The sequence below is a fragment of the Oncorhynchus masou genome, chromosome 6 (assembly GCF_036934945.1).
Source record: "Oncorhynchus masou masou isolate Uvic2021 chromosome 6, UVic_Omas_1.1, whole genome shotgun sequence".
Classification (NCBI taxonomy): domain Eukaryota; kingdom Metazoa; phylum Chordata; class Actinopteri; order Salmoniformes; family Salmonidae; genus Oncorhynchus; species Oncorhynchus masou.
This window is the reverse complement of record NC_088217.1, coordinates 38,028,984-38,160,120: the sequence shown is the minus strand read 5'-3', so window position 1 is coordinate 38,160,120 and position 131,137 is coordinate 38,028,984. Positions and strand designations below refer to the sequence as shown.

At 43.0% G+C, this 131,137-nt stretch overlaps 2 protein-coding genes and 3 pseudogenes across 2 annotated transcripts; 2 read left to right on the top strand and 3 right to left on the bottom strand.

Moving 5' to 3' along the window:
* Nucleotides 1-12,156: 12,156 nt before the first annotated feature.
* Nucleotides 12,157-14,640, bottom strand: LOC135541602 (type-1 angiotensin II receptor-associated protein-like). Its single transcript, XM_064967911.1, has 4 exons — nucleotides 14,523-14,640; nucleotides 13,990-14,024; nucleotides 12,611-12,719; nucleotides 12,157-12,384 (listed from the first exon to the last, which is right to left on the bottom strand). Exons 1-4 carry the CDS (start codon nucleotides 14,547-14,549, stop codon nucleotides 12,157-12,159), a joined length of 399 nt encoding a protein of 132 aa, XP_064823983.1. The 5' UTR covers nucleotides 14,550-14,640.
* A 5,606-nt stretch (nucleotides 14,641-20,246) lies between these two features.
* Nucleotides 20,247-51,356, bottom strand: LOC135542033 (draxin-B-like; annotated as a pseudogene).
* Nucleotides 51,357-51,843: 487 nt separating this feature from the next.
* On the bottom strand, nucleotides 51,844-84,362 carry LOC135542032 (4'-phosphopantetheine phosphatase-like). Its single transcript, XM_064968614.1, has 19 exons — nucleotides 84,230-84,362; nucleotides 83,735-83,817; nucleotides 69,904-70,112; nucleotides 69,641-69,824; nucleotides 69,463-69,555; nucleotides 65,430-65,583; nucleotides 64,823-65,004; nucleotides 63,585-63,666; nucleotides 63,334-63,434; nucleotides 59,020-59,175; nucleotides 58,782-58,894; nucleotides 58,474-58,561; nucleotides 58,043-58,194; nucleotides 54,619-54,674; nucleotides 54,471-54,520; nucleotides 54,161-54,265; nucleotides 53,914-54,014; nucleotides 53,729-53,797; nucleotides 51,844-53,560 (listed from the first exon to the last, which is right to left on the bottom strand). The coding sequence occupies exons 1-19, from the start codon at nucleotides 84,360-84,362 to the stop codon at nucleotides 53,305-53,307; spliced, it is 2,367 nt and encodes a 788-aa protein (XP_064824686.1). The 3' UTR covers nucleotides 51,844-53,304.
* A 21,494-nt stretch (nucleotides 84,363-105,856) lies between these two features.
* LOC135541106 (transcription factor HES-5-like) lies at nucleotides 105,857-107,233 on the top strand (annotated as a pseudogene).
* An 18,902-nt stretch (nucleotides 107,234-126,135) lies between these two features.
* Nucleotides 126,136-127,404, top strand: LOC135541105 (transcription factor HES-5-like; annotated as a pseudogene).
* Nucleotides 127,405-131,137: the final 3,733 nt, after the last annotated feature.

The window sequence follows — 131,137 nt, the reverse complement described above, 5'->3', positions numbered from 1 at the left end:
TGATGGGCTCATGTCTGTTAGTAATGGTGTGCCCCAGGGCTCTGTACTTCGTCCCCTCTTATTCACTATTTATATAAATAATATAAATATATAAATAATTTAGACAAAAGCACAACTTCATTTTCATGCTTATAATACTGTTATTTATGGTTGTGCCTCGTCTCTCACAAAAGCTTTCCAGAACTTTCCAGAACTGCTTTTTATACTGTTCAACATACCTTGTGTCAATTGTGTCAATTGAAGCTTATCCTCAATACTGTCTAAACTAATGGTGTTTTCTAAAGCAAGAAAGGGACCTCAACCTTTCACCTATTACTACTTGTCAGGGTAATGATAGTCTAAACCTTTATAAATATCTTTTAATTAATTTTAATTAATGACAGCCTCACTTTTAAACTGCATATTCAACAACTTACAAAAAAAATTGAAGCTGAGATTTTATTTTAGGAATAAGGCCTGCTTTTCTTTTGAAGCTAGGAGGCGGCTAGTATCAGCTAAATTTATGCCTATGGGGATATTTTATATAAGAATGCTTCCACTTAGTGTTTGAGATCAATTGACACCCATTACCATGGCGCATTGAGATTTATTTTAAACCGCAAAACTCTTACGGACCACTGCATTTTAAATACCAGGGTTGGCTGGCCTCCTCTAGTCACTTGTCGGCTCAGTCACTGGTATACTTTTATTTACAAAAGCCATTTTGGGTTTACTACCATTTTATTTGGGCATTTTTATTGTTCAGAAAGGGTGGGTACGCTCTTCGTTCGCAGGACTTAATCCTGCTAACTGTTCCAAATGTCCGAACTGAATTTGGTAAAAGGGCTTTTATGTACTCTGTGCCATCGGCTTGGAATGCCTTACAAAATAATTTTAAACTGGATGACTTGGTGCTGCCTATCTTGGCCAGGACGCTCTTGAAAAAGAGATTTATAATCTCAATGAGCCATTCCTGGTTAAATAAAGTTTAAATAAAAATCACTTAAAAATGTTGATAATTTGAACTCAAGGCTACTCAAGTTCTGGCTACATATTGATCAGCCGGTAGGACACATTTCTGGATATGGTCAATCAAATCATGCTTAATTGAATGCACTCTGAGCCTCAAATAAAAACGGTCAAATGTTCTATTACAGATTTAACATAAAAAGCGAAAACATCAACTTCCATTTTGAGGAGGTTAAATGTTCCTTCAGAAAATGGCAAATTACATTTGACGAATTACATTGAATGAGATCAACCTGAAGGACTCACACACAAAATTGTATCGTGTCTCTGTGCTCAGATGAGCCACAGTCAATGAAGAAAAAATAAATGGAATAGGACATCACCCAGGAGATAATGGACTGAATGTTTTTCAATTCAGACTGCTCAGGAATTGTTTACACTGAAAACCCTGTATATGAGCCCTACAAACACCACATCTCAAACAAACGTGTGGGGATAACCCTACCACAACAGGTTGCAGAATTCCCTCATGATGAAGCACTAGTGCTTACTGAACAGTTCCCCAATCCTGGATGGTCACTCAGACAGAATACCAACGGCTGCCTAGAACCTTGATCAGAGCTTCAACGTAAAGAAATCAATTCTAATATAAGAGCCAAACTTGGCTTTCACAATATGGATATGAAAACCAGAGAACAAAAACACTGAGGCAAAACAAAATTGGTAATTTTTACTTAACTATAATTTCTTAAAAATACAACTTAAAAAATGTTCTGCATAAATGAATTAGCATGGTAGTAGATATCCATAGACTCCCAGTCATTGCGCTAACACTAGTCAGCATTGGCTCATGAAACTACCTAACATCCTTCAATCTGGACACAGAGACAAAGTACTCAAAGTTGTGTTAAAATCTCCAATCATCTGTTTATGACCTAAAATGTTCAACCTTATTCTAAGCTATTTTGATATATACAGGCGCAGTCCACAATAGTCTTGCTACTTTTTTGTCTTACAAACACATAAAACAAACATCAAGCAAGAATATGTCAAAATAATTGTCATAGAGTTTAGGGAGCAGTGATTTAGATAGGAAGGAGGGACATGTAGATATGATGTGTGAAGATGGATGGAAAGACATGAGTACAGAACACTGAACTATAGATTCTGCAGTCATGTAAAGGAGTGGACAGTCAGAAAATAGAAAAGTGAAGTAGGCCTGTAGCTCTTCAGCCCAGCGGTTTCCTTTACTTTGTGTGAGTGGAGGAGAGGATGGAGTGGAAGATGGAATGAAAGGCATGATGAAAAAGGATGGGGATCAGTAGCGGTAGCCAATAAAAGCACTGTCAGGCCTCCCGGGTGGCGCAGTGGTTAAGGGTGCTGTACTGCAGCGCCAGCTGTCCCACCAGAGATTCTGGGTTAGTGCCCAGGCTCTGTCGTAACCGGCCGCGACCGGGAGGTCTGTGGGGTGACGCACAATTGACCTAGCGTAGTCCGGGTTAGGGAAGGCTTGGCCGGTAGGAATGTCCTTGTCTTATCGCGCACCAGCGACTCCTGTGGCAGGCCGGGCACAGTGCGCGCTAGCCAGGTGCATGGTGTTTCCTCCGACACATTGGTGTGGCTGGATTCCGGGTTGGATGCGCGCTGTGTTAAGAAGCAGTGCGGCTTGGTTGGGTTGTGTATCGGAGGACGCATTACTTTCAACCTTCGTCTCTCCCGAGCCCGTACGGGAGTTGTAGCGATGAGACAAGATAGTAGCTACTAAAACAATTGGATACCACGTAATTGGGGAGAAAAAGGGGTCAAATAAATTTTAAAAAGCACTGTCAGCACTATCCGTGGTGCAGCGACTGTCCACTGAGGTCTCTAAGTCTGAGGGGTCAGAGGGCAGCAGCACAGGGGAGACAAAACACAAACCGGGTCAGAACATAAAGACACCAAACAGACGAGGAGTTTCCACTCACAGACAGAAAGCTACAGATAACACTTAAATCACAAGCAGTGAGATAAGTGAAAAGGAAATGACCATGAGATGTTTGGGATGGGATGATGAAAATGGACAAACATATCAAATTCCATGTTATTTGTCACATGCTTCATAAACAGATGCAGACTAACAGTGAAATGCTTACTTACGAGCCCTTTAAAAAAAATGCAGAGCGAAAAATGTAAGAAACAAAAGAAAATAAATAGGATTTTACAGGGGTTTGTGCTGACTTAATATTCTTGATGAAAGTGGAATAACTACTTTAAAACGGTGTACTTCTAAAGCTATATCCGTACCCATTGGATGCAGAGATCACAATATAGTGGCTATATCCAGGAAAACCAAAGTTCCAACAGCTGGGCCTAAAATAGTCTATGACAGTTCATACAAAAGATTTTGCTGTGACTTATGTTGATTATGTAAAAAAAAAATGTTGGTCTGATGTGATTAATGAGGAGCATCCAGATGCTGCACTTGATGAAATTGCTTCTTCCAATTATTAATAAACATGCACCTGTTAATTAAGAAACTGACTGTTAGAACTGTTAAGGCTCCATGGATTGATGAGGAATTGAAAACCTGTATGGTTGAAAAAGATGGGACGAAAAGAGTGGCTGCACATTTGAAGGGCTTACTGCAAATTGAGAAAATGTTACTAAACTTTATTATGAAGCCAAGATCAATGACAAAGAATGATGGGAAAAAACTTCATGAAATTATGGGTGGAAAGACAAATTCAACTCCATCTTTCAACAAATCAGATGGATTATTCAACAGAAAACAATGTTATTTTTTTTACATTTTCATTGGCAAAGTGGGCAAACTTAAGCAGGAAATGCCCACAACGAACAGTGAGCAATTATATTCATGCATTAAAAAAACAAATAATGAAAGAAAAGCAGTGCAAGTTTTAACTTTGTAAAGTTAGTGTGGGAGAGGTGGAAAAAGTATTATCAATCAATAATGACAAACCTCCTGGCATTGACAACTTAGATGGAAAGCTACTGAGGATGGTAGCTGACTCTATAGCCACACCCATCTATCATATTTAATCTGAGCCTAGAGGAAAGTCAAAGTAATTCTGCTACCCAAGAATGGTAAAGCAGCCTTTACTGGTTCTAACAGATGTCATGACGTTGGCCTGGGGGTAGGTTTATGACAGTCATAAAGACCTCTTCCCCCTTTTTCTCTCTCTACCCTACGGAGGTTACTTTTACAAACCCCTTGGTTAACAGAGATTCTGGGAACATCAGAAGGTGCGGGGAAATGAACTATATTCTGGTAATCCGACCAATTGAACATATTCAGTGGTACTTAATTAATGAATATGATGTCAGTTCGGTTGTCATCTGAGACATTCTCATCAATGATAAGATGACAAACTCTACAGTGGAAAGTCTACACATCAGAGTTATCGGATTCACATGGAATTGTTGTTCAATTTAAATGTTTGAATATGAAATTATTTGTGATAGGATGAAATGTGATTTTAGCTTCTGAAATGTAATTTTAGCTTCTAAAATGTGAGATTTGGGTTTTTATCAGGTTAGGGCTCTGCTCAATCAGTGGCCCACCCCTGTGAAGAGACATGGGCTATAAAACTTTTCAAACACGCCTTCCTCTCACTTCCTATATAAAGCCTTGACGACAATATAACCTCCTGTTCCGAGGATGTGGGGACGACGGTCCGATGTCAGAATGGTTCAGATAATAACTACAGAACGAAGCCAACATCAGCATGAGCTTTGGTTGCGAATGGTATGAACTTTGAACTCTTATTCACTACAGAAGTGATACCTCCTAGCCGTTGAGTTAGCAACAGCAGATGCAAACGAGGGATTGGAAGGAACAGACAGAGTATCCCGTCTATCACACAATGACGTTACTACAACGTATCCAATTGACAACCAGAGACATTCTTCAAAGGACAAAGGACTCGGTTGGACAACACGGCCTTCCATCTACCACCAACCTACCGAAGCGCAGCTCAGAGTAAATATTTATTGCATTTTCCTTTTCCAAATGGGCGGTAATTTAGAATGCATAAGATACTGTATTTACAATAGCACAGCTTCGCCCTTTGTTCCTCAGACTTCCCGCTCTTTCACTCAAACCCAGACCCTTTTCTTTTGTGTAACAAGCTGTCACATCTGTTCCGCCCGCCAGGGACGTTTTCCTTTATGACGTCATTTGTAATCAAGTTATGATTTAATTATGTGTATGTGTAATTCTGTGTGGATAGTTAGGTATTTGGTAAATAAATAAAACACAATTTTGTATTGCTGATTCAACTTGTTAGCCAGGGTTCGTGCAGATGACCAAGAATTTACAACTTTCAGATGAGACTGAATTAAGATGACGATTAATATTGACTGCTATTGATGTAAAATATTACTAGGTATATAAGAGTTTATTCGGAAGATAACAGCTCTATATTATTTTGTGGTGCCCCGACTCTCGTTAATTACATTTACATGATTAGCTCAATCAGGTAATATTAAATACGGGAAAATTATTTTATAGAATAGCATGTCATATCACTAAATCCGGCATAGCCAAAGACACGACACAGAAGACCTCTAATAAGCTTGCTGCCAGCTCTTAGCAAACTGTTTGAACAAATACAATGCAATTTTTTTCTGTAAACAAATTAACAACAGACCTTCAGCATGCTTATAGAGAAGGGCACTCAACATGTACTGTACTGACACAAATGACTGATGATTGGTTGAAAGAAATTGATAAGATTGTGGGAGCTGTACTGTTAAGATTTCAGTGCAGCCTTTGATATCATTGATCAACCTCAGCTCTGAATACATGATATGGCAATCTAATATAACTCAAAGGGTTCTCTTTAATGAAAGCTTCTCTAATGTCAAACATGTAAAGTGTGGTGTACCACAGGGCAGCTTTCCAGGCCCTCTACCCTTTTCTAATTTTACCAATGACCTGCCACTGGCATTAAACAAAGCGTGTGTGTCCATGTATGCGGATGGTTCAAACATATAGGCATCAGCAACCACAGCTAATGAAGACACTGAAACCCTTAAAGAGTTGCAGTCTGTTTTGGAATGGGTGGCCATCAATAAACTGGTCCTGGACATCTCTAAAACTAAGAGCATTGTATTTAGTTCAAATCATTCCCTAAGCTCCAGACCTCAGCTGAATCGGGTAATGAATTGTGTGGCTGTTGAACAAGTTGAGGAGACCAAATTACTTGACAGTTTACAATGTAAGGTAAGGCCATGGTCAAAACATATTGACTCAATGGTTGTAAAGATGGGGAGATGTCTAGCCATAATCAAGATATGCTCTGCTTTTTTTACACCACACTCCAAAAAGCAAGTTCTGCAGGCTCTAGTTCAGTATAATCTTGATTATTGTCCAGTTGTGTGGTCCAGTGCTGCATGAAAGACCTAGTTAAACTGCAGCTGGCCCAGAACAGAGTGGCACATTTTGCTCTTAATTGTAATCAGAGGGCTGATATAAATGAGAGTTGAGGAGAGACTGACTTCGTCACTTCTTTTTATGAGAAACATTAATGTGTTGAAAATGCCAAATTGTTTGCATAGTCAACTTACACACAGCTCTGACACACACTTATCCCACCAGACATGACTTCTTATAGTCTCCAAATCCAGAACAAATTCAAGAACGTATACAGTATTATATAAACCCCTTATTGCATGGAACTTCCATCTCAAATAAACAGCAAACCTAGTTTAAAAACAGATAAAGCAACACCTCGCGGCACAACACCTCTCCCCTATTCGACTTAGATAGTTTGTGTATGCACTGATATGTAGGCTAAGTGTGCCTTTAAAAAAATGTAGTTCTGTCCTTGAGCTGTTCTTATCTAATGATGTTCTGTATTATGTTTCATGTGGATCCCAGGAAGAGTAGCTGCTGCTTTTGCAACAGCTAATGGGGATCCTAATAAAATACTGAAAATACTAAGTACTCTGTTCTCATGTACATTAAGACTGATGCATGGCAGACATTTTGCACTCGAATGCTTATAGAAACACTGGTAAAAAGAAATTATAAAGTCTAGTTTCTTCTCAGTAATATCAAAGGGCAAAGTAATGTGAGAGCTAAAACTTATGATTGCCAATCAAAATACTACACTGAAACAAAATATAAATGCAACATGTAAAGTGTTGGTCCCATGTTTCATGAGCTTCCAAATGCACAAAAAGCGCATTTCGCTCAAATTTGTTTACATCCCTGTTAGTGAGCATTTCTCTTTTCCCCCACCTGACAGATCAAGAAACCTTGTGCTGGGGACAATAAAAGGCCACATCAAAAATGTGCCGTTTTGTCACACAACACAATGACACAGATGCTCAAGTTGAGGGAGTGTGCAATTGGCATGCTGACTGCAGGCAGGTTCACTAGAGCTGTTTCTCTACCATAAAGCTGCACCCATGTCCGGCTTCTTCACCTGCTGGGGGGAGGGGGGGTGCTGAGGAGTTTGTCTGTAATAAAGCCCTTTTGTATGGAAAAACTCATTCTGATTGGCTGGGCCTGGCTCCCCAGTGGGTGGGCCTATGCCCTCAAAGGCCCACATATGGCTGCACACCTGACCAGTCATGTGAAATCCATAGATTAGGGCCTAATTTATTTATTTTAATTGACTGACTTCCTTATATGAACTGTATCTCAGGAAAAACCTGAGATTGTTGCATTTATAATTTGTTCAGTATAGTAACTTCTGGTACTGTACAGTGCATTCGGAAAGTATTCAGACCCCTTGACTTTCTCCACATTGTTACAGCCTTATTCTAAAATTGATTTTATTTTATTTATTTCACCTTTATTTAACCAGGTAGGCAAGTTGAGAACAAGTTCTCATTTACAATTGCAACCTGGCCAGGATAAAGCAAAGCAGTTTGACACATACAACGACACAGAGTTACACATGGAGTAAAACAAACATACAGTCAATAATACAGTATAAACAAGTCTATATACGATGTGAGCAAATGAGGTGAGATAACGGAGGTAAAGGCAAAGAAAGGCCATGGTGGCAAAGTAAATACAATATAGCAAGTAAAACACTGGAATGGTAGATTTGCAATGGAAGAATGTGCAAAGTAGAAATAAAAAATAATGGGGTGATTATTGATATTATTATTATTGATAAAATATTTGTTTTCCCTAATCAATCTAAACCATACCCCATAATGAAATAGCGAAAGCAGGTTTAGAAATATCTTATTTACATAGGTATTCAGAACCTTTGATCATCTTTGAGATGTTTCTCAATTGATTGGACAAGGTTTGAAAAAAAGGCACACACGCCTGTCCCACAGTCGACAGTGCATGTCAGAGCATAAACCAAGACATGACGTCGAAGGAATTGTCCATAGAGCCCCGAGACAGGATTGTGTCAAGGCACAGATCTGGGGAAGGGTTTTATTTATTTATTTATATTTATATATATATATATACTTCAGCATTGAAAGTCCCCAAGAACACAGTGGCCTCCATCATTCTTAAATGGAAGTAGTTTGCAACCACCAAGACTCTTCCTAGAACTGGCTGCCCAGCCAAACTGAGCAATCAAGGGAGAAGGGCCTTGGTCAGAGAGGTGACCAAGAACCCAAATTGTCACTGACAGAGCTCCAGAGTTCCTCTGTGGAGATGGGAGATCCTTCCAGAAAGACAGCCATCTCTGCAGCACTCCACCAATCAGGACTTTATGGTAGAGTGGCCAGACAGAAGCTACTCCTCAGTAAAAGGCACATGACAGCCTGATTAGGTGCTTTTTTAGCAAACTCCAAAGACTCTCAGACCACGAGAAACAATTCTCTGGTCGGATGAAATCAAAATTGTACTCTTTGGCCTAAATACAAAGCGTCACGTCTGGAGGAAACCTGCCACCATTATTACGGTGAAGCATGTTGGTGGCAGCATCATACTGTGGGGATGTTTTTCAGTCAGGGACTGGGAGACCAGTCAGGATCGCAGGAAAGATTAACGGAACAAAGTACAGAGATCTTTAATGAATACCTGCTCCAGAGCACTCAGGACCTCAGACTGGGGCGAAGGTTCACCTTCAAAATAGGACAAGGGCCCTTAGCACGCAGCCAAGACAATGCAGGAGTCCTAATTTATTTTTTAACTGTTTTTGCTTTGTCATTTTGGTGTATTGTGTGTCAATTGAGGAGGAAAAAAAACAATTTAACATAACGAAATGTGGAAAAGGTCAAGAGATCGGAATACTTTCCGAATGCACTGTAACTCTACCTCTTGTACTGCAGTTGCAGTCGGTGCCATTTAAGATTAGGGATGACAATATTTTTTTTCATGAGCATGGCCTTATTTCTATTACACCATATCGGATGACCGTCATTCATATTCCATTCATCCAGCTCAATGCAATCGATAGGCTACTACATGATACTCAAATTGTTGCGTGAGGTTGCTACAACCTAGCCTATGAATAAAAGTTTACAATGTAGGTTGAGAGAAATGTAGTAATCAAGGTGACAGACACTGACATATTCAATACCCCCTTGCACACTCTTGTCTGCATCAAGCTGACACACCAGTTGTGGACAGGTGTACAAAATCAAGCACACAGCCATGCAATATCAATAGACAAACATTGGCAGTAGAATGGCCTTACTGAAGAGCTCAGTGACTTTCAATGTGGCACCATCATAGGATGCCACCTTTCCAACAAGTCAGTTCAACACATTTCTGCCCTGGTCAACTATAAGTGCTGTTATTGTGAAGTGGAAATGTCTAGGAGCAACAACGTCTCAGCTGCGAAGTGGTAGGCCACACAAGCTCACAGAACAGGACAGAAGAGTGCTGAAGCCCGTAGTGTGTAAAAATGGTCTACTATTCGTCGGGAGCTTCATGAAATGAGTTTCCATTCCACGTGTCTGGCTGGAGTGGTGTAAGGCTCGCATTCATTGGACTCTGGAGCAGTGAAAACACGTTCTCTGGAGTAATGAATCACACTTCACCACCTGGCAGTCCGATGGACGAAGCTGAGTTTCGCGGATGCCCGGAGAACGCTTCCTGCCCAAATGCACAGTGCCAACTGTAAAGTTTGGTGGAGGAGGAATAATGGTCTGGGGCTGTTTTTCATTGTTCAAGCTAGGCACCTTAGTTCCAGTGAAGGGAATTCTTAATGCTACAGCATACAAATGACATTGTCAATGATTCTGTGCTTCCAACTTTGTGGCAACAGTTTGGGGAGGGCCATTTCCTGTTTCAGCATGACAATGGCCAATGTACAAAGCGAGGTCCATGCAAAAATGTTTTGTCGAGATTGCGTGGAAGAACTTGACTGGCCTGCTGCACAGAGCCCTGACCTCAACCCCATCGAACATCTTTGGGATGAATTGGAACGCCGACTGCGAGCCAGGCCTCATCGCCCAACATCAGTGCCCGAACTTACTAATGCTCGTGGCTGAATGGAAGCAAGTCCCCGCAGCAATGTTCCAACATCTAGTGGAAAGCCTTCCCAGAAGAGTGGAGGCTGTTATCGTAGCAAAAGGGGACAAACTCCATATTAATGCCCATGATTTTGGAATGAGATGTTCGAAGAGCAGGTGTCCACATACTTTTGTTCATGTAGCGTAGCTACTAGAACTAACACATTTGTAAACACACTACAATCATGCAATACAGTGTACAGCAAGAAGTTTATTAGTTACACAGGCAGGCCTGTGGCAATAATTGAATAAAACCAAAAGCTTACCTTGACTTGAAAGAGTTCCAGTGTTGGATAGCCTTAGCCAAACAGCTAGCATAGCATCCCTCGCCGTTTGAACCAAGTGTTTGAGTAGGCTAAACTAGCTAGCAGCATTCGCTAGCTAAGTGAATAAATATATATATATATATATAAACTAGCTTGTCTTTTCTCTTGCTTCTTCATTTTTGAAAATATATATTTTTTAAATGTATTTGTCCAAAACTGTTCAATGATTGTGCTTCGCTCTCTCTGAGTCAACTACTCACCACATTTTATGCACTGCAGTGCTAGCTAGCTATGTTTTCAGTACTAGATCCATTATCTGATCCTTTGATTGGGTGGACAACTCTTCAGTTCATGCTGCAAGAGCTCTGATTAGGTTGCAGGACGTCCTCCGGAAGTCGTCATAATTACAGTGCAAGTCTATGGAAGGGGTTGAGAACCATAAGCCTCCTAGGTTTTGTATTGACGTCAATGTACCCAGAGGACAAAAACTAGCTGTCCTCTGGCTACACCATGGCGCTACCCCAGAGAATGCTGTTGAGGCTACTGTAGACCTTCATTCCAAAACAGTGCATTTTAATCCATTATCTGGTGAGATGTACATATACTTAGTATAGTTTTACCTAAAAAGGCTAACTTTAATGTTTCATTACTTTTGTGGACATTCACTGAAGATCGTCCTCTGAGGAGCCTCCACTGATATACTGTACTTACACGTATCAGCGTTAAATGTTTTAATAGACACACACCTTGTTGCTTTGGTGTGTAGCACAGCAGGAGGCCACCTTGAACCCAGAGACCCCCCAAAGTCAAGCAATCAGAGAGCATCAAAAACAAACAGAGCCAACAAATCAACTGGTACTGTTCATATATGAATGGCTTTCAGGTGTGTCTTACTGGTCTACGGGACAACTTAAACTACATTCCTGTTCCAGTGAGGAGTGAGAACCATCTACAAAAACACCCAAGACTTATGTTGTGCTAAAATCTCAGAGCGACTCAGACCAACATAATGGGAGTTGATAAGGGAGCTGGTTGATTTCTGCCACTGCCATTATAGATACAACTGTCTAATTATATTTAATTTTATACTGTATTTGTTTGAATTGAGATCGGATTATTTTGCTAATCAATTATATTATGTAACCCAGCTGCAAAGGCATAGCTCTTCTCTAACTGGTCCACTAGTTAGTAGGTGTATCATGTGCATTTGTCTTGTGACTGTCTCTGTAACTCAATTAGCTTGACTCTGGTTTAATCTGCCTGTGCTCTACAATTCTCTCATGGCCAACGACATGAAACAACCCAGGCAAGAGCACAGCCTTGGATGGTATCTGACTGAAGCACATGCATTACACCCTGCTTTGGACTTTGTCGAGATCAGTTCAGGGTTAATCCTTTGTGTGAGACTAGTTATACAAACCTCCAAACCATATTTTTAACACTTGAAGCTACAGTAACTAGCTTTACTGTAAGCTAAAAGGTTCACACTTGCTGCCTCTACTCACACCAAGTCATACTCACCAAAGTTGAAGTTGTAATCTCCTCCGGGCTCTCTGTACATTTGGTAGATGAAGCAGGAGACAGGTTTGAGTAGCAGGCCCAGGATTGCCATGCCTGCACTGAAGCGGAATGTGTCCCGGTTCCTCTCAGATAGACCCTCAGGCAGCAGGTAGTAGATCCCAAAATGGATGATGTCTGTCAGTATCGTCACTGCAATACCAATCAGAAACTGGAAGAAAAACACAGATGGAAATACAAGACAAATATGTATTAGAGCCAGATGAGGTAGGATGATTCTTATTGATAGCATGTCTGGAACAGCAACACCAAGGAGTAGATATACTTCAAAACTAACACATAAGACTCCTCTGTCCAGGGCCCAATGAAATAGAATGGATAGAGTGACTCTACTGTTGGCTGTTGTCTCAGTACATGAGAAAGAGGCAGTGATTCACCATAAGTACAGCATCAATGGAGTCCCTCTGAGCGATGGCCCACACACCCAGAGCCAGGACACTGAAGTTACCCCAGGCATAAGAGGGGGGCAGCCAGGCCATACAACCCCTAGGAACCACACACACACACTTGCATATCCTTCCAAATGTTTTCAGTATACACTACCCAGCTAGCACAGTGGATCTGGGCCGATTCCGGCTGAGAGTCGGGCCACTCCGCCGACATCATGTGGCCCAAGTTTGGGCTGCCTTCGGCAGTATTACTTATGGCTAGGATGTGAGGATTGAGCTCAGGCCCATTCCGGTGTGAGTTGTCTGGCCGAAACATGTTACGTGGGGCTCAGGCCGATTGGGGCTACTCTCCGGCAGATGATTACACGGGCTGCTTTATATAATTAACATTTCATTATTTAATTGTATTTCTGTGATCCAAAAATTTAATTAACATTTAAATTAAATTCTTTAAGAGTTCTGTTTATGTAGTATTTTGATACTTTGTGCAGATTGATAAGCATTAAAAAGTGGCGCAGTGGTAGCGAGTGGCACCAGTGCCGAGTGGCACATCGGTCTAAGTGGAAACTGCGTTACTACAGATGCTGGTTTGATACCCGTGTCGGCTGCGACCGGGGGACCCATGAGCCGACGCACAATTGCCAGGCGCATGCACGCAGACACGGTCGGCTCTCCACCTTCGCCTCCCCAATGGGACAAGACAATTGGATGAGACGAAAAGGGGGTCATTTTTTAAATTAAAATTACTTTTATTTGTGGATGGGTCAAATTTGTATGTATAAAATGTATAATAGTAATATCTAAAATGACTTAAAATGGGGTAATGTTGTATGCATTTATTTCAAATTGCATTTGGCCGCTTCTGGGGGGATTCTGGTAAGATGCCGGCAAAGTCAGCTGAATTCCGGTAGACAAAAACAGTCCAATATACTTGGGTTGATTCTGGGCAGTCATTCATTTTGATTCCCGGGCCGAGTCCAACACCCGATTCCAGGTCGATTCAATCAGTTCTGCCCCCCCAGAAGAGGGCCGCTTCCTCATTGCTAGCTGCGCAGCGTCTCTAAAAGAGTAGGCATAAATATAATTATCCAGATTGACAATTTTAATTGACTAGAGGCAATGCATGTAGGTGAGAAATGGTCCATACAATGTAGGCCTGCAATTAAGGACAGCCTTGTGTGACTGACTAATTATATTAGGTTTTCATGCTGGGCATTATGTTTGTGCAGCCACCCATTGAGCAAACACAACACAAGTGAAGCATGCAGAGTAGACCACTTTCCTCAGTTGGAGAGGACAACAAGAGAAATTCCACAGATGTATGAAAAAGTTTAAAAAACCCTTGAGGAGCCAATCCATCCATTTACCAGACAGTCAGAAGCCAGTGCACCAGTACTATGGCCTGTGGGGACAATTATTTTTTAAATTCCATAATATTAAAACAGTTGTATTCCCAGTGAAAGGGAGTCTGCCTGCAGTCAACTCCACTTTGATTATTGCCTGACATTTCATTCAACGATCAGTAACTCACAATAAATAAAGAATTTGAATTGATTGGAAACATATAACCAGGGACTCAGCCATTTCAAATCCAAATCACGTTTTATTTTTCACATGCACCAAACACAAAGGGTGTAGACTTCATCATGAAATGCTTGCTTACCAGCTTTTCCCAACGATGTAGAGTAAAACAAATAAAAAAATAATAGTTACACTGAGGAGTAAAATGTCACGCATTATACAAGTGAGAATATTGTTACACTTGTTGCTATTTTGTACAATAACGGCATGGCTTGTCTTCCTGTAACATTGTGGACGATACAACGTAACTCTCGTGCAGATCGTTTTAGAACAGCGTAAATACAGTGAGCATTGTAAATATGTAAACAACTGACTTTACCTTGAGGTTTATGGCAGGAATTTCCATATTTTCAGGCCAATACGGATGTAGTTAGGCCCTCTTCGGTTTATGAGGATTTCATAAATAATTGTTAAACTTCACACTCAAAACTTCTCAATACCTCCTAACCGGGAAAGAAACACAACCCATGTGACAACAGCCTGACTGCTTTCACGTGATCCGTAATATCCGTCTCCACTCTTCACCTTATTTCATACTTGCAAAAAACACTTGAGCATCTGCCGTTGGTGGTCTTGGTCACCATTCTGTAAATCAATTATCATAAACATTAGACCATGTATTTATTGGAATGTGGGCAAACCTGTTCACATCCAAACACACAAACAATATTATAGGCATTCTGGTTGAACTGGTTAAGGTGGCCACTTTTCATACATGTCACATACACAAGTTGAATATCCTGCGGTCCAATAAGTCTATAGATGGCTGTTCCAGGAAGGATGACAAGTATTTCTGATGATTTTCTTCTCTGCTATTTTCCACCCATGTGTCTACTGTGGTTTGCACTTCCCTCTGCAGCAGTGGTGGAAAAAGTACCCAATTGTGATACTTGACAAAAAGTACAGATCCCTTAATAGAAAGTTACTCAAGTTAAAGTCAGCCATCAAAATACTTATTCAGTAAAAGTCTAAAAGTATTTAGTTCTAAATGCTACCGGTCAAATTTTTAGAACACCTACTCATTCAAGGATTTTTCTTTATTTTGACTATTTTCTACATTGTAGAATAATAGTGAAAACATCAAAACTATGAAATGACACATACGGAATCATGTAGTAACCAAAAAGGTGTTAAACAAATCAGTAAATGTTTTGTATTTGAGAGTCTTCAAAGTAGCCACCCTTGCCTTGATTACAGCTTTGCACACTCTTGGCATTATCTCAACCAGCTTCATGAGGTAGTCACCTGGAATGCATTTCAATTAACAGGTGTGCCTTATTAAAAGTTAATTTGTGGAATTTCTTTCCTTCTTAATGCGTTTGAGCCAATCATTTGTGTTGTGACAAGGTAGGGGTGGTATACAGAAGATAGCCCTATTTGGTAAAAGACCAAGTCCATATTATGGCAAGAACAGTTCAAATAAGCAAAGAGAAACAACAGTCCATCATTACTTTAAGACATGAAGGTCAGTCAATATGGAACATTTCAAGAACTTTTAATGTTTTTTCAAGTGCAGTCGCAAAAACCATCAAGCGCTATGATGAAACTGGCTCTCACGAAGACTGCCACAGGAATGGAAGACCCAGAGTTACCTCTGCTGCAGAGGATGAGTTCATTAGAGTTACCAGCCTCAGAAATTGCAGCCCAAATAAATGCTTCACAGAGTTCAAGTAACAGACACATCTCAACATTAACTGTTCAGGGAAGACTGTGTGAATCAGGATTCATGGTTGAATTGCTGCAAATAAACTCCTACTAAAGGACACCAATAAGAAGAAGAGAATTGCTTCGTCCAAGAAACACGACATTAGACATTAGACCGGTGGAAATTTGTCCTTTGGTCTGTAGTCCAAATTTGAGATTTTTGGTTCCAACTGCCGTGTCTTTGTGAGATGCGGTGTGGGTGAACGGATGATCTCTGCATCTGTATTTCCAACCGTAAAGCATGCAAGGATATGCCATCCCATCTGGTTTGCGCTGAATGGTACTATCATTTGTTTTTCAACTGGGCAATGACACACCAACACACCTCCAGGCTGCGTAAGGGCTATTTGACCAAGAAGGAGAGTGATGGAGTGCTGCATCAGATTATCTGGCCTCCACAATCCCCCACCTCAACCAAATTGAGATGGTTTGGGATGACTCGGGCAGCAGAGTGAAGGAAAAGCAGCCAACAAGTGCTCAGCATATGTGAGAACTCCTTCAAGACTATTGGAAAAGCATTACAGGTGAAGCTGATTGAGAGAATGCCAAGCGTGTGCAAATCTGTCATCAAGGCAAAGGGTGGCTATTTGAAGAATCTCAAATACAAAATATATTTTGATTCGCTTTACAATTCTTTGGTTACTTGCATGATTCCATATGTGTTTTTTCATAGTTTTGAGGTCTTCACTATTATTCTATGTATTCTACTATGTAGAAAATAGAAAAATAAAGAAAAACCCTTGAATGAGTAGGTGTTCTAAAACTTTTGACCAGTAGTGTACTTAAGTATCAAAAGTAAATGGAATTGCTCAAATATACTTAAGTATCAAAAGTAAAAGTATAAATCATTTCAAATTTATTATATTAAGCAAAGCAGATGGCATCATTTTCTTGTTTTAAAATTTTACAGATTGCCAGGGGCACACTCAAACACTCAGACATCATTTACAAATAACGCTTTTGTGTTTAGTGAGTCCGCCAGATCAGAGGCAGTAGGGATGCCCACATGTTCTCTTGATATGTGCGTGAATTGGACCATTTTTCTGTCCTGTAAATGTAAAAAAATTAACGAGTACTTTTGGAGTGAGGGAAAATAGATGGAGTAAAAATTACATTATTTTCTTTAGGAATGTAGTGAAGTGAGAGTAAAAGTAGTCAAAATAGTCAAGTAAAGTACAGTCGTGGCCAAAGGTTTTGAGAATGACATATATTAATTTCCACAAAGTTTGCTGCTTCAGTGTCTTTAGATATTTTTGTCAGATGTTACTATGGAATACTGAAGTATAATTACAAGCATTTTATAAGTGTCAAAGGCTTTTATTGACAATTACATGAAGTTGATGCAAAGAGTCAATATTTGCAGTGTTGACCCTTCTTTTTCAAGACCTCTGCAATTAACTTCTGGGTCACATCCTGACTGATGGCAGCCCATTCTTGCATAATCAATTCTTGGAGTTTGTCAGAATTTGTGGGTTTATGTTTGTCCCGCCGCTTAGTTATCCCCGAGCCACCTAGTTATCACTTTTGCCTTATGGCAAGGTGCTGGAAAAGGCATTGTTCATCACCAAACTGTTACTGGATGGTTGGGAGACGTTGCTCTTGGAGGATGTGTTGGTAAAATTCTTTATTCATGGCTGTGTTCTGAGGCAAAATTGTGAGTGAGCCCACTCCCTTGTCTGAGAAGCAACCCCACACATGAATGGTCTCAGGATGCTTTACTGTTGGCATGACACAGGACTGATGGTAGCGCTCACCTTGTCTTCTCAGGACAAGCTTTTTTCCGGATACCCCAAATCATCGGAAAGGGGATTCATCAGAGATAATGACTTTACCCCAGTCCTCAGTAGTCCAATCCCTGTAACTTTTGCAGAATATCTATTGTTTTTCCTGGAGAGAAGTGTCTTCTATGCTGCCCTTCTTGACACCAGGCCATCCTCCAAAAGTCTTCGCCTCACTGTGCATGCAGATGCACTCACACCTGCCTGCTGCCATTCCTGAGCAAGCTCTGTACTGCTGGTGCCCGATCCCGCAGCTGAATCAACTTTAGGAGACCGTCCTGGCGCTTGCTGGACTTTCTTGGGTGCCCTGAAGCCTTCTTCACAACAATTGAACCGCTCTCCTTGAAGTTCTTGATGATCTGATAAATGGTTGATTTTGGTGCAATCTTACTGGCAGCAATATCCTTGCCTGTGAAGCCCGTTTTGTGCAAAGCAATGATGACGGCACATGTTTTCATGCAGGTAACCATGCCTGACAGAGGAAGAACAATAATTCCAAGCACAACCCTCCTTTTGAAGCTTCCAGTCTGCTTTGCGAACTCAATCAGCATGACAGAGTGATCTCCAGCCTTGTCCTTGTCAACACTCACACCTGTGTTAACGAGAGAATCACTGACATGATGTCAGCTGGTCCTTTTGTGGCAGGGCTGAAATGCAGTGGAAATGTTTTGGGGGGATTCAGTTCATTTGCATGGCAAAGAGAGACTTTGTAATTAATTGCAATTCATCTGATCACTCTTCATAACATTCTGGATTATATGCAAATTGCCATCATACAAACTGAGGCAGCAGACTTTGTGAAAATTCATATTTGTGTCATTCTCAAAACTTTTGGCCACAAGTGTACAGATACCCCAAAAACTACTTAAGTAGTACTTTGAAGTATTTTTATTTAAGTACTTTACACCACTGCTCTAAAATTATGAGCTGACAATCATATTACATCTCTTATCATTTCCTCTTCAGACAGACATAAAACCTCTCTCACTGACTGAAGGGATCTGTCTAATAACATATATATATATATCCCGTGTTAAGAAAATACTGTCTGTCAGAACAGCATATGCTTCAGAGAATTGCTAATGTATCACATCTCTCTGTAACTCACCTTAAATGGTTGCTTAATGGACAGTTTGTCATGTTCCTTTGAAATCAAAACTCTAATGAAGATAAGAAACTTATCTTCATATATATATATATGTCACCCTGTTATGTACTGTATCTCTACAGGTGCACCTTTACTATTAAATCAATTATAATCAAAGTCTCAGTCAGTGTGTGAGCTAGGACTGTGATTTGTAGTAGTATAAATGAAACAGGATTTTTAACATTCATTGACTGTACATTCTAGTAGGCACATCTCATAGATTGAAGTGAAAGGCTTTCCAAATGTGGCCATGTATAGCCCACACTTTTATGATTGGCCGGATATCCTTGAGGGGACTTTGGAGGGGGTGGTGGTGTGTGTGACATATGGATCTATTAATTTGTGTTGTAATTTGTTTTTACGCTTGGGAGCCAAATCAATCACCAGAATGTAATAGAATTGGAAAACAAGTGACCATTTTTGTTGTCACCTCCTAATAGAGTGATAGACTGCACATACACAACAATACTCCTTTGAAGCATCTTCCCATACATTCCGTGTTAAAAAACAATTCCCCACTCCTGCTGTTTACAGGCTGTTTAACAGTCTAGGCAGGTCCCTAAGTGATGCCACCACTCCCTATGTATCCCGCCACCATCTGGCTGGGGGTGATTTATCATTTGACTGGCTGCTCTTTAAGTTCCAGCAGTGCACTCAGTAGCACTGCACTTTCTCTGAGGTTATTAATGAATACATCACAACCACTTTTTCCCCCCCAAGGCCGTGAATCAGTGAGAGCAAACTGGTGCTCCCAGTATCCTGATTGTTTGGGATGAAAAACAATTGCTACTCTGGCTGATCAAATATTGATACAGGTACAATCGTGTGGTGGGAGTGGGAGCGATTGTTTTACTCACCAATATACAATATACACTTGATGTCATTGATTTGACTTTCTTTACACTCTGTAGAGCAAGTCTTGAGAAAGAGAGAGAGGGTGAGAGAGAGTGAGAGGATTAGAGAGAGAGTGCGCATCTGTTCTCCTCCAGGGAACGCTGGGCCCTGACACACAGAATCCTACTCATAGCTGGGGGCATATACAGACTCAACCTCAGAGCTCCTGTGGCTCTTTGGAACCAACTATCACATCTGTCTCCACACAGAGTACTGAGAAGAATGACCCTTTCTGGTGTCACGGAGTATAACGTCTCATAAGACCCTGAGCTCAATGACTAAGCATGCTAAACACAGAGGCAGCATGATGATGATGATAAGAATCTTAAACAAGCCTGTCTCTGCCCTGCCTGTCCATGAAATGATCAAAGGACATGAACTCCCATTGCTATGGGCCATCTACAGGCCATGTATTATGTGAAACCCTGAAGGATGATGTAACACGAGGTCCTTGGCATTTGACAAAAAATGTATGCATCCATAAGATGAAGAAAACACTCAAGAAAACTCAGAACAACAATCAATGTACAAGAATTTAATCACATAAAATGAGGTTGAAAAAACACAATAGACACAGAGTTCTGTTTTAAGTATTGTATAAATAAAAGAAATATTAAAACATATAGAAGGAAACTCAAACATTTTTGCTTATCATAATAATTACCTTTAAAGAGTAGTGTGACAGAATCATTAGAAAAGCCATTGACAATCTATCCATTCTCAGAAAACACATTCATATGTTCAGGACACAGTTAATCAGACACTGCAGTGTTGTTGTTGTGTACATGTACGTGATTCTGTGGCACTGAAGTGAGGGAGACCAGATGAGTAGAATGAAAATTCTGAATTAACTATCACCAGACACTGTCTGTCTTTTATGTCAGAGAGAGTGGTCATGTTCAGTGTGTATCTGTGACCCCTCACATTGTGATGAAGGACCCCTGGTCTCTGTTGGCTGACTCTGGCACCACACAACGACCCCGTCGCCTGGTCACACGAAGCTTCCGGTGGAATTTGGCATAGCAACGGAACCCTGAGACAAATTAATAGGAACGTTGTCAGAGAATGGACAAGCAGGCTACTGACATCAGAAACTGAGCCCTATATGTCCTATGTATATAACCCCTTGGGTTGTGCCATGGCGGAGATCTTTGTGGGCAATACTCAGCCTTGTCTCAGGATGGTAGGTTGGTGGTTGAAGATATCCCTCTACTGGTGTGGGGGCTGTGCTTTGGCAAAGTGGGTGGGGTTATATCCTTCCTGTTTGGCCCTGTCCGGGGGTGTCCTCGGATGGGGCCACAGTGTCTCCTGACCCCTCCTGTCCCAGCCTCCAGTATTTACAGTATTTATGCTGCAGTAGTTTATGTGTCGGAGGGCTAGGGTCAGTTTGTTATATCTGGAGTGTGCATTCTCTAATTCTCTCCTTCTCTCTTTCTTTCTCTCTCTCGGAGGACCTGAGCCCCAAGACCATGCCCCAGGACTACCTGACATGATGACTCCTTGCTGTCCCCAGTCCACCTGGCCGTGCTGCTGCTCCAGTTTCAACTGTTCTGCCTTATTATTATTATTCGACCATGCTGGTCATTTATGAACATTTGAACATCTTGGCCATGTTCTGTTATAATCTCCACCCGGCACAGCCAGAAGAGGACTGGCCACCCCACATGTGCTCTCTCTAATTCTCTCTTTCTTTCTCTCTCTCGGAGGACCTGAGCCCTAGGACCATGCCCCAGGACAACCTGACATGATGACTCCTTGCTGTCCCCAGTCCATCTGGCCGTGCTGCTGCTCCAGTTTCAACTGTTCTGCCTTATTATTATTATTCGACCATGCTGGTCATTTATGAACATTTGAACATCTTGGCCATGTTTTGTTATAATCTCCACCCGGCACAGCCAGAAGAGGACTGGCCACCCCACATAGCCTGGTTCCTCTCTAGGTTTCTTCCTAGGTGTTGGCCTTTCTAGTTTTTCCTAGCCACCGTGCTTCTACACCTGCATTGCTTGCTGTTTGGGGTTTTAGGCTGGGTTTCTGTACAGCACTTTGCGATATCAGCTGATGTACGAAGGGCTATATAAATACATTTGATTTGATTTGATTTTGGTTGTGTTCTCACTTAAATTCTCTGATGCTCTGTGGCTTTGGCCTGTTACCTCGCTTACTCACCTTCCTCACACATACAGTCATCATAGCACTTGTTGTTGAGGCCGCGGTTGTGAAGCTTGCACTCGTGCTGTCTCAGGTCACAGCAGGATCCTATGGGTGGGGTAGAGGGAGAAACGTCAGGTTATTTGCGTAACCCCGGTTCTCTGATAATATGAGTGAAGTATCTCACTATAGGGACACATGAGAGCCAGTTTCATCATAGCGCTTGATGGTTTTTGCGACTGCACTTGCAGAAACTTTCCAAGTTCTTGAAAATTTCCGCATTGACTGACTTTCATGTCTTAAAGTAATGATGAACTGTTGTTTCTCTTTGCTTATTTGAGCTCTTTTTGCCATAACATGGACTTGGTCTTTTGCCAAATAGGGCTGTCTTCCGTATACCACACCTACCTTGTCACAACACAACTGACTGGCTCAAAGACATTCCACAAATTAACTTTGAAGAAGGCACACCTGTTAATTGAAATGCATTCCAGGTGAAGCTGGTTGAGATAATGCCAAGAGTGTGCAAAGCTATCATCAAGGCAAAGGGTGGCTACTTTGAAGACTCTCAAATACAAAACATTTACTGATTTGTTTAACACTTTTTTGGTTACTACATGATTCCATATGTGTTATTTCATAGTTTTGATGTCTTCACTATTATTTTACAATGTAACAAATAGTCAAAATAAAGAAAAACCCTGGAATGAGTAGGTGTGTCAACTTTTGACTGGTCCTGTATATATTTTTTTACAGAATTAACAATATTATTTACAGTATATAGATTGTAAACAGTAGTGGGCCGAGTGTCAAACCTTGGGGCACCTCTTTATGTAACTCAAGAAACTCAGATTTGACCACATCTACCTTGATGGCCTGAGGTCTGTCGTTGAGATAATTCTGAAACCATCGGCAAGCATCAATATCCAACCCTATAGAGGACAGCTTATTCATCAGAATAGCATGGTCTACAGTACCAAAAGCTTTTGACAAGTCTACAAACATGGTAGCACAATTCATTCTATCATCTAAGGCATTTGCAATATAATTTACAACAAGCATGGTAGCCATAGTGGTACTACATTTAGGTCTGAATCTGGATTGATTAACATAAAGAATACCATTTACAGATAGAAAATAACATAGCTGTTTGTTGACCAATGATTCTAGGATTTTTTGCAAGACAAGGGAGCCTAGAAATGGGTTGATAATTATCGAGATCATTACTATCCCGCCTTTATGAAGTGGCAGCACAAAAGCTGCTTTCCACATTTTTGCAATATTTCCTAATACTAAAATTAAATAAAAAATGTGTGTTACTGAGCAAGCAATGAGGGGTGCTGCATAGTTAAGCAAAGACGGGTCCATCTTGGTGTCAATAGCTAATCAGGCAGCAAGACGTTTCTGTGAGTTGCCAAGAAGAAAAACCAGGACCACCATTTCCCAAGTCGACTGATTCCATGGAGACTACTGAAAGCTGTATGTGGGAAGAACAGTCAACTAACTCGCCAAGACCAGTTTGACCACCATTTATTTCAAGTAAGACACAAGCTGAGATAAAATGCTGATTAAAACCATCACAAATCTTAACTTTCTGAGTAATGATGCAGGAGTCTAAAACTACTTGCTTAGAAAGGGCAGTAGAGGAATTACCCCACTTCAGTGAATGAACTGTTTTCCAGAATTTAGAGGGATCACTAACAGTCTGCCATAGAGCTAAGGAAGTATTTTGATTTGGACTGTTTAACCGAGGCAATGCACCTATTTCTCAACTACCAAAATAGCTGCTGATCAGCTAACAAGCCAGTTTGTCTTCGCCAGGCTTGATTTCTTACCAAGAGGAGGTCTGAGAGAACAGGAGAGCACCATGGATTAATTCGTTTTTTGACTCTGAGTTGCTTGAAAGGGGCATGCTTAGGGCTCCTGAGTGGTGCAGCGGTCAAAGGCACTGCATCTCAGTGCTTGAGGCGTCACTACAGACACCCTGGTTTGAATCCAGGCTGTATCACAACTGGACGTGATTGGGAGTATAGGGCGGCGCACAATTGGCTGGTGTTGGCCATCATTGAAAATAAGAATTTGTTCTTAACTGACTTGCCGAGTTAAATAAAAGGTTACATTTTTTAAACCAGTCAAAATGGATGAGAAAAATGAAAGTGCCAAAACAGGGTACTGGTATGCAGCTAGTAAAAAAAAGCCAATCAAATGTATTTATAAAGCCCTTTTAACACCAGCCGATGTCACAAAGTGCTATACAGGAACCCAGCCTAAAGCCCCAAACAGCAAGCAATGCAGATGTAGAAGCATGGTGGTTAGGAAAAACTCCCTTGAATGGCAGGAACCTAGGGAAAAAAACTTGAAAGGAACCAGGCTCTGAGGGGTGGCCAGTCCTCTTCTGGCTGTGTCGGGTGGAGATTATAACAGTACATGGCCAAGATGTTCATAGATGACCAGCAGGGTCAAATAATAATAATCACAGTGCTTGTACAGGGAGCAACAGGTCAGCAACTCAGGAGTAAATGTCTGTTGGCTTTTTATAGCCGATCATTCAGAGTTAGAGACAGTAGGTGCGGTAGAGTGAGAGAGTCGAAAACAGCAGGTCCAGGACAAGGTAGCACATCCGGTGAACAGGTCAGGGATCCATAACCACAGGCATAACAGTTGAAACTGGAGCAGCAGCACGACCAGGTGGACTGGGGACAGAAAGCAGTCATCATGCCAGGTGGTCCTGAGTCATGGTCCTAGGGCTCAGGTCCTCCGAGAGAATAGAAAGAGAAATATTAACATGGTCTATATTAATATACATCATAAAGGAACTTTTTAATATTTATCTTCACAATTATAGGAGGGTCAGTTTTCAATTTGGTATATCTAATACAAGCGATAGGGCAGTGGTCGCTAATATCACTTGCAAAAACACCACTAGCCAAATACTAATGGGGTCGGTTAGTCAGTATAAATTGTCCGGCGCCGACAGAGATGGCCGCCTCGCTTCGCGTTCCTAGGAAACTATGCAGTTTTTTGTTTTTTTATGTGTTATTTCTTACATTAGTACCTCAGGTCATCTTAGGTTTCATTACATACAGCCGAGAAGAACTACTGTACATAAGATCAGCGTCAACTCACCATCAGTACGACCAAGAATGTTTTTCGCGACGCGGATCCTGTGTTCTGCCTTACAAACAGGACAACGGAATGGATCGCATGCAGCGACCCCAAAAAACAACTCCGAAAAAGAGGGAAACGTAGCGGTCTTCTGGTTAGACTACGGAGACGGGCACATCGTGCCCCACTTCCTAGCATTCTCCTTGCCAATGTCCAGTCTCTGATGAAACCCCCCTCCCCCTTAATGATTTAGATGCAATTGTAAAGTGGCTGTTCCACTGATGTCAAATCACCAATTTGTAAGAGCTCTGGATAAGAGCGGTAAATGACTTAAATGTAAATTCCGAGCCAGCATTCCAGGGACATCAGAGACTGTAACGTTCTGTGCTTCACGGAAACATGGCTCACTGGAGAGACGCTATCCGATGCGGTGCAGCCAACGGGTTTCTCCACGCATCGCGCCGACAGAAACAAACACCTTTCTGGTAAGAAGAGGGGTGGGGGTGTATGCCTTATGGCTAACGAGGCATGGTGCGATGAAAGAAACATACAGGAACTCAAATCCTTCTGTTCACCTGATTTAGAATTCCTCACAATCAAATATAGACCGCATTACCTACCAAGAGAATTCTCTTCAATTATAATCACAGCCGTATATATCCCCCCCAAGCAGACACATCGATGGCTCTGAACGAACTTTATTTAACTCTTTGCAAACTGGAAACCATTTATCCAGAGGCTGCATTCATCGTTGTTGGGGATTTTAACAAGGCTAATCTGAAAACAAGACTCCCTAAATTTTATCAGCATATCGATTGCACAACCAGGGGCGGAAAAACCTTGGATCACTGTTACTCTAACTTCCGCGACGCATATAAGGCCCTGCCCCGCCCCCCTTTCGGAAAAGCTGACCATAACTCCATTTTGCTGATACCTGCCTACAGACAAAAGCTAAAAAAAGAAGCTCCCACGCTGAGGTCTGTCCAACGCTGGTCCGACCAAGCTGACTCCACACTCCAAGACTGCTTCCATCACGTGGACTGGGACATGTTTCGTATTGCGTCAAATAACAACATTGACGAATACGCTGATTCGGTGTGCGAGTTCATTAGAACGTGCGTTGAAGATGTCGTTCCCATAGCAACGATTAAAACATTCCCTAACCAGAAACCTTGGATTGATGGCAGCATTCGTGTGAAACTGAAAGCACGAACCACTGCTTTCAATCAGGGCAAGGTGTCTGGCAACATGACTGTATACAAACAATGCAGCTATTCCCTCCGTAAGGCTATCAAACAAGCTAAGCGTCAGTACAGAGACAAAGTAGAATCCCAATTCAACGGCTCAGACACAAGAGGCATGTGGCAGGGTCTACAGTCAATCACGGACTACAGGAAGAAATCCAGCCCAGTCACGGACCAGGATGTCTTGCTCCCAGGCAGACTAAATAACTTTTTTGCCCGCTTTGAGGACAATACAGTGCCACTGACACGGCCTGCAACGGAAAAATGCGGTCTCTCCTTCACTGCAGCCGAGGTGAGTAAAACATTTAAACGTGTTAACCCTCGCAAGGCTGCAGGCCCAGACGGCATCCCCAGCCGCGCCCTCAGAGCATGCGCAGACCAGCTGGCTGGTGTGTTTACGGACATATTCAATCAATCCCTATACCAGTCTGCTGTTCCCACATGCTTCAAGAGGGCCACCATCGTTCCTGTTCCCAAGAAAGCTAAGGTAACTGAGCTAAACGACTAACGCCCCGTAGCACTCACTTCCGTCATCATGAAGTGCTTTGAGAGACTAGTCAAGGACCATATCACCTCCACCCTACCTGACTCCCTAGACCCACTCCAATTTGCTTACCGCTCAAATAGGTCCACAGACGATGCAATCTCAACCACACTGCACACTGCCCTAACCCATCTGGACAAGGGGAATACCTATGTGAGAATGCTGTTCATCGACTACAGCTCGGCATTCAACACCATAGTACCCTCCAAGCTCGTCATCAAGCTCGAGACCCTGGGTCTCGACCCCGCCCTGTGCAACTGGGTACTGGACTTCCTGACGGGCCGCCCCCAGGTGGTGAGGGTAGGTAACAACATCTCCTCCCCGCTGATCCTCAACACTGGGGCCCCACAAGGGTGCGTTCTGAGCCCTCTCCTGTACTCCCTGTTCACCCACGACTGCGTGGCCACGCACGCCTCCAACTCAATCATCAAGTTTGCGGACGACACAACAGTGGTAGGCTTGATTACCAACAACGACGAGACGGCCTACAGGGATGAGGTGAGGGCCCTCAGAGTGTGGTGTCAGGAAAATAACCTCACACTCAACGTCAACAAAACTAAGGAGATGATTGTGGACTTCAGGAAACAGCAGAGGGAACACCCCCCTATCCACATCGATGGAACAGTAGTGGAGAGAGTAGCAAGTTTTAAGTTCCTCGGCATACACATCACAGACAAACTGAATTGGTCCACTCACACAGACAGCTTTGTGAAGAAGGCGCAGCAGCGGCTCTTCAACCTCAGGAGGCTGAAGAAATTCGGCTTGTCACCAAAAAGCACTCACAAACTTCTACAGAGGCACAACCGAGAGCATCCTGGCGGGCCGTATCACCGCCTGGTACGGCAACTGCTCCGCCCTCAACCGTAAGGCTCTCCAGAGGGTAGTGAGGTCTGCACAACGCATCATCGGGGGCAAACTACCTGCCCTCCAGGACACCTACACCACCCGATGTTACAGGAAGGCCATAAAGATCATCAAGGACATCTACCACCCGAGCCACTGCCTGTTCACCCCGCTATCATCCAGAAGGCGAGGTCAGTACAGGTGCATCAAAGCTGGGACCGAGAGACTGAAAAACAGCTTCTATCTCAAGGCCATCAGACTGTTAAACAGCCACCACTAACATTGAGTGGCTGCTGCCTACACACTGACACTGACTCAACTCCAGCCACTTTAATAATGGGAATTGATGGGAAATGTTGTAAATATATCACTAGCCACTTTAAACAATGCTACCTTATATAATGTTACTTACCCTACATTATTCTTCTCATATGCATACGTATATACTGTACTCTATATCATCGACTGCATCCTTATGTAATACATGTATCACTAGCCACTTTAACTATGCCACTTTGTTTACATACCCATCTCATATGTATATACTGTACTCGATACCATCTACTGTATCTTGCCTATGCTGCTCTGTACCATCACTCATTCATATATCCTTATGTACATATTCTGTATCCCCTTACACTGTGTATAAGACAGTAGTTTAGGAATTGTTAGTTAGATTACTTGTTGGTTATTACTGCATTGTCGGAACTAGAAGCACAAGCATTTCGCTACACTCGCATTAACATCTGCTAACCATGTGTATGTGACAAATAAAATTTGATTTGATTTGACTCTGATTTGATGGGCCTGGCTCCCCAGTGGGTGGGCCTATGCCATCCCAGGCCCACCCATGGCTGCGCCCCTGCCCTAAATCCATAGATTAGGGCATAGCAAATGTATTTAATTTGACCAATTTCCTTAAATGAACTGTAACTCAGTAAAATCATTGAACTTGTTGCATGTTGCGTTCATATTCTTGTTCAGTATATATGTTACAGTTCAAGCCATCTATGAGATTTGAAAAGAGCAGGAGTATCCATGTTGACACAAGTCAATAGAACTGGATGAGCTAGCCACAATGGGCTTGCTGTTTGGATTCAAAGTGGCAGAGCAAATAGTAGAATTCAGATAAATGTGCACAAGATTACTATTGACAATACCCCTATGTTTATGTAGCAATATTTTTATTTCACCTTTATTTAGCCAGGTAGGCTAGTTGAGAACAAGTTCTCATTTGCAACTGCAACCTGGCCAAGATAAAGCATAGCAATTTGACACATACAACAACACAGATTTACACATGGAATAAACAAAACATAAATTCAATAATACATTAGAAAAAAAAAGAAAAAAAAGTCTATATACAGTGAGTGCAAATGAGGTAAGATAAGGGAGATAAAGCAATAAATAGACCATGGTGGCAAAGTAATTACAATATAGCAATTAAAACACTGGAATGATAGATGTACAGAAGATGAATGTGCAAGTAGAGATACTGGGGTGCAAAGGAGCAAGATAAATAAATAAATACAGTATGGGGATGAGTAGATAGATGGGCTGTTTACAGATGGGCTATGTACAGGTGCAGTGATCTGAGAGCTGCTCTGACAGCTGGTGCTTAAAGCTAGTGAGGGAGATGTGAGTCTCCAGCTTCAGTGATATTTACAGTTTGTTCCAGTCATTGGCAGCAGAGAACTGGAAGGAAAGGCGACCAAAGTAGGAATTGGCGGGTGACCGGTGAGATATATCTGCTGGAGCGCATGCTACGAGTGGGTGTTGCTATGGTGACCAGTGAGCTGAGATAAGACAGGGCCTAACCAGACACCTAGCTATTTGTAGTTGTCCACGTATTCTAAGTCAGAGCCGTCCAGAGTAGTGATGCTGGATGGGCGGGCAGGTGAGGGCAGTGATCGATTGAATAGCATGCATTTAGTTTTACTTGCATTTAAGAGCAATGAATACGGCTGCACAGTAATGTCTCTTATCGATGGCGGTTATGATGTCGTTTAGGACCTTGAGCGTGGCTGAGGTGCACCCGTGACCAGCTCTGAAACCAGATTGCATAGCGGAGAAGGTACGGTGGGATTCGAAATGGTCAGTAATCTGTTTGTTAACTTGGCCCCTTTGAAGAGGGGCATGACTGAAGCAGCTTTCCAATCTTTGGGAATCTCAGACAATACGAAAGATAGGTTGAACAGGCTAGTAATAGGGGTTGCAACAATTAAGATAATTTTAGAAAGAGAGGGTCCAGATAATCTAGCCCGGCTGATTTGTAGGGGTCCAGATTTTGCAGCTCTTTCAGAACATCAGCTATCTGGATTTGGGTGAAGGAGAAATGGTGGGGGCTTTGGCGGGTTGCTGTGGAGGGTGCCGGGCAGTTGGTAGCCAGGTGGAAAGCATGGCCAGCCATAGAGAAGTGCAATTGAAATTCTCAATTATAGTGGGTTTATCAGTGGTAACAGTGTTTCCTAGCCTCAGAGCAGTGGGCAGCTGGGAGGAGGTACTCTTATTCTCCATGGACTTTACAGTGTCCCAGAACTTTTTTGAGTTAGAGCTACAGGATGCAAATTTCTGTTTGAAAAAGCTGGCCTTAGCTTTCCTAACTGCCTGTGGGCTATTCGATGCTAATGCAGAATGCCACAGGATGTTTTTGTGCTGGTCAAGGGCAGATAGGTCTGGAGTGAACCAAGGACTATATCTATTCCTAGTTCTACATTTTTGAACGGGGCATGCTTATTTAAGATGGTGAGGAAGGCACTTTTAAAGAATAACCAGGCATCCTCTACTGACGGGATGAGGTCAAAGTCATTCCAGGATACCCCGGCCAGGTCGATTAGAAAGGCCTGGTCGCGGAAGTGTTTTAGGGAGCATTTGACAGTGATTAGGTGTGGTCGTTTGGTTGCAGACCCATTACGGATGCAGGCAATGAGGCAGTGATCTCTGAGATCTTGATTGAGAACAGCAGGGGTTTATTTGGAGGGGGAGTTAGTTAGGATGATATCTATGAGGGTGCCTGTGTTTACAGAATTGTGGTTGTACCTGGTAGGTTCATTGATAATTTGTGTGAGATTGAGGGCATCAAACTTAGATTGTGGGATGGCCGGGGTGTTAACCTGTTGATGCTCTGGGGGCGCAATTTCATTTTTGGATGAAAAACGTTCCCGTTTTAAACAAGATATTTTGTCACAAAAAGATGCTCGACTATGCATATAATTGCTACCGTTCGAAAGAAAACACTCTGACGTGTCCAGAAATACAAAGATCTTCTCTGTGACGTGAGCTTCAGGCAAAACCAAGATGAGATGGCATCCAGGAAATGACAAGGATTTTTGAGGCTCTGTTTTTCATTATCTCCTTATATGGCTGTGAACGCAAGAGGAACGAGCCTGCCCTTTCTGTCGTTTCCCCAAGGTGTCTGCAGCATTGTGACGTATTTGTGGGCAGATCATTGGAAGATTGACCATAACAGACCACATTTACCACGTGTCCGCCCGGTGTCCTGCGCCGAAATTGGTGCGCAAAGTCACCTGCCAGTATTTTTCCATGGGACACAGAGAGGAAAGCAAGCTTCCACGAACTGCATGTCAATGAAGAGATATGTGAAAAAACACCTTGAGGATTGATTCCAAACAACGTTTGCCATGTTTCGGTCGATATTATGTAGTTAATCCGGAAAAAGTTTCACGTTGTAAGTGACTGCATTTTCGGTTCGTTTCGGTAGCCAGACGCAATGTAGAAAACGGAACGATTTCTCCTACACACAGACGCTTTCAGGAAAAACTGCACATTTGGTATGTGACTGAGACTCTCCTCATTGAAAACAACAGAAGCTCTTCAAAGGTAAATGATTTTATTTATTTGGTTATCTGGTTTTTGTGAAAATGTTGCGTGCTACATGCTACACAAAATGCTATGCTAGCTTTGCATTCTCTTACACAAATTAGTCAATTTCTATGGTTCAAAAGCATATTTTGAAAATCTGAGATGACAGTGTTGTTAAGAAAAAGCTAAGCTTGAGAGCAAACGCATTATTTTAATTTTATTTGCGATTTTCAGAAATCGTTAACGTTGCGTTATGCTAATGAGCCTGAGGCTTTAGTCACAAACCCGGATCCGGGTTGGGGAGTTTCAAGAAGTTAAGCATGTCCCAGTTTAGGTCACCTAGTAGCACGAGCTCAGAAGATAGATGGGGGGCAGTCAGTTCACATATAGTGTCGAGGGCACAGCTGGGGGCAGAGGGGGGTCTATAGCAAGCGGCAAAAGTGAGACATTTTTTCTGGAAAGGTCCATTTTTAGAAGTAGAAGCTCAAATTGTTTGGGTACAGACCTGCAGGCTATCTTGGCAGTAGTTTGCAACACCGCTCCCTTTGGCAGTTCTATCTTGGTGGAAAATGTTATAGTTAGGGATAGAGATTTCAGGGTTTTTGGTGGTTTTCCTAAGCCAGGATTCAGACACGGCTAAGACATCTGGGTTGGCAGAGTGTGCTAAAGCAGTGAGTAAAACAAACTTAGAGAGTAGGCTTCTAATGGTAACATGCATGAAACCAAGGCTTTTACGGTTACAGAAGTCAACAAATGAGAGCACCTGGGGAGTGGGAGTGGAGCGAGGCACTGCAGGTCCTGGATTAACCTCTACATCACCAGAGGAACAGAGGAGAAGTAGGATAAGGGTACAGCTAAAGACTATACGAACTGGCCGCCAAGCAGGTTTGGAACAGAGAGTAAAAGAAGCAGGTGTCTGGGAACGATAGCATAGATTCAAGGCATAGTGTACAGACAAAGGTAAGGTAGGAGTACATTGGAGGTACATTGGGAGGTAAACCTAGGCATTGAGTAATGATGAGAGCGATATTGTCTCTCGAGACGTTTAAACCAGGTGATGTCATCGCATATGTAGGAGGTGGAACAACATGGTTGATTAAGGCATATTGAGCAGTGCTAGAGGCGCTACAATGAAATAAGACAGTAATCACTAAGCAGGACAGTAATGGATGAGGCATATTGATATTAGAGAGAGGCATGCGTAGCCAAGTGAACAAATGGGTCCAGTGACTGGTTGGGCTGGTTGGGGACATGGCGATTCAGACAATTAGCAGGCCGGTGCTAACAAGCTAGCAGTTAGTAGGCCGGGGCTAACAAGCTAGCAGTAAGCAGACCGGGGCTAGCAAGCAAGCAGTTAGCAGACCGGGGCAAGCAAGCTAGCAGTTAGCAGACCGGGGCAAGCAAGCTAGCAGTTAGCAGACCGGGGCAAGCAAGCTAGCAGACCGGGGCTAGCAAGCTAGCAGTTAGTAGACCGGGGCTAGCAAGTTAGCAGAAGGATCTTTGGGAGATGTCGTGATGGAGGTAAGTCTGTTTTTGCCTCTTCGTGCAGTGACGTTGATAGACCAGTCATGGATTAGTAGGGTTCCAAGTAGCTCTAGGTAGCTAGTAGGCTGCGGTTAGCAGAGTGGGCCTTCAGCGCACGTCGCACCTTAGGGGATGTCGGCATTCCAGTTGTAGAGGATCGGCGGAGTTCCATGCCCCGTACTGGCAGTAGAAAGGGTCAATCTCCGTGTGCTGACATAGAATGGTAGGGAGTAGCCAAGTAATATGCTGTACTCGAGGTCTGGGGTAGCACAGGGTTTTTGGTCCAGGAACCGAGACGCTTCGTACCATAGAAATGCCTAAAACAACAGCCAGCGAGATGAGAGGAAATACACCCATTCCTTCGCCTCGCATGAGTCGGGAGACCCGTTGAGGACTAGTGAGAGGCGGTATCTCGTATGCTAGGAACTCTTGGCACCTGGTTCAAGCCTCCCATAACCAGTGAAGCGTCATTCACTGTAGAAGCCACCGGCAAGGGAGACAGAACAGGGGACCAAGGCGCAGGTATCTCCGGATCCGATATTGAAGCATAAGCCCCCAGGGATGAAGGTGCCAGAACCTCTGGATCCAGGGCGGCGAAGCTGTTTGAAGTCTTTATCAGGTCCGGGCTTCCCACCGCCAAGGAGGCCTCTATTGACAAAAGGCCGCTGCTTTCGCCATCCACGGCGAGTGACGTACCTCCATGGGTGGTTGGTAGGGTTAAGAATAGGAACATCAACTAAGTCATCCAGAAGCATCCTACCAACTCCATTCTCCAGGGAAGGGGTAACCCCCTTTGGGGAGGGATCACTGCAGAGCACTGGCCAGTCGGCGGTTGGTAGACAACACGGCAGCGACACTCCCACCAGGCCAGAGTGGCATCCAGCAACCGGAGTAGAAGAAAAAGTAGGCCGACATGGATTCCCCAATAGCTTGTGTAAATTCGCTATTTGTTTGCTAAGAGTAGCCACTTCACCCCTGTTGTCCTATGCAAGCAAACAGTTGCTACATTGGAAGTCCGGATGGTCCACATTGTCCCAGAAGAGCAAAAATAAACACAGCTCCATCTTTGAAAACATTCGTTAGCAACCTTAATTTGAAACTAGTTTAGCTAGTCTAGCTGGGCTTCCATGTCTCTCTTGTTGACAGGAATTTACTAAAAGTTTGCTACAAGCTACAGTGGGTTTGCAAATACAGCCTGCACCCCGCTTCCTGAAACAAGCACAGCCAGTGAAATGTACAAAAATTACTTTCGGTTGTAAATTCAAAAAACGCAAATGTTTCGACCATCACATGGCCTTTATCATAATGAGCTTTCATGAGACCATGACCTGAGTGGCCAGAGGTCAAGGGTCAGCAGAGTCGTGGATGGAGGACATTTTAGTCACTGACCTGGGAGGCAGTCCAAGTGGTGGTCACATGGCTCGATGGCATCAGCGTCCACCGTCAAGTTGCCACTGCTTAGGTTCTTACTACGCCGCTTGTCTTCAGCATGCAAAATAACCAGCACAAAAACAGATTATCAGTAAAGTACCAGTAAAGTACTTCAACCCAGGCTCAGACAAACATATGGACGATCAAGCAAACACTTCAATGTCAAAGAAATAACAAATATATCAAGCATGTCTATCCTACGCCGTACAGTATGTTTAGTAGATGCAAAAGGATCATTAGGGTTTTTTGTGGAGTGAACACATATTCATGTATGACTTTCCACCAACATTAACATTAGCTGTATCTTCTCAAACTGAGATGACTAAATGTGTATTTGAATAAAGTGCTGACCTTTCTTCCTGGAAGAAGGCCAGGCATCCACGGGCTTCATGTCCTCGTAGTCCGTCCAGTCAAACAGCGTCATATCCAGAGTGGGCATCACCTCTCCTTGCACTTTCCCCCGGCCTGACTTCTGTAATGCAGAGAGAATATTATAGCCACACTTCAGTGGTCTATAACTACATTCCCGTAGTTGAGGTGAACAGACACTTGGTCCATAAAATGGCCTGTTAGTTGTGGACACTCAGGACTTCACAGCCCAGAGTGCTTTACAGGCAATCAGTGGGTTTCGGAGGACATGGCTGCACACTACACTGTTTAAAGCCCTGAGGCAGCATACATACATCATACTAAACATCTTATGGTAGAGTGTTACTACTTGTCAGAGGAGAAGGCCTGTGAATCACTTTCACACAGCTGTGATTTTACCGGTACGTCAATGTCCTTCAATATCACACCTTGAATCAAAGCAATTTAAGCAGAAGTCAATATTGAATAAAACAACTCCTCAGGGGACTACTTAGCCAAAACCGATATGTCATAAACTTCAACAAATCTCTTTACATAACTCCTTTCCTCTGGACCTCTGGACTGTGTTGACAAAATAATAGCAGGTTATAATGAAGTTAATATGACATTGAGAGGTCTCCTGGGGATGTCTAGAGAGACAGGACCTGAGAAAATCATCTATCAGGAAATAAGGGTCTGTGCCAACCAGACTCTTTGTGCACATTGATCCCAGCTCATTCTGTGTCACCCAGAGGAAACATTGAGAAACATCAACTAGATGAATGGCGGTGGGATACTAGTACCTGGCTGTTCATTTAGCCATCAGCCAAAATCAAACATTAATTAAGAACGCTCACAGCGTCCCGGTGTCAATGAACCCAGGTCCACTCCAAGCAAGGCTATAATTTCCACTGCAGGCCGATATCTGACAGCTCCTGAATAAAGACATGCACACAATATCCAAGGCTCTCTGGCAGCTTGTAAACAGCATACCAAGCAGTCAGACAGTTTAGACATCAAACTCTCAGAGGCCAGTAAAGCCAGACAGGGCTACAGTAACTATGGAACTATGGACCTGAGACAGACACCACAGAAAAACAGCCTGGAGTAAGAGTCAGACCTCAACACAGGCTGAGTACTGTTATTTACCAGTCTGATGAGTGTGTTGGTGATTTAATAGCATCCTGAGAAAAATAGAGGGAGGATAGAAGAGGGAGAGTATTTGTATGTGAGAAGCAGAGAAGGTATCTATCTATCTACCTGTGTGAGTGATCATTGTGATGGCAGGCAGCATGCTGGGAGAAAGTGAAGGAAAAATGATAGGTAATTTAAAAAGCCTGTCTCCTCATTTCTCTGAGATGAGTAATGAGCTATGTGATACATTAAGCCCATTACGGAGCCTAGGTATTTCCAAATAGGAAATACAGTCACTCTTTCTTTACCATGAATAGCTCTATAAATCCTACAACACTGAATTACAATAGACAATGTTGTTTTGAATAAGCAGTCGTGTCTTTATGGGGTACCTTGGGTTTGGTGGAGGCTGGGGGCAGAGTTGGGGGACGCTTGCTCATCACCGTGGTAACCGCAGAGGAGCCGGAGCCAAAGTTGGTGGAGGAGACAGATCCCTCCTTCAGACTAGAGTCCAGCTCAGGCTCAGGGAGGAACCCTATAGGAAGGATGGATGGACAGAACAGGGGTTGGGGAGGAGAGGAAAGACCATACATTATCATATCCACTTAACCAGATTGTTGACAAGAAAATTCAGTTTAAAAAAAAGTATAAGGTCAACTTCAGACTTAACCTCTTAAACTCTGATGCCCTCTGGTGGCATTTTCTAAACTACGCATAATATCGTATACTACCCTAATTAAGAACATTTCTGTTTCAAAACTATAAGTCCTACAAACATATGTTTAGTACTGTTAGAAAGGTAAAAACGGTGCGATTCAGATTTTTTTAAATATATTACAGAGCCCAAGAAAACTGAGCAGGCCCCCAAGAAACTGACATTGTAATATTTTAAACAAATTCCCATAGGGACACAGACATTTTAAAAGCGCAAGGCTTGTACAATGGACAATGCCTTAATTTTTAGTCTAACAGGAATGATATACATACGATGAGAAAGCTGAAGTCTCTAGCTATCCAATGATGTAAATACACGGAGTGTACAAAACATTAGGAACACCGTCCTTATATTGAGTTGCACCCCCTTTTGCCCTTAGGACAGCCTTAATTCGTCGGGGCATGGACTCTACAAGGTGTCGAAAGTGTTCCACAGGGATTTTGGCCCATGTTGACTTCAGATGTTTGGCATCTGAGAGAAAATGTTGCAGTTTTAAAGCTAATTTCCTGCTATTCTACACATTTTATCATTGGGCAGAGAGATTTGTTGTTGCTGCAGCTTTGAAGCTAATATCCTGCAATTGTACAAATTTTGCCATGAAACTCATTCCATGAATCCCTTGGCCAAAATGTGTTAAATGTCTTTTTTTGTAATATTCAAGAAAAAATAAATAATGTAATAATAATATTAATACTAATTTGGAGATCTGGCCGCAGACCCCCTGTAGTACCTCAAGTCTGAGGACCTCAGTCTGAGAACCCCTGCACTAGATAGCAGTAGGAGTTCTCTTGGCCACTTGAAGCCAGTTGCAGGCTTACGGCTCATTTGATAACCCTAGATCCTTTGGGGACTCACCTTTAGTGTGCCGACCCTTGTCTCTCCGACCTCCATGTCTCCTGTGATCAAAGTGGTGCCCATGTCCCTGTTCCTTTCCCTGTGTGGCCCCAGAGGGTGGTTGTCCCGAGCATGAGATGGGTTCCTGATGCCTCCGCGACCATTCTCCCTCTCCCTGCCCCCAGGGCCCATCTCCAGTCTCACCGGGCTCAGGCCATCCAGACCCGTCCCATCATCCTCATGCCGAGCTACGGGGTGCAGGGGACTGCGGGAGAGGAGCCCAGCACCAGTATTGGCTTTGGCACTGTGGGCCCCTTGGCTCCCATGCCCCCTACACGCTCCCTGCCGTTCCCATGCCCATGGCTCTGGAAGCCCTGCTCAGGGTACTGGAGGGCATTGCCATTGCCTGGTGAGGGCTGTGCCAATCTCCTCTTGGCGTGTGTGGAGCGGGGCTCGGTGCTGTGTGAAATGACCAGATTGGAGACCAGGAGAGCCAGAGGCAGACACCAGGAGGAAGCCATCACCTATAAGTACAGTGCCACCTGCTGGAAAAATACAACATATTTCAGTACACTCGTTCTATATTCTATGTTTTACTCAAGAAAAGAGCTGGGCAGGAGCAGCTACAGTATGATGCCGCAGACACGCTTTGGACTTCCAGAGTTCATTCAAATACATGTAGACAAACTAGGCTCTTCCTCATCATGTTTTTAAGAAATCCCTACAAAACAAAGTATTTTCTTGGGTGAAACATCCGTGTCACAGCTGATTGGTGTGTCATCGCTCTGTACTGTCTGTGGCTTTAAAGCCATGAAGTCCATCACCAGGCAGCCACACCATCATCTTCTGAAGTCCCCGGACAGTACCCATGTTGTTCCCTTGTTCTCTTTTCCCAGAAGCACTCAGTTCCACCATATCATAGCCTACTCACACCTTCACCCCATCCCTGATGCTGTGCTACAGCAGTACTCATCAGTCCTGGCAGTAATCGTCAGCCTCTCGGGCTACCCTTTCAAGCCGCAGTGGCTCTTTAGGAGCCTATAAAGACAGAGACAGGCAGCCCCTTAGTGCTTGTGTTGTAAATGTCTTTCCCCGTCAGTTTGGAAATATTCCCAGCAAACATGCCCATATTGGCATGATGTGGGCCCAATGCAGGCAAAATATTGGACCCATATAGGCTACCTTTGCTCATTGGCTCCACATTGGCCCCAAGGCATTTGCCCAGTATGGACATCCCATATGTGGTGAGGGCAGCCCTCACCTTGCCTGAAATAAGCAAACATTCTCACAATGTGGGCTAAAATATTGGCCCCATGTTGGGCTGATGTGTGATGTGGAAAAACAATGCTGTTGCTAGCCTCAAACAAGAGAAACACCTGATGTGTAGGCTAGCAGTGAAGAAAAAAACTCTGTTTTGGTCAAACAACAGAACACGGCAGTAGGCTAGTTGCACAAAAGTGGGCTAAAATATTGGCCCCATGTTGGGCTGATGTAGGATTGATGTGGGCTAGCCTGTGTTGGGCTGGTGTAGGCTAGTCTCTGTTAGGCTCGTGTGGGCTTGGTGTGGGCTAGCCCGTTGGGCTTTGTGTGAGCTGGCCCATATTGGACTGATGTGGGATTGGTGTGGGCTAGGTTTGGTTGGGCTTGTTGTGGGCTAGCCTGTGGCAGGCTGGTGTGGGCTTGAAGTAGGCTAGCCTATGCTGGGCTAGCCCGTTTCGGGCTGATGTGCTATTGCTGTGGGCTAGCCCGTGCTAGGCTAGCCTGAGTTGGGCTTGATGTCGGCTAACCCGTGCCCACCTTACCCACCGAATAACCACACGGGGCCAATGGAGTAATGTTCGCTGGGTTGGTATGGGTCTCAAGGAATCCTCAGGATTAATAATCACTAACTGACCAACTTAATTTGTATTCAACTCAGGATATGCTAATAAAATGTCCCTGTTTGCTGTTTCTAACCCCCTGCTCTAGTTCATGTGGGTTCATTTGGGTTGTTTATTAAAAGAACATGGTGGGCTTTCTGTTCTTCTCTGATGGGTTGGGACCGTCCATCGCCCTGGCAATGCAGAATGACTGCAATGCCCCTGCAGGTCTGTATTTTATGTTAAAGACGGACGGCTTGTGACCCATACAGAAAATCAATCGGGAAGAAGTATTGAGCCACTGCTTCTGGGGTGTTGTGGGTCGATAGCCTTGCCTCCATCATCACACACACACACACACACACACTTTCAAACACCCCACCCTGAGGTTTACAGTGGGTTATTTAGGTGCTTCTAAAAATGGGCAGGGACTAGGAGATTGTGTTATGGGGAGGAGGGGAAGCAACTGCTGTCCAGGGAAATTTGTGGTGCTATTGCAGGCAGACCTGCTGGGGGACTAGACACAAACTGCTTTCTCCTGCCCATCTCTGGGAGGGAGTTCCACCAGCTGTGCAGTTTGCAAAAAACAGTGGGACTGTAGTTGCTGAGGTGAGACCTTTATCTTCTCCAACCTTACAGTGTGTGTCTGATAGAGAGGCAGTGTGCCATATCCCACATAAAGTGTTTGGTCAGGCTTGATAACATTTTCCAGCCCTGTACATATGACTAGCGTGGCAAAGCTACCGGGAATTTACCAAAGTTACCAGAATCTTCAGTAATTTTGGCAATTAACAGAAAATCTATAGCAATCTATCATAACGTGTATACTTGAAATAAATTAAAACAAATACTGTATACAGTGCCTTGCGAAAGTATTCGGCCCCCTTGAACTTTGCGACCTTTTGCCACATTTCAGGCTTCAAACATAAAGATATAAAACTGTATTTTTTTGTGAAGAATCAACAACAAGTGGGACACAATCATGAAGTGGAACGACATTTATTGGATATTTCAAACTTTTTTAACAAATCAAAAACTGAAAAATTGGGCGTGCAAAATTATTCAGCCCCTTTACTTTCAGTGCAGCAAACTCTCTCCAGAAGTTCAGTGAGGATCTCTGAATGATCCAATGTTGACCTAAATGACTAATGATGATAAATACAATCCACCTGTGTGTAATCAAGTCTCCGTATAAATGCACCTGCACTGTGATAGTCTCAGAGGTCCGTTAAAAGCGCAGAGCATCATGAAGAACAAGGAACACACCAGGCAGGTCCGAGATACTGTTGTGAAGAAGTTTAAAGCCGGATTTGGATACAACAAGATTTCCCAAGCTTTAAACATCCCAAGGAGCACTGTGCAAGCGATAATGTTGAAATGGAAGGAGTATCAGACCACTGCAAATCTACCAAGACCTGGCCATCCCTCTAAACTTTCAGCTCATACAAGGAGAGGACTGATCAGAGATGCAGCCAAGAGGCCCATGATCACTCTGGATGAACTGCAGAGATCTACAGCTGAGGTGGGAGACTCTGTCCATAGGACAACAATCAGTCGTATATTGCACAAATCTGACCTTTATGGAAGAGTGGCAAGAAGAAAGACATTTCTTAATGATATCCATAAAAAGTGTCGTTTAAAGTTTGCCACAAGCCACCTGGGAGACACACCAAACATGTGGAAGAAGGTGCTCTGGTCAGATGAAACCAAAATTGAACTTTTTGGCAACACTGCAAAACGTTATGCTTGGCGTAAAAGCAACACAGCATCACCCTGACCACACTATCCCCACTGTCAAACATGGTGGTGGCAGCATCATGGTTTGGGCCTGATTTTCTTCAGCAGGGACAGGGAAGATGTTTAAAATTGATGGGGAGATGGATGGAGCCAAATACAGGACCATTCTGGAAGAAGACCTGATGGAGTCTGCAAAAGACCTGAGACTGGGACGGAGATTTGTCTTCCAACAAGACAATGATCCAAAACATAAAGCAAAATCTACAATGGAATGGTTCAAAAATAAACATATCCAGGTGTTAGAATGGCCAAAGTCCAGATCTGAATCCAATCGAGAATCTGTGGAAAGAACTGAAAACTGCTGTTCACAAATGCTCTCCATCCAACCTCACTGAGCTCAAGCTGTTTTGCAAGGAGGAATGGGAAAAGATTTCAGTCTCTCGATGTGCAAAACTGATAGAGACATACCCCAAGCGACATACAGCTGTAATCGCAGCAAAAGGTGGCGCTACAAAGTATTAACTTAAGGGGGCTGAATAATTTTGCACGGCCAATTTTTCAGTTTTTGATTTGTTAAAAAAGTTTGAAATATCCAATAAATGTTGTTCCACTTCATGATTGTGTCCCACTTGTTGTTGATTCTTCACAAAAAAATACAGTTTTATATCTTTATGTTTGAAGCCTGAAATGTGGCGAAAGGTCGCAAAGTTCAAGGGGGGCGAATACTTTCGCAAGGCACTGTATATACACTACTTGTCAAAAGTTTGGACACACCTACTCATTCAAGGGTTTTTCTTTATTTTTACTATTTTATACATTGTATAATAATAGTGAAGACATCAAAACTATGAAATAATACATATGGAATCATGTAATAACCAAAAAAGTGTTGAACAAATTCTTCAAGGTAGCCACTCTTTGCCTTGATGACAGCTTTGCACACTCTTGCATTCTCTCAATCAGCTTCACGTGGAATGCTTTTCCAACAGTCTTGAAGGAGTTCTCACATATGCTGGGCACTTGTTGGCTTATTTTCCTTCACTCTGTTGTGCAACTCATCTCAAACCATCTAAATTTGATTGTGGTGGCAGGTCATCTGATGCAACACTCCAACACTCTCATTCTTGGTCAAATAGCCATTACACAGCCTGTAGGTGTGTTCGGTCATTGTCCGGTCATTGTCCTGTTGGGGTGCGTGCTCAGTCCCTTCCTGTACTACCTGTTCACCCACGACTGCATGGCCAGGCACGACTCCAACACCATCAAGTTTGCAGACGTCACAACAGTGGTCTGCCTGATCACCGACAATGACGAGATGCGTCACCTGAGTGGGTTGATTCATTGATGTAGTCATCCTGTCTGGGTTGGCGCCCCCCCTCGGGTTGTGCCATGGCGGAGCTCTTTGCAGGCTATACTCAGCTTTGTCTCAGGATAGTAAGTTGGTGGTTGAAGATATCCCTCTAGTGTTGTGGGGGCTGTGCCATGGCAAAGTGGGTGGGGTTATATCCTTCCTGTTTGGCCCTGTCCGGGGGTGTCCTCGGATGGGGCCACAGTGTCTCCTAACCCCTCCTGTCTCAGCCTCCAGTATTTATGCTGCAGTAGTTTGTGTCTCGGGGGGCTGGGGTCAGTTTGTTATATCTGGAGTACTTCTCCTGTCCAATTCGGTGTCCTGTGTGAATCTAAGTGTGCGTTCTCTAATTCTCTCCTTCTCTCTCTCGGAGGACCTGAGCCCTAGGACCATGCCCCAGGACTACCTGACATGACTCCTTGCTGTCCCCAGTCCACCTGGCCGTGCTGCTGCTCCAGTTTCAACTGTTCTGCCTTATTACTATTCAACCATGCTGGTCATTTATGACCATTTGAACATCTTGGCCATGTTCTGTTATAATCTCTACCCGGCACAGCCAGAAGAGGACTGGCCACCCCACATATGCTCTCTCTAATTATCTTTCTTTCTCTCTCTCGGAGGACCTGAGCCCTAGGACCATGCCCCAGGACTACCTGACATGATGACTCCTTGCTGTCCCCAGTCCACCTGGCCGTGCTGCTGCTCCAGTTTCAACTGTTCTGCCTTATTACTATTCGACCATGCTGGTCATTTATGACCATTTGAACATCTTGGCCATGTTCTGTTATAATCTCTACCCGGCACAGCCAGAAGAGGACTGGCCACCCCATATAGCCTGGTTCCTCTCTAGGTTTCTTCCTAGGTTTTGGCCTTTCTAGGGAGTTTTTCCTAACCACCGTGCTTCTACACCTGCATTGCTTGCTGTTTGGGGTTTTAGGCTGGGTTTCTGTACAGCACTTTGAGATATCAGCTGATGTACGAAGGGCTATATAAATAAATTTGATTTGATTTTGATTTGAGACAGCATATAGGGAGGAGGTCAGAGACCTGTCCGGGTGGTGCTAGAATAACAACCTACCCCTCAACGTAACCAAGACTAAGGAGATGATTGTGGACTACAGGAAAAGGAGGACTGAGGACACCCCCATTCTCATCGACGGGGCTGCAGTGGAGCAGGTTGAGAGCTTCAAGTTCCTTGGTGTCCACTTCAACAACAAACTAGAATGGTTCAAACACACCAAGACAGTCATGAAGAGGGCACGACAAATCCTATTCCCCCCTCAGGAAACTAAAAAGATTTGGCATTGGTCCTGAGATCCTCAAAAAGGTTCTACCTATGCAACATTGAGAGCCACTTGACTGGTTGCATCACTGCCTGGTACGGCAATTGCTCGGCCTCTGACCGCAAGGCACTTCAGAGGGTAGTGTGTACGGCCAAGTACATCACTGGGGCTAAGCTGCCTGCCATCCAGGACCTCTACACCAGGCGGTGTCAGAGGAAGACCTATAAATTGTCAAAGACCCCAGCCACCCCAGTCATAGACTGTTCTCTCTACTACCGCATGGCAAGCGTTACTGGAGTGCCAAGTCTAGGACAAAAAGGCTTTCAACATTTTTTTTACCCTCAAGCCATAAGACTCCTGAACAGGTAATCAAATGGCTACCCGGACTATTTGCATTGTGTGCCACCCCCAACCCAACCCCTCATTTTACGCTGCTGCTATTCTCTGTTTATCATATATGCATAGTCACTTTAACTATACACTCATGTACATACTACCTCAATTGGGCCGACCAACCAGTGCTTCCGCACATTGGCTAACTGGACTATCTGCATTGTGTACCGCCACCCACCACCCGCCAACCCCTCTTTTACACTACTGCTACTCTCTGTTCATCATATATGCATAGTCACTTTAACCATATCTACATGTACATACTACCTCAATCAGCCTCACTAACCGGTGTCTGTATGTAGCCTCGCTACTTTAATAGCCTCGCCACTCTATATAGCCTGTCTTTTTACTGTTGTTTTATTTCTTTACTTACCTATTGTTCACCTAACACCTTTTTTGCACTATTGGTTAGAGCCTGTAAGTAAGCACTGTAAGGTCTACTACAGCTGTTGTATTCAGCGCATGTGACAAATAAACTTTGATTTGATTCTTCTTATTGGTGTCCTTTAGTAGTGGTTTCTTTGCAGCAATTCGACCATGAAGCCCTGATTCACGCAGTCTCCTCTGAACAGTTGATGTTGAGATGGGTCTGTTACTTGAACTCTGTGAAGCATTTGTTTGGGCTACAATTTATGAGGCTGGTAACTCTAATGAACTTATCCTCTGCAGCAGAGGTAACACCATCCCATCTGTTTTGCGTTTATTGGGACTATAATTTGTTTTTCAAATTGCAATGACCCAACACACCTCTAGGGTGTGTACCTAGTCAGTTTTACAACTGAATGCATTCATCTGAAATGTGTCTTCCGCATTTAACCCAACCCCTCTGAATCAGAGAGGTACGGGGGGCTGCCATAATCAACAGCCACGTCTTCGGCGCCCTGGGAACAGTGGGTTGCTGCCTTAGGTATCCCCCTTTCCCTTTTTAAGGGCTATTTGACCAAGAAGGAGAGTGATGGAGTGCTGCATCAGATTATCTGGCCTCCACAATCACCTGACCTCAACCCAATTGAGGTGGTTTGGGATGAGTTGGACTGCAGAGTGAAGGAAAAGCAGCCAGTGCTCAGACTATGTGGGAACTAATTCAAGACTGTTGGCAAAGCATTCCAGGTGAAGCTGGATGAGAGAATGCCAAGTGCGTGCAAAGCTGTCATCAAGGCAAAGGGTGGATACTTTGAAGAATCTGAAATCTAAAATATACTTTGATTGGTTTACACTTTTTTGGTTACTACATGATTCCATGTGTTTCATTTCATAGTTATAATTTCATACAAATGTAGAAAATAGTTTTTTTAAACACTTGAATGAGTAGGTGTGAACAAACTTTTGACTGGTACTGTATTTTATCTGTGTCCATATTGTCCATGAGATTCTCGGAGATATGGTTCAAGAAAAAAATAGCCTAAAGCATTGAAAAATAATTTAATCAACAATGGTATTAACTCTTAACTCGTCCAATTATTGTTTTTTTTCCACAACTGCCATCGGTTTGACACCAAAACATTGAGAGCAAAATACATAGACATACAAAAATAAATGTATAAATAAAAAAGAACAAAATTATGCTGAAACCCTCATATTAAACACCAATGGTATTCACTAAATGTATGGTTTATATTTGGCATAATGTTTTACAGATTTGTCATTCTATTTTTCAATTTAAAATTGTCTTATTTAATTATTTGATATATTTTACATGTGATAAGGCCACACAGAGGGCCAGAGATCATTACAGATGCCTGTGATAATCTGAAGTACCCAAAAGGGCAACTAGATGTCATGTAATAGATTATATAACATTGTTGAAAAATACCAAAATTATATTAGTTTACTGGTAAACTTCAAACGTTTCTAGTAATATACCCTCCCTTTGCAACCCTACATTTGACACAAACTACTGCTATGGTGGAGGGCAGAGGGAATTATTTAGGGAGACTTCTCAGAAAACCTGCCATCGCTAGAAAATCCTCTCACTTGTCAGTCTGCTCAGTTCTGGAGGAGTGCGCTCCATGAGGCCTAGCTGCCAAAATGAACCAACCAACTAGTCCAAATAAATAAACATTCAAAATACACAGGAAACGGATTGACTGAGCCCAGACTCATTTTGGAGATCACTGAGCCCTTTGAAATGAGCGTGCAGATAATGGGCCACAGACAGAGGCTGAGCAGCAGTCTGATGTTATGGCACAAAAATGATTTCTCTCTCACACAATGAGGAAAGTGACGCCTTCATAGAAACATAGTGAACTGCTTGTCGCAGCCTGAATAGTCCTGTTGCCTTAAAAGAAAGCTGGTTGGTGACAGAGAGGCATACAGAGGCACAAAGCACCCCTGCCTAGCAAAACCCCTTCTCCTTTGGCCATTTCATGTAGTCACTAAAAGGTGGTCCCCTGACAAAATCAGGATGTGGGTGGTAATGGAATACTCTGGGGTGAAGTACTCAGCATCATCTGATGATTAGAAGTCTACCAAACAGTGTATTACAGAGCACTGTGTGATATAGGTAGGACGCAGCAGGGGTTAGCATCTGGCGCTGAGGCTGTGGCCGGGCCTGAGGGGCCACATTAGCAGGGTTAGCTGGATAGTGGAGGAGCGTGAAACTTTGATTCTGAAGACAGAGGGGGCTTTGAGAGAGCATGAGGAAGAGTAGGACATGTAGTGTACCTTCACCTCATATACAGTAGGGCAAAAAAAGTATTTCGTCAGCCACAAATTGTGCAAGTTCTCCCACTTAAAAACATGAGAGAGGCCTGTCATTTTAATCATAGGTACACTTCAACTATGACAGACAAAATGAGAAAAGAAAATCCAGAAAATCATATTGTAGGATTTTTAATTAATTATTTGCAAATTAGGGTGGAAAATAAGTATTTGGTCACCTACAAACAAGCAAGATTTCTGGCTCTCACAGACCTGTAACTTCTTCTTTAATAGGCTCCTCTGTCCTCCACTCATTACCTGTATTAATGGCACCTGTTTGAACTTGTTATCAGTATAAAAGACACCTGTCCACAACCTCAAACAGTCACACTCCAAACTCCACTATGGCCAAGACCAAAGAGCTGTCAAAGGACACCAGAAACAGAATTGTAGACCTGCACCAAGCTGGGAAGACTGAATCTGCAATAGGTAAGCAGCTTGGTTTGAAGAAATCAACTGTGGGAGAAAATATTAGGAAATGGAAGACATACAAGACCACTGATAATCTCCCTCGATCTGGTGCTCCACACAAGATCTGACCCCGTGGGGTCAAAATGATCACAAGAACGGTGAGCAAAAATCCCAGAACCACACGGGGGGACCTAGTGAATGACCTGCAGAGAGCTGGGACCAAAGTAACAAAGCCTACCATCAGTAACACACTACGCCGCCAGGGACTCAAATCCTGCAGTGCCAGACGTGTCCCCCTGCTTAAGCCAGTACATGTCCAGGCCCGTCTGAAGTTTGCTAGAGAGCATTTGGATGGTCCAGAAGAAGATTGGGAGAATGTCATATGGTCAGATGAAACCAAAATATAACTTTTTGGTAAAAACTCAACTCGTCGTGTTTAGAGGACAAAGAATGCTGAGTTGCATCCAAAGAACACCATACCTACTGTGAAGCATGTGGGTGGAAACATCATGCTTTGGGGCTGTTTTTCTGCAAAGGGACCAGGACGACTGATCCATGTAAAGGAAAGAATGAATGGGGCCATGTATCGTGAGATTTTGAGTGAAAACCTCTTTCCATTAGCAAGGGCATTGAAGATGAAACGTGGCTAGGTCTTTCAGCATGACAATGATCCCTAACACACCGCCCGGGCAACAAAGGAGTGGCTTTGTAAGAAGCATTTCAAGGTCCTGGAGTGGCCTAGCCAGTCTCCAGATCTCAACCCCATAGAAAATCTTTGGAGGGAGTTGAAAGTCCGTGTTGCCCAGCAACAGCCCAGCAACAGCCCCAAAACATCTCTGCTCTCGAGGAGATCTGCATGGAGGAATGGGCCAAAATACCAGCAACAGTGTGTAAAAACCTTGTGAACACTTACAAAAAACATTTGACCTCTGTATTGAGATAAACTTTTGTTATTGACCAAGTACTTATTTTCCACAATAATTTGCAAATAAATTCATAAAAAATCCTACAATGTGATTTTCTGGAGAAAAAAAATCTAATTTGTCTGTCATAGTTGAAGTGTACCTATGATGACAATTACAGGCCTCTCTCATCTTTTTAAGTGGGAGAACTTGCACAATTGGTGGCTGACTAAATACTTTTTTTGCCCCACTGTACATGGAAAGCTGTGATCATGAAAAATGACCTATTGAAATAACGAGGAATAAGAAGCCACAGATCCTAGAAGACTTTGAAGAACGACTGCATATCATCAATTGAAGGCCACTAGCTGGGTTAAAACAATATAAATGATTTAGACTGTTCAGACAGAAGTCGGGCCAGTGATGATGGACAATCTAGCAGCAGAGTGTAAAGGGCCACCTCTGGAGGGCTGATTCATTAAACACTATTGATGCGATCTGAGAATTCTCCCTGGTTCTACGACCAGTCCTCAGTGATACCAGGCCCTGACATGCTTCATAAAAGCCCAGCTAACAGCAGATCATGGACACAGCTGAAATTATAGTTTGAAGTGTGCTTCTGTGGTAGTGAGGGACGCAGCAAGGCAAAGTAAAGCAGTGCAGGCACAAGGCACTGGTCTGGCAGTGGTCTCTATTTAATGCGCATTGATAATTTCACCTGCTGGGCAACAAGCCTCCAGAAGCCATCTGCTTCTTTCCTGTTGTCTGTCATAGCAACCAGCCAGGCCACAAGGAACAATCAAACAAAGACCTCAAGACCACCGGAATCATTCTGGGTTTACATAAAGAGATTACAGGCCCATGTCTAAAAGCAGAGGCTTCCTTTTTTCCATTTCTATTCGATTATTTACCTGATTAGCAGTGTTCCGTCAAGTTGCTGAGTGTGTGCCTTACGTGCAATGTGGTTAATTTAAGCCAGTCAATGACAGTGAGAGGACAATGGGAAAAAATCAAGATGGGAGTGGGTGGCAGGGCTCAGGTGAACTCTGGTCCCTGTCCCCATCACACACGGCTCAATGAAGAACAGCAGAAGGAAGACTTCACACCAAACAGATCAGACATGCATGGCTAATTTACCATCCTTTCTTTGCTCCTTCAGTGAAGAATGCCAATACACCCCCCCCCCCCCCCCCGTACACACTACCCTCTAAGTGAATGCTCAAGAAAATGATTCATTTGTCAATCATTTGTCAAACTTATCTAAGGGACCATGTATGCCTTAATTGATCTATTATCCAATTAAAATTTACTGTTTGCCAGGTGTTTGCCATGTGTGTAACACATAAGGTTCTCAATATTTACCAACATTTTACAAGTCTGACATGGTAGTTTCCATCTGATTTCTCAACAAATACTTCAGGAAAGCTGCTGTGAAAGTTAATTTCAGCCAGTAGCATTTCAACCGCCAAATCAATTACCACTGAGTGCTTAATTCTTCAGCACTCTGGAGAACAATATTGGAGATTTCATACCATCATTTTTTCCAGCTCTGAATTTGTCAAATATAAACTCTTGTATTGGTCTGTTTGCTTCGGTTTGGTTCATAAGCAGTTTCCGTGATGAATACACCTCGAATGTTGGGAGAGATCGAACATTGCCACGGTTGCACAGCAATATCAGAGACATCCCGCAATGTAGTCCTTATCTTCCAGTAGAGCATGCTCAGTGCACATACACTCACAGCGGGGCAACCTCCTCCAGACACCCACAGAGCAGAGAGAAACACGTTCGAACAACGCTGAAGCACAAACAGCACCAGGAGAACAGAGCTACAGACATCACACTGGGAGGAAGAGAAGGGTGGTATGCCAAGAGAATTTAGGGAGATGGGGGGGAGAGAGAGAGATAAGGAGAGAATATCCAGGGGAGGGTTAATTGGAACAGTGACAGTGGAATCTTGCTCTCATTTGGTGGCACATAAGGAGACCAGCTGGGTCCACTGTTCCACAAAGACACTCCTTGGCCAACCAAAACACAACAACAACCAATCATACTGAATCAACCTTGAACCAGCATCTCACACCAGAAGACTCATTATAGGACATGGAGATGGTGGACACTAGTGGATCACCAATGGAGTCCATAGTGGAGGAGATTTTCTATGATGGCACAACTCACTACTTATAGACTACCCACTACACAGAGGAACACAGAGGACTCTTGGGGAGGGTGATAATGATAAAAAGTTATATATGTAAGTGGAATGGGGGGAATTACTTTTAGGTGAAATAAGGCTTAGTTAGTGAACCATAAAGTCATGATTAATATTGTCCTTTGGTTTCCTATTATTTTGATTAATTTTCTCTGATTAGTGATTGTAGTGGGATGTGGCCCCCAATTTGATCTGCTGGGAGCTTCACAGTCAAGTGTACCCACAGTCCTCCTTGTGATCACATTCCTGCTGATTGGCTTGGTTTTAATTAACAGACTTGTTAATGATGAGTCCACAAACACTGTCCACCCGATGTGTCTGCTTTATTTTCACTTTTAAAGGCATGATCTGACATGGAGACGCCCAAACTAAATTATATATATTTCTCTCCCTCTAATTAAGTCATTGTAATACCAATACTATTGAGTATAGTCTCAAAGATGTACAGGCAAGATAACCTGATCACAATATAGGATTGTAATCATAACATATTCACATATTATTCTTTGAGATATTTGCCTGATACAGAAAACATAATACCCTCCCCCCTAATCGGAATGATTTTCCCGGTGCCAAATAGAAACATACTTTTGTTCAGTTATCAGAATTAAAGTAAGCATTAAGTAATTAGTAATATTGAAGGTACTATTGTGCATAGTAAAAAGGCATACAACTTCACATTTATTTAAATGTATAACAACTGGGCGCAACGGTTTATATCTTGCCTTCTCAGTGGATTCCATTCATATAACTTTTTTAGAAGCAACAACAGTGTGTTATCAATGCACTACTTAGTAGGCTACAATATTTAGTCTAAAATGCAACAATAAGCTAAATGAATGACACAAAATGTGGCACATTTGATTGGCTTTTCGTTATTGCGACATAGCCATGTTTCAACACTTGAATAAAATGACAAAAAAAATAACCTCACCCGCGTTTCTTAATCCGTTGAGGTTGACTATTATTGTTTTATATGGGATGAGAGATGTAGGCCGTGAAAGCGCACAGGACTGAAATTCCGTCTGTTTGGGGTCCGTTCACGGTCTGTGTGTTGATCGTTGGGATTAAATTTGGTTTATGAGGAGTCACTGGCTGGAAGCACGTAACCGTGTGCGCGAACGTGCGGGGACTGATGTCAGTGTTTGTCCCATTAGTTGCGGCGCAAGAGAATAGGCTACCTGGGTGTGGGATGGGTTACGTCAAATTTGTTGCAAATAATTAAATTCGTGATTTCTTTCTGAACGTTTCACTACATGCATTGGGAACTGAATATTGAAACTCAGTGTTAGAGATGCAATTAAGTGTGCTTAAAAAACTAAACAAGAAGCATGTACAGAATAAAAATATTGTAGAACTCAAGAACTGGCATCCGTGCATGTGGCAGTAGAGGGTAATGAAGAGGCAGAAGTACAGCATGTTGTGTAGGACTTCCTGCTTGGCACAGTGCGCATTATCAGCATATTACTCCGTGTCCCCGGCAAGAGCAGAGCGTGGTATACTAGCTGGTATAAACTCCCCTCCCATGAACTCCCTAAAATGTAATAAGTACCCCCCCACCAAAAACAAGACAAACGGCATTAAAATATATTCAGATTTAATTCAAAGTGATTGTCAATAGAACAAAATACTTTCCATAATTTCGGAGCATCATGAACTCTTAACGCATATTAATTATATTAACACTTATTTATCATGTATATGCACAAATGCTAATACAATATCGCAAAGTGAGTTCACAAGTTAAACAAAAAGCCATGGAAACATTTGGACAGCAAGACCTCAACCTACATTTCAGACACCTGGTTTGATAAAGATGGTATGAATGAGTATCATCAGTAAGTAAATTAACCATCAAATACTGTCACCTCCAATCACCCAGAGCATTACATTAATAAAGAGCAGATCTGTTATTGCCTCAGTTTAAACTATTTTAAGAACTGAAAGTAAATCCCTTTTACACAACACTTTGTTAATGACAGTGGTTAGCCTACTGTTTGACAACTTCAATGTTTTAGTTGTTTGGAAGCAGACCTAATTTACTAAGGCTACCAACAAAATTATAATGACACAAAGATGGCTTAAACATTTGCAATAAAATTACCTGAAATTCACTGAGTTTGACAACACTTTCAAAACGTCCATTGAACAAAATATACTTCACATTTAATTTGGGTTGTTAGGAACATATTTCACAGTAAAATACTGCCACCTTCTGGAATTTTAAGAATAATTTTAACCCCATCAATAAAGTGCTATTATGCACTCTTTTCAAACAAATTCCCAGTAGCAACATTTTTAGCTTCTCAGACAATGATCATCACACAATTAAGTAAATAATCTCAATTCACCTAGTGGCAGTGATGGAGGCAAATCCTGGAATCGAAGAAAAGACACTAATGTAGCCCAAGGTAACAAACGTCCATGCTTTCCCTACACCAGAAATTAAACCAGGTTGGTTGCATTTTGAACAAGCTATGCTTTTTATCTCTCCAACCTTAAGGCACAGTTACCATATTTTTGTGTTGCTTCACCACAGATTGCTGTAATTACCCTGGTAGCAAGTCACACACAAAGCATCTCCACCACTGAAAGGGACACGTTGTCATGGTAACCATTGGGATGCTGTGTGTAAACAGCAGGGTACTGATGATAACATGTCTAAAAATGCACTCAGTAGAGTATCTCACCAGCATTGACAGTCAATCTACAAAGAGTGCACACCTCTACCACCGACAACCGTTGTCTGTTCTGATACCTTAACTATAATTTAAGCTGTGATCTACAAGAACACACAACATGGTGCAAAGTATGGCTGTATATTCAAAAAATAAAGACATCTAAACATTCTGGTGTTACAAAGCAATATTATACTCTGCTTTAACCCACTAAGCTTTCAAATCAACCCAAGTCCACTGATTATCTTAACACCTCTCTGTACAATCATCACGAGGTGGTCAAAATCAACCCCATTACAGCCAACTGGACCTCTCCAACTAGTACCTCAACCTGTCCCATGATCAGACTTCAAAAGAGAGAGATTATGAAGGTGGCACTGGAACATGATCCAGGGTGGTGGTTTTGTGGCCTGGTGGCACCTCATACTTGAAGACCACGCTGAAGAGCTTGCCCCCCAGCCGGTCAGCCAGCCAGGAGTTCTTGATGACAGCCATCTTGAGGCTCTCGCAGCTCAATATGGCGTAGTAGTTGGTGTGGATGGCCCGGCCCATGCCCTCGATGATCACCAGGTCTACATGGCGCTCTCGCACAACCCCAGCCAACACCTTGTCAAGACGGCTGTGGTGGGGAGAGAAATTAACACACATTTGGGAGGATTTACCTTCAAAATGTAACAGAAATTACTAAAGAAACTTAAAAATGTTGCTTCAGGTTACGTTTTTAAACATAGTTAACAAGGGTATGTTACGTTGAAATATAATGAACGCTTAAGAAATAAAAACAGACCTCAAGTCTAAGCAAGGAGAGCTGGAGCCACTCTGGACTAGCGTCAGCCTGTCCTCCTTCACAGCAGACCTGCAAAACAAATTAAATGGACATTGACATGCTGGTATAGGAAAACAAAAAAAAATATCATTACTATCCTAACTTTTACATCCATAAATGCAGTGCCAAAAGACTTAAATACTTACTGTATGACTAAATCCATTGCAGCTATTCTTTCAGTCAAGATCTGCAGCTCACTGTTTGTTACATCATTCAGAGCTGGGCTAGAGTTGCTGGCAAGGACAACCTGGAAAACAACATAGCAGGGGGTCAAAGGAAGAAAAAGGGAAATCTTGCTGTGTTCATAGTGTTTTATTAAATCCTGTGTATAATTGAAGGGGTGGTACAAGTGACAGCTTTTCAGATGATGGGAAGGACTGTGTAGCTTCTTACCTCTGTTCCCCTGCAGAGAAGCTCTCTGACAAATGGGAACACTCCAAGTATGATGTCTATTCCACTATTATCTACGAAAAACAATGCACACTTATGAGGTGGGCCCTGGAAAAGAAAGCCAGCAGGCATGGTATTCAATTACTGTTCCACAGCATCAAGTGATATACATTTTTGTGCCAAATCCTAACTTGAGATCCAGGCACACAACTTCTGTGGATCTTAAGTTAGGATGTGGCCCATAAACCAAATGCAGCTAATATAATAACAACTTTGAAACACTTCATCATCAGGAAACAGTTTAAATTCTTACCTTCAGTCTCTCGAGCCATTGGTCATAGGCATCCACAAGCCACGGCCGCTCTATGGAGAAAAAGGGACTATAATTAAGTAGCCTGTATAGGTTGCAGCAGCAGTATAAAATGCAGGACACATAAAACACCCAATAGGGGCTTTCATACCTTCCAACTGCAGTTTTGCATGTTCAAAGCCAAACTCCGGATCAGACTCCAGAACACTATTACAAGTGAAAATATGAGCATGAGCGACATTCTTTGCTCATCTAAAAACATTTTCTCAAGAAAATTGAAATATACAGTATCAGATGAAAGTTGACACACCTACTCCTTCCAGGGCTGTTCTTTATTTCTACATTGTAGAAAAACAGTGAAGACATCAAAACTACGAAATAAGACATATAGAATCACGTAGTAAGTTAAATCAAAATATATTTTAGATTCTTCAAAGTAGGAACCCTTTGCCTTGACAGCTTTGCACACTCTTGCCATTCAACCAGCTTCATGAGGAATGTTTTTCCAAGTCTTGAAGGAGTTCCCACATATGCTGAGAACTTGTTGGCTACTTTTCCTTCACTCTCCAGTCCAACACATCCCAAACCATCTTAATTGGGTTGAGGTCAGGTGATTGTGGATGCCAGGTCATCTGATGCAGCAGTCTATCACTCTCCTTCTTGGTAAAATAGCCCTGACACAGCCTGGAGGTTTGTTGGATAATTGTCCTGTTGAAAAACAAATGATAGTGGGACTAAGCGCAAACTGGATGGTGTATCACTGCAAAATGCTGTGCTAGCCATGATGGTAAAGTGTGCCTTAAATGCTAAATAAATCACTGGCAGTGTCACCAGCAAGCACCATCACACCACCTCCTCCATGCTTCACGGTGGGAATCACACATGCGGAGATCATCCGTTCAACTTACAAAAGACACGGCAGTTGGAACCAAAAATAAAACATTTGGACCAAAGGACAGATTTCCGCTGGTCAAATGTGGATTGCTCGTGTTTCTTGGCCCAAGCAAGTTGTTTCTTCTTACTGGTGTCTTTTAGTAGTGGTTTCTTCGAAGCAATTCGACGATGAAGGCCTGATTCACACATTCTCCTCTGAACAGTTGATGTTGAGATGTGTCCGTTACTGGAACTCTGAAGCATTTATTTGGATTGCAATCTGAGATGCAGCTAACTAATGAATTTATCCTCTGCAGCAGAGGTAACTCTGGGTCTTGTTTTCCTGTGGCGGTCCTCATGAGAGCCAGTTTCGTCATAGCGCTTGATGGTTTTTGCGACTGCACTTGTAGAAACTTTCTACAAAGTTCTTGAAATTGTCCGGATTGAACAATGGACTGTCGTTTCTTTTACTTATTTGAACTGTCCTTGCCATAATATGGACTTGGTCTTCTACCAAATAGGGCTATCTTCTGTATACCACCCCTACCTTGTCATAACTGATTGTCTCAAACGCATTAAGGAAAGAAATTCCTCAAATTATCCTGTTAATTCCTGCTTGATAGAATGCCAAGAGTGTGCAAAGCTGTCATCAAGGCAAAAGGTGGCTACTTTGAAGAATCTCAAATATAAAATATTATTTTAATTTGTTTTAACACTTGTGGTTACTACATGATTCCATACGAGTTATTTCATAGTGTTGATGTCTTCACTATTATTCTACAATGTAGAAAAGAGTAAAAATAAAGAAACCCTGGAATGAGTAGGTGTGTCCAAATGCTTGACTGCTACTGTATGTACACACATACATACACAGAGCAGTCAGAAAGTACTCAGGCATTATAGTTTTATTCTAAAGTTGATTCAATTGTTTTTTCCTCATCAATCTACACACAATACCCCATAATGACAAAGCAAAAACGGGTTTTTATAAATGTAAAAATAAAACCCTGAAATATCATATTAAAGTAAGGTTCACTCTTTACTCAGTGCTTTGTTGAATAACCTTTGGCAGTGATTACAGCTTTGAGTATGATGTTACAAGTTTGGCACACCTGTATTTGGAGAGTTTCTCCCATTCTTCTATGCAGATCCTCTCAAGCCCTGTCAAGTTGGATGAGGAGTGTCACTTCACAGCTATTTTCAAGTCTCTCCAGAGATGTTCGATCGGGTTAAAGTCCGGGCTCTGGCTGGGCCACTCAAGGACATTCAGAGACTTGTCCCGAAACCACTAATGTGTTGTCTTGGCTGTACGGTTAGGGTCATTATCCTGATTAAAATGTGTACCTTTGCCCCAGTCTAAGATCCTGAGTGCTCTGGAGCAGGTTTTCATTTAGGATCTCTGTACTTTGTACATTCATCTTTCCCTCAATCCTGACTAGTCTCCCAGTCCATCCTGACTAGTCTCCCAGTCCATGCCACTGAAAAACATCCACACAGCATGATGATGCCACCACCATGCTTCATCGTAGGGATGGTGCCAGATTTCCTCCAGATGTGACGCTTGGCATACAGACCAAAGAATTCAAACTTAGTTTTATCAGACCAGAGAATCTTGTTTCTCATGGTCTGAGAGTCTTTAGGTGCCTTTTGGCAAATTCCAAGTGGGCTGTCATGTGTTTCATTGAAGAGTGGCTTCTATCTGGCCACTCTACCATAAAGGCCTGGTTGGTGGAGTTCTGCAGAGATGCTTGACCTTCTGGAAGGTTCTCCCATTTCCACAGAGGAACTATGGAGCTTTGTCAGAGTGACCATCGGGTTCTCGGTTACCTCCCTTATCAAGGCCCTTCTCCCTCGATTGCTCAGTTTGGCCGGGCGGTCAGCTCTACAAAGAGTCTTGGTGGTTCCAAACTTCTTCAATTTAAGAATGATGGAGGCCAGTGTTCTTGGGGCCTTTTAATGCTGCAGAAATGTTTTGGTACCCTTCCCCAGATCTGTGCCTCGACATAATCCTGTCTCGGAGCTCTACGGACAATTCCTTCAAACTCATGGTTTTGCTCTGACATGCACTGTCACCTGTGGGAGCTTATATAACCAGGTGTACCTTTCCAAATCATGTCCAATCAATAAAATTTTCCACAGGTGGAATCCAATCAATTGTGCTTCGGGAAAAGTCTCAAATGTCCTTGAGGGGCCCAGCTAGAGCCCGGACATCAACCCGATCAAACATCTCTCCTGAAGAAAGCTGTGCAGCGACGCTCCCCAGCCTACCTGACAGTGCTTGAGAGGATCTGCAGAGAAGAATGGGAGAAACTTCCCAAATACAGTAGTGCTAAGCTTGAAGCGTCACACCAAAGAAGACTCGGTGTTGTAATCATGGCCAAAGGTGTTTCAACAGTACTTCAAAGTACTGAGTAAATGGTCTGAATTCTTATGCGAATGTGATTTCAGTTTTTATTTTTAATACATTTGCAAACATTTCTAAACCTGTTTTTGTTTTGTCATTATGGGATATTGTGTGTAGACTTATGAGGGAAAAAATGTAATCTGTTTTAGAATAAGGCTGTAACATAACAAAGTGGAAAATGTCAAGGGGTCAGAAAACCTTCCTAATGCACTGTATACGACCAGAATTTTAGTCCTAATAATATCCTTCAAAGTCCCAAGTTTGGGAGTGCACAGAGTGCAGCCTCATTAAGACTCACTCCGATACAGCCTTGGCTCCCCAATCGAAGACGTTCCCAGCCAGGAGTCCCCTGACCAGGGCAAACTGCCTCTGCTCCCAGCTCAGCTCCCCCAGGGACTTGACTGCCTTCTGGAAGTACTTGAGGGCCATGTCATTCTCCCCCTGCTTGATCTGTGGGAGGGGTGGAGACACAGCACTGAGACAACAGCTTCCTCCCACTTCTCACTGATGATCTACAACATTAGCAATTCATGCTAATCAAGGCAAGTGGACATGAAATTACATTAAAAGGCACACAAGACGACACTTGAAAGCTTCATCAGATGAACTACTCAACATTCAAGGTAAATCAATTCCAGAAAAATAGTAGCATTAGAACATTTATTGGAACAGTGGACAACAATAGAGAAAAATAGTTTTATAGGAAAGAGCTATAGAATCCACTCAAACCTTTGAGTATGGGTCAGGGAAGTTGAACTCGTTTAAACAGTGTTCTCTTGTGTCTAACAGACTTCTTACAGTGAGGGATCCATAAGCACTAGAGGTGAGAAGAGAAGTACTCTACATTAGCAGATAAACACATACAGACTGGTGAGGGAACAGTGAGACTTCATCTACAAGAGTCACTCATCCACTAATAAGGCCTTTGGAGACAAGCATCTATAAATGATCAAGAAACCGTGTTATGCTCTAGTTGGTTTAACAGCCTTTGAAATCTATCTGCAGCTGTGGCATTCAGATCCTGTGGCTCCCCTTACAAAGGCTGGTGGCGGAGGGTCTGAAGCTTGTGCTGGTACTTGTGACGGAACTTCTCTGCTCGTTCAGCGGCCTCTGGAAGATCAGGCTGGCTGGCAACAGCTCTCTTCACCACCTATCCAAAGCACATTGCCCAGATCAACTGTTTCAAAAGTGACCAGGATAAGGACTCCCTGTCAATGCATAATGCAATGTGTGTATATTGATTAATAGACCAGTGGCAGGTTCTCTGCCTCTTACCCCATCCAGGGCCTCCTCGAAGCAGTAGAGCCAGTACTCCCGTGCAAGGGCGTCCTCTGAGAGGTCCACTGTGTCTGGGATGTAGGAGGACGGGTCCTGCAGCAGGGGCAGATTCACCAGATGCCTCTCCAGACGGTCCATCTCCAACATGTCAAACTGAAGCCGAAGAGGAGACAAACTGAGCACTGTACATAATGCAAGGCTAATGCATTCATGCACACTTAGACAGGTTTCCTGGCAACACCAGAGAAATGCACATCGCAGGGGTAAAAGGCTGTGTGGTATGATTCTGAATGGTTAGATAGCCAGCAACAATGACAAGAAGCTGCCTTGTCGGCATATCCGACCACGACTCCACCTTGCTCCTACAGTCCTATAGGCAGAAACTCAAACAAGATGTACCCATGACTAGAACATTCAACGCTGTTCTGACCAATCGGAATCCACGCTTCCCGATTGTTTTGATCACGACTGGGAAATGTTCCGGGTAGCCTCAGAGATAAACATCGATCAACAGTTGAAGTCGGAAGTTTACATACACCTTAGTCAAATACATTTAAACTCAGTTTTTCACAACTCCTGACATTTAATCCTAGTAAAAATTCCCTGACTTAGGTCAGTTAGGATCACCACTTTATTTTAAGAAAGTGAAATGACAGAGTAATAGTAGAGAGAATTATAAATTTCAGGTTTTATTTCTTTCGTCACATTCCCAGTGGGTCAGAAGTTTACATAAACTCAATGAGTATTTGGTAGCGTTGCCTTTTAAAACGTTTAACTTGGGTGAAACGTTTCGGGTAGCCTTCCACAATAACTTTAATTTTGGCCCATTCCTCCTGACAGAGATGGTGTAACTGAGTCCGGTTTGTAGGCATCATTGCTCACACACGCTTCTTCAGTTCTGCCCACCAATTTTCTACAGGATTGAGGTGAGGGCATTGTGATGGCCATCCCAATACCTTGACTTTGTTGTCCTTAAGCCATTTTGCCATAACTTTGGAAGTATGCTTGGTGTCATTGTCCATTTGGAAAACCCATTTGCGAAGTTTTAACTTCCTGACTCACATCTTGAGATGTTGCTTCAATTTTTCCACATAATTTTCCTTTCCTCATAATGCCATCTATTTTGTAAAGCGCACCAGTCCGTCCTGCAGCAAAGCACCCCCACAACATGATGCTGCCACCCCCGTGCTTCACGGTTGGGATGGTGTTATTCAGCTTGCAACTCCGCCCCCTTGTCCTCCAAACATAACGATGGTCATTATGGCCAAACAGTTCTATCAAAAAAGTACGATCTTTGGCCCCATGTGCAGTTGCGACCCGTAGTCTGTTTTTTTACGGCGGTTTTGGAGCAGTGGCTTCTTCCTTGCTGAGCGGCCTTTCAGGTTATGTCGATATAGGATTCATTTTACTGTGGATATAGATACTTTTGTACCCGTTTCCTCTAGCATCTTCACAAGGTCCTTTGCTGTTGTTCTGGGATTGATTTTCACTTTTCGCACCAAAGTACGTTCATCTCCAGGAGACAGATGGCCAACATTGTTTCTGTAACCAAGGCAAAGATAACAGAACTAAATTACTATAGCCCCGTAGCATTCACCTCTGGCATCATGAAGTGCTGAGCGAGACTAGTCAATGATCATATCACCTCTACCTTACCTGCCACCCTAGACCCACTTCAGTTTGCATACCGCCCCAACAGGTCCAGACGATGCAATCGCATGCACACTGTCCTATACCATCTGGACAAGAGGAATACCTATGTAAAAATGCTGTTCATTGACTACAGCTCAGCATTCAACACCATGGTACCCTCCAAGCTCATCATTAAGCTGGAGGCCCTGGGTCACAACCCTGCCCTGTGCAATTGGGTCCTGGACTTTGACGGGCCGCCCCCAGGTGGTGAAGGTAAGAAACACTTCACTGACCCCACAAGGGTGCGTGCTCAGCCCACTCCTGTACTCCCTGTTCACCCATGACTGCGTGGCCATGCACACCTCCAACTCAATCATCAAGGTTGCAGACGACACAACAGTAGTGGGCTTGATTACCAACAATGACGAGACAGCCTACAGGGAGGTGAAGGCAATCTGAGTGTGGTGTGAGGAAAACAACCTCTCACTCAACGTCAACAAAAAGGAGATGATCGTGGACTTCAGGAAAGAGCCAAGGGAGCACCCCCATATCCACATCGAAGGGACAATAGTGGAGAAGGTGGAAAGCGTCAAGTTCCTCGGCATACACAGACAAACTGAAAGGTTCCACCCACACAGACAGTGCGGTGAAGGCTCAACAGCACCTCTCAACCTCAGGAGGCTGAAGAAATGAGTCTTGTCACCTAAAACCCTGACAAACTTTTACAGATGCACAATTGGGAGCATCATGTCAGGCTATATCACCGCTTGGTACAGCAACTGCACCACCCTCAACAGCAAGGCTCTCCAGAGGTAGGTGCGGTCTGCACAATGCATTACTAGGGGCAAACTACCTGCCCTCCAGGACACCTACTGCACCCGATGTCACAGGAAGGCCAAAAAGATCAAGGACAACAACCATCCGAGCCACTGCCTGTTCACCTCGCTAACACCCAGAAGGCGAGGTCAGTACAGGTGCATCAAAGCTGAAACCGAGAGACTGAAAAACAGCTTCCATCTCAAGGTCATCAGACTGCTAAAAAGCAATCACTAACTCAGAAGCTGCTGCCTACATCGAGACTCACTAGTCACTTTAATAATGTTTACATATCTTTCATTATTCATCTCATATGTATATACTGCATCTTGCATATGCCGCTTGGCCATCGCTCATCCATGTACATATTCTTATTCCATCCCTTTAGATGTGTGTGTATTACGTAGTTGTTGGGGAATTGTTAGATATTACTGCACTGTCGGAACTAGAAGCACAAGCATTTCGCAAAACTCACATTAAAATCTGCTAACCATGTGTATGTGACCAATACAATTTGATGTGGGGACTCATAGGTGACTCGTTTCAGCCAGTTGTATCTTGTTCTTGATACCAGGTCTTGTTTTGAGGTGTTTTGAGTAATGACATATCCATGCTAATATGGCTAAAATTCATTAGTAAGCTAACCAACAACTGTAACGATGTATTTGAGAGAAAACAAGTGCTTATTGTGCACATTTATGTTTTCAATAAATATTTGGAGGCCAAATATAGTTTACATATTATCAAAAAGAAAGGACCAAGGCACTCCATATAATTAATTAAAATACCTTTATTTGTATGGCATGTTCAATGGATAATAAATATTTAAAAATCAGACGCGTTACAGCTGCATGGACTTCGCCAGGGAGTACAAAGAAATAATACAATGTCCTCTTTGTAACAGCTTTTCAAATTAGCCCTAATTTGAAGAGGGAGTTTACATGTTGGCAATAATCCTTTGAACATAAGCCAACCCAGTCTGTTTTGCCCCAAAGTTGCGCACGCATCGGTTTTGTTGCTAAACAACCCAATAAAAGTGAAACGACTCCTTCAAACATAGCTAAACTCCAATATGTTCACTATGCCCCCTAGTGGTCAGTGAGCTGAGAATAGCATTATGTGTCAAACTCCACACTGTTAGTGGGCAGTGGACACACACATCCACATCATAGTATCAACATTAAAAAAAAATATTGTACACCACCTCACTCACTGCACGGATGTGACTGGTGTATGATTTCATGCACAATTTATAAGGTGAACAGACCTGCCTACTATTCTCCACAGTGTCACACAGGTTGTTTGACGATAAGGTTGGTTATAACATGTTACAAATCGATTTAAACCATGACTACATAGAGCAACACTTCAAAGGTTGTTATGCAATAAAGGAAAAGGCTTGCATATAGCAGTTACAATGCCACAGCTGTCTCTTTGAAACCTTATTTAACCCATTGTGAATGTGAATGCTTGGCAAGCTGGTAGCTACAAAGCCAGTATCATGAGGAAACATTCAGCCCTAATCAAACCACTACACACAAAGCATGGGGAAGTACTTACGGAAAACTGAAGGGTTACAGTAGGGAAACAGAGGTAAGAGATTGTGGATATGAAGAGAAGAAATTAAACAAAATGTTAGACAGAAAAGATCAATGAATGCCTCATACCAGGCCTGTGGATTTTAAAAGGACAGCGTTGGTGAAAAAAAAGATTAAATCCACAATCTCAGACAGAGTGGGGAGAATTGCTATAATGGTCAATGAAATGACACCAAAATTAAATAACAAGTGGGTTATGAGCGCACCCTGGTGGGATTTTGCTGACCTTTCAGTATTTTAACTTTTTCTTTTCCAATGGACTTACTGTTCCACTACGTGCACGTTGCATGGGGTTCAGGTCAGGAGAAGTACTCATAAGGCCAGAGCTCCCAGCATAGTTCTCCCCCCAACTGTACTGGTTAGGATCTAGATAAAGTACAACAAATAACAGTGAATTAGACAAAAGAACTTCCCATCAAGAAGAAAATCCTTACAAAACCTAGGGTCTGAAACTATGGATTCCTGTGCCACTTTCTGTCAAGAAGAAACTCCATAGATGAAAGCATCTTGACATACTGTCTTCCTCTGCTCCCTTAAGGAAGGCTCCAATAGTCCCCAGATAGCCTTCATGCCTCAGGAAGAGTGCCTGGACTTCACCCTGCAAAAACACAATATAAAACTCCACTCAGATGGAACCATTTCCAACTAATTATGCTCATAGATTGCATCATTTAAAAGTAGCCTATCAAACATGTCATATCAATGTTTATGTATCATCTCCACTAGGGAGGGGCACGGTTAATCGAATATCCGGATATCTGAACGGACATTACTATTCGAAAACTTGTGAGTAATCTTTTTGTTGTTGAGGGGGGGGCATTTTAACAATGAAAAAGCTCTAAATGAAAATTGTCCATGTTACATACAAGGACATGACATTTGAAATGCTTTAATTTAATAAAACAAACCTTAAAATGTAGTGTTTATGTACGGCGCTGTTAGCTACTGCTGCTTCAGATGTCACGTGGCTTTGACAGAACATTGCTTACAGTTGCGCACTGTAAATGTAGCCTACAGTTCTGAGGACACATTGACTACGCAGACTACACAGGCAGCCCAAGTGAGCTTTTTTCCCCTCACTAATTGGTATTTTGAACAATCAGATCAGCTCAGAAAAAGAGCTGATGTGAAAAGATCTGAGGTCACTGGGAAAAAATCTATCAGAATTGGGCTGCCTGTATAAACGCAGCCAAAGTTGTCGTTTTCAAGCTCATTTTCTCATCCATGGGCTATATGTTGGATTTTACACAAAGGCATTTTACCATCATTGCCATCCAGTCAGCCCTGACAAGCGTATGCCATTTTACCCACTTCAAATAGCGACTAGCCTACAGGTGTGCACCAACAGAGGGTCCACAAGACCTGACACAGTTCAATGCAAAACAAGCACCAGAAAACTTTTTCTATGATGGCTAACATCAGACTTCTCTTTCACTGTTGCCGTTAGCCTATGCTACTGTTAGCCAAAAACTAAATAGCACCCTGAAAACAAATGTGCACTGTCTGCTGTTGTAGCACTTTGCGTCATTCTGATTGGTCAAGAGAGTAAAACAATTTGTATCTCAGGATAAAGGGTATATTTGCATACTACTTTGTGAATAGTGCAGTTCAGATTTGATTGCTGCTTTTCAAGCTCTGAACGAGGCCCATACCTGATTATAGTCAGCTGCCATCAGATCCAGTTCTGTCAGTGCTAAATCTAGACCTCAATCAAATGTAACTGGACTGAGAAAGACAATGTTAATGAGGCTTGCCTTGGTGAAGAAGTTGATGCTGTAAGTGATGGTGTGCATAGTGACAGGGTGTCCTCGGATGAAGAAACCCCCAAAGTAGACCCTGGTCAAGTTGTGGAGCCGGGCATAGAGGCAGGCCAGCTGCCCAATGTCATTGCTAATCATATGGAGCAGGCTCTTAGCCATGTCTTCTTTAGAGAACTCTAATTCAGGAGGAGACAAAAGTAAAGGTATGTCAACATACAGCCAAGTGAAGCACCAGAAACATAACTCGTCAACAAGCCCAGGTCCCATTGAAGTACGTACAGTGTTGGTTTATGTATAGGTAGTTTGTGACCGATATTATTGGCACTACATGATACACATGAAGGACCTAATAGAGTGAATTAGTTGCTTTCTTTGCCATGGCTGGCTGCCTCTTTCTCAACAGAAACAGTAACCAACTAGTCTACAGGGGACAGGGTCACAGTAACTGGGTAAGAGGTCATCAATCAGTTAGTGCTCAACAGGAATGTAGCCTACATTACAGTTGATAGCATGCCAGGGAGTCTGCTCCTGAAGACAGTACCATGAAAAACATGTCATGGGGTAAAGAGTAAAAGTACTACAAATGCTCTATTCTCTTTACCTTTGTCAGGAGTAGCAGATTTTCCAAAGCTGCTTGCAATAAGGTCCCCAGTCAAGCCCAGGGACCCATAAGATCCCCCGTAGATGTCTTTGACCAACATGTCAACATTTGTGTGCTGCCCCTTCGAGGCCAACTGAAGGAGTTCATCAAACCTCTGTAGGAGGGGAGAGCAGGTCATGGGAGTACAGTAGTTTTAAAAAGAGACATTTCACCAAGATAGCTATTTTGTAACCACCCTATTCAGAACAAGGGTTTAAGTACACAGGGCAGTCTTCCAGATAATAAAAAGTAGCAGTAAGGTCAACTGGCAAAATAATAGGCAAGAACAAACAGAAAATAAAACTGTACATTTAAGTTAATTTGAATAGCTTGATCAATTAAAAAAAGGTTATTGGGCTTGAAGTTTTTTTATTATTATTATTACTACTATTTTTAAATCTGTCGGGCCCCAGCCGCAAACTCAGGCTCTGTGTGTAGTTAACCGACCCTCTCTGCCCAGTCATCACCATTTTACCTGTTGTTGTTTTAGCTGATTAGCTGTTGTTGTCTCACCCGTTGTTGTCTTAGTTAGCTCTCCAAATCAACACCTGTGATTACTTTATGCCTCGCTGCATGTCTCTCTCATATGTCAATATGCCTTGTATACTGTTGTTTAGGTTAGTGATCATTGTTTTAGTTTACTGCGGAGCCCCTAGTTCCACTCATTATACCTCTGATACCTCCTTTGTCACACCACCCACACATGCGGTGACCTCACCCATTATAACCAGCTTATCCAGAGATACAACATCTCTTATCATCACTCAGAGCCTGGGCTTACATCCGCTGTACCCGCACCCCACCAGTCTGCACATTATGCCCTGAATCTTTTCTACCACGCCCAGAAATCTGCTCCTTTTATTCTTTGTCCACAACGCTCTAGGCGACCAGTTTTGATAGCCTTTAGCCGTATCCTCATCCTACTTCTCCTCTGTTCCTCGGGTGATGTGGAGGTAAACCCAGGCCCTGCGTGTCCCCAGGCACCCTCATTTGTTGACTTCTGTGATCGAAAAAGCCTTGGTTTCATGCATGTCAACATCAGAAGCCTCCTCCCTAAGTTTGTTTTACTCACTGATTTAGCACACTCCGCCAACCCTGATGTCCTTGCTGAATCTGAATCCTGGCTTAGGAAGGCCACCAGCAATTTTGTGATTTCCATACCCAGCTACATTATTTTCTGTCAAGATAGAACAGCCAAAGGGGGAGGAGTTGCAATCTACTGCAGAGATAGCCTGCAGAGTTCTGTCATAGTTTCCAGGTCTATACCCAAACAGTTTGAACTTCTAATTTTAATAATGAACCACTCCAGAAATAAGTCTCTCACTGTTGCCGCCTGCTATCGACCCCCTCCGCTCCCAGCTGTGCCCTGGACACCATTTGTGAATTGATCGCCCCCCCCATTTAGCTTCAGAGTTTGTTCTGTTAGTTGACCTAAACATGCTTAACACCCCGGTAGTCCTACAATCTAAACTAGATTCCCTCAATCTCACACAAATCATCAAGGAACCCACCAGGTACAACCCTAAATCTGTAAACATGGGCACCCTCAGACATTATCCTGACCAACTTGCCCTCCAAATACACCTCCGCTGTCTTCAATCAGGTTCTCAGCGATCACTGCCTCATTGTCTGCATCCGCGGTCAAACGACTACCCCTCATCACTGTCAAACGCTCCCTAAAACACTTCTGTGAGCAGGCCTTTCTAAATCGACCTGGTATCCTGGAAGGATATTGACCTCATCCCGTCAGTTGAGGATACCTGGTCATTCTTTAAAAGTAATTTCCTCACCATCTTAGATAAGTATGCCCCGTTCAAAAAATGCAGAACTAAGAACAGATATAGCCCTTGGTTCACTCCAGACCTGACTGCCCTTGTCCAGCACAAAAACATCCTGTGGCAGACTGCAATAACACCGGATAGTCCCCGAGATATGAAACTGTTCAGGGAAGTCAGGAACCAATACACGCAGTCAGTCAGGAAAGCAAATGTTAGCTTTTTCAAGCAGAAATTCGCCTCCTGTAGCTCTAACTCCAAAACGTTTCGGGACACTGTAAAGTCCATGGAGAACAAGAGCACCTCCTTCCAGCTGCCCACTGCACTGAGGCTAGATAACACGATCACCACCGCATTTCTCAACGGCTGGCCATGCCTTCCCTCTTGGCTACTCCAACCAAAAGCCCCCCCCCCCCCCAGCTACTCGCCCAAGCCTCCCCAGCTTCTCCTTCACCCAAATCCAGACAGCAGATGTTCTGAAAGAGCTGCAAAACCTGGACCTGTACAAATCAGCTGGGCTAGACAATCTGGACCCTCTCTTTCTAAAACTATCCGCCGCCTATTACCAGCCTGTTCAACCTCTCTTTCATATCATCCGAGATTCCTAAAGATTGGAAAGCTGCCACGGTCACCTCCCTCTTCAAAGGGGGTGACACCCTAGACCCAAACTGTTACAGACCTATATTCATCCTGCCCTGCCTATCTAAAGTCTTCGAAAGCCAAGTTAATAAACAGATTACTGACCATTTCGAATCCCACCATACTCTCTCCGCTGTGCAATCCGGCTTCCGGTCACGGGTGCACCTCAGCCACGCTCAAGGTACTAAATGATATAACCGCCATCGATAAAAGACAGTACTGTGCAGCCATCTTCACCGACCTGGCTTTCGACTGTCAATCACCGTATTCTTATCGGCAGACTCAATAGCCTTGGTTTTTCTAATGACTGACTCGCCTGGTTCACCAACTACTTTGCAGACAGAGTTCAGTGTGTCAAATCAGAGGGCATGTTGTCCGGACCTCTGGCAGTCTCTGGGGGTACCACAGGGTTCAATTCTTGGGCCGACTCTTTTCTCTGTATATATCAATGATGTCGCTCTTGCTGCGGGCAATTCTCTGATCCACCTCTACGCAGACGACACCATTCTGTATACTTCTGGCCCTTCCTTGGACACTGTGCTAACTAACCTCCAAACGAGCTTCAATGCCATACAACACTCCTTCCGTGGCCTCCAACTGCTCTTAAACGCTAGTAAAACCAAATGCATGCTTTTCAAATGTTCGCTGCCCGCACCCACCCTAGTAAAACTGACTATCCTACCGATCCTCGACTTCGGCGATGTCATCTACAAAATAGCTTTCAACACTCGACTCAGCAAACTGGATGCAGTCTATCACAGTGCCATCCGTTTTGTTAACCAATCTCCTTATACCACCCACCACTGCGACCTGTATGCTCTAGTCGGCTGGCCCTCGCTACATATTCGTCGCCAGACCCACTGGCTCCAGGTCATCTATAAGTCTATGCAAGGTAAAGCTCCACCTTATCTCAGTTCACTGGTCACGATAACAACACCCACCCGTAGCACACGTTCCAGCAGGTACACCCTCACTGATCATCCCCAAAGCCAACACCTAATTTGGCCACCTTCCCTTCCAGTTCTCTGCTGCCAGTGACTGGAATGAATTGCAAAAATCGCTGAAGTGGAGACTTATTTCCCTCACCAACTTTAAACATCAGCTATCTGAGCAGCTAACCGATCGCTGCAGCTGTACATAGTCCATCTGTAAATAGCCCACCCAATCTACCTCGTCCCCATACTGTTTTTATTTTATTTACTTTTCTGCTCTTTTGCACAGCAGTATCTCTACTTGCACATCATCATCTGCTCATTTATCACTCCAGTGTTAATCTGCTAAATTGTAACTATTCGCTCCTATGGCCTATTATTGCCTACCTCCTCATGCCTTCTGCACACACTGTATATAGACTTTATTTTTTCTACTGTGTCATTGGTTTGTTTAATGTGTTATTGGCTTGTTTATTGTTTACTCCATGTGTAACTCTGTATTGTTGTCTGTGTCACACTGCTTTGCTTTTTCTTGGCCAGGTCGCAGTTGCAAATGAGAACTTGTTCTCAACTATCCTACCTGGTTAAATAAAGGTGAAATAAAAATGTTTTAAAAAAAAGTCTTAGCATGGGGGTGAGGGGTTTTACCTTTGTTTTTGTGAGCAGTGCTCCAAGGCCCCAGAATGTCCCCCCACCTATGGAACTTCCTCCAACACGCTCAAATGTATCCTCTGATTCAACCTGTTTGGAGAGAAAGATTGTTGAATTAATGGGTAAGTCTACATAGGCCACGTCACACCAGATCTGGAGTGTCAGGCATTGGTACCTTGAAAATGGACACCCCTGAGCCGATGTTGATGAGCAGGTAAGGGAAAATGTCAGGGTGAGTGTTCTGGAAGCGGAACTCAGAGTCTGCATGCTTGACATAGACAAAGGCCTCATGGGTGATATTCCTCAGCACAAAGTTGCAGCCCTTGATCAGGCATGTCATTTCATCCTCCTTGTCCACCCTGATCAAAACAAATAATAGCTACATTATAATAAGCAAAACCTTCTACTGGTCATAGGGTCTTTAAAAATAAAACTCACCTGAGTTTCAGTTTCTTCTCTATGAGATCTTTAAACTTGTGAGCCCCTCCACCGGTGGCTTTGATGACTTTGGTGTCAGTGTTGACCAGGTGGTCTTTGATAAAGTCCAGGCATGTTTCGATATAGGCATTTTCAAATTTGATGAAGTGAAGGCGAGCCGACACCTCCTCCTGCATAGAGATCTCATAGAGGGGGTCACCCTCAGTCTCCTAGTAAAGAGAAGAGACACAGTTAAGAGACCAGGCCAGCACTGCAGATCACTGGGGCAACCTGAGTGGTCTCAGTAAGACATTTTAAGTCTACACCTTCACTGTCCCAATGTACAAACCTTTTTGATAGGGATGCACGATATCGGATTCGGCCAATATTAGTAAAAAAATGGCAACATCAGCCCGATGTCTAGTTTTACACCAATGTGAAAACCAATGTCAAAGCAAAGTCATACCTTTATAACGTAGGTAGATGACGTAATGACTGACGCCATGACAAATATAGCGCTACATGTGCAACACAGCATTCCTAACCTAGCCCACAATGTATGTTGTGTGGATCGAACAGTCAACAAGTCAAGCAGTCATTTGAAAAAGTAAGAATATTTCAGCGAGACAACAAAGGGGAAGTCCATTAAAGCCAAGATAATGGAATTCATTGCCCTTGACAATCAACCGCTCTCTGTTGTGTATGATGTTGGCTTTCCCCAACTGGATCGAGCACTGGCACGCCCTACCAAGTAGGCGCCATTTTCAGATGCTGCCCTACTGGAGTTACACACCATCCATGAGCTACTTGATTAATTAGGGCCGATTTACAGTTAACTAGTCCAACGCAACAACGACCTGCCTCGCTCTCGTTGCACTCCACAAGGAGACTGCCTGTTACACGACTGCAGTAAGCCAAGGTAAGTTGCTAGCTAGCATTAAACTTATCTTATAAAAAACAAGTCATAATCACTAGTTAACTACACATGGTTGATGATATTACTAGATATTATCTTGCGTGTCCTGAGTTGCATATAATCGGACTGTTTTGCCAGCAGCTCTTCGTTGTGCGTCAAGCATTGCACTGTTTATGACTTCAAGCCTATCAACTCCCGAGATGAGGCTGGTGTAACCGAAGTGAAATGGCTAGCTAGTTAGCGCACGCTAATAGAGTTTCAAACGTCACTCGCTCTGAGCCTTGCAGTGGTTGTTTCCCTTGCTCTGCATGGGTAACGCTGTTTCGAGGGTGGCTGTTGTCGTTGTGTTCCTGGTTCGAGCCCAGGGAGGAGCGAGGAGAGGGATGGAAACTATTCTGTTACACTGGCAATACTAAAGTGCCTATAAGAGCATCCAATAGTCAAAGGTTAATGAAATACAAAATGGTAGAGGGAACTACAACCTTAACTTCTTACCTGGGAATATTGAAGACTCATGTTCTGAGCAAGGAACTGAAACGTTAGCTTTCTTACATAACACATATTGCACTTTTACTTTATTCTCCAACACTTTGTTTTTGCATTATTTAAACCAAATTGAACATGTTATATTATTTACTTGAGGCTAAATTGATTTTATTGATGTATTATATTAAGTTAAAATAAATGTTCATTCAGTATTGTTGTAATTGTCATTATTACAAATAATAATAATAATAAATATATATATATAAAAAATGTAATAAAAAAATAATTTTTAAAATCGCCCGATTAGACGGTATCGGCTTTTTTGGTCCTCCAAAAATCGGTATTGGTGTTGAAAAATCATAATCGGTCGACCTCTAATGGGCATTACTGCTATTAGCTTCACGACTGACATTTGGACCAGTGATGTCAGCGCCATGAGCATTATGAGTCTAACAGCACATTTGTTCTATGAGGATTTCCTACTGACTAAAGCTGTATTGCATGCTCAAGAATATGCTCGTTCTCATACCGCTGCTGCCATTTCAATGGCATTTGAGAACGTGTTTGAAAAACTCGCCTAGCTCCATTCGAACTACTGACTCGAGAAATAAGCTCAACTGTGTCTGCAGCAGACGTGATACCCTGTCATGGCATTGAAACGCCTGCTCAACAAAAATGTTAACAGACCATCGGGTTAACTTGGAAAAGTACTCTACTAGAGGCTGTGAACAAGCGATTCGGTGGAATTCTCTGAACCTCTACTGTGTCACACCATGCTCAATGCTAGGTACAAGGACAGCTACTTCGATGCAGACAAGAAACAGAGTTTACGTGAAACCTTCACTGCTTGATATGCATGATGAAACAAAACAGCACAAGTGAAAGAAATAGGTTTTGATTATGTTTTACTGGTAATTGGGACATGTGTAAATGCCAACAAAATAACTTTTTGGTCAGTGTGTGTGTGTTTTTCAACTAACTGTACTAGAATACTTAAAAAGGACGCAAACATTTTTAATATCAGTATCGTTTTTTTTGGCGAGGGAAATATCGGAATCGGCCAAAAACATAATAGCGCGCATCCCTACTTCTTGATGCCCTAGATCATGAAATCGGTAGCCAATATGAGTCTACCACAAAACACACACTGAAGCAATCCTCTAATGGCTTCTCTCCAACTAAAACAAGCTTGATTAGATTATGTTTCTGTAGCTACACACACATTTTTTTATCAGGTAGACCCATCAGAGACCTCAGACAAGAAACACAGTTCAGTCCGCTTAGTCAACCAGGCCTAAACACTGTAATAACACTTCATAGCTGAGCACTTTGGCAGCAAATCCCTTTATCCCCTCATTGAGCACTGACATTGATGTTATTGTTGCTGCGTAAATGGCTGAAATAGTTGGACACAGGGGGGGGGGGGGTCTCATTTTGGCAAGTCTGTCCTCCGTCCTCTCTCCTCCACCCGGAAACCGATAAGTGGTCGAGTGGTGTCAATTCGTTAATAGCACACGGAAGATGATACTCCACTCCTCGATAGCCTCATTTTGGCGAGGAAGCACAAGTGTATCTAGCTCTCAAACTCTAGGAGGCATTCTGCCTTCACCCTAAAGTTTTCAGTGATTAGAGTCGCCAACGACTGGCTCATGTCATCTACAATCCCGATGCTGTGATTTAACGTTTAGAAACCTCGATAATCCTCCCTTGCAATATGACTTTTGAAACATATGGCCGTTAACTTTTATCAGCGAGAAAAACATCTTTCAGATAAAAAAAAAGAGACCACACCACCCGCGTGCGTGCGCGAGCATTGCAAAATAAATTTACACTCTACACTGCATATGGAAAGTATTCAGACCCTTTGACTTTTTCCACTTTGTTACACTACAGCCTTATTCTAACATGGATTCAATAGTTTTTTTCCTGCGTCAATCTCCACACAATATCCCATAATGACAAAGCAAAAACAGGTTCAGAATATTTTGCAAATTTATTACAAAAACTGAAATTTCACATTTACATAAGTACTCTGAACCTTTACTCAGTACTTTGTAGAAGCACCTTTGGCAGCGATTACAGCCCCGATTCTTCTTGTGTATGACGTTTCATGCTTGACAACTGTATTTGGGGAGTTTTTTTCCATTCTTCTCCGATGATCCTCTCAAGCTCTGTCAGGTTGGATGTGGAGCGTCGCTGTATAGCGATGTTCAGGTCTCTCCAGAGACGTTCGATTGGGTTCAAGTCCGGCCTCTGGCTGGGCCACTCAAGGATATTGAAGCCACTCCTGCATTGTCTTGGCTGTGTGCTAAGGGTTGTTGTCCTGTTGGAAGGTGAACCTTCACCCCAGTGTGAGGTCCTGAGTGTTCTAAAACAGGTTTTTATATCAAGGATCTCGGTACTTTGCTCTGTTAACTTTCCCTCGATCCTGACTAGTCTCCCAGTCCCTGCCACTGAAAAACATCCCCACAGCCTGATGCTGCCACCACCATGCTTCACTGTAGGGATGGTGCCAGGTTTCTTCAGACATGATGCTTGGCATTCAGACCAAAGAGATAAATCTTGGTTCCATCAGACCATATAATCTTGTTTCTCATGGTCAGAGTATTTAGGTGTCTTTTGGCAAACTCCAAGTGGGCTATCATGTGCCTTTTACTGAGGAGTGGCTTCAGTCTGGCCACTCAACCATAAAGGCCTGATTGGTGAAGTGTGCATAGATGGTTGTCCTTCTGGAAGTTTCTCCCAGCTCCAGAGAGGAACTCTGTCAGAGTAATTTAACATTTTCTTTTTAGAAAACAATTTCTTGCTGATATGAAAGATGCACAAGTGGAGACCCCTTCAAATTTGTGGATTAGACTATTTCAGCCAAACCCGTTGCTGACAGGCGTATAAAACTGAGCACACAGCCATGCAATCTCCATAGACAGACATTGGCAGTATTAAGGCCTTACTGAAAAGTTCAGTAACTTTCAACGTGGCACCGTCATATGATGCCACCTTTCCAACAAAGGAAAGCCCTGCTAGAGCTGCCCCGATCAACTATAAGTGTTGTTATTGTGAAATAGAAATGTCTAGGAGCAACTATGGCTAAGCCACGAATTAGTAGGCCACACAAGCTCACAGAATGAGACTACGGAGGGCTGAAGTGTGTAGCACGTAAAAATCATCTGTCCTCGATTGCAACACTAACTACCAAGTTCCAAAGTGCCTCTGGAAGCAACGTCAACACAAATTGTTCATCTGGAGCTTCATGAAAGGGGTTTCCATGGCCAAGCAGCCACACACAAGCTAAGATCACCATGCACAATGCCAAGCATCGGCTGGCTTTTGTGTAAAGCACGCCGCCATTGGACTCTGGAGCAGTGGAAATATTTGTCTGGAGTGATGAATCAGGCTTCACCATCTGGCAGTCTGAAGTAGGAATCTGTGTTTGGCAGATGCCAGGAATACACTACCTGCCCCAATGCATAGTGCCAACTAAAGTTTGGTGCAGGAGGAATAATGGCCTGGGGCTTTTTCATGGTACGGGCTAGGCCCTGTAGATTCAGTGAAGGGAAATCTTGCTTCCAACTTTGAAGCAACAGTTTGGGGAAGGCCCTTTCCTGTTTCAGCATGACAATTCCCCCGTCGATGTGGAAGAACTTGACTGGCCTGCACAGAGCCCTGACCTCAACCACATCGAACGCCTTTGGGATGAATTGGAACACCGACTGTGAGCCAGGCCAAATCATCAAACATCAGTGCCCGACCTCACTAATGCTTGTGGCTGAATGGAAACAAGTCCCCGCAGCAATGTTCCAACATCTAGAGGAAAGCCTTCCCAGAAGAGTGGAGGCTGTTATAGCACCATAGGAGAGACCAACTCCATATTAATGCCCATGATTTTGGAATGAGATGTTCGACGAGCAGGCAAACATTTTAAAAACATATTCTACTTAACCTTTATCTATTAAGTGTTTTTATCACTTTGTATATTTATTTTGGGATTCCACCCAGTAAATGTAATTTGCCTGATGTCACGCGATTGGAGCGTTATGGTAGTTTCAAGATAACTGGGAACGAGGTCAAATCATGACTAGGGTTGCAAAGGGTTGGAAATTTCTGGTATATTTTCAGAATTCTTCCCAGATATTATTCATTGGAAGTTAATTCCAGGGCTTTGGGGAATATTGCTTAAATTCATTTAAAAAAAATACTGTGCCAAATCATGTGAAGAATGCAACAAAAATGCAGAATCATCTGGCCAAGTGCATAAAGTTCCCTCAGCGCTCACAACAAGCAACCTCTGACAATTCTCCCTCTACTCGAGGTGAAAATGATGAATCAGACACCTTATCGACAGCTCATGGTTATCCTGGAATCATTTGTTTTTTTGACTCAATGGAGGAACGTAGAGAAATGCTGATGAATGTCTTGCTCGAGCTGTGTATGCAACTGGTTAACCTCTGATGCTCACAGGCAATGTGCATTGGAAGAGATTTCTGAATGTTCTTCGCCCAGCATACACCCCTACAACCAGACATGATTTATCTACTCAATTGCTGGATGCAGAGTTCAAGTGAAGGTCAAGAAAATCATAGACAAAGCAGACTTGCAATCATCTTTGATGGGTGGTTGAATTATCAAGGAATAGTTAACTACATCATCTCCACCCCTCAACCAGTATTCAACAAGAGCACAGCCACAAGGGACAACAGACACACCGGTCTCTACATTGCAGATGTGCTCAAGGCAGTCATCAATGACGGACCACAGAAGATATATGCACTGGTGACAGACAATGCAGCAAACATGAAGGTTGCTTGGTCTAAGGTGGAGGAGTCCTACCCTCACATCACACCCATTGACGTATTTTTCTTCGCATATCTTTTACAACATTTTTCTAAACCTCAACATCTAAATACTCTCCTGCAACCCTCCTCACCCAATGAAGCGTGGATCTGCTTTTTTTCTAAAGTATTTATATTTACTTCAGATCCGGAACCCCTCAACTGAAGCTAGCCAGCTAACTACCAGCTATCAGTCAGCAAACCATTGCTAGCGGTCATCAGCTAACCTTTAGCTCGGAAAGCTCTCGCCAGTTCGAACAACACGACTCTAACCAGAGCATAACGGACCTATTATTTTTATCCCCGGATTCCCACCGTAAACGGAACTTTTTCATCTGGATTTTCACAACTAGCTAACTAGCTAACCGCAACCCTGGATGACTACTCCTGGCTAGCGTTTCCATCCACTTAGCTTGAAGCGAGCCCGGCCAGAGCTCCTGTGCTACCACCGAAGCATACTCCTGGGCAACAAAATCCGGACCCACGACCGGTCTATCGATGTCACCGCATGAAGAGGCATAAACAGATGTAACCCCCATCGCGATGTCCCCAAAGGCTAACTTTCTAGCCCTTGCTATCTGCTTGCTAATTCGGCCTGCTAACTGCTAGCTTGTTTAGCCCCGGCCTACTAACTGTTAGCACAGGCCTGCTAACTGTCTGAATCGCCGCATCCCCAGCCAGCCCATCCACTCACTGGACCCATATTTACTTTCAATCTCTTTTCGATTTTTAATTCGATTATACCTTCCGGTAACCTGCCTCACCCAATGTGATACGGAATCGCTATTATTTTTAATTCTTAGAACACATTCAAGAACCTCCAGAAGCTAACCAGCTAACTAGCTACAAGCTATTTAGTCATTGTTAGCCACTGCTAGCGGATTTTACCTTCAGCACAGCCAGCCAGTTTTTTAATTTTTTAAAATTATTTTAGCCTGGATAATACTCGCCAGTCTAGCTTCCCTGTCCCATCCACCGCTGCCCCCTGGACACTGATCACTTGGCTACATAGCTGATGCCTGCTGCACTGTCCATTAATCACGGTACTCCATTCTGTTTGTTTATGTTTTATCTGTCGGCCCCAGCCGCACTCAGGCTCTGTGTGTAGTTAATCAGACTCTCTCTGCCCAGTCAACGCCATTTTACCCGCTGTTGTTGTGCTAACTGATTAGCTGTTGTTGTCTCACCTACTGGTTTAGCTAGCTATCCCAATCAACACCTGGGATTACTGTATGCCTCGCTGTATGTCTCTCTCAAATGTCAATATGCCTTGTATACTGTTGTTCAGGTTAGTTATCATTGTTTTAGTTTACAATGCAGCCCCTAGTTCCACTCTTCATACCCCTGATACCTCCTTTGTCCAACCTCCCACACAGGCGGTGACCTCACCCATTACAACCAGCATGTCCAGAGATACAACCTCTCTTATCATCACCCAGTGTCTGGGCTTACCTCCGCTGTACCCACACCCCACCATACCCCTTGTCTGCGCATTATGCCCTGAATATACTCTACCATGCCCAAAAATCTGCTCCTTGTATTCTTTGTCCCCAACGCTCTAGGCGATCAGTTTTGATAGCCTTTAGCCACACCCTCATACTACTCCTCCTCTGCTCCGCGGGTGATGTGGAGGTAAACTCAGGCCCTGCATGTCCCCAGGCACCCTCATTTGTTGACTTCTGTGATCGAAAAAGCCTTGGTTTCATGCATGTCAACATCAGAAGCCTCCTCCCTAAGTTTGTTTTACTCACTGCTTTAGCACACTCTGCTAACCCTGATGTCCTTGCCGTGTCTGAATCCTGGCTGAGGAAGGCCACCAAAAATTCTGAGATTTCCATACCCAACTATAACATTTTCCGTCAAGATAGAACTGCCAAAGGGGGAGGAGTTGCAGTCTACTGCAGAGATAGCCTGCAAAGTAATGTCATACTTTCCAGGTCCATACCCAAACAGTTCGAACTACTAATTTTGAAAATTACTCTCTCCAGAAATAAGTCTCTCACTGTTGCCGCCTGCTACCGACCCCCCTTAGCTCCCAGCTGTGCCCTGGACACCATTTGTGAATTTATTGCACCCCATCTAGCTTCAGAGTTTGTTTTGTTAGGTGACTTTAACTGGGATATGCTTAACACCCCGGCAGTCCTACAATCTAAGCTAGATGCCCTCAATCTCACACAAATCATCAAGGAACCCACCAGGTACAACCCTAAATCTGTAAACAAGGGCACCCTCATAGACGTCATCCTGACCAACTGGCCCTCCAAATACACCTCCGCTGTCTTCAACCAGGATCTCAGCGATCACTGCCTCATTGCCTGCATCCGCTACGGATCCGCAGTCAAATGACTACACCTCATCACTGTCAAACGCTCCCTAAAACACTTCTGTGAGCAGGCCTTTGTAATCGACCTGGCCCGGGTATCCTGGAAGGACATTGACCTCATCCCGTCAGTTGAGGATGCCTGGTCATTCTTTAAAAGTAAATTACTCACCATTTTAGATAAGCATGCTCCGTTCAAAAAATGCAGAACTAAGAACAGATATAGCCCTTGGTTCACTCCAGACCTGACTGCCCTCGACCAGCACAAAAACATCCTGTGGCGGACTGCCTGAAACTATCCGCCGCAATTGTCGCAACCCCTATTACCAGCCTGTTCAACCTCTCTTTCATATCGTCTGAGATCCCCAAGGATTGGAAAGCTGCCGCAGTCATCCCACTCTTCAAAGGGGGAGACACCCTGGACCCAAACTGTTACAGACCTATATCCATCCTGCCCTGCCTATCTAAGGTCTTCGAAAGCCAAGTCAACAAACAGGTCACTGACCATCTCGAATCACACCGTACCTTCTCCGCTGTGCAATCTGGTTTCCGAGCTGGTCACGGGTGCACCTCAGCCACGCTCAAGGTACTAAACGATATCATAACCGCCATCGATAAAAGACAGTACTGTGCAGCCGTCTTCATCGACCTTGCCAAGGCTTTCGACTCCGTCAATCACCATATTCTTATCGGCAGACTCAGTAGCCTCGGTTTTTCTGATGACTGCCTTGCCTGGTTCACCAACTACTTTGCAGACAGAGTTCAGTGTGTCAAATCGGAGGGCATGCTGTCCGGTCCTCTGGCCGTCTCTATGGGGGTGCCACAGGGTTCACTTCTCGGGCCGACTCTTTTCTCTGTATATATATCAATGATGTTGCTCTTGCTGCGGGCGATTCCCTGATCCACCTCTATGCAGACGACACCATTCTGTATACTTCCGGCCCGTCCTTGGACACGGTGCTATCTAACCTCCAAACGAGCTTCAATGCCATACAACACTCCTTCCGTGAAATCCAACTGCTCTTAAACGCTAGTAAAACCAAATGCATGCTTTTCAACCGTTCGCTGCCGGCACCCGCACGCCCGACTAGCATCACCAACCTGGATGGTTCCGACCTAGAATATGTGGACATCTATAAGTATCTAGGTGTCTGGCTAGACTGTAAACTCTCCCTCCAGACTCATATCAAACATCTCCAAACTAAAATCAAATCTAGTCGGCTTTCTATTCCGCAACAAAGCCTCCTTCACTCACGCCGCCAAACTTACCCTAGTAAAACTGACTATCCTACCGATCCTCGACTTCGGCGACGTCATTTACAAAATGGCTTCCAATAATCTACTCAGCAAACTGGATGCAGTTTATCACAGTGCCATCCGTTTTGTTACTAAAGCACCTTATACCACCCACCACTGCGACCTGTATGCTCTAGTCGGCTGGCCCTCGCTACATATTTGTCGCCAGGCCCACTGGCTCCAGGTCATCTCCAAGTCCATGCTAGGTAAAGCTCCGCCTTATCTCAGTTCACTGGTCATGATGGCAACACCCACCCGTAGCATCCGCTCCAGCAGGTGTATCTCACTGATCATCCCTAAAGCCAACACCTCATTTGGCCGCCTTTCGTTCCAGTTCTCTGCTGCCTGTGACTGGAACGAATTGCAAAAAAAAACACAAAAAAAACGCTGAAGTTGGAGACTTATCTCCCTCACCAACTTCAAACATCTGCTATCCGAGCAGCTAACCGATCGCTGCAGCTGTACATAGTCTATCGGTAAATAGCCCACCCAATTGTACCTACCTCTTCCCCATACTGTTTATATTTATTTACTTTTCTGCTCTTTTGCACACCAATATCTCTACCTGTACATGACCATCTGATCATTTATCACTCCAGTGTTAATCTGCAAAATTGCTATTATTCGCCTACCTCCTCATGCCTTTTGCACACAATGTATATAGACTCTCTTTTTTTATATTTTTTTCTACTGTGTTATTGACTTGTTAATTGTTTACTCCATGTGTAACTGTGTTGTTGTCTGTTCACACTGCTATGCTTTATCTTGGTCAGGTCGCAGTTGCAAATGAGAACTTGTTCTCAACTGGTCTACCTGGTTAAATAAAGGTAAAATAAAATAAATAAATAAAAAAACTGTGCTGATCATGCATTGAATACGCTCCTCAAGGACATCATGGCACTGAAAACAATGGATACACTCTAAAAGAGAGCCAAATAAATGGTTAGGTATATGAAGGGTCATCAAGTTATAGCAGCAATCTACCTCACCAAGCAAAGTGAGAAGAATAAGAGCACAACATTGAAGCTGCCCAGCAACACCTGTCTAGGTAGTGTTGTCATCATGTTTAACAGTCTCCTGGAGGGGAAGGAGTCTCTCCAAGAAATGTCCATATCACAGTTTGCCGTTATGGACAGCCCCATCAAGAGGATCCTCCTAGATGATCTATTTTGGGAGAGAGTGGTAAGCAGCCTGAAACCTATAGCAGTAGCCATTGCAGGGATTGAGGGAGACAATACCATCCGGTCTAATGTTTAGAGTCTGCTTTCAGATGTAAGAGAAGACATCTGTACTGCCCTGCCCACTTCACTGTTGCTCCAAGCAGAGGAAACTGAAGTTCTAAAATACATCAAAAAGCGTGAAGACTTCTGCCTGAAGCCCATACATGCCGCAGTGTACATGTTGGGCCCCAAGTATGCTGGCAAGAGCATCCTGTCTGGTGTAGAGATCAACAAGGCCTATGGTGTCACCACTACCATGTCTCGCCACATTGGCCTAGATGAGAGCAAGGTTCTTGGCAGTCTGGCGAATCACACTTCCAAGCAAGGACTTTGGGATGGAGATGCAATATGGCAGTCGTGCCAACATATCTCATCAGCCACCTGGTGGAAGGGACTTTGTGGATCTGAGGCTCTTTCCCCTGTTGCCTCCTTCCAGCAAATTTGAGGCTTTTTGAGCCTGACAACAATCCATCCTCAACAAGGTTGGAAAGTGACAGTGAAGATGAGGCCTCAGTCTGATGTTCAAGAGGTGGACATTGAAGAGGTCCAGAGAGAAGACATGGAAGCCTGAGAGAAAGACAACCAAAGCTTTAGTGTCAAGACTATCATTTTGCAGATGTATGTTGAAAACGTTTTTGGGAGACGCGATGGATCATTGGGGATCATTTTATATTCCCTTTTGTTGTTCAGTGAAAACATCCCATGAGAGAATAAATTCAATTAAAGTTCAATTCGTAACTACATTTTATATAATTTTTCCATTGGAAGGATTTAGTCATTTGCAATTATGTCTCCATATGATATGGTAAATATAGCCAATGCAAAATATCTCTACATTTAAAATGGTATTAATATTAATTTGCATACATTTCTGTCAATTCCCATATATTCCCACGGAAAGTTTCCACCTCTGAATATTCCTCAAAATGTGCAACCCTAATCATGACATCAGTGATCTTGACATCAAAGCCCTAGAAAAATTCTAAAGATTTTTCCCCAGTCTGAAGTCTGAGATTTCAAACATGCGCATTTTTATCAACAGTCCCTCTCCTCAATTATCTTTGACCTTTTTCAAAAGGAAAGAGGACACAGGAGTTGAGCAAATCTAACAGGGAAAAGGCCAAGCTCTTATGTACCGTATGTCCTCTGCTCCATTGGACCTCAGCGCTACAACCTGGTTTTAGAGCATTTCGTATTATTCTGTACGTAAATCCAAGACACTACATTTAGTATGATTTGTTATGTTTTGTATGGTATGTATTAATTTGTGGATGATCATCACACGTCGTATGATATGTTACGATTTTCTGTCTAACGTTAGCTAGGCTAGGGGTTATCGTTGAAGCAAATTTATGCAGCGGCTTTTAGGGGTTAGGGTTAACTAAAAGGGTTAAGGTTAGAGTTAGGGGAATTGCCAAGTAGATACAAAGTAGCAAAAAAGTAGTAAGTAGTTGAAAAGTTTCTAATTAGCTAAAATGCTAAAGTTATCTCATCATGGTTTCGAACTCGCAATGTTCGCTCTAATTTGTTTTGTCACGGAGTAAATTTCAGGTCTGCTAAGCACCAAATTGAACGTTGTGAAAATTCTGTGCAACTTCTGGCGCGCGATTGCTGTGAACACCTGAGGCTGTACTGAGCTTTAAGTTAAAGTTATAACAGTTATACCCATACTGTGGCTATTTGATCATAATGTAGGCCTACCATCAAAAAACAATGAAGAAAATGCCCTAACATTTTAACATGGAAATAGCTGTTCTATCATTCAGCCTACAGTAGCAGCCAATGTGTGGTGTTCAATGTAGGTCTACATTCCATGAGACTTCTGAAAAAAACAACATGCAGGGCTTGACATTACCCTGTTAATCCACTTTTCCTTCAGACAAGGAGGTGACTGAAAATGTGTTATTTGATGCAAGAAACCACTTAACAAAATAAAATGCACCATTACTCCCATACTACTACTAAGCTTATTCAAACCCGTCTCAAAATACAACACTTGCCCTTTAAGACAAAGAAAAGCTCTTTACCTGACTCGCTTTTCAAAGACGTCTAGAATTGCACATGTATTGTGCTCTTGTAGGAAGCAACCACTTCCCCATTGCTGACTACAAATTATCCATAACTGTTAAAAATTTGATAACTAGCAAAGGATATGAACAAATGTGCACACGTTGCATAAGTAGCTCTCGCTTTGATCACAAAACAAGTGCATAACCGCTCATGCTGTAAAAACAGTCCAGTTCAAAATAAGTGGCAGAGATCCTACTGCAGCACTGATTGTTTATGGCGCACCGGTCTGCATAGAGTGCGGACCGGAGTCTTGCCTGTCAATGCAATAGAATCTTACGCCAATGCCTTCTGCATACAACAAAATCTCTTGCAGTGTGTTTTGTTATGTTGCATTTAAAGTAGCTAATATTGTGTTGATTCGATCACAATTCCCACAATAAAGGAACAACAATAGTGTAAACTAACTAGACAAACTCTAGAAAGTTGAGTGAAGTTCAATCTAGTGCTTCTCTGCATGGCTGAAGTCTCTTCTGCGTGGTAGTCCCTGGGGAGCTGCTTGCATGTGCGCAGCTTAGAGGGAACATTGATTGCTAAACGTTCCTGTTATATGGCCACCAATCCACCCCCAACGAACCACCCTACTTTCGCTTGAGTAACCATCTGTCTTATGTAGCCAAATTCTGGGTGTCCCGGTTGTACATTTACTATGTTGCGTCTAGTCTGACACCAGGCTGAGTGTACTGACAGTGTTCCAACGTTTATGTATACCACCTACCTTTGCAGTATGGTCGAATGACCGTACTTTCGCTACTTTGTGTTGAACAGTGGAGTAATAGGCGAGTTTCGTCAGAGATCCACCTGTGAGGAAAAAATGTTGATAATTGATCGTAGTAACTACCTAGTTAGCATGGAATAACATGTCAGACACTGTTGACAGCTCAGCCACTTTGGCTCAGTGGTAAAAAATTAGCTAACTTAACTAGCTAGACAGTTGAGAAAACTGCAGCTAAATTGGCCCATAAAATGTGTAATGGCCACTAGATAACATGTATGTCTGTAGCAGGCTTGTGGCGCTAAGGTAACTTCGCAGGAACAGGTACTTAATTTAGTTAATCTAAACACTGCAGCGTTAGTTAGCCAGACAGAACGACAACACGTCGCTGCTTGCTAACCTCTCGTGAATGCCTGGCTGTGTGTGTTGTCAAAGTAAGAAGCCAACTGAATATATTCAAGTAGTGATAGATAAATGCAACTTAGTGTATAACGTTACCTATGTCTATTGCGAACCTCTTTGCATTTTCCAAATTCCTGAAGATCTCGTCGGGTGGAAGAGTTATGCTTTTATCCATGCTGTGACTACTGTCCACTCTTTCACATCCCGCCGCCATCTTGGAAGTAGACATTGGGCGGATTCGATTACGCTGAGCCGCGGGGCACACTGACGATAGCCCGTGACGTGAACGGGCAGGATGAGCGCCTGTCTCAATCGAATGCTGTTCTGCGCCACTCGTAGCCTGGCTGACATGACCCACTTGACCACAGCTCGGTCATGTTGTCAACTAGGCAGCATGGTGAATCGTCCATAGCCCGGCTCCACCAGGCGGCAAAATGGTGTTTAGACCCCTCAGTAAAAAAGTTTTAGTTTTATGTCCCTATATAAAAATAGAAAAAAAGTTAAAATGGTTGAGTGACAGGGTGACGCATAATCCGAATATCCACTGTGATGCGTCAGGACAATAAATAGTGCTCCGTCCAGAAACGTACATATCTTTCCCATAAAACATTTTCGATTTTTCAAAATAGTTTTCATTGTGAAGGTATATAAAGCATTTATATATAGAAAAAACATTTGCGTTTGCATGTTAAAAATTAGAATCCCACTCATTACTCGTTATTCCTGTTTGGCCCTGTCCGGGGGTGTCCTCAGATGGGGCCACAGTGTCTCTTGACCCCTCCTGTCTCAGCCTCCAGTATTTATGCTGCCGTAGTTTGTGTCGGGGGGCTAGGGTCAGTATGTTATATCTGGAGTACTTCTCCTGTCCTATCCGGTGTCCTGTGTTAATTTAAGTATGCTCTTTCTAATTCTCTCTTTCTCTCTCTCTTTCTCTCTCTCGGAGGACCTGAGACCTAGGACCATGCCTCGGGACTACCTGACATGATGACTCCTTGCTGTCCACCTGGCCGTGCTGCTGCTCCAGTTTCAACTGTTCTGCCTTATTATTATTTGACCATGCTGGTCATTTATGAACATTTGAACATCTTGGCCATGTTCTGTTATAATCTCCACCCGGCACAGCCAGAAGAGGACTGGCCACCCCACATAGCCTGGTTCCTCTCTAGGTTTCTTCCTAGGTTTTGGCCTTTCTAGGGAGTTTTTCCTAGCCACCGTGCTTCTACACCTGCATTGCTTGCTGTTTGGGGTTTTAGGCTGGGTTTCTGTACAACACTTTGAGATATTTTATTTTATTTTTTTATTTTACCTTTATTTTACCAGGCAAGTCAGTTAATAAGAACAAATTCTTATTTTCAATGACGGCCTGGGAACAGTGGGTTAACTGCCTGTTCAGGGGCAGAACGACAGATTTGTACCTTGTCAGCTCGGGGATTTGAACTTGCAACCTTCCGGTCAGCTGATATACGAAGGGCTATATAAATACATTTGATTTGATTTGATTACTCCACTAGGACACCTGGCTCACTCCCTGGATTTAGCCAGTTTCCAATTCGAATGCATTCAACTTTCACAGTCCCTAACCGGGCGCCGGGCCCAGATGAATCAAATCCCCTCATTGGTCGTGTTCCTCTGCTCAGACGTTGCATGCATCAACCAATGGGCACATTCCTCTGCACAGGCTTTGCTGGCGCATACCAGGTCATACAACGCCTGGATAAGTATTTTACGTTTCAGCTAACCACGGCATATGATATAGCAATATGGTTCCCGAACGTTGGTTGGTGCATGCTAAATCTGTGCAGGGGTATGCGACCTATCATCGACTGTGTCATCATTGCTATAAGGTGGTTAGATCATACTTAAAATACATATCCAGGCAATCTGGCAAGCGAAGCAACTACCTAAGCAGAGGTGTGTGCCCATTGCAGCAGACGTGTTGCGCAATGATGTTCAGGTTGCTATGAAAAATCGAAAATTCCTCGATGGAAAAGACTGCGTTCCAGAGTTTAGACGTTGCTGATGCCTGACCGATCATACAACGCCCAGATAGGCATTTTAAGTTTTAGCTAGCCACATAATATGTTATAGCAATTTGTCAGTCGATGACACAGTTGCCTATCCTGCGTTTAGCAGGACGCAACGTTTTGGAACATTCAGATGCCTCTGAAATGTAGAATACGGAATCACATTGGCTCTATCCATGGCATTTATATCTGCAACAGTCAATAACGTTTGGCAACTGAACATGGCCCTGAACTTCTGTGATATTTGCTTTAGGAAATCTCTGGTCTTATGTGATATTTGCTGTAGGCCTACACATAGGTGAACACTTGTGAAACTATTTGGTATGCATTTGATGAGCAACAAAAATCATTATTATATCATCGTAAACCTCCAGCACACAGTGGTGTACAGTAAGTAAGTACAAATACGTTTAAGTACTACTTTTGGGATATCTGTACTTTACTATTTATATATTTTTACAACTTTTATTTTGGCATAAATTCCTAAAGAAAATATGTATTTTTTACTCCCATACATTATCACTGACACCCAAAAACTCGTTATATTTCGAATGCTCAGACAGGACAGCAGTATGGTGCAATCCATTCACATATTAATATAACGATTTGTCAGCCCTACTGCGTCTGATCTGGCAGACTTACTAAACACAAATCCTGCGTTTGTAAATTATGTCTGCGTATTGGAGTGTGCCCTATCGGTCTGTAAATATTATTTTTTTTAAGAATCGTGCAGATAATATTTGCTTAATATAAGGAATTTGCATTTACTTGGACTTTTTACATGTACTCTTGTATGACAATAAAATACTTTTTCCCACCACTGTAATTTGTAAGCATTTCACTTTTAGGCCCAAGCCTACACATTATCGAACTGAAATATAGGCTTTAATATTACAGATGAGAAAATGTAACTAAGTAAAGAACAAGAAAAAGTATTTAATTTGGTTGACTTTGTATTTATAAAAAATGTACTCAATGAGTTGTGCATTAAACATCACTAACAGAACTTGGATAAATCTCCAAGTCTTACTCTGACAGAGTATGGGCTGCTAGACAATAGTATGGGGGATATAGGCTGCATTTACTGTCTTTACAAAAGACACGCTGGATTGTTGATAATAAACAAGAGTTTGGAGACAGCTTTCATCAATCTGCAAAAGACACATTCGGGTAATGTTTTATCATGTTTTATCATATCACAAAACATCATGAAATAAAATTGACAAGTTTGATCTTAAATCAGAGTATTGCTTATCACAGAGTGATAATTACAGGTATAATACCCAGCTTGGGTAAATAATCATCATGGAGGAACATTGATGCTGTAGCTTAGGTCCATCATTATCAAATGGATAACTAATACATGTTTCATATAAGATGCTCAATACAATGTAAATAAAACTATATCAGTACACAAATGTAGTGGAAACAATTGCTTATTCTCTAAGATTTGACCTTAAAACAGATCATTAGACAATCACCAAAGGTTTGTGTAAAAGTCATAGAGGACTTTTAAAGTTGATGTTGCTCATGAACAACCATTCAACATAATCAACACACTTTAGAAAACATAAAGGTTATTCATTATATAAAACCATCACACTACAAAAATGTAGTTTTCATAGTATGGATCATTTTCTTAGAAAAACTTCTTCAGTAAAACTGAAATGAACCGTCTCAATCAGAGCAAGACTTTTAGAAACTCCTGCATGAGCAGAAGATAAAGAAGATCTCTTCCTATTCTCATTCGTGTCCATGACAATAATGCCATTATTCTTAGACCAACGTGATCCATAGGTTTTCTCTATGAGTGGAGCTCCAGTCTGTAGGACTCTACCAGGGCCTTCAATGGACGCTGCTGACTGGACTCTTCTCTTTGCTGTTGCCTGAGGCAGGTCACTCTCCCTTCTGTTCTTATCAGAGGATGGCTGAAGTATCTGGAAGTGGCTCAGCAGTCTTCTCTGGGATGTGTCTTCACCTCATCCTTGGACAAGAAGTGTACAATCTCTTGGACACATCTGGAGTAACCCTGATTGACAGGTGCTGAGCATGAGGAGGAGCTCAGTCGCTGGATGTGTTGCCGTCCTCTCAGGAAGCAAACTCATTTCCAGGATGTCTGCTTTCTCCAACTTGAAGTTGTTTTGCTGATTGAGGATCTCTGGACCCAGGAGAGACTTGAGCCGCTCAATGCTGCTGTTGATACGATCTCTGAATAACTTCCCCACCACTGTCTTTCTTAGTTGCGAGAAGAGGAGGAGTGTCATTAAAAGCGTTGTTCTGGAATATGGTATTATTGAAGCAAATAATCAATCTAATCAAACTGAATAATGGTCCTTAAATTTGAATCTTCAATTTACCTTTTTGGTCAGTCAGGTGGTCCTTATAGTAGATCATTGCTGAAGTGATTGTAGGATCCATGGCTGGATCCCTGTGCTGTAGAGGTCTCTGTGTAGAGTTATTTCTACTGGCTTCACCTCTCCTATATATAGTCCCAAATCTCCATATGAAAGTGTGTGTCTTGGGCTTGTTGGAGTTTCTCACAGTCTGTAGCCAATGGGTGAGCTTGGGAGGACAATAAGGAATGTGGAGCTGCCACATGCTCAGTGTTCTTATTGCTGGGGGACAATGGTCACGTCTCAGTGGAACAGGTGGAGGGGTGGTGGGTGATGGAGAGTGATTCACAGAGCGCTGTGTGACTCTGGGAAAGTGGTGACCCCCAGATCTGCTGTTAAATGTTGGGATCAAAGACACAGGCATTGATCCCACAACTTACATACGTGTGAGATGACACATACATTTAAAACACTGGTAAGCTACTCATAATGTTGTAACTTTTACTGAAAGCTGTCTGAGACAGTGACAGTACTGATCAGATTGGAGTTCTTTCACACTTGTCCGTCTGTATCAGACAACCTTCCAGGTAATGTGACTCCATCAGAGTGCTGCAGCTCTGAGGTGATGATGACCTGTATGTCTGTCTTGTTTACAGGCACAGATTTCCCAGATGCCTCAGGCAGCACACTTCCCTCCTCTGAGCTTTACAGCTGGCTCCCTGCACAAAGCTGAGTGTGCCCCAGTCACACGCTCTCTGGAGCTGGGAGCCACAGAGACACACGGCTTCCCACACTTCTGCATGCAGTCTGCTGAGCCCTGACACACAATAGAAGTGTGTCTGCTATCACAAAGACTCACTGCATGGCAGGAGAGGTTTGAATAGATGTTGTTGGGGTTCCCAATACATCCCAAATACAGTGCCTTGCGAAAGTATTCGGCCCCCTTGAACTTTGCGACCTTTTGCCATATTTCAGGCTTCAAACATGAAGATATAAAACTGTATTTTTTTGTGAAGAATCAACAACAAGTGGGACACAATCATGAAGTGGAACGACATTTATTGGATATTTCAAACTTTTGTAACAAATCAAAAACTGAAAAATTGGGCGTGCAAAATTATTCAGCCCCTTTACTTTCAGTGCAGCAAACTCTCTCCAGAAGTTCAGTGAGGATCTCTGAATGATCCAATGTTGACCTAAATGACTAATGATGATAAATACAATCCACCTGTGTATAATCAAGTCTCCGTATAAATGCACCTGCACTGTGATAGTCTCAGAGGTCCGTTAAAAGCGCAGAGAGCATCGTGAAGAACAAGGAACACACCAGGCAGGTCCGAGATACTGTTGTGAAGAAGTTTAAAGCCGGATTTGGATACAACAAGATTTCCCAAGCTTTAAACATCCCAAGGAGCACTGTGCAAGCGATAATATTGAAATGGAAGGAGTATCAGACCACTGCAAATCTACCAAGACCTGGCCGTCCCTCTAAACTTTCAGCTCATACAAGGAGAAGACTGATCAGAGATGCAGCCAAGAGGCCCATGATCACTCTGGATGAAGTGCAGAGATCTACAGCTGAGGTGGGAGACTCTGTCCATAGGACAACAATCAGTCGTATATTGCACAAATCTGGCCTTTATGGAAGAGTGGCAAGAAGAAAGCCATTTCTTAAAGATTTCCATAAAAAGTGTTGTTTAAAGTTTGCCACAAGCCACCTGGGAGACACACCAAACATGTGGAAGAAGGTGCTCTGGTCAGATGAAACCAAAATGGAACTTTTTGGCAACAATGCAAAACGTTATGTTTGGCGTAAAAGCAACACAGCTCATCACCCTGAACACACCATACCCACTGTCAAACATGGTGGTGGCAGCATCATGGTTTGGGCCTGCTTTTCTTCAGCATTGACAGGGAAGATGGTTAGAATTGATGGGAAGATGGATGGAGCCAAATACAGGACCATTCTGGAAGAAAACCTGATGGAGTCTGCAAAAGTCCTGAGACTGGGACGGAGATTTGTCTTCCAACAAGACAATGATCCAAAACATAAAGCAAAATCTACAATGGAATGGTTCAAAAATAAACATATCCAGGTGTTAGAATGGCCAAGTCAAAGTCCAGACCTGAATCCAATCGAGAATCTGTGGAAAGAACTGAAAACCGCTGTTCACAAATGCTCTCCATCCAACCTCACTGAGCTCGAGCTGTTTTGCAAGGAGGAATGGGAAAACATTTCAGTCTCTCGATGTGCAAAACTGATAGAGACATACCCCAAGCGACTTACAGCTGTAATCGCAGCAAAATGTGGCGCTACAAAGTATTAACTTAAGGGGGCTGAATAATTTTGCACGCCCAATTTTTCCGTTTTTGATTTGTTAAAAAAGTTTGAAATATCCAATAAATGTCGTTCCACTTCATGATTGTGTCCCACTTGTTGTTGATTCTTCACAAAAAAATACAGTTTTATATCTTTATGTTTGAAGCCTGAAATGTGGCAAAAGGTCGAAAAAGTTCAAGGGGGCCGAATACTTTCGCAAGGCACTGTACATTCCTCATGCTCTTTCAGCCATCGATTAACATCCTCAATAGTTTCTTTATATTTAAATTCTGAGATGACTCTCTTAATTTATCCTTTGAAAGCGAACATGTGAAACGCTTTATTTTAAAAAGCACTTTCATCATTGATTTCTGAACATTTCTTGTGACTGTTTCATAGTTACATTCCAAATTCTATGATGAAAATGAGTCGACTGGCTAATACGGGCACTTCTAACAGTAATGTTGATTAAGTGCAATGTCCCTCTAAAACTAAAATGCAATTAAGTAAAGTGTCAGGATTTGGCCAGGGTTGTTCCGGGTTTTGGTCAGTAGATGTCCCCATTGTGCTTTTTGTCCCTATGTTTTTCCCTTGATCCCCATTATTATTTGCACCTGTGTCTCGTTTCCCCTGATTGTATTTAAACCCTTTGTTTCCCTCAGTTCTGTGCTCTGTGTTTGTATGTTAGCACCCTGCCCTAGTGTTCTGTGTACTCTTGTCGATTCCGGGTGAAGTTCTTGTGGTATTCTGTTTTTTGTTTATTTTTTGGTGAGTTTCTTTTGAGGTCTTTTTGTGTTTTTCCTAGCACCTTTTGGATTTGCCATTTTTTGCATTTTAGGATTTTTTCTTTATTAAATACACCGTCTTAAGTACTGCTGTGTCTGCCTCATCTTCTGGGTTCTGCTGTCTATTCGTGGTTCAGTTGGTTAAGTGACTGTTTCTCACTCCGGAGACCCAGGTTCGAAACCGGGTCCTGACAGAAACACAGAGCCAAAAATGAACCCAGAGGCAGCCAGTTCCCAGGACCTTTTTGCCACGCTGTCCCACCACCAGGAGACTGTCCAACGCCACGAAGCCGCCCTGGTTCAGCAAGAGGCCTTAATGGCTAGACATTCTCATCTTCTGTCGGAGATGCTGACTTCCATTAAGCAAATATCTGATCGACTTACCCCGGCAACAGTTCCCGTCCCAGTACCTCAGGTTCACGTACCCATGGCAGTTAACCCCCTGGCTGAACCTCGTCTTCCACCTCCCCAACGGTTCTCAGGTGATCCAAGTGCTTGTAAAGGCTTTCTCACTCAATGTTCTCTCTCCTTTGAGCTGCAACCCTCGTCGTTTCCCACCGACCGGTCTAAGATCGCATATATCATCACCCTGCTGTCGGAAAAAGCCCTGGCCTGGGCTACTGCTGTGTGGGATGCCCATAGTTCCTGCTGTGCCAGCTACTCTGCCTTTGCTGAGGAATTCAAACGAGTGTTTCAAGGCCCAAGCAGTGGTTCTGACTCAGCCAAACAGCTCCTGACTCTCCATCAAGGTTGGCGCAGCGTGACGGACTATGCCATCCAGTTCCGCACGGTGGCAGCAGCGAGTGGCTGGAACAACGAGGCACTCACGGTGTGCTTTCTGAAAGGCCTTTCCGACACTATCCAAGATGAACTGGCCACTCGGGAACCACCGGACAATCTCGAGTCCCTGATCAAGTTGGCCTCACGCATTGACCAGCGTCTGAGAGAGAGAGAACTCAACCGTAGACCTCTAGCCCCTATCAGTCCCAGCTCCGAGTCCCCACCTTTATCATCGCTGGCTCCACCGGAACCCATGCAGATTGGACGCATCTCCCAGGCTGAGAGAGACCGCCGGATGAGGGAGCGACGCTGTCTATATTGCGGCAAACCGGGCCATTTCCGTTCCACGTGTCCCGGGCTCCAGGGAAACGCTCTGTCCCGTACAGACCGGGGGGAACTGTAACGGGAAACATAACCTCCTCCCATCCGTCCAACTCCCGTCTGCTCATTCCAGTCACCCTCTCCTGGGACAACCACAAGCTTCACCTTCAAGCCTTGGTAGACTCTGGAGCCGCAGGTAACTTCATGGATGGTGTCTGGGCGAAGGAGAATGGCGTTCCCTCTGAACCTCTAAGTGACCCCATGAGGGTTACTACATTGGATGGAAGCCCTTTGGGATCTGGACTTGTCACTCATGTCACTACCTCCTTGAGACTTTCAGTTTCACAACACCAGGAATTGATGAACTTTCATTTGATCTCCTGTTCCGAGTTCCCTCTCGTCCTTGGATACCCCTGGCTTCACAGCCATAACCCTCACATCGACAGGTCTGTGGGCACTATCAAGCAGTGGGGTCCTACGTGCCAAGCTACTTGTATTTTCCAGAATTCCCGAGTTCTACTCCCGAGTCTTTAGAATCCATCGACCTGACCCGAGTTCCCGAGTGTTACCATGACCTCAAACTGGTGTTTAGCAAACAGAGGGCCACCATGCTACCACCCCATAGATCTTACGATTGCCCCATCGACCTGTTTCCGGGCACTTGCCCCCCAGGGGTCGGATCTTTTCCCTATCTCCACCCGAACGAGCTGCTATGGATACCTACATCAAGGACTCTCTGGAAGCAGGCCTCATGCGTCCATCAACCTCCCCGGCGGGGAGCAGGGTTTTTCTTTGTGGCCAAGAAAGACGGTGGATTACGTCCTTGCATCGACTACCGGGGACTCAATGACATAACCGTCCGTAACCGTTACCCGCTACCCCTTATGGCCACAGCCTTCGAGCTGCTCCAGGAAGCAGTTGTTTTTACTAAGCTTGACCTGCGGAACGCATACCATCTTGTGCGGATCAGACCTGGTGACGAGTGGAAGACCGCTTTCAACACGCCTACTGGTCACTATGAATACTTGGTGATGCCCTTCGGCCTGACCAACGCCCCAGCGGTGTTCCAAGCGCTCATAAACGATGTGCTTAGGGATATGCTTAACATATTTGTGTTCGTTTACTTGGATGACATCCTCATCTTTTCGAGCTCCTTCAAGAACACACTAAGCATGTCAGACAAGTACTCAAACGCCTCCTGGACAGCCATCTGTACGTTAAGCCGGAAAAATGTGAATTCCATTCATCCCGAGTACAATTCCTGGGATTTGTAGTGGAACCCGGTCGAGTTCAAATGGACCCTAGGAAGGTAGGGGCGGTAGCGGATTGGCCCACCCCAAATCCGTTAAGGATGTTCAGCGTTTCCTGGGCTTCACAAACTTTTACCGCAAGTTCATCAAGAACTTCAGTTTGGTGGCAGCTCCTCTCTCAGCTTTAACCAAAGGTGGCAATGCAAGGTTTTTGTGGGGAAGAGAAGCTGAGACGGCCTTCCAAGGACTCAAGCAGCGCGTCCTCTCTGCTCCCATCCTGATACTACCGACTACGGATGAACCATTTGTGGTGGAGGTAGACGCATCAGAGGTTGGTGTTGGAGCTGTCCTGTCTCAGAGGGGTGAAGACAAGAAGCTTCATCCGTGCGCTTTCTTCTCACACCGGCTTACCCCGACTGAGAGGAACTACGATGTGGGGGATCGTGAACTCCTAGCGGTTAAGATGGCATTGAAGGAATGGAGACACTGGCTCGAGGGGGCTTCTCACCCGTTTCAAGTGCTTACGGACCACAAAAATCTGGAGTATATCCAGCAGGCGAAGCGATTGAACTCTAGACAAGCTAGATGGTCTCTTTTCTTCAATCGATTCCAGTTTATCCTCACCTATCGGCCCGGGTCGAAGAATCTCAAACCGGATGCCCTGTCCCGAGTCAACGCTCCTGCCATTCGAGATGACACGGACATGCCTGTCCTTCCTGCTGCTAAGATTGTGGCTCCGATCTCGTGGCAAGTTGAGGATACCGTGAGACGTGCTCAAGCTAGCGAACCGGACCCTAAAGGAGGCCCTGCCAATCGGTTGTTTGTCCCCAAGGCAGTGAGGACTCAGGTCCTTCTGTGGGGGCACTCCTCTCGCCTCACCTGTCATCCGGGCGTAGGTCGCACCTTGGAGTTCATCCAGCGTAAGTTCTGGTGGCCTACCATAAGAGAAGACGTTGCCACTTTCGTCAATGCCTGCCCCGTGTGCTGCCAGGGCAAATCTTCTCACCTCCGCCCTCAAGGACTCCTTCACCCTTTACCTGTTCCCCACAGACCCTGGTCCCATATCTCATTGGACTTTATTACTGGATTTCCTCCATCCCATGGCAATACTACTATCCTAGTCATAATCGACAGGTTTTCAAAGGCGGCCAGGTTCGTCCCTCTGACTAAGTTACCTTCTGCAAAGGAAACGGCTGAGTTGGTAATTAATCATGTGTTCCGAGTCTTCGGCATTCCTCAAGATGTGGTTTCTGACAGAGGTCCCCAGTTCGCCTCAAGGTTTTGGAAGGCCTTCTGCCAACTCATGGGGGCTTCTGCCAGTCTATCTTCAGGGTACCATCCGGAGTCCAACGGCCAAACAGAGAGGATGAATCAAGAGCTGGAAACCACCCTCCGATGTATGACTCGTGACAACCCGTCCACATGGTCATCCTTTATTGTTTGGGCCGAATACGCGCACAACACCTTGCGCTCCTCCTCCACTGGTATGTCCCCGCACGAGTGTCAGTTTGGCTATGCTCCTCCATTGTTCCCGGACCAGGAGGCAGAAGTCAGAGTGCCTTCAGCCTTGAGGTTCGTCAGACGCTGTCGGCTTATGTGGAGGAAGACCCGTCTTAATCTGATGCGTTCCTCACAGAGGTATCAACAACAAGCCAACAGACGTCGCCGTCCCGGGCCTACCCTGCGCCCCGGCCAGAGAGTCTGGCTTTCCACAAGAGACTTACCTCTACGGGTGGAGTCTCGCAAGCTGTCCCAAAAATACATCGGTCCCTTCAAGGTTGCCAGGAGAGTTAACCCAGTTTCTTATCGCCTACACTTACCCAGATCCCTTAAGATTAATCCCACATTTCATGTGTCATTGTTAAAACCTGTTGTTTTTTCTCTCCTTGTCCCGGCAGACAGACCTCCCCCTCCGCCTCGTGTCATTGGAGGCCAGCCGGCTTATACCGTCCACCGGATACTGGATTCCCGCCGGGTGCAGCGGTCCTGGCAGTATCTGGTGGACTGGGAAGGCTACGGTCCTGAGGAGCGCTCCTGGGTTCCTGCCAAAGACATCCTGGACCCTGACCTCATTCGTCAGTTCAGGGCCCTCCACCCTGAGAGAGCTGGTAGGAACGTCAGGAGCCGTTCCTAGGGGGGGGGGATTCTGTCAGGATTTGGCCAGGGTTGTTCCGGGTTTTGGTCAGTAGATGTCCCCATTGTGCTTTTTGTCCCTATGTTTTTCCCTTGATCCCCATTATTATTTGCACCCCTGTCTCGTTTCCCCTGATTGTATTTAAACCCTTTGTTTCCCTCAGTTCTGTGCTCTGTGTTTGTATGTTAGCACCCTGCCCTAGTGTTCTGTGTACTCTTGTCGATTCCGGGTGAAGTTCTTGTGGTATTCTGTTTTTTGTTTTTGTTTATTTTTTGGTGAGTTTCTTTTGAGGTCTTTTTGTGTTTTTCCTAGCACCTTTTGGATTTGCCATTTTTTGCATTTTAGGATTTTTTCTTTATTAAATACACCGTCTTAAGTACTGCTGTGTCTGCCTCATCTTCTGGGTTCTGCTGTCTATTCGTGGCTCAGTTGGTTAAGTGACTGTTTCTCACTCCGGAGACCCAGGTTCGAAACCGGGTCCTGACATAAAGTAAACATTTCCACTGTCTTCCATTGTTTCTCATTACTCGTAAATGAGATTGCCACCACTGTTTCGATGCAGTTGTGAATGTGACGAATGTTCCAACAACTCATGTGACAACATTTACCTCAAAATGTGTTCGTCTATTTCCTCATTGAGAAATATTGTACTCATGAGCTTTAATCCCAAGGGCATGTTGGAAACGGCTTGTGTAGAGATTAATTAGCATTTAACAGTGCACACTTCTATTGTTTATTTGAAGCTATCGCAATGGGCAGAGTGTGGGAAAGCTCTCGAGAGCAGAGACAGTTCCTGGTCATTCATCAGTCCCACCAGCACCTGTGAGTCTCAGTGGGGGAATAGGCACACTTCAGGAAGTGAATGAAGCAACAATAAACGAGCCTGAAAACTGAGGTTATGTTCTGTACTTAATAGTATTACCTTATAAATCAGTATATTTATTGAAAAAATACAATTAATATTTTCTGAATCATCTGAACAGCTAAACAACATGGCATTTATAATAGTGGAAATAAGTTATTGAATTAGACTAATTAGGCTATATGAGCAGGTATTTGAACCCATTCAAAGTGCTTCACATTGGATTGAATTTTTACAATGACAGGACAGTAATAATTATCTAAAATGCAAAAAAACTAAAATGATTAGGAATTTTATTGAAAAGTATTTGAGTCAATCTTACATATGTAAATTGTGATGATGAGCGTGTGCTCTGTCAGTGTCATTGGTCCCAAGATCTGTGGGTCACCACTTTCCCAGATTCACACAGCACTCTGTGTCACTCTCCATCACCCACCACCCCTCCACCTGTTCCACTGAGACGTGACCATTGTCCCCCAGCAATAAGAACACTGAGCATGTGGCAGCTCCACATTCCTTATTGTCCTCCCAAGCTCAACCATTGGCTACAGACTGTGAGAAACTCCAACAAGCCCAAGACACACACTTTCATATGCAGATTTGGGACTATATATAGGAGAGATGAAGGCATTATAAATCAGATCACTTTCTACACAGAGACCTCTACTGCACAGAGATCCAGCCATGGCACCTACAATCACTTCAGAAAGGATCCACTCTAAGGAGCACCTGAGTCTGACCAACGAGGTAAATTGAAGATTCAAATTCAAGGACATTTATTTACTTTGATGGATGGTTTATTTGTTTCAATAATGCCATATCAGAATAAGGTTATTAATGACTCTCCTCTTCTCTTCTTGCAGCCAAGAAAGCCAGTAGTGGAAAAGTTATTAAGAAATAGACTTCAAGATGGAGAAATCAGGCATCCTGGAGCTGACAGTTTTCTTCCTGATTTGACAACAACAGTTTCAGCCAGTGAAGTCCTCCTCATGCTAAGCTCCTGTCAATCAGGGTTACTCCAGGATTGAAGAGATTGTGCACTTCCTGTCCAAGGATGAGGTGAAGACACATTCCAGAGAAGACTGCTGAGCCACTTGCAGATACTTCAGCCATCCTCTGATAAGAACAGAAGGGAGAGTGACCTGTCTCAGCTGAGTCCACCACTCCAGCACAGCATAAGTAAAGAGCAGAGTCCAGTCAACAGCGCCCTCTGGAGGCCCTGGTAGAGTTTCACAGACTGGAGCTCCACTCCGAGACAAACATAATGGACCATGTTGGTCTTACATTAATGTTGTGGAAAGTAATGACAATGTATAGAGACATAATCTTCTGCTTAGGCAGGACATTTAAAAGTTATCTTTTGATTGTGTTTATTGTTTTTTCATGAATATGTGAAAAAGCCTTCCCAATGGAAGTTCATATTGATATTACTTTTTTTATTTTCCTCTCTGAGGAAATATCATCACTTTTCATGTAACATGAGTATCACGTAAAGTTATTCTTACTATTTAAGACGAAATTCCTCAATCTGCTAAAGATGGTTTATAATCTGCATTGTTCAGAAAATGCAAAATAACCACAAAGGAACAATTAATTTCATAATATTTTTGATGTTTTTGAGTGAATTTATCTTCTTTGAAGATTTGTCTTCAATTATCATTCATCATGGACCCATTATAGTCTATTTATTACCCACATTGGGTGAGAAAGCGTACAAAGAATGTTTAAATTCTTGAATTATGCAACACTATCCTTCTGTGAAGGAATTTCACATCATATTTTCTTGTTTATGACTTACAAATCTTTAATTGATTTGCTTGATATTCAAGCCTGTTTTTTTGTGATTCACTACCAATGTTACAACATTGAAATGCTCATATCATATTAAGATATGTATCTGTAAGAAATGCATTTGTTTGCAGTTGCTTCTATGGAGGTTTTATATAACCCACACTCTATGATGTGTCTTGAAGTTGTTTTCAAGAAATTGTAGGAATGTGTCATCACAAAATGAAGGAAAACTATTCTATATGAAAAATAACAGAAATCATTAAATGTATCTGATTGTTTGTGTGTTTTTTTCAAAATCCTATATTTTGCATTAGAGTCCAAGTACTGATCATTTGACACTCTAAAATCTTAGATCCAAGGAAAGAAAGATGCAATGGCTTATGAACGTCATCAATAAATACATGATTATCCAGAAGTTACAGTACCTTCAGAAAGTATTCATACCCCTTGTCTTTTTCTACATTTTGCTGTGTTAAAGACTATTCAAAATTGATTAAATCATATTTATTTTCAACCATCTACATACAATACCCTAAAGTGACAAAGGGAATACATGTTTTTAGAAATGTTTGATTTTTTGGGGAAAAATGAAATACGTAAATATCTCATTTATTTTACATAAGTATTCACACCCCTGAGTCAATACGTGTTAGAATCACCTTTGTCGGCGATTTCAGATGTGAGTCTTTCTAGGTAAGTCTCTAAGAGCTTTGCACACCTGAATTGTACTATATTTGCACTTTATTATTTTTAACTTCTTCCAGCTCTGTCAAGTTGGTTGTTGATCACTGCTAGACAGCCATTTTCAAGTCTTACCATAGATTTTCAAGACGATTTAAGTCAAACTGTAACCAGGCCACTCAGAAACATTCAATGTCATCTTGGTAAGCATCTCCAGTGTATATTTGTCCTTGTGTTTAAGGTTATTGTCCTGCTGAAAGGTGAATTTTTCTCCCAGTGAATGTTGGAAAGGAGACTGATACAGGTTTTCCTCTAGGATTTTGCCTGTACTTAGCTCTATTCCGTTTCTTTTTATCCCCAGAAACACTCCCTAGTCTTTGCCGATGACAAGCATACCAATAACATGATGAAGCCAACACCATGCTTTAAAATATGAAGACGTGTTGTGTTTGCCCCCAAACATAACGCTTTGTATTCAGGACGTCAAGATAATTTATTTGCAGCACTTTTTGCACTTTTATGTTAGTGCCTTACTGCTAACAGGATGCATGTTTTGAAATATTTGAATTCTATACAGGATTCTTTCTTTTCACCCTGTCATTTTGGTTAGTATTGTTGAGTAACTACAATGTGATTGATCCATCCTCAGTTTTCTACTATCACAGTCATTAAACTCTGAAACTGTTTTAAAGTCACTATTGCCCTCATGATGAAATCTCTGTGCGGTTTCTCTGGCACCTGAGTTATGAAGGAAGCCTGTATCTTTGTAGTGACTGGGTCTATTGATACACCATCCAAAGTGTAATTAATAACTTCACCAAGCTCAAAGGGATATTCAATGTCTTTTTTTAACCCATCTACCAATAGGTTCCCTTCTTTGCGAGGCATTGGGAAAACGTCCCTGGTCTTTGTGGATGAATACGTGTTTGAAATGAACTGCTCGACTAGGAGATCTTACAGATAATTGTATATGTGGGGTACAGAGATGAGGTAGTCTTTCAAAAATCACATTACACACTAGTATTGCACAAAGTGAGTCAATGCAACTTAAGATAGGACTTGTTAAGCACATTTTTACTCCTGAATTTATTACTCTTGCCGTAACAAATGTGTTGAATACTTATTGAATCAATCTTATTGAATTAGTTAACATTTCTAAAAACATAATTCAACTTTGACATTATGGGGTATTGTGTGTAGGCCAGTGACACAAATCTCAGGCTGTAACACAGCAACATTTGGAACAAGTCAAGGGGTGTGAATACTGAAGGCACTGTATGTAATATTCTGTGTTTCAAATCGAATCAAATCAAATTTTATTTGTCACATACACATGGTTAGCAGATGTTAATGCGAGTGTAGCAAAATGCTTGTGCTTCTAGTTCCGACAATGCAGTAATAACCAACAAGTAATCTAACTAACAATTCCTAAACTACTGTCTTATACACAGTGTAAGGGGATAAAGAACATGTACATAAGGATATATGAATGAGTGATGGTACAGAGCAGCATAGGCAAGATACAGTAGATGGTATCGAGTACAGTATATACATATGAGATGAGTATGTAAACAAAGTGGCATAGTTAAAGTGGCTAGTGATACATGTATTACATAAGGATGCAGTCGATGATATAGAGTACAGTATATACGTATGCATATGAGATGAATAATGTAGGGTAAGTAACATTATATAAGGTAGCATTGTTTAAAGTGGCTAGTGATATATTTACATCATTTTCCATCAATTCCCATTATTAAAGTGGCTGGAGTTGAGTCAGTGTCAGTGTGTTGGCAGCAGCCACTCAATGTTAGTGGTGGCTGTTTAACAGTCTGATGGCCTTGAGATAGAAGCTGTTTTTCAGTCTCTCGGTCCCAGCTTTGATGCACCTGTACTGACCTCGCCTTCTGGATGATAGCGGGGTGAACAGGCAGTGGCTCGGGTGGTTGATGTCCTTGATGATCTTTATGGCCTTCCTGTAACATCGGGTGGTGTAGGTGTCCTGGAGGGCAGGTAGTTTGCCCCGATGATGCGTTGTGCAGACCTCACTACCCTCTGGAGAGCCTTACGGTTGAGGGCGGAGCAGTTGCCGTACCAGGCGGTGATACAGCCCGCCAGGATGCTCTCGATTGTGCATCTGTAGAAGTTTGTGAGTGCTTTTGGTGACAAGCCAAATTTCTTCAGCCTCCTGAGGTTGAAGAGGCGGTGCTGCGCCTTCTTCACGATGCTGTCTGTGTGAGTGGACCAATTCAGTTTGTCTGTGATGTGTATGCCGAGGAACTTAAAACTTGCTACTCTCTCTTTATTTTATTCATTTATTTTATTCATAGTTTATTCATTTAGTTGAGGGTTTAGAGGTATGAGAGGTATGAGATATGTATCACTAGCAAATCACTAGCAAATCTAGCTTCAACTTCAAATATATGTGTATTTGATTTTGTGATATTTAAATACGTACTTTCCGTGTATTTGAATAGTTTCAAATAATGTGGCCAAATCACCTACTACTGGAAGTATTAAAATTATTTTCAAATAATAGCTTACTAATACATTATTTCAAATATATTTAGGACCTGGGGTCAAATGCATGTATGTATTTATTTGTATTCAGTATTCAGGCCCCTTGACGTTTTCTATATTTTGTTTGGTTACAGCCTTATTCTAAAATGTATTAAATTGTTTTTTTCCCTCATCAATCTACACACAATAACTCATAATGACAAAGCAAAAACTGGTTTGTAGACATTTTTGCTAATTTATAAAAAGTTTAAAACTGAAATATCACTTTTACATAAGTATTCAGACCCTTAAAAACTAGAAAATTGTGCTGTCTGGTTTGATTATGTCACAGATCCCCCGGTACTGCTGCTCATTCCGTTCACCAGCTCCAGAGGTCTACCTCACCGGCCTTCTAGGCGTCACTGAACTGGATCATCACCACCAACCCTGGACTGTCTTGTCTCATTACGCATACCTGGGTCCTATTCCCCCTGACTATTATGTGTATAATTGTGCCCTCTGTTCCCCATTGTCCTTGTCGATTATTGCTCCATGTCTGTTGGTCTTGTTAAGTACCTGTGCTCTGTGATATCGGCTTTCGTACTGCATTTACTGTACATTGTATTACGGTTTACATATCATGTTAGTGTGCACTTGTTATTACGTGTCTCGTCCTGTGTATTGTTATTACGGGTCTCGTCCTGTGTATTGTTATTACGTGTCTCGTCCTGTGTATTGTTATTACGGGTCTCGTCCTGTGTATTGTTATTACGGGTCTCGTCCTGTGTATTGTTATTACGGGTCTCGTCCTGTGTATTGTTATTACGGGTTTCGTCCTGTGTATTGTTATTACGGGCCTCATCCTGTGTATTGTTATTACGCGTCTCGTCCTGTGTATTGTTATTACGGGTCTCGTCCTGTGTATTGTTATTACGTGTCTCGTCCTGTGTATTGTTATTACGGTTCGCGTCCTGTGTATTGTTATTACGGGTCTCGTCCTGTGTATTGTTATTACGGGTTTCGTCCTGTGTATTGTTATTACGGGTCTCATCCTGTGTATTGTTATTGCGTGTCTCGTCCTGTGTATTGTTATTACGTGTCTCGTCCTGTGTATTGTTATTACGGGTCTCGTCCTGTGTATTGTTATTACGTGTCTCGTCCTGTGTATTGTTATTACGGGTCTCGTCCTGTGTATTGTTATTACGGGTCTCGTCCTGTGTATTGTTATTACGGGTCTCGTCCTGTGTATTGTTATTATGGGTCTCGTCCTGTGTATTGTTATTACGGGTTTCGTCCTGTGTATTGTTATTACAGGTCTCGTCCTGTGTATTGTTATTACGGGTCTCGTCCTGTGTATTGTTATTACGGGTCTCGTCCTGTGTATTGTTATTACGGGTCTCGTCCTGTGTATTGTTATTACGGGTCTCGTCCTGTGTATTGTTATTATGGGTCTCGTCCTGTGTATTGTTATTACGTGTCTCGTCCTGTGTATTGTTATTACGTGTCTTGTCCTGTGTATTGTTATTACGGGTCTCGTCCTGTGTATTGTTATTACGCGTCTCATCCCATGTATTTATTAGAGGCTTACACCTCGGTCTTTTGTTTGGGTTACATCCGTGTTATGTATATACACGTGTTTGTTTTGGGCTTCGTCCCCATTACGTACTCTATTCTGGTTAGGGACATTTTTAAAAATCCTGCGCCTGTCTCCTATCAGTATACAACGTGGCAGATTAACGTAAGGAATTTGAAATTATTCATACTTTTACTTTTGATACTTAAGTATATTTGAGCAATTACATTTACTTTTGATACTTAACGATATTTAAAACCAAATACTTTTAGTTTTTTACGCAAGTACTATTTAACTGGGGGACTTTCACTTTTACATTAGTTATTTTCTATTAAGGTATCTTTATTTTTACTCAAGTATGACATTTGGATACTTTTTCCAAAACTGTTAGTCTTCGCAGAAGTGCTTACTTGTGCAATGTCATTACAAAAGGCAATTAAACCATTTTACATTGGTAAAATGTATCTTTTCTGCATTGTTCCGTAGATTACAGGTGTTATATATCTTGATTTAGCTAATATGTTGATGCATGGTAGATTTTCTAAGTGTTTTATAAAAATAAAGCTTATTGATACCCTCATCCTAGTCAGGTGGGCAGACAGAGTAAGTATCCTTCTTTGTCTGGGACTTGACTCAACTGCATAGCTAATGTGATGAGTAATAAGACACACTTCTGTTCTTCCATTAAAAGCAAAGCAGTCAATGGAGAGAGTGTGGGAAACCCAGGAAAACTCATTCACAGAGCCTCTTTGGGACAATAGACTCAGACCCCTACGGGGGGGGGGGGGGGGGTCAAGGGATAGGGAGAGGAATTTTGATTGTGAATCCTAGGCCTATGTTAAGTAAATGTTCACATAATATCCAAAACCAAAAAGTATATAATGTATCTGGTGAAAATCTTAAAAGTCTTATTTTGAAATGTATTGTTACAGTCCTTATACTAATGCTGATGAAATAAGGCCAATAATAACTTGCTGTATGGTTAACCCTTCAGGATTTTTTATTAAACTTGTTGCTTATTGTATAGGCTACCAAGACTATATCAATTAGTGAAAATATTTGTATTTACCATCATCTAAATTGGCAAATATCTAAGAAAGAAACTTAACCCCAGGGGCTTGATGGGAACTGCTTGTGTAGAGACAATGCCATTTAACAAGGCATACTAAACGGTGATTTGCCTATTTGGTTCCATATTTTTTTTTTACACAATTCCTATCTTTCTGGAAGGAAATCTTATTATTTTATGTCATTTGTAATAACATGAAATGTTTCCTTGAAAATATAGCTATTGTCTAGGACAAAGAGAATCATTTTCAGCTTAAATACCATTTAGAAAACAGATTGAATTGCAGACATTGACTTGGACTAACTTGGATACACGGTCTGTACCTCTAAGAGTATGTGTTGAATCAGCCAGTGCAGGAATTTCCCCTCCAGAATCCAGATGGTCTGTGATGTCAGAATCGGTCTATCATATAACACAGATCCAATAGCCATCACTAATGGTCCACCGAGCACCTTTTGTAGTGCATTGATCACAGCACACAGGACTTAGTGTGGGAAACTCAGATCAGCTCTCTACTCACACTGACCACCAGGCTTAAGCCAGAGAACACATCTGCTACCTCTGGACTTCCAAAACCCGAAGTGTATTCCCTCCACTCTGAATAATAGGAACAGTATTGCAACATTTCTCTCAAAAAGTTATGAGAAATGATGAATGAGAAATGATGAAGTCATTCCAATATCAATCTACATTTTGATCATATTGCTATTTTCTCTGTCTTCTATAAGAATTCATCCCATTATGCTAATTATGCTACTTCATTATAATGAAAAAAAAACATTTAGCATGAATAATTATGAATTCATCTCAGACGTGTACAAACCTTTTACGGATAAAGAAAACACGCAAACAAGCTAAAATACTGAATTTGCACAGAATTGGCAGGAATCCATTTTTCTATTCAGGATTACAAATAAAGAGGTCATATTCATAATGCAGTCATCAAATACAATGCAGAAGGCTACGAATCTTCCAATAAAATGTATAAGAAAGCAGTGTAAGTTTTAATGCAGAAGGTATGAGTCAGTCCCGCACGTGTAAGTTTTGATGATGAGCGTGTGTACTGTCTGTGTCATTGATCCATTAGGCAGGAAATCTGGGGGTCACCACTTTCCCAGATTCACACAGCGCTCCGAGTCACTCTCCATCACCCCCCACCCCTCCACCTGTTCCCCTGAGACGTGACCATTGTCCCCAGCATTTAGAACCCAAGTTCCCCCATTGGCTACAGACTGTGAGAAACTCCAACAAACCCAAGACCCACACATTCATATGCAGATTTGGGACTATATATAGGAGAGATGAAACCAGTAGAGATCAGATTCACTTTCTACACAGAGACCTCTACAGCACAGAGATCAAGCCATGGCACCTACAATCACTTCAGCCATGATCTACTCTAAGGAGCACCTGACTCTGACAAACAAGGTAAATTGAAATTACATCTTGCTTTATGATTCGGTTCTTGATAATAGTTGTCATATTTTTATCAGACCTCTGATATATTTTAGAACAATGTTATAAATGACTCTCCTTATTTTTTTGCAGATTAGAAAGCCAGTCGTGGAGAAGTTACGCAGAGATCGTATCAACAGCAGCATTGAGCAGCTCAAGTCTCTCCTGGGTCCAGAGATCCTCAACCAGCAGTCTGACTCCAAGCTGGAGAAAGCAGACATCCTGGAGATGACAGTTTGCTTGCTGAGACGACAGAAACAGTACCAGCCAGTGAGCTCATCCTCATGCTCAGCACCTGTCAATCAGGGTTACTCCAGATGTGTCCAAGAGATTGTACACTTCCTGTCCACAGATGAGGTGAAGACACCATCTCAGAGAAAATTGCTGAGCCACTTGCTGCTGGACTTTCAGAGCCTGCAACCATTATCTGATAAGAACAGAAGGGAGAGTGACCTGCCTCAGCTGAGCTCCCCAGCCCAGCACAGCATCAGCAAAGAGAAGGGTCCAGTTAACAGCGCCCTCTGGAGGCCCTGGTAGAGTCCTACAGACTGGAGCTCCACTCTCAGACAAGCACAATGGACCATGTTGGTCTAAGAATAATGTTATGGATGTTAGACAGTAATGAGAATAGGAAGAGATCTTCTTCCTCATCTGCTCAAGCAGGACATTTCCTACTCCACATTACTGACGATTTCATCCTCATTTTCTGCATTTGCAGGAGTTTATACTATAGGTTTTAGTTTTAATGAAAAGGACATTTAACAATGTCAGTATTTTAATTATCCTCTCTTGATTACAAGAGCATCAATATAATCTTCTGTTTTTATTTTCGTTTCACGAATAAGATTCTATTTCATTTTTATAAAGTGAATATATTTTGTATTTTTTCCTGTGGAAAAATAATAATTTATGATATGGTGTTCACTGTCTTCCTAGTGGAAAGACTAGTGAAGAAATGTAGTAATTCTTATTTGCCCTGTTTTGATATTGATATTAAAACATGCAAACAGCATCGTATGTCATAATTTTAAAAAATGATATCTGCAATTAAGTCAGAATAAGTTACTTCCTCTCGATTGTGAGAGGAGCTAAAACATATGTAATGGTTTGTGTCACTATGTGAGTTTATCAGTATCACTCGCATTCCAAGAAGTTATTGTCAAGCTTGAAAACATGTTTTCAAAATGAATGTAAATCTTCAAATCAAGTTGATGCGAATAAAAACAATCATCGAAAACAATTCTTATGTTTGTTTGATTAATTACACTCCATTGAAATTTCAAATGTCTAAATCTTTATTTATTTTTATTTTTTATGTCCCCCCTGATGTACAGTACGTACTTCCCTGCACATTAGTAGTGCAGGAAATACACAAATTCGTATGCTGCTTTTTTCTTGTGACTACAAGCGAAAATATACAGTAATATAAATTATCCCGAAAACAAATTATTTATCATGAGAGGTCAGTGGTGATTTTAGCATGTAAATCTTGGTGGGGCAAACTCTCCACAACAAAGTCACTACACAACACTAAACAATACATAAATTGCACTATAACGGGGCCCACATGAAGCTGTCCCAAAAGTAGAGCTTTCTTTTCAGCACCATGGAGTGAATCCTTACAACTGCTACACCTGGCTATCAAGCAGAACCTTGTCTGTGAAACAGTTCATTCAGCCTCTTTACTGCCTTTTAAAAAACATAGCTGATATGTCTGACTTGCTTAAACAAATGTGATTTCTATTGACAATTGAGATGTACAAACTATGGCATAAGGGGACTATGAGAGGATAAGAGGCAATCTGTCATTTTGATTAAGACATTAATGAGTGAGCTCGGAAGGACGTAGTCAACATAACTATTTGTTCAGCACAAAATTCTCCCTGTACACCAAGTCAGAACCATAAAGGGGTCGTATAAACAGACAATCTTTGTGGGCTATACTCGGCCTTGTCTCAGGATGGTAAGTTGATGGTTGAAGATATCCCTCTAGTGGTATGGAGGGTGTGCTTTGGCAAAGTGGGTGGGGTTGTATCTTTCCTGTTTGGTCCTGTCCAGGGATATCCTCAGATGGGGCCATAGTGTCTCCTGACCCCTCCTGTCTCAGCCTCCAGTATTTATGCTGCAGTAGTTTATGTGTCGGGTGGCTAGGGTCAGTTTGTTATATCTGGAGTACTTCTCCTGTCTTATCCGGTGTCCTGTGTGAATTTAAGTATGCTCTCTCTAATTCTCTCTTTCTCTCTTTCTCTCTCTCTCTCAGAGGACCTGAGCCCTAGGACCATGCCTCAGGACTACCTGGCATGATGATTCCTTGCTGTCCCCAGTCCACCTGGCTGTGCTGCTGCTCCAGTTTCAACTCTTCTGCCTGGGGCTATGGAATCCTGACCTGTTCACCGGACATGCTACCTGTACCAGACCTGCTGTTTTCAAATCTCTAGAGGCAGCAGGAGTGGTAGAGATACTCTTAATGATCAGCTATGAAAAGCCAACTGACATTTACTCCTGAGGTGCTGACTTGCTGCACCCTCGACAACTACTGTGATTATTAATATTTGACCATGCTGGTCATTTATGAGCATTTGAACATCTTGGTCATGTTCTGTTATAATCTCCACCCAGCACAGCCAGAAGAGGACTGGCCACCCCTCATAGCCTGGTTCCTTTCTAGGTTTCTTCCTAGGTTTTGGCCTTTCTAGGGAGTTTTCCTAGCCACCCTGCTTCTACACCTGCATTGCTTGCTGTTTGGGGTTTTAGGCTGGGTTTATGTACAGCACTTTGAGATATCAGCTGAAGGGCTATATAAATAAATTTGATTTCATTTGATTTTGATTTGTTGTGCTTTAATCACTTGAACAGGAAGGTGACACGGCGGTCCTTGTGGGAAAAGTTTGTCATCAAACTTTTTCATTAAAGTTTGGCATTCTCTGGATTTATGGTGCTTTCAAGACAAACAGGAACTCCGAAACAAGGCAAAATCATGATGTCAGTGATCTTCAGCTTAGAGCTCTAGAAAGGGGCCCCAGGTACTAATTCCGAGTTGGATGAAAACACATTTTCCCAGTTGGAGCTCATTTTTTTCTGAGTTCCCAGTTGTCTTGAACTCACTGAAGTCTGGGATTTCCCAGTTCCGAGTTTTCAGTAGTTTTGAATGCGTCAGAAGTCATGCTGAATTGACAGCATGGCCAACGTATTCAACCTTTTCTGGTCCATGGTGTTGAATGTTTATCCTTTTAAGCTTGGAAAAGAGACCCTAAAACCCAGATTTGGACCACACACCCTCTCCACTGAATAGGAGGCAAGTGATTGCTTTGCAACGCTTGCGGTTAGCCACTGATTCCTTCCAACACACTTATTATTGAATTTGCGATTTCCAACTTGTTGTGTTGATGTCTAATGGTTGATGAACACCGATACATTTTATATATAATTCCTCTTCATATTACAAGGATGGAAAGGTTTTGCCAGTAGATTGTTGACGTGATTCACGATGATGACTGCATGTCTAAATTGCTAGCTAAGATTTTGAAAGTATGACGTTGACCTGATCAGTCTTATCAAAGCTATGGTAGATTTTACATCATTGTATCTGTGACCAATGTCCTTGAGCCTTCTTGGATGGGCACTTCTAATGTAACTCTATGGCAGCACCCAATGGGCTTAAATTTTCAAGCTCTCTCTGTAGATTTTACAGTGTCCCCATGAGTGATAGAACACTGAGCCAATCACGGCGCAACTAGAGGAATAAATAAAATAATAATAATAATAATTGGCCCCACCCTGCCTTGAATGAGGGGTCGCCACTGTGAGAGGGCAATAAACAATAACAATAGTACTGCTGCACACTCCAAGAAAGGTTCAAATCTTACCTTTCTGGTAAAACATTTTTTATAAATTGCTGAAGTGTATTCACTTTTGAGGATACAAGCTCAAGTACACAGTACAAATATGATCAAAGTATGAAAATATGAAATATTTTATATGACGTATTTCCTATTCAACACAATTGAATAAAAAAGTCTTGAAATGACATATACGCTTTCTAAATTTAGTATAATCAAATTATAAAATGACTACCTGTTACGAAAAATGAGTGAGGAGGTATGGAGTCAGGCGCAGAGAGCAAAAGATGTGGGAAAAACACGCTTTAATGTCCAGGAAAAATAACATGAACAAAAGTAGGAAAACAAATGATCAGAAATAATAACGGACAGCGCGAAACCCAAAATACAAACAAAATACACTCAAACATAGAACAGACGAACAAGCCCGCATGAAACAGAAGCGGGCTGAACAAACTATATATAACCCCACCCTAACAACCAAACAAGAAACAGGTGATACCAATCAGACAGAACCAAAGGAACACAGAACAACGGATCGGTGATAGCTAGTAGACCGGCGACGACGACCGCCGAGTGCCACCCGAACAAGAAGGGGAGTCACCTTCGCTAATATTCGTGACAGTACCCCCCCCCCCCTGACGCGCAGCTCCCGCAGCGCGCCGACGCTGGCCTCGGGGACGACCCGGGGGCCGAGGCGCTGGGCGATCCGGACAGAGGCGATGGAACTCTCTCAACATAGATGGATCTAGAATATCCCTTACCGGAACCCAGCACCTCTCCTCCGGACCGTACCCCTCCCAGTCAACGAGGTACTGCAAGCCCCGCACCCGGCGTCTCGAGTCCAGAATAGCTCGTATCGTGTATGCCGGGGACCCCTCGATGTACAGAGGGGGCGGAGGAACCTCCGGAACCTCACCTTCCTGCATGGGACCAGCTACCACTGGCCTGAGAAGAGACACATGAAACGAGGGGTTAATACGATAATACGAAGGAAGTAATAATCGATAACAAACCTCATTTATTCTCCTCAGGACTTTAAATGGCCACACACACTGCGGACCCAGCTTCCGGCAGGGCAAGCGGAGGGGCAGGTTTCAGGTCGAGAGCCAGACCCTGTCCCCAGGTGCAAACACGGGGGCCTCACTGCGGTGACGGTCAGCGCTCTTCTTCTGCCTTACACTCGCTTGGCGTAATGATTCTTGGACAGCCCTCCAGGTCTCCTTAGAGCGCTGCACCCACTCCTCCACCGCAGGAGCCTCAGTCTGGCTCGGATGCCACGGTGCCAGGACTGGCTGGTACCCCAACACGCACTCAAATGGTGACATGTTGGTAGAGGAGTGGCTTAGTGAGTTCTGGGCTATTTCTGCCCAGGGAATATATCTCGCCCACTCCCCTGGCCGGTCCTGGCAATACGACCTCAGAAACCTACCCACCTTCTGGTTCACTCTCTCCACCTGCCCATTACTCTCCGGGTGATACCCTGAGGTCAGGCTGACCGAGACCCCCAGACGTTCCATAAATGCCCTCCATACACGGGAGACAAACTGGGGGCCCCGATCAGAAACTATATCCTCTGGCACCCCGTAGTGCCGGAAGACATGGGTGAAAAGAGCTTCCGCAGTCTGTAGGGCCGTAGGGAGACCGGGCAATGGGATAAGACGGCAGGACTTAGAGAACCGATCCACAACGACCAGGATCGTAGTGTTCCCCTGAGAGGTGGGAAGGTCAGTAAGAAAATCCACCGATAGATGGGTCCACGGCCGTTGTGGAACGGGAAGAGGTTGTAATTTACCTCGTGGCAGGTGTCTAGGAGCCTTACTCTGGGCACACACCGAACAAGAGGAGACATAGAATCGCACATCCCTCCTCAAAGTGGGCCACCAGTACTTCCTCTGAAGACCTCGCACTGTCCTAAAAATACCTGGGTGACCCGACGAGGGTAGACAATGAGCCCATCGAATCAATTGATCACGAACAGCAAGCAGCACGTACCTACGACCCTCCGGACACTGTGGAGGCGCAGGTTCCTCCCTTAGCGCCCGCTCGATGTCCGCGTCCACGTCTACTATAAACGCCAAAGAAGGGTCCGGATGCGCCAACACCGGCGCCTCAGTGAACATCGCCTTCAACTTACGAAAAGCTCCGTCCGCCTCTGCTGACCACTGTAAACGCACCGGCCCCCCCTTCAGCAGTGAGGTAATAGGGGCAGCTACCTGACCAAAACCCTGGATAAACCTCCGGTGGTAATTGGCAAACCCCAAGAACCGCTGCACCTCCTTTACCGTGGTCGGAGTCGGCCAATTACGCACGGCCTTTACGCGGTCACCCTCCATTTCCAACCCAGAGCTGGAAATGCGATAACCCAGGAAGGAAACTGATCGTTTGGAAAACTCACATTTCTCCGCCTTCACATACAGGTCATGCTCCAGCAGGCATCTAAGAACCTTGCGCACCAGAGATACATGCGCAGTGCGTGTAGCGGAGTAGATCAAAATATCGTCAATATACACCACTACACCCTGTCCGTGCAGGTCTCTGAGAATCTCATCCACGAAGGATTGAAATATAGCTGGAGCATTCTTTAAACCGTATGGCATGACGAGGTACTCATAATGGCCAGAAGTAGTGCTAAATGCAGTTTTTCACTCATCTCCATCCCGAATACGCACCAGATTATAAGCACTCCTGAGATCCAGTTTAGTGAAGAACTACGCTCCGTGAAATGATTCCACTGCCGTAGCAATGAGAAGTAGTGGGTAACTAAAACCCACCGTGATGGAATTTAGACCTCTATAATCAATACACGGACGCAAACCACCATCTTTTTCTTCACAAAAAGAAACTCGAAGAGACAGGTGACATGGAGGGCCGAATGTACCCCTGTCCCAGAGCCTCGGTGATATAAGATTCCATAGCCACCGTCTCCTCCTGGGACAAAGGATACACATGACTCCTGGGGAGTACAGCGTTACACTGGAGGTTTATCACGCAATCCCCCTGCCTATGGGGTGGTAATTGGGTCGCCTTCTTTTTACTGAAAGCGATAGCCAAATCGTCATACTCAGCTGGAATGCGCACGGTGGAAACCTGGTCTGGACTCTCCACCGTTGTCGCACCGATGGAAACCCCTACACACCTGCCTGAACACTCATCAGACCACCCCTGGAGAGTTTCCTGTTTCCATGAAATCGTAGGATTATGAATAGCCAGCCAGGGAATCCCCAGCACCACTGCACCAGGTGAATCGATAAGGAACAAACTAATTCGCTCCTTGTGATTCCCCTGCGTAATCATCTCCAACGAAATTGTGGCTTTCCTCACCAGCCCTGACCCTAATGGTCGACTATCTAAAGAGTGCACGGGAAAAGGGGGGTCTACTTTTACTAATGGAATCCTCAACCTCTGAGCGAGTCCGCGATCTATAAAGTTTCCAGCTGCGCCTGAATCTACCAGTGCCTTATGCTGGAGAGAAGGAGAATAATTAAGGAAACAAATTAATAAGAACATCTGACCAACAGGAAACTCTGGGAGAGTGTGTTGCTTACTCACCTGGGGTGACCGAGGAGTGTTCTGCCTGCCTTCTCGATTCCCAGATGAATTCCTCCAGCACCGACCAGACGTGTGCCCTCTCCGGCCACAACTGGTACAGGAGGAGCTTCCTCCTCCGATCTCCCTAGACGCGGTCCCTCCTAGCTCCATCGGGATAGGAGCAGGAGGGTCAGGAGGTAGAACTGACAGGACCCTTTCAGAACGTCCGCGAGCAGCTAGCAGATGGTCCAACCGGATCGACAGGTCTATCAGTCCATCCAGGCTAAGTGTAGTGTCCCGACAGGCCAGCTCCCTGCAGACGTCCTCTCTCAGGCTACATCTGTAATGGTCTATCAGGGCCCTGATAGAGGTCTAGTTGAAGCAGGAATCCCTGGCACCCCGTCGCTGCTCCATCGTACTCCCTCGGAGGCGTAATGCGCAGAGCGCTGGAACCGGATCCAGATGGGGGAGATGGAAGAGTTGCTGGTAGGAGGGTCGGTGGGGTAGTAGGGAGACCATTCCTCTCCCAACGATCCATCCTCTCCATCATTTGATCCATCGCTGATCCTAGGCGATGGAGGATGGACGTGTGATGAAGGACTCTCTCCTCCATAGTGGGAAGAGGAGTGGTCGCTGCTCCTGCTGACTCCATATCGTGGTGCGGGCTTCTGTTACGAAAAATTAGTGAGGAGGTTTGGAGTCAGGCGCAGAGAGCAAAAGATGTGGGAAAAAACACGCTTTAATGTCCAGGAAAAATAACATGAACAAAAGTAGGAAAACAAATGATCAGAAATAATAACGGACAGCGCGAAACCCAAAATACAAACAAAATACACTCAAACAAGCCCACATGAAACAGAAGCGGGCTGAACAAACTATATATAACCCCACCCTAACAACCAAACAAGAAACAGGTGATACCAATCAGACAGAACCAAAGGAACACAGAACAACGGATCGGTGATAGCTAGTAGACCGGCGACGACGACCGCCGAGCGCCACCCGAACAAGAAGGGGAGTCACCTTCGGTAATATTCGTGATACTACCTATAAGATTTCACATCCTATGTCAAGCAGGCTCAGAAATATACTACTGTGTTGGTGTGGGAACCAGGGCTATCGCTCAATGCATGCCATTTCGATCTACGGTGTCCACAGATGATCCATTTCTCAGCTGAAAATGTTGATTTCTAAGCAAAAATATAGGTTGGAACCGGTCCCAGAACCACGTAGGTCCCCTAAACAGGGGACTTCAGATCTAAGAGGTTTTTACTGTCAATGTGCTTGTCAGTAGTTGTAATTAATAATGTAATGTAGTAGTAATTCATATAATTAATTTGTAATGAATTAGTAACTTCTGTTAGTTATTACTCCTAATTACTGTTATCTAGTCATGGAAATGTCACGCCCAAATAGGCTTTTCCTACAGGTGGTTTACTGCAATGCCCTAACTGATGCACATAATACAGGACATGTCAAAAGACTCAACGATCCTATTCCCTGTCTACCCTTATCTCCCCTTTCACCCCACCTCATGGATTTAAAAGGAATGAACTAGTGTAAGAAATATGATGGATCACCAGTGCCATGCATTTAAATCCATGAGAGCAAGTGCAGACTTGGTGGGAAATGGTAAGTCCTTTATGTGAAGAACCATAGTGATGCTTTGGACTTTTTTGCAGTATACACATTTTGAGGAAGTACGTTAAAATAATCAGAAGGTGTCTTTCTCCTGAGTTTCTATAGGCTGGTAAATGAAGCCAGTAAAATTCAGTATTCATTTTCAGACAAAATCCCAGATATGAGGAATAGACAAAAAAAAGTGGATTTTGTTTACAGTTTTATTAGCTTACAAAAATAAACAACAATATTAACAAGAATATAAATCCCCTTTCGGTTCTTACAATAAAATAAACATTTACTTTATGTATCATGCACAACAATGCACTGTTCCTTTACAAAAAGAAAGGTATGCGTGTGGATTTACTTTACAACTTGAAATCAAGGCATTATTTCTCCTTGAAACAATGTATTTGGTTCTTAATTTCACAGAAAGAATGAAACAGTACAATTCTGCTTATATCAATGCACACAATTCATTTCAAATGAATCTTCAGCTTTAAATGTCATGTAAAACTATCTCTGACAGTCTGGTCCAAATAAGACAACCAACCAATCACCATGGTGGGAACAGACGTAGAAATGGCACATATAATCTGAGCAGAATTTGCACATAAACAGTATATTGTGCTCTGCTTGCCTTAAGGTCAGTTCATTCCCTTTCCACGAGTTTGTATCTCACAGTGCAGTGATCATTTTGTCTCAGACCCTAGTCTAAGCCCAGTATGTGACCTCTGACCTATAACCTCCACATCCATGCGTCTCTCTCAATTCATTGTTCAAAGCAGTGGTACAATGTCCTCCTCTGGAGCAGGAAAAAGGCACAGCATGTCCCTGGAACATTTGGAATAGCAGGTGGGTGACCCCAAGGCCTTCTTCGGGGTGAAAAGGGACATTGTCTTCTCCAAAATAGGAGATATGGGAGATGTAGGGATCCCGTTCTGGAGGTGTCCTCCAATGACTATCTTCAGTTTCTCCACACCACTGCTGCATTTCCTCTCAAACAGAGAGAGTTTACACCTAAAAACAACACAAGACAATCATGGACACCTATTCTCTCTCACACACAGTTTCAATTCATTTTAATATCTTTTAAAATATTTCAGTGTAATTTAACCTGGTCTTACTTAATGTGCTGATCTTTCACGTTCATGCTGTCCTGAAGAGCGATGTCCACGTAGGCTGGCATTTTTAGATATTGGTCTTGAGTTTGAAGCTCGTCAAAAAAGTAGAGAAGTTGGTCTTGGTAGGTCTTGCTCTAGCATTTGTGTTGTGGTAGCTCCTCTGCTGTGCTGCGTTGCTGCTGGTCTTGGGTCAGCTGATGCTTAGTGAGTCTTCGTTAGTGAATTCTGCATCTCCACTTTCTATTTATTTATGTGCCTCCTACGCTGTCATACGCTCTGCAGCCAATCAGAGAGCTTGAATGGTGGGACAATAGTCAGTGGGAATAATAGCGGATTCCACACAGGACAGGTGAGATGTTGTTCTTGATGCCATATGGCAAAGAGGTCGGCCACTTTAGTCCGTGGGAACGTGTCTTTGCCCATGTGTACTCGGAAAAATCACGTTCCCGTGTCAAGTTCCCATGTCAGAAATCATCAGAATTAGAATATGGCACATATGCTAGGATCACAAGTCTCTGTGCTCATTGCAACACATATACGCATCACAGAAAACACAACAACATGAGTCTTTATTTATAATATGACCATTTTATAGTAGGAATATGATAATAGACAGTGGTGAGAACATAGTTGCATGGATTTCCTGTCTTTAGATTGATAGCCAACCAGCAAAACATTGGACTATAAACTGGCCATTGCAAAAAAGTTTTGGAAACGGGTGTTTGTACAAATTGAAACTGATTTGTTTGTTTTTGAAAGAGTGTCTTTCTGAAGTGAGTTATAGCTGAACCAGATGGTTTGCCCTGTAAGCCATTCTGTGTCCCTGCATGGGAAGAGGCAGTAGGTCTTTGTGATAGCAGACACACTTATATTGTGTGTCAGGGCTCAGCAGACTGCATGCAGAAGTGTGGGAAGCCGTGTGTCTCTGTGGCTCCCAGCTCCAGAGAGAAGAGGGCGTGTGACTGGGGCACACTCATCTTGGTGCAGGGAGCCATCTGTGCTGTGAAGCTCAGAGGAGGGAAGTGTGCTGTCTGAGGCATCTGGGAAACATTCCTTATTGTCCTCCGAAGCTCACCCATTGGCTACAGACTGAGAGAAACTCCAACAAGTGCAAGACTCAGACATTCATATGCAGATTTGGGACAATATATAGGAGAGATGAATCCAGTGGAGATCAGATTCACTTTCTACACAGAGACCTCTACAACACAGAGATCCAGCCATGGAGCCTACAATCACTTCAGCTATAATCTACTCTAAGGACCACCTGAATCTGACCAATAAAGTAAATTGAAGATTCAAATTCATGGAAATTAATTACATTATAATGATTGTTTGTATCAATAATGCCATATTCCCAAATAAGGTTATTCATGACTCTTCTCTTCTTGCAGCTAAGAAAATCAGTGGTGGAAAAGTTACGCAGAGATCGTATCAACAGCAGCATTGAGCAGCTCAAGTCTCTCCTGGGTCCAGAGATCCTCAACCAGCAGTTCTGACTCCAAGCTGGAGAAAGCAGGCATCCCGAAAATGAAAGTTTGCTTCCAGAGATGACAGAAACAACAGCAACAGTACCAGCCAGTGAGCTCCTCATCCTGCTCAGCATGAGCCAATTAGGGTTACTCCTTTCTGTGTCTCAGAGAAGACTGCTGAGTCACTTCCAGATACTAAGAACAGAAGGGAGAGTGACCTGCCTCAGATGAGCTTTTAGCCCAGACAAACACAATGGACCATGTTGGTCTTAGATTATTGTCATGGAGAGTAATGCGAATAGGAAGATATCTTCTTCTTCATCTTCTGCTCATGTAGATTTTTTTAAGTATAGTTGTGGTTGAGACTTTTAAATTCAGTTGTACTGAACAAGTTGAAATGTTTTTTTCGAAAGAAATGATTCAATTGATGAGCACTACATTTTTGGAGTATTTTGTAAACGTGTTGTTTACAATGATCAACAATAACTTGAATGGCCCTCCATGAGGACTTTTATCCCAAAATGGGTGTTATATCACCAATCTGCTTGTGAATGTTTATGCCTTATATTTTTTTAAGGGGAACGTATGAGAGAAAAAAAGAACATATTTGCTTTGTTACCAATACATTTGTGTAGTGAAATGGTCATATTGACGTTATATTGCACATCTTCTGTTAAAAAAACATGTATACTAGTCCTGTATTACCGGACCGATATAGTCGTCTGCAGCGGGGGAAATAAATAAATCAGCGCCCACCCTTCAAACAGCTATCTGTATCAGTTATTTATTTGATATTGATCAACTTGAGCTACAGCATCTCTGTTCCTCCATGACACATTTTTACCCAGACTGGGTGTTATACAGTACCTGTTATCATCAACCTGGGATTAGCAATATTTAATCTGTTTTAAGATCAGACTTTGTGTGAACACTTTTTGTGTGAAAAAGTGGCTCACATGATTTGAATAATGCGCATATTGCAAATGGTGAAAACTTCATGCTCATTGTAAAACCTGTTGTTTATTTTGAACAATATGTTGTATTTTATAAAGACAGTAACTGTATATCCTTTGTCTTGGAGAGTTGTCCAAGTTCTTGTTGTTTAATCACTTTATTTCTATTGAAATATTTACCTTATATTAAGGTCTTTAATGATATGAATAATTGAGTCAATCTGAATAAATACACAAATCTACTTGATTAAATCTTGTTTGGTTTGATGGCAACCTTCCATCGCAGTTACATTACTGATTCATGATATTCCACATGTAGAAACAATAAAGCCTACTATTACCCATTACTGTAAACAAGGATATTGAATTCATTAGAATGTAACACTGAATCCATATTAATTTGTGCCTCTCTGGGTGCTTCATTCTAAGTCTACCACGTAAGATAAAAGTTAGACATTTCTATCCACACATAATTACATTTTTTCCTTTATTTAACCAGTAAAGCCGTGACAAGACATTGCATTAATTGTTTTAGTTGGCATGTGAAAGTGACTATAAAGAGATAATTAATCATAAATATTCCCCAGGAGGCATGAATGTGATTTCTTTTTACTGATACGCATATATTACATAAATGTATTTTCAGTGTATCAGAATGTATAACAATTCCATTTCAGTGAGTTTAGTTTGGTCAGCAGTAATTTCAGGTGTTGGACCAAAACAGCTACTGTCATCTTAGTGCTCTAAAAGTTTGGGGCAGCTGTGCCCTCAAAACTCAATAGCTAATGAGATGTGCAATAAGACACACTTCTATTGTTCCTCCATTGAAAGTAGTGAATGGAGAGAGTGTGGGAAACTGAGGAAAACTCATTCACAGAGACCATTAGGGACAACAGACTCAGCCCTCTACCCTGGACTGTCAGAGGTTAGAGGGGGGTCTGGCTCTCTATTGGGGAAATCAATGGATCTATTTCTTACTATCAAACAAATGTTGAGCACTTGGTTCATGGAGGTAGGACTTTGCAAATGTTTTGAAAATAAAAATAAAAACATCATATTTGAAACATTTGAAGGCATCCATTATGTATTTTTGCGGCAGAAATGTGCCCTTCTCCAAGAACCCACTTACAAATCAAATCATATTGTATTTGTCATATACGCTAAATACAAATACAACCTTACAGTGAAATGCTTACTTACAAGCCCTTAACCAACAATGCAGTTTTAAGAAAAATACACACAAAATAAGAAACCAAAGTAAGAACTAATTAAAGAGCAGCAGTAAAATAACAATAGGGAGGCTATATAAAGGTGGTACCGGTACAGAGTCAATGTGCGGGGCACCGGTTATTGGAGGTAATTGAGGTAATATGTACATGTATGTAGAGTTATTAAAGTGACGATGCAAAGATAATAACAGAGAGCAGCAGCAGCGTAAAAGGGGGGGAAATGCAAATAGTCTGGTTAGCCATTTGATTAGATGTTTCGGGGTCTTATGGCTTAGGGGTAGAAACTGTTAAGAAGCCTTTTGGACCTAGACTTGCCCTACCGGTACCGCTTGCCATGCGGTAGCAGAGAGAACAGTCTATGACAAGGGTGGCTGGAGTCTTTGACAATTTATAGGGCCTTCCTCTGACAATGCCTGGTATAGAGGTCCTGGATGGCAGGAAGCTTGGCCCCAGTGATGTACTGGGCCGTACGTACTACCCTCTGTAGTGCCTTGCGGTCAATAAGGCCTATCTACATAACCAGTGGAATAATGCATTTAAACACATTGTCACGCCCTGGTCTTAGTATTTTGTGTTTTCTTTATCTATTTGGTCAGGCCAGGGTGTGACATGGGTTTTTGTATGTGATGTGTTTTGTCTTGGGGTTTTTTCACAGGTATTGGGATTGTAGCTTAGTGGGGTTTTCTTGGTTAGTCTATGGCTGTCTGAAGTGGTTCTCAATCAGAGGCAGGTGTCTCTTTATCGTTGTCTCTGATTGGGAACCATATTTAGGCAGCCATATTCTTTGAGTGTTTCGTGGGTGATTGTCCTTGTTCCTGTTGTGGTGGGTGATTCTGTAACGGTTTTCTATATGCGAAGGAGAGTCGGACCAAAATGCGGCGTGGCTATTGTGATTCATGTTTAATGAAAACAAATGGAAACACAAATCAAATACAAAAAACAACAAACGTAATGTGAAAACCAAAAACAGCCTATACTGGTGTAAACTAACACAGAACAGGAACAGGTTAAAGTGACTATGCATATATGATAAACAGGGAGTAGCAGTATCGCAAAAGAGGGGTTGGCAGGTGGTGGGTGGTGGGACACAATGCAGATAGCCCGGTTAGCCAATGTGCGGGAGCACTGGTTGGTTGGCCCAATTGAGGTAGTATGTACATGAATGTATAGTTAAAGTGACTATGCATATATGATAAACAGAGAGTAGCAGCAGCGTAAAAAGAGGTGTTGGGGGACACACACAATGCAAATAGTCCGGGTAGCCATTTGATTACCTGTTTAGGAGTCTTATAGCTTGGGGGTAAAAACTGTTGAGAAGCTTTTTGTCCTAGACTTGGCACTCTGGTACCGCTTGCCATGCCGTAGTAGAGAGAACAGTCTATGACTGGGGTGGCTGGGGTCTTTGACAATTATTAGGGCCTTCCTCTGACACCACCTGGTGTAGAGGTCCTGGATGGCAGGCAGCTTAGCCCCAGTGATGTACTGGGCCGTACGCACTATCCTCTGTAGTACCTTGCCGTCAGAGGCCGAGAAATTGCTGTACCAGGCAGTGATGCAACCAGTCAGGATGCTCAGGATGCAGCTGTAGAACCTTTTGAGGATCTCAGGACCCATGCCAAATCTTTTTAGTTTCCTGAGAGGGAATAGGCTTTGTCGTGCCCTCTTCATGACTGTCTTGGTGTGTTTGGACATTCTAGTTTGTTGTTGATGTGGACACTCTCAACCTGCTCCACTACAGCCTGGTCGATGAGAATGGGGGGCATGCTCGGTCCTCTTTTTCCTGTAGTCCACAATCATCTCCTTAGTCTTGGTAACGTTGAGGGATAGGTTGTTATTCTGACCCCACCCGGCCAGGTCTCTGACCTCCTCCCTATGGGCTGTCTCTTCATTGTCGGTGATCAGACCTACCACTGTTGTGTCATCAGCAAACTTAATGATGGTGTTGGAGTCGTGCCTGGCCATGCAGTCGCGGGTGAACAGGGAGTACAGGAGGGGACTGAGCACGCACCCCTGTGGAGTTCCAGTGTTGAGGATCAGCTTGGCAGATGTGTTGCTACCTACCCTCACCACCTGGAGGCGGGCCGTCAGGGAGTCCAGGATCCAGCTGCAGAGGGATGTGTTTAGTCACAGGATCCTTAGCTTTGTGATGAGCTTTGAGGGTAATGTGGTGTTGAACCCTGAGCTGTAGTCAATGAATAGCATTTTCACATAAGTGTTCCTTTTCTCCAGGTGGGAAAGGGCAGTGTGGAGTGCAATAGAGATTGCATCATCTGTGGATCTGTTTGGGTGGTATGCAAATTGGAGTGGGTCTAGGGTTTCTGGGATAATGGTGTTGACGTGAGCCATGACCAACCTTTCAAAGCACTTCATGGCTACGGACGTGAGTGCTACGGTTCTATGGTGATTTAGGCAGGTTGGCTTTGTGTTCTTGGGCACAGGGACTATGGTGGTCTGCTTGAAACATGTTGGTATTAGAGACTCAATCAGGGACATGTTGAAAATGTCAGTGAAGACACCTGCCAGTTGGTCAGCACATGCCCGGAGCACACGTCCTGGTAATCCGTCTGGCCCCGCAGCCTTGTGTATGTTGACCTGTTTTAAGGACTTACTCACGTTGTCTACGGAGAGAGTGATCACATAGTTGTCTGGAACAGCTGATGCTCTCATGCATGCCTCAGTGTTGCTTGCCTCGAGGCAAGCATAGAAGTGATTTAGCTCATCTGGTAGGCTCGTGTCACTGGGCAGCTCGCGGCTGTTTTTCCTTTTGTAGTCTGTAATAGTTTGCAAGCCCTGTCACATAAGACAAGCGTCAGAGCCGGTGTAGTATGATTCAACCTTAGCCCTGTATTGACGCTTTGCCTGTTTGATGGTTCGTCGCAGGGCATTGCAGGATTTATTGTAAGCTTCAGGGTTACAGTTCCGCACCTTGAAAGCGGCGGCTCTACCCTTTAGCTCAGTGCGGATGTTGCCTGTAATCCATGGCTTCTGGTTGGGGTATGTACGTACAGTCACTGTGGGGACGACATCATCGATGCACTTATTGATAAAGCCAGGGACTGATGTGGTTTAGCCCTCAATGCCATCGGAAGAGTCCCGGAACTTGTTCCAGTTTGTGATAGCAAAACAGTCCTGTAGTTTAGCATCTGCTTCATCTGGCCACTTTTTTTATAGACTGAGTCACTGGTGCTTCCTGCTTTAATTTGAGCTTTTAAGCAGGAATCAGGAGGATAGAGTTTTGGTCGTATTTACCAAATGGAGGGCGACGGAGAGCTTTGTACACGTCTCTGTGTGTGGAGTGCAGGTGATCTAGAATTTTTTCCCCTCTGGTTGCACATTTAACATGTTGATAGAAATTTGCCCATGTTGATAGAAGTTTCCCTGCATTAAAGTCTCCGGCCACTAGGAGCGCCACCTCTGGGTGAGTGGTTTCCTGTTTGCATATTTCCATATACAGCTGACTGAGTGCGGTCTTAGTGCCAACATCTGTCTGTGGTGGTAAATAAACAGCCACAAAAAGTATAGCTGAAAACTCTCTAGGCAAGTAGTGTGGTCTGCAATTTATCACAATATACTCTAATTCAGGCGAGCAAAATCTAGAGACTTCCTTAGATTTCGTGCACCCACTGTTGTTTACAAATATGCTCAGACGCTCCACCCCCCGTCTTACCGGAGTGTGCTGTTCTATCTTGCCGGTGCAGCGTGTATCCCGCTAGCTGAATATCCATGCCATCATTCAGCCACGATTCCATGAAACATGGGATATTACAGTTTTTGATGTCCCGTTGGTAGGATATTCGTGATTGTACCTCAACTAATTTATTGTCCAATGATTGCACATTGGCGAGTAGTATTGACGGTAACAGCAGCTTTCCCACTCGCCTTCTCTGGGTCCTGGCAAGGCATCCGGCTCTTTGTCTTCTGTTCCTGCGTCGCTTCCTCTTGCAAATAACAGGGATGTCGGCTCTGTGGGGTGTTTGGAGAATTTCCTCTGCGTCCTTCTTGTTGTAGAAAAAATCTTTGTCTAATCCGAGATGAGTGATCGCTGTCCTGATATCCAGAAGCAAATTTTTTGCCATAAGATACGGTTGTAGAAATATTACGTACAAAATCAGTTACAAATAACGCAAAAAAACCCTACATAATAGCACAATTGGTTGGGCGCCCGTAAAACTGCTGCCATTTCTTCCGGCGTAATTCAGCGAGTCAAATCACATTCGTATGTATTCCTCAGAGATCCTAGAAGGTAACAAGATTTCACTATTTCATTAGGGGTGTAGTATATCCTATAGGACACCATATTTGGTCAGAGAGCGACGCCTTAATGACACGCCGGGCGGCCATCACTTGAACGACTGTATCTTTGTCAAATAAGCACCAATTGGGGTCAAACAAAGCTAGTTAGATAGCTTTATGGGAGTATCCGGAAACCATGTATATGTCGTAAAATGTAGCTACTAACCTTGTACGACAGTATGCCTTTGTACGACAGGATATTCAGAGTTATGAAGTTATCAATAATTGTTGTTTTGCAAATGTTGAACTTATAATATGGCTACTAATACTTGGAAAGTTAAATCAAAGTCCAAGTATACAGATTTGACGATATTCTTGCAGAAAAATGGAATACAAATGTGAATGTCTTCTTCACGATTTGCCCAAATGTACCTGGGGACTTCACACTTAAAGTCTTGTTGTTCACTCATTTTTCACGTTATCCATCTGAAACTTTGCACATACACTGCTTCCATCTTGTGGACACTATTGGAATTACAACCAGAGTGACGGCAATAACTATGGCCTTTCTCTTGCATTTCAAAGAAGGTGGTAGAAAAATACTGCTTGGTTTTTTCTTTGTATTTTCTTCTACCAGATCTATTGTGTTATATTCTCCTACATTCTCCCACAGAATTCACATTTCCACAAACTTCAAAGTGTTTCCTTTCAAATGGTACCAAGAATATACATATCTTTGCTTCAGGGCCTGAGCTACAGGCAGTTTGATTTGTGTATGTCATTTAGGTGAACATTTTAAAAAATAAAAAAGGGGGCTTTTAATGAACTGCTTGTTTAGAGATTCATTAACATTTAACAAGGCACACTTCTGTTGTTTGATAGAAGCTCTCTCAATGGGCAGAGTGTGGGAAAGCTCTGGAAAGCAGAGTCATAGTTTAGTTTTGTCAGTCCCACCAGCACCTGTGAGTCTCAACGGGGAAAAGGCACACTTTATGAGGGTAATAAAAGAAAGATTAAATAAAGGGATCTCAGGTTTACCAAGGTTATGAAAGCCATTTTCAGTTTTTCTATCTCTATGATTAAACAATCTTTATTAGTAAATGTGTGTAGCCCACTTATTTGTGTAAACAGAAGTAAAGTGCTCAAAATCCCAAGGGAATTTAAAATATTTTGTCATTAAACAAAAAGTAAAAATGTAAGGTTTTGTTCAAAAGTAGACACAATCATGTGCTCTTTTGATTGGCTAACAATCGCTTTCTAAAAGTGTGATTGTCTGTGAAGTCAAGTTCTGTCTATAGTACAACACAGACCTAATTGCCGTCACAAATGGTTCACTGAGCGGCTTTGGTAGTGCATTGATCACTGGACTCAGTGTGGGAAAAACGACTAGCTCTCTCAAGACAGGACATCTGCTGCATCTGGACTCCCAAAACAGAGAGAGCATTCCATGCAAAACACATGACATCCTACTTTGCCCGATTATTGTCTAATTGTTCTATTTTTCTGGATTTAAAAAAGTTACATACTGAAATCACAAGGAATTACCAAATAGATATACTGTTTATAAATAAAGTGAAACAATTCAAGTCATTCATCATATCAGATTAACAGAGTTTAAAACAGAGATAAAAAGTACTTAAATGTGACCAAACTGCACGGTATCAAGGAAATAGCAGAATGTCCTTCAAAATGCAACAGTCTAAAGGATTTGGGTAACACCAAGAGTTTTAATATAGAGGATCTGCGTCGATCTCACATGTAAATTGTGATGATGAGTGTGTGCTCAGTGTCATTGATCCCAACATCAGGCAGCAGATCCGTGGGTCACCACTTTCCCAGATTCACACAGCACTCTGTGTCACTCTCCATCACCCACCACCCCTCCACCTGTTCCACTGAGATGTGACCATTGTCCCCCAGCAATAAGAACACTGAGCATGTGGCAGCTCCACATTCCTTATTGTCCTCCCAAGCTCACCCATTGGCTACAGACTGTGAGAAACTCCAACAAGCCCAAGACACACACTTTCATATGCAGATTTGGGACTATATATAGGAGAGGTGAAGCCAGTAGAAATCAGATCACTTTCTACACAGAGACCTCTACAGCACAGAGATCCAGCCATGGCACCTACAATCACTTCAGAAATGATCCACTCTAAGGAGCACCTGAGTCTGACCAATAAGGTAAATTGAAGATTCAAATTCAAGGACATTTGTTTACTTTGATGGATGGTTTATTTGTTTCATGTCAGAATAAGATTATTAATGACTCTCCTCTTCTCTTCTTGCAGCTAAGAAAGCCAGTGGTGGAGAAGTTATTCAGAGATTGTATCAACAGCAGCCTTGAGCAGCTCAAGTCGCTCCTGGGTCCAGAGATCCTCAAGCAAGTCTGATCCAAGATGAAGAAAGCAGACATCTTGGCGATGACAGTTTGCTTCCTGAGATGACAGAAACAGTACCAGCCATTGAGCTCATCCACATACTAAGCACCTGTCAATCAGGGTTACACCAGGTGTGTCCAAGAGATTGTGCACTTCCTGTCCAAGGATGAGGTGAAGACACCATCTCAGAGAAGACAGCTGAGCCACTTCCAGAGCCTCCAGCCATCCTTTAATAAGAACAGGAAGGAGAGTGACCTGCCTCAGCTGAGCTCACCAGTCCAGCACAGCATCGGTAAAGAGAAGAGTCCGGTCAACAGCGCCCTCTGGAGGCCCTGGTAGAGTCCTGAAGAAGCTCCACTCAGACAAACTTGATGGACCATGTTGGTCTAAAGTTAATGTCATGGATGAGAATAGAATCTTCTTTACCTTCTGTTTATGTAGGAGTTTTTACAAGTCTTTCTGTGATTGAGACTTTTCATTTCAGTTTAACCGCATTTCTGAAATCATAACCTTTATGTTTTGTGAAACGTGTTAGTTATGTTGATCGTGTGTTCATTCAAGATCAACAATAACCTGAATGATCTTTCATAAGGACTTTTGACCCACAATGTGTAGTTTATCATACCTTTTTTGTGATTGTCTATGACTCATCTGTTTAAAGGTCAAAACATATAAGAGAAAACAACTGTTTGTTTTTTTGTTACCGCTACATTTGTGTAGTGATATGGTCATGTTGACGTTATATTGAGCATCTTCTGTGAAGCAGTTATCTGTTTGATATTGATCAACCTAAGCTAGAGCATCACTGAGAAAACTGTTCCCTCTCATTGTGAGACCTCTTGTTTATTTTCAAAAGACATTAACTGTGTATCCTATACTCTGTTAAAGTATCTTATGTTTGGAGATTTATTGTTGTGATGTTTAATCACTTTATTTCTATTGAAATATTTACCTTAAATGAAGGTTTTCAACGACGAGACTCATTGAGCTACTCAATAAATACACAAATCTTGAAATGAAATGAAATCTTGTTGTTTGTTACTCTATTCTTCTCTTGACAACCTTCCATCACAGTTATATTACTGATTTATCAAATTCCACATAGAGCTACGAGCTCGACCATATGGAGCTGAATCAAACAAAGCCTACTATTGAGTTTAGATTCTACAGAATTATCTTGAAAGAATAACACACTAAATATATATCGTTCACCTCTTTGTGCTTTGTTCAACATTTTCAGAGTACGATAAATATTTGTTTTAGTCACACATTGTAACTTCACATGAATTGGTTTGATATAGTCCGAAAATACGAATGAAACATTCAGGATGTTTATTTGACATATAATATCACGAAAGTGTGATGTAGTTTGAAAGAGATAATTGATCATATGAGTTCCCAGAAGCATGGCTGTGTTGTTTTTACTGAAACACCTGTTTTACATAAATGTATTTTTAGTATATCAGAATGTATTGCAATTGAATTTAGTTTGTTCATCAGTGACTCCGGGTGTTGGAAGAAAACTTCTGCTGTCATCTTAGAGGTTTAAAAACCTACGGCTGCGGGGCTGCATAATGTGATGTGTAATAAGACACACTTCTATTGTTCCTCCATTGAAAGCAGTGAACGGAGAGAGCGTGGGAAATCCAGGAAAACTCACTCACAGAGCCCCTTTGGGGCAATAGATTCAGACCTCTAACCTGGACTGTCAGAGGTTAGAGCGAGGGTCTGGGTCTCAATGGGGAAATCTAGGGATCTATTGCGAATGAGCCTATAAATGTTCTGTATTTTGTGTCTTGCAGGAAGAAAACTGATCAAATATAAACATGATCAAAATAAAGGTTGAAGACATCATATTTTGATAATAAGCGTTGTTGCGCCACATTTGGGCAGTACTTCTTCTTCTTCAAGATCAATGCAATTAGTCCAGTATGTACAGTGCATTCAGAAAGTATTCAGACCCCTTCCCTTTTTCCACATTTTGTTATGTTACAGCATTATTCTAAAATTGATTAAATTATTTTTTTGCTCATCAATCTACACACAATACCCCATAATTACAAAGTGAAAACAGGTTTTCAGAAATGTTGTTTTCTAATTTATAAAACCTTAAAAACAGAAATACCTTATTTAAATAAGTATTCAGACTCTTTGCAATGAGACTTGAAATTGAGCTCAGGTGCATCCTGTTTCCATTGATCATCCTTGAGATGTCTTCACAACTTGATTGGAGTCCACCTGTGGTAAATTCAATAGATTGGACATGATTTGGAAAGGCACACCCCTGTTCTTATAAGTTCCCACAGTTGACAGTGCATGTCAAAAACCAAAGTCAGCTCCGGGACAGAAATGTTTTGAGGCACAGATCTGAGAAAGGGTACCAAAAAATGGCTGAAGCATTGAAGGCCCCTAAGAGCACAGTAGTCTCCATCATTCTTAAATGGAAGAAGTTCGTAAGAAGACTCGTCCTAGAGCTGGCCACCCGGCCCAACTGAGCAATCGGGGAAGAAGGGCCTTGGTCAGGGAAGTGACCAAGAACCCAATGGTCACTCTGAAAGAGCTCCAGACAGAGCTCTGTGGAGATGGAAGAACCTTCCAGAAGGACAACAATTTCTCCAGCACTCCACCAATCAGGCCTTTATGGTAAAGTGACCAGACGGAAGCCACTCCTCAGTAAAAGGCACATGACAGCCAACTTGGAGTTTGCCAAGAGGCACCTAAAGACTCTCAGACCATGAGAAACAAGATTCTCTGGTCTGATGAAACCAAGATTGAACACTTTGGCCCGAATGCCAATGTGTCACGTCTGGAGGATTCCGGGCACCATTCCTACGGTGAAGCATGGTGGTGGCAGCATCATGCTGTGGAGATGTTTTTCAGCGGCAGGGACAGGGAGACTAGTCAGGATCGAGGGTAAGATGAATGGAGCAAAGTACAGGGAGATTCTTGACGAAAACTTGCTCCAGACCGCTCAAACTGGGGCAAAGGTTCACCTTCCAACATGACAACAAACATTAGTGAACAGCCAAGACAACGCAGGAGTGGCTTCTGCACAAGTCGCTGAATGTCCTCGAGTGGCCCAGCCAGAGCCCGGACTTGAACCCGATCGAACATCTCTGGAGAGACCTGAAAATAGTTTTGCAGCAACGCTCCCCATCCAATCTGACAGAGCTTGAGAGGATCTGCAGAGACAAATGGGAGAAATTCCCCAAATACTGGTGTGCCAAACTTGCAGCGTCACACCCAAGAAAAGTATTGCTGTAATCGCTGCCAAAGATGCTTCAAAAAAGTACTGAGTACTTATGCAAATGTGATATTTCTGCAATTTTTCTTTTGTTGACATTTGCACAAATTATAAAAATGTGTTTTTGTTTGTCATTATGGGGTATCGTGTGTATATTGATGAGGAAAATAAACAATTAAATCCATTTTAGAATAAGGCTGTAACGAAATAAAATGTGAAAAAAGTCAAGAGGTCTGAATACTTTTCCAAATGCACTATATACTGTTTGTATGTAGGGTATAGTTAAAACACACTATTTGTTTTTGTACACAAGCACACAAGTTTGCATTGATTATCTGTAACAGTGTATCTTTATCAGTTTTTAAAATAGAAATATTTCAGTAATGGGCTTTACCTGCAGTGGCTTTATGGGAACTGCCTGTGTAGAGATGAATTAGCATATAACAAGACACACTTCAATTGTTTAGGAAAAGCTCTCTCAATGGGCAGAGTGTGGGAAAGCTCTGAAGAGCAGAGTCTCTGTTTAGCCTCATCAGTACCACCTGTGAGTCTCAATGGGGAATAGGCACACTTGTATTGTTCAGTGGATAGAATGGGTGGGAGGGTGTATTTGGGGTTATTTATTACTCTTGATAACTTTATTATGATAACTTTCAATGCCATTTGTATTATGCATTATATTCCTATTTTCTGTATAATTATTGTAATGATGTTTCTATAACAGTGTATCAGCATCTTGTGAGTTCAGGACCTGAATCAGCCAGTCCTGGTTTTTCCCTCCAGAATCCAGATGGTCGGTGATGTCAGGCTCTTTCTATAGACAACACAGAGCCAATGGCCGTCACTACTAGTCCACTGAGCAGCTTTAGTAGTACATTCATTACAGCACACAGGACTCAGTGTGGGAAACTCAGATCCGCTCTCTACTCACACTAACCAATAGCCCCAAGACAGAGGACACATCTGCTACCTCTGAACTCTCAACAGTGAAGGAGAATTCCCTCCATTCTCTGAATACAGAAGTAGTGAAGGTGTGTAGATACAAAACTCTTTCACTTCAAGAAGAACATCAATAATCAATCACTTCAATACTCATCAATTAGACTCCACTTAAATGTGCACGTTTTTCATAGATTGTTATGCATTTCATGTCGTATTGATCATACTGAGTGCAATAATTGGGAGGTTTTGTATTTGACACACATTTCTAAAAGGAATGAAGCCAATTTAGAGAAGGAGACTAAGAAAGTACAATAAATAACCATCATCAGCCAGTCAACTGTGATCCAAACAGGATCTTAATAGCAGCCCTACCTTCAAATTAAACTCTTGGAGAGCACAACATATTCATATCAGCAGAATCAGAGGTCAAACCCATCTTCTAGTGCTTAAATGTGACTGAACCTGTACTGTATCAAAAATAATGGTATTCAACAACAAACCCAACAATCAAAGGACTTGTGTAGCACCAAAGGTTTTAATGTAGAGGATCTGTGTA

Excerpts from the sequence above, each read along its gene's own strand:
- LOC135541602 (XM_064967911.1), bottom strand. The coding sequence starts at position 14,549 with ATGGAAATTCCTGCCATAAACCTCAAG. Across the intron at positions 12,720-13,989 it reads CACTGGCTTCTGACTGTCTG|GGGTTGTATGGCCTGGCTGC; the intron begins GTAAATGGATGG and ends TGTGGTTCCTAG. Across the intron at positions 12,385-12,610 it reads CCATTGATGCTGTACTTATG|TTTCTGATTGGTATTGCAGT; the intron begins GTGAATCACTGC and ends TTTTTCTTCCAG.
- LOC135542032 (XM_064968614.1), bottom strand. The coding sequence starts at position 84,362 with ATGTCTACTTCCAAGATGGCGGCGGGATGTGAAAGAGTGGACAGTAGT. Across the intron at positions 70,113-83,734 it reads CATTCGACCATACTGCAAAG|GAGACTGAGGGTGACCCCCT; the intron begins GTAGGTGGTATA and ends TCTCTTTACTAG. Across the intron at positions 58,895-59,019 it reads TCGAGGAGGCCCTGGATGGG|GTGGTGAAGAGAGCTGTTGC; the intron begins GTAAGAGGCAGA and ends TGCTTTGGATAG.